General features: G+C 39.0%; 3 protein-coding genes across 4 annotated transcripts; 1 reads left to right on the top strand and 2 right to left on the bottom strand.

Moving 5' to 3' along the window:
• Positions 1 to 37,806: 37,806 nt before the first annotated feature.
• Positions 37,807 to 48,925, bottom strand: AIM2 (absent in melanoma 2). The gene is given in 6 exon segments (XM_043445650.1): positions 37,807 to 38,037; positions 40,926 to 41,036; positions 41,038 to 41,203; positions 46,631 to 46,667; positions 46,670 to 46,768; positions 48,868 to 48,925. Coding segments are annotated over 6 exon segments (702 nt in total).
• A 12,983-nt stretch (positions 48,926 to 61,908) lies between these two features.
• Positions 61,909 to 102,532, bottom strand: LOC122431238 (interferon-activable protein 203-like). 2 transcript variants are annotated; one of them, XM_043452423.1, is made up of 9 exons: positions 102,283 to 102,532; positions 86,148 to 86,432; positions 85,105 to 85,238; positions 82,590 to 82,751; positions 80,948 to 81,115; positions 76,686 to 76,880; positions 70,464 to 70,880; positions 68,808 to 68,999; positions 61,909 to 62,226 (listed from the first exon to the last, which is right to left on the bottom strand). In XM_043452423.1, the coding sequence occupies exons 2-9, from the start codon at positions 86,410 to 86,412 to the stop codon at positions 62,188 to 62,190; spliced, it is 1,572 nt and encodes a 523-aa protein (XP_043308358.1). In that variant the 5' UTR covers positions 86,413 to 86,432; positions 102,283 to 102,532; the 3' UTR covers positions 61,909 to 62,187. The 2 variants fall into 2 exon arrangements, with proteins under 2 accessions (XP_043308358.1, XP_043308364.1); XM_043452429.1 differs by lacking the exon at positions 80,948 to 81,115.
• Positions 102,533 to 115,499: 12,967 nt separating this feature from the next.
• LOC122431229 (caprin-1-like) lies at positions 115,500 to 118,776 on the top strand. The gene has a single exon (XM_043452410.1). It carries the CDS (start codon positions 115,515 to 115,517, stop codon positions 117,639 to 117,641), a length of 2,127 nt encoding a protein of 708 aa, XP_043308345.1. The 5' UTR covers positions 115,500 to 115,514; the 3' UTR covers positions 117,642 to 118,776.
• The last annotated feature ends 25,403 nt before the right edge of the window (positions 118,777 to 144,179 follow it).

The raw sequence follows: 144,179 nt of genomic DNA, 5'->3' as shown, positions 1-144,179 counted from the left end.
AACATGAAAATATACACAATGTCACTAATTGTTAGAGAAGTGCAAATCAAAACTACAATGAGGTATCACCCCACATTGATCAGAATGGACATAATCAAAAAAATCTAAAAACAGTAAATTCTGGAGAGGGTGTGGAGAAAAGGGAACCCTCTTACACTACTGGTGAGAATGTACATTGATACAGCCACTATGGAGAACACTATGGATGTTCCTTAGAAAGCTAAACATAGGACTACCATATGACCCAGTGATCTCACTCCTGGGCATATACGCAGAGAAAACCATAATTCAAAAAGACACATGTCTCCCAGTGTGCATCGCAGCACTGTTTACAATAGCTAGGACATGGAAGCAACCTAGATGTCCACTGACAGATGAATGGATCCAGAAATTGTGGTACATATATACAATGGAATATTACTCAGCCATAAAAAGAATGAAAAAAATGTCATTTGCAGAAACATGGATGGATCTGAGGATTATCATACTAAGTGAAACAAGTCAGAGAAAAACAAATATCATATGATACCACATATGTGGAATCTAAAAAAAAAAAAAAAAAATGATACAAATGAACTTATCTACAAACCAGAAACAGATTCATAGACTTAAGAATGAACTTATGGTTACCAGAGTAGAAGATGGGGAGGGATAGACTGGAAGTTTGGGATTGACATGTATACACTGCTATATTTAATAGAAATAACCAACAAGGACTTACTGTAAAAAATAATAAAAAATTTAAAAACACACTAAAAAATGAAGTAGAAACAAAGACTTTTCAGACAAACAAAAGCTAAAGGAATTTATCAACACTAGATCTGCCTTACAAGAAAGATTGAAAGAAGTTCTTCAAGTTGTAGTTAAAGGATGCTAATTAGTAACATGAAAACATAAAACACACTGGAAAAAGCAAATATATAGTCAAAAGCAGAATTATCAAATGCTGTAATATGGTGGTGTCTTAATTGTAATATGGTGTTTCATAGTATAAATGTTAAAAGACAGAGTAATAAAAATAACTATAGCTACTATCAACATAATCTGTTAACAAATATATAACATAAATAAAAGTAAATAGATGAATGAATAAAGAAGATGTGGTATATGTGTATATATAAATATACATATATATAATGATTGAATAATAGCAATAAAAATGAACAAAATCTACTATTTGCAGAAACATAAAAGGAACTATAGGCATTGTGCTAGGTGAAATAAGTCAGACAGAGAAAAATAAACAAAAGTTTCACTTATATATGAAATCTAAAACATTTAAACTCATAGAAACAGAGAATTGGTTGGTGATTGCCAGGGGTTGAGGTGGTGGGGAAATAGGAAAATATTGAACAAAGGGTACAAACTTCCATACATAAAATGAATAAGTTCTACGGTTCTAAAACACGACACTGTGATAACAGTTAAAATAATGAAAGTCGTTAAGGGAGTAGATCTTAAATAATCTCATCACAAGAAAATAATTATGTGATATGATAGATGTATTATTTAAGGATATGGTGATAACTGTTTTGCAATATACATATATCAAGTTAACACATAGTACACCATCAGTTCAGTTCAGTTCAGTTCAGTTCACTCACTGAGTCATGTCTGACTTTTTGCAACCCCATGAATCACAGCACTCCAGGCCTCCCTGTCCATCACCAACTCCCAGAGTCCACCCAAACTCATGTCCATCAAGTCGGTGATGCCATCCAGCCATCTCATCCTCCATTGTCCCCTTCTCCTGCCCTCAATCTTCCCCAGCATTAGGGTCTTGTCAAATGAATCAGTTCTTCACATCAGGTGGCCAAATTATTGGAGTTTCAGCTTCAACATCAGTCCTTCCAAAGAACACCCAGGACTGACCTCCTTTAGGATGGACTGGTTGGATCTCCTTGCAGTTCAAGGAACTCTCAAGAGTCTCCTCCAAAACCACAGTTCAAAAGTATCAATTCTTCAGCACTCAGCTTTCTTTATAGTCTGACTCTCATATCCATACTACTGGAAAAACCATAACCTTGACTAGACAGACCTTTGTTGACAAAGTAATGTCTCTACTTTTTAATATGCTGTCTAAGTTGGTCATAACTTTCCTTCCAAGGAATAAGCGTCTTTTAATTTCATGGCTACACACACCATCTGCAATGATTTTGGAGCCCAGAAAAATAAAGTCAGCCACTGTTTCCACTGTTTCCCCATCTATTTGCCATGAAGTGATGGGACTGGATGCCATGATCTTAGTTTTCTGAATGTTGAGCTTTAAGCCAACATTTTTCACTCTCTTTTTTCACTTTCATCAAGAGTCTCTTTAGTTCCTCTTCACTTTCTGCCATAAGGGTGGTGTCATATGCATATCTGAGGCTATTGATATTTCTCCCAGCAATCTTGATTCCAGCTTGTGCTTTATACAGCCCAGCGTTTCTCATGATGTACTCTGCATATAAGTTAAATAAAGCAGGGGGACAATATACTGCCTTGAAGTACTCGTTTTTCTATTTGGAATCAGTCTGCTGTTCCATGTCCAGCTCTAACTGTTGCTTTCTGACCTGCATATAGATTTCTCAAGAGGCAGGTCAGGTGGTCAAGTATTCCCATCTCTTTCAGAATTTTCCAGTTTGCTGTGATCCACACAGTCAAAGGCTTTGGCATAGTCAGTAAAGCAGAAATAGATGTTTTTCTGGAACTCTCTTGCTTTTTCGATGATCCAGCGGATGCTGGCAATTTGATCTCTGGTTCCTCTGCCTTGTCTAAAACTAGCTTGAACATCTGGAAGTTCACAGTTCATGTACAGCTGAAGCCTGACTTAGAGAATTTTGAGCATTACTTTACCAGCATGTGAGATGAGTGCAATTGTGCGGTAGTCTGAGCATTCTTTGGGGTTGCCTTTCTTAGGGATTGGAATGAAAACTGACCTTTTCCAGTCCTGTGGCCACTGCTGAGTTTTCCAAATTTGCTAACATATTGAGTGCAGCACTTCCACAGCATCATCTTCAGGATTTGGAATAGCTCAACTAGAATTCCATCACCTCCACTAGCTTTGTTCTTAGTGGTGCTTCCTATGGCCCACTTGATTTCACATTCCAGGATGTCTGGTTCTAGGTGAGTGATCACATCATTGTGATTATCTCAGTCATGAAGATCTTTTTTATACAGTTCTGTGTATTCTTGCCACCATTTCTTAATATCTTCTGCTTCTGTTTGGTCCATACCATTTCTGTCCTTTATTGAGCCCATCTTGCATGAAATGTTCCCCTGGTATCTCTAATTTTCTTGAAGAGATCTCGAGTCTTTCCCATTCTATTACTTTCCTCTCTTTCTTTGCACTGATCACTGAGGAAGGCTTTCTTATCTCTCCTTGCTATTCTTTGGAACTCTGCATTCAAATGGGTATATCTTTCCTTCTCTCCTTTGCTTTTCACTTCTCTTCATTTCATAGCTATTTGTAAGGCCTCCTCAGATAGCCATTTTGCCTTTTTGCATTTCTTTTTCTTGAAAATGGTCTTGATCCCTGTCTCTTCTACAATGTTACGAACCTCTGTCCATAGTTCATCAGGCACTCTGTCTATCAGATCTAGTCCTGTAAATCTATTTGTACACCTTAAAATTTCACAATATTGTATGTCAATTACACATCATTGAAGTTGAAATAGAAAAATACAGGTGCTGAAGGACATCAACAATACTAAAATAGAGATCCATATATTTACTACCCTTGTCATTGAGGTTGATCCCCAGAAAGACTGAACTTAGAAGAAAGGGCCAAGCAGTGGAGTAGGGATTATTATAGAACCCATTCTCACAAAGCCTAAAGCCTATCTCTGACATGAGTCAGAGTTTGAGTCACTCTTAATCAGTGGGGCTAGGGGAACATCTTGGAATTTACACAGGTATGCCTTGACAAAGTCTAAAACCAAACCCTGACATGAGTCAGAGAAAAGTCAAGCTGTGATCAAAAAAAAAAAAAAAGATACTTGGGCAATCTTCCAGAAAGTCATAACAGTTTCCTAAATGCACTTAATTACAGAATTTAAAATTATAAAGCAAAACATTATAACAAATTCAAGTCAACAATCAAGTTAAATATTTAACCTCTGATTCAATAATTGATAGAAAAGAAGAAAAAAATCAGAAAAAATGCTTAAAAGATTAATACCACTTGCAACCTTTGTGATCTAATTTCCATAAAATATGATCTAAGTTAATACCATAAAAGCAACAGGAATCTGCATGTTCTTTTCAAGTGTACATGCAATGTTTGCCAAAGTAAAATAAAATGCAAGGACTTTCAGTTCGCATCAGTAAAATTTGTCTGAAATCAGAGTATATTTCATGACCACATAGGACTAAATCAGAAATCAACAATGAGATATTTAGCAAAGTCTCAAATATCTCAAAATTATATTATACATTTTATTTTATTTTTTTAACCTTTTTTTTTTATTTTTAATATATTAGTTGGAGGCTAATTACTTCACAACATTTCATTTGTATTATACATTTTAAAATAAGCCGTTAGTTAATAGATGCCAAGGGTTACTAGAGACAATAAAATATACTCCATAAAGCCTAGAGGAACAAGACAAACAGATTACTTAAAGGAAAAAGTTTTTAAATGTTCCTATGAAAGAAACAGTAATAACATAATTGATATAAATTTGCATTTTAAAACACCAGGGAAAAAGGGATCAAAGAAAACTATAGTATAAGGGCAGTAAAGGGCTTCCCTGGTGACTCAGGGTAAAGAGTCCACTTGCCAATGCAGGAGACTTGAGTTCAATACCAGGGTTGAGAAGATGCCTTGAAGAAGGAAACGGCAACCTACTCCAGTACTCTTGCCTGGAAAACCCCAGCTGCAGAAGGGCCTGGTGGCTTACAGTTCATGGGGTCCCAAAGGAGTCAGACATAGCTTTTAGTGACTAAACAACAACAAAAAACGCAGTAATAGTATAAGTAGAAATCAATACATGAATTTATTTTGTGTATTGTAAAACACAAATAAACAGACAAAACAAACAGTAGGCAGACAATAAAACAGACAAAAACATAAAGAAAATTAATAAGGTCAAATGTTGATTCTTGTAAAAGATTAAATCAAGTGGTTGTTGTTGTTCAGTCACTAAGTCATGTCCAAATCGTTGTGACCCCATGAACTGCAGCAAGCCAGGCTTACCTGTTCTTCACTATCTCCCAGAGTTTTCTCAAACTCATGTCCATCAAGTCAATGAGGCCACCCAACCATCTCATCCTTTGTCATCCTCTTTTCCTCTTACCCTCAATCTTTCCCAGTATTGGGGTCTTTTTGAATGAGTCAGCTCTTCCAAACAGGTTGCGAAAGTATTGGAGTTCCAGCTTCAGCATCAGTCCTTCCAATGAATAAGCAGGGTTGAATTGATTTCCTTTAGGATTGATTGCTTTGACCGCCTTGCTGTCCAAGGGATCCTCGAGTCTTCTCCAGCACCACAGTTTGAAAGCAACAATTCTTTGGTACTCAGCCTTCCTTATGGTCCAACTCTCCCATTTGTAAATGACTATGGGAAAAAGTGTAGCTTTGACTATACAGAACTTTGTTGGCACAGTGATGCCTGCTTTTTAATATACTGTCTAGATTTGTCATAGTTTTTCTTACAAGAAGCAAATGTCTTTTATTTCATGGCTGCAGTCACTGTCTGCAGTGATTTTGGAGCCCAAGAAAATAAACTCTATCACTGTTTCCACTTTCCCCCCATTTGCCATGAAGTTATGGGACCAGATGCCATGATTTTCATTTTTTCAATGTTGAGTTTTAAGCCAGTTTTTTCATTCTCCTCTTTCATCTTCATCAAGAGGCTCTTTAGTTACTCTTCATTTTCTGCCAGCAGGGTGGTATCATCTGTGTACCTGAAGTTATTTATATTTCTCTGGGTAATCTTGATTCCAGCTTGTTCATCATCCAGCCTGGCATTTTGCATGATGTATTCTGCAATACAGCCTTCAGTTCAGTTCAGTTATGTTGCTCAGTCATGTCCGACTATTTGTAACCCCATGGGCCGCAGCACGCCAGGCTTCCCTGTCCATCACCAACTCCCAGAGCTTACTGAAATTCAGATCCATCGAGTCTGTCGTCCCTGTCTCCCCCAGCCTTCAATCTTGCCCAGCATCAGTGTCTTTTCCAATGAGTCAGTTCTTCGCATCAGTTGGCCAAAGTATTGGAGTTTCAACTTCAGTATCAGTCCTTCCAATGAATATTCAGGACTGATTTCCTTTAGTATGGAGTGGTTGGATCTCCTTGCAGTCCAAGGGACTCTCAAGAGTCTTCTCCAACACCACAGTTCAAAAACATCAATTCTTTGGTGCTCAGCTTTCTTTATGGTACAAAGTTCACATCCATCCATGACTACTGGAAAAATTATAGCTTTGACTAGACGGACCTTTGTTGGCAAAGTGATGTCTCTGCTTTTTAATATGCTATCTAGGTTGGTCATAACTTTCCATCCAAGGAGTAAACATCATTTAATTTCATGGCTGCAATCACCATCTGCAGTGATTTTGGAGCCCAGAAAAATAAAGTCAGCCACTGTTTCCACAGTTTCCCCATCTGCTTTCCATGAAGTGATGGGACTGGATGCCATGATCTTAGTTTTCTGAATGTTGAGCTTTAAGCCAACATTTTTCACTCTTTTTTGACTTTGCTCAAGAGGCTCTTTATTTCCTCTTCACTTTCTCCCATAAGGGTGGTATCATCTGCATATCTGAGGTTATTGATATTTCTCCCGGAAATCTTGATTCCAGCTTGTGCTTCATCCAGGCCAGCGTTTCTCACGATGTGCTCTGCATAAAAGTCAAATAAGCAGGATGACAATATACAGCATTGAGGTACTCCTTTTCCTATTTGGAACCAGTCTGCTGTTCCATGTCTAGTTCTAACTGTTGTTTCCTGACCTGCGTACAGGTTTCTCAAGATGCAGGTCAGGTGGTCTGGTATTTCCATTTCCTTCAGAATTTTCCATAGTTTATTGTGATCCACACAGTCAAAGGCTTTGGCATAGTCAATAAAGCAGAAATAGATGTTTTTCTGGAACTCTCTTGCTTTTTCTATGATCCAGTGGAAGTTGGCAACTTGATCTCTGGTTCCTCTGCCTTTTCTAAAACCAGCTTGAACATCTGGAAGTTCATAGTTCGTGTATTGCTGAAGCCTGGCTTGGAGAATTTTGAGCACTACTTTACTAGTGTGTGAGAAGAGTGCAATTGTGTGGTAGTTTGAACATTCTTTGGCATTGTCTTTCTTTGAGACTAGGATGAAAACTGACCTTTTCCAGTCCTGTGGCCACTGCTGAGTTTTCCAAATTTGCTGGCATATTGAGTGAAGCACTTTCACAGCATCATCTTTCAGGATTTGAAATAGCTCAGCTGGAATTCCATCACCTCCACTAGCTTTGTTCATAGTGATGCTTCCTAAGGCCCACTGGACTTCACATTCCAGGATGTCTGGCTCTAGGTGAGTGTTAGTGATCACACCATCATGATTATCTGGGTCATGAAGATCTTTTTTGTGTAGTTCTTCTGTGTCTTGCCACCTCTTCTTAATATCTTCTGCTTCTGCTAGGTCTATACCATTTCTGTCGTTTATTGAGCCCATCTTTGTATGAAACGTTCCCTTGGTATCTCTAATTTTCATGAAGAGATCTCTAGTCTTTCCCATTCTGTTGTTTTCCCCTATTTCTTTGCATTGATTGCTGAGGAAGGCTTTCTTATGTCTTCTTGCTATTCTTTGGAACTCTGCATTCAAATGGATATATCTTTCCTTTTCTCCTTTGCTTTTCGCTTCTCTTCTTTTCACCGCTATTTGTAAGGCCTCCTCACACAACCATTTTGCTTTTTTGCATTTCTTTTTCTTGGGAACTGTCTTGATTCCTGTCTCCTGTACAATGTCACGAACCTCTGTCTATTGTTCATCAGGCTCTCTGTCTATCAGATCTAGTCCCTTAAATCTATTTCTCACTTTCACTGTATAATCATAAGGGATTTGTTTTAGGTCATACCTGAATGGTCTAGTGGTTTCCCCACTTTTTTCCATTTAAGTTTGAATTTGGCAATAAGGAGTTCATCCACAGTCAGTTCCTGGTCTTGTTTTTGCTAACTGTCTAGAGCTTCTCCATCTTTGGCTGCAAAGAATATAATCAATCTGATTTTGATGTAGACCATCTGGTGATGTCCATGTATAGTCTTCTCTTGTTTTGTTGAAAGAGGTATGAACAGTATGTAGACTTTTTAATGTTGCCAATCTGACTAGTGTGGGGTGACACTTCATCTTAGTTTTGATTTGTGTTTCTCCAGTAATTAGAGCCATTGAGCATCTTTTCATGAGTCTATTTGCCATCTATATGTCTTTTTTGAATAAATGTCTATTTAGGTCTTCTTCCCATTTTTTGATTAATTGTTTGTTTTGATATTAAGCTGTATGTGTATTTTGGAAATCAATCCTTTGTGGTAGCATCATTTGCAATTATTTCTCCAATTCAGGTGGTTGTCTCTTCATTTTTTTTTTTAGTTTGCCTTGCAAAAGCTTTTAAGTTTAATTAGATCACAGTTAGTTATTTTTGTTTTCATTTACATTACTCTAGGAAACTGATGTTAAAAATATATTGTTGCAATTTATACCAAGAGTGTTCTGCCTCTGCTTTCCTCTAAAAGTTTTAGAGCACACAGTCTTACATTTAGGTCCTTAATCCATTCTGAGTTTATTTTTGTATATGGTATTAAGTAATGACCTAATTTCATTGTTTTAGATGTAAGCTGTCCAGTTTCCCAATACCACTCATTGAAGGAACTGTCTTTCTCCATGGTACTTTCCTGCATCCTTGGTTATAGGTTAATTGACCACAAATCCTTGACTTTATGTAGCAGTACATACTGTTTTGATTACTGTAGTTTTGAAGTAGTCTGAAGTCAGAGACTATGATTCCTCCAGCTCCATTCTTATTTTTCAAGATTATTTTAACTATTTGGGATCTTTTGTGTTTCCATATAAGTTTGAAAATTTTACTTCCAGTTCTGTAAAAAATGTCATTGGGAATTTGATTGGGATTGCATTAAATCTATTTATGGTGTTGAGCGGTATAGTCATCTTAACAATATTGATTCTTCCAACCTAAGAACAAGTTATACCTTTTGATCTGTTTGTGTTGTCTTTAATTTCTTTCATCTGTGTCTTATAGCTTTCATAAAGGATATTTTTAATCATATTGAAGAAAGAAATTTCAGAGAAGCTATTACAGGATATGAAATCAAAGCTAAATATTACAGAATTGTTTGAATCTTCAGACCAGGTAGATTACTTAGTAAATCTAGGCTTCAAGATTTGTTTCAAATATTTGCTCTGTGATTTGCTAGGTGACTAATAATTTAAATGCTAGGAACCTCTGATTCATCATCTGTAGAATGGAAGAAATATCTTTTATCCCAGAGGAAATTTATCAGAGCTCATTCCAGACTTAAATGACCAATGATGCCCCTGAGCATTTCAGAACACAAAGTTACCTGCCTTTAATGAGATACACATACTGGTCTACAATAGAAGTGGTTGATCCTACAGGACAAATCCCATGATCTTTGTCACACTCACATACATAAATCCATGTAGGATGGATTTCTGGAACACTAACAAAGGTTAATACAGACAAACCTTGCTTTATTGTACTTTATTGTGCTTCATAGATACTGTGTTATTTTTACAAATTGGGGGTTTGTAGCAATCCTGTGTAGAGGAAGTCTATTGGTACAATTTTTCCAAAACATTTGTCACTTTCAGTCTTCTTTTCACATTTGGTAATTTTCATAATATTTCAAGCTTTTTCATTATTGTTATATTTGTCATGGTGATCTGTGATCAGTGAGTTTGATATTACTACTGAAATCATTTTGGGGTGCCATGAACTACACACCCTCCTAAGTTGGATAATTTCTTTGATAAATGTTATGGGTGTTCTGACTGCTCCACTGATGGAACATTCCCCTATCTCTCTTTCTCTCCTTGGGACTCCCTATTCCCTGAAACAAAGGAATATTGAAATTAGGCCAGTTAGTAACCCTACAGAGGCCTTTAAATGTTCAGATGAAAGGAAGAGTCACATATCTCTTATGTTAAATCAAAACTAGAAATGGTTAAGTTTAGTAAGGAAGAAAGAAAAGAGGTAAAAAACTAGGCCTCTTGTACCAAATAGACAAGTTGTGAATGGTCAGAATAAATTTTTAAAGAAAATTAAAAATTTTATCTCAGTGAATACATGAATGGTAAGAAAGTAAAACAGTCTTATTGCTGATATGGAAACAGTTTTAGTAGTCTGAATAGAAGGATAAACCAACCACAGTATTCCCAGGGTAAGGCCCTAATGCTCTTCAATTCTATGAAGGCTGAGAGACAGATGAGGGTTAGCAGTTTTTAGCAATAATGTATTTTTTGATTAAAGTATATACATTAATACTCTTGCACACAATAGGCTACAGGATAGTGAAAACATAATTTTTATATGCACTGAGAAAGCAAAAAATTTTTGCAATATTTGTTTTACCACAGTGATCTGGAATTGAACACATAATATCTCTAAGGTATGCCTGCACTCGAATGCAAACAGATCAACTCAAAGGCTGATATATCCAGGCACTCAGAAATGCACATGCTCTTTAGTCTTGACAGTTCTCAGGCTCTCAATTAGTTATACCAAGCCTTCCTTCACAGCATGGCACCAGGAATACCTTTTGCCCCTTCCTTCCACCTTTCCTCCCAGTAAGAACTTTCCCTTCAACTCTTAACCTTGAGTACACTTGCTCCTTCTTCTCTCTTGTTCTCCAAAAGCTCCTGCCTGTCCACATGCACTTATGCTGGATATGAGTGCATATCTCATTTGAGGGTCCCAACTAAGAATTGGAGGTGGTGACTCAAAAGAGGAATTCACTAAAGAAGCTAAGAGAGAGGAGAAGAGCCTTCTAGACTGAAAGAAAAAAAGAGATGTGGCCTATAGCAAGTTGACACAGTGTGAATAAAGGAAGAGATTTTAATCAGGGTCATCTCATTGTTGATCTCTGTCTCTTTCTTCTTCAAGGTCACCAAGTACAAGGTAAGGAAGGAACAACCATTCAAACTTGATTCATATATGGAAACTTGATTAGAGGTCTTCTTCAATATAGAAGCTCTTCTTCTATTTTCATGTCCATGTTCAGATAAGTCCTGGATGTCACTAATATTGGTATTTATCAGATATGCAGACGACACCACCCTTATGGCAGAAAGTGAAGAGGAACTAAAAAAATTCTTGATGAAAGTGAAGGAGGAGAGTGAAAAAGTTGACTTAAAGCTCAACATTCAGAAAACTGAGATCATGGCATCTGGTCCCATCACTTCATGGGAAATAGATGGGGAAACAGTAGAAACAGTGTCAGACTTTATTTTTCTGGGCTCCCAAATCACTGCAGATGGTGACTGCAGCCATGAAATTAAAAGACATTTATTCTTTGGAAGGAAAGTTATGACTACCTAGATAGCATATTTAAAAGCAGAGACATTTCTTTGCCAACAAATGTCCGTCTGGTCAAGGCTATGGTTCTTCCAGTGGTCACGTATGGATGTGAGAGTTGAACTATAAAGAAACCTGAGCACTGAAGAATTGATGCTTTTGAACTGTGGTATTGGAGAAGACTTTTGAGAGTCCCTTGGACTGCAAGGAGATCCAACCAGTCCATCCTAAAGGAGATCAGTCCTGGATGTTCATTGGAAGGACTGATGTTGAAGCTGAAACTGCAACACTTTGTCCACCTCATGCAAAGAGTTGACTCACTGGAAAAGACCCTAATGCTGGGAAGGATTGGGGCAGGAGGAGGAGGGGATGACAGAGTATGAGATGGCTGGTTGGCATCACCACCTCGATAGACATGGGTTTGGGTAGACTCCGGGAGTTGGTGATGGACAGGGAGGCCTGTTGTGCTGCAATTCATGGGGTCACAAAGAGTTGGACATGACTGAGTGACTGAACTGAACTGATTGTGATAAATTTAAGTACAAAAATATATATATATATATATATATATATATATATACATATGTTTGAAATATAGCAATATATATACACTAGCTATTAATTCTTATGAATGGGGTGTTAGGGTGCTTTTAACTTTCTTTTTTAATATACTTTTTTGTATCATCTCACTGCCATATTTTAAATCTATAACTTTTATAATTTGGAAAAGTTAAGCATCATTTGTGTTCCCTTAAACGTGTGCCTCCCTTGGAATCTCATTCATAGGTTGTTGCCTAAAAACAAAGTGTCTGTTGTTCTTAAAATCATATTGGGACACCTAAGCCCCAAGCAATATTTGGATTTATACTTTGGGTATGAACTTTCCAGGATATAATTGTGGTCAAGAATGAACAGATTGATGCTTCAACAGTACTGGTGCTTTATAAGGCTAACACAAGTTGAGGCTTTCCAAAGTAGATGGCAGTGTTCATACTCAATTCCACTTTATCTCATGATGGAACAAGACAGAGTCTGGAGCCCATATCCAGATTTCCATCTATTTTGACTGAGTCAGTTCAGTTCAGTCGCTCATTCGTGTCCGACTCTTTGTGACCCCATGAATCGCAGCACACCAGGCCTCCCTGTCCATCACCAACTCCCGGATTTACTCAAACTCATGCCCATCGAGTGGGTGATGCCATCCAGCCATCTCATCCTCTGTCGTCCCCTTCTCCTCCTGCCTCCAATCCCTCCCAGCATCAGGGTCTTTTCCAATGAGTCAACTCTTCGCATGAGGTGGCCAAAGTATTGGAGTTTCAGCTTCAGCATTAGTCCTTCCAATGAACATCCAGGACTGATCTTCTTTAGGATGGACTGGTTGGATCTCCTTGCAGTCCGAGGGACTCTCAAGAGTCTTCTCCAACACCACAGTTCAAAAGCATCAGTTTTTCGGCGCTCAGCATTCTTCACAGTCCAACTCTCACATCCATACATGACCACTGGAAGAACCATAGCCTTGACCAGATGGACCTTTGTTGGCAAAGTAATGTCTCTGCTTTTTAATATGCTGTCTAGGCTGGTCATAACTTTCCTTCCAAGGAGTAAACATTTTTTAATTTCATGGCTGCCATCACCATCTGCAGTGATTTTGGAGCCCCCAAAAATAAAGTCTGACACTGTTTCCACTGTCTCCCCATCTATTTCCCATGAGGTGATGGGACTAGATGCCATGATCTTAGTATTCTGAATGTTAAGCTTTAAGCCAACTTTTTCACTCTCCTCTTTCACTTTCATCAAGAGGCTTTTTAGTTCTTCTTCACTTTCTGCCATAAGGGTGGTGTCATATGCATATCTGAGTTTATTGATATTTCTCCCAGCAATCTTGATTCCAGCTTGTGCTTCATCCAGCCCAGCATTTCTCATGATGTACTCTACATATAAGTTAAATAAGCAGGGTGACAATATACAACCTTGACATACTCCTTTTCCTATTTGGAACCAATCTGTTGTTCCATGTCCAGTTCTAACTGTTGCTTCCTGACCTGCATACAGGTTTCTCAAGAAGCAGGTCAGGTGGTCTAGTATTCCCATCACTTTCAAAATTTTCCACAGTTTATTGTGATCCACACAGTTGAAGGCTTTGTTGTAGTCAATAAAACAGAAATAGATGTTTTTCTGGAACTCCCTTTTTTATTTTGGATGATCCAGCAGATAATGGCAATTTGATCTCTGGTTCCTCTGCCTTTTCTAAAACCAGCTTGAACATCTGGAAGTTCTCGGTTAACATATTGCTGAAGCCTGCCTTGGAGAATTTTGAGCATTATTTTACTAGCGTGTGAGATGAGTGCAATTGTGTGGTGGTTTGAGCATTCTTTGGGGTTGCCTTTCCTAGGGGTTGGAATGAAAACGGACCTTTTCCAGTCCTGTGGCCACTGCTGAGTTTTCCAAATTTGCTGGCATATTGAGTGAAGCACTTTCACAGCATCATCTTTCAGGATTTGAAATAGCTCAACTAGAGTTCCATCACATCCACTAGCTTTGTTCTTAGTGGTGCTTTCTAAGGACCACTTGACTTCACATTCCAGGATGTCTGGCTCTAGGTGAGTGATCACACCATTGTGATTATCTGGGTCGTGAAGATCTTTTTTGTACAGTTCTTCTGTGTATTCTTGCCACCTCTTCTTAATATCTTCTGCTTCTGTTTGTTCCATACCATTTCTGTCCTTTATTGAGCCCATCTTTGCATGAAATGTTCCCTTGGTATCTCCAATTTTTTTGAAAAGATCTCGAGTCTTTCCCATTCTGTTGTTTTCCTCTATTTCTTTGCATTGATTACTGAGGAAGGCTTTCTTATCTCTCCTTGCTATTCTTTGGAACTCTGCATTCAAATGGGAATATCTTTCTTTTTCTCCTTTCCTTTTCACTTCTCTTCGTTTCACAGCTATTTGTAAGGCCTCCTCAGACAACCATTTTGCCTTTTTGCATTTCTTTTCCATGGAGATGGTCTTGATCCCTGTCTCCTGTACAATGTCACGAACCTCTGTCTATTGTTCATCAGGCTCTCTGTCTATCAGATCTAGTCCCTTAAATCTATTTCTCACTTCCACTGTATAGTCATAAGGGATTTGATTTAGGTCATACCTGAATGGTCTAGTGGTTTCCCCACTTTTTTCCATTTAAGTCTGAATTTGGCAATAAGGAGATCATGATCTGAGCCACAGTCAGTTCCTGGTCTTGTTTTTGCTGACTGTATAGAGCTTCTCCATCTTTGGCTACAAAGAGTATAATCAATCTGATTTCGGTGTTGACCATCTGGTAATGTCCATGTGTAGAGTCTTCTCTTGTGTTGTTGGAAGAGGGTGCTTGCTATGACTGGTGCGTTCTCTTGGCAAAACTCTATTATCCTTTGCCCTGCTTCATTCTGTACTCCAAGGCCAAATTTTCCTGTTATTCCAGGTATTTCTTGACTGCCTACTTTTGCATTCCAGTCTCCTATAATGAAAAGGACGTCTTTTTTGGGTGTTAGTTCTAGGAGGTCTTGTAGGTCTTCATAGAACCGTTCAACTTCAGCTTTTTCACCATTACTGGTTGGGGCATAGGCTTGGATTACCATGACAGTGAATGGCTTGCCTTGGAAATGAACAGAGATCATTCTGTCATTTTTGAGATTGCTTCCAAGTACTGCATTTCGGACTCTTTTGTTGACTATGATGGCTACTCCATTTCTTCTAAGGGATTCCTGCTGACAGTAGTAGATATAATGGTCATCTGAGTTAAATTCACCCATTCCAGTCCCTTTTAGTTCGCTGATTCCTAGGATGTCAACATTCACTCTTGCCATCTCCTGTTTGACCACTTATAAACCAGACATTGGGACTGAGTCACTGTCTAACTTCATGGTGAAGGAAGAGCATTTGTTAGGTGAACTTATGTAAGCAAAATGTCAGTGGAATGTTTAATTCCTTTGAGATTCCAAGTTTTATATAATGTATGCTATTGATATCAAATAAGTCTTATTTAGACCATGGTACTAACCTTTTCTGTGGAGTTGTTTAAAGACAATAAAATTATCTTTTATCAAAAAAAATAAAAATAAAAAAAAAGAAAGAAAAACAATGAATAGGTTGAACAAGCTGTGCTCCACTCAAAGAAACCCAGGAGGGTGGCAGACTGGCTGAAATCCGATTTGTGCTTCAATTGCCACCCCCTGTTCTAGGGTGGAGTTGCTTTAATACAAAACAATGCTATCTTTTCAGAATTGGTCTCCTGGAGGGACATAATTTGTGAAATAAGGCAGCTTCTGGTGATTTGCATGAAGTCGCTAGTATATGTTGGAAGTAATTCTAGCCATGTCTGATGTGAAATAACTAGTTCCACTTATTTATTCAGATACCAACAGCTCAGTAGTTCTCTGGCTAAACTTCTGGTCCTCACACGTGTGGTCCTATGAGGAAATTGCTCCAGGCAAAGACTTGCATTAGGCAAACTCTGAAGAATACACTGAAGCATAATTAATTTACTTTAGAACATAATGACAGAAAGTAGATATCTAACAGTGAAATTTACAACGCATTTTTTATTAAAGTGTGGTTGATAGATAATCTTGTAACATCATAATGTACTGTTTCTGTTGTACAACAAAGTGTTTCATTTATACAAAAAAAAAAAATATGTGCTTTCTCATATTCTTTTCCATTTTGGTTTATTATAGGATACTGAATATAGTTGCCCTACAGTTTATTTCTTGATCACATAATTGGTACTTGGTGTTCACATTTATTTTATGTCACTTAATCTTATACTATGGACTTTCCTGGTGACTCAGATAGTAAAGAATCTGCCTGCAATGCAGGAGACCTGGATTCAATCCCTGAGTTGGGCAGATCCCCAGAAGAAGGGAAAGGCTGACCACACCAGTATTCTTGCCTGGATAATTCGATGGACAGAGGAGCCTGATGGGCTACAGTCCATGGGGTTGCAAAGAGTCAGACACGACTGAGCAACTCACATTTTCACCTTCATCATAATAAGAATGTCTTCCATGCTACTTCATTGTCAATGCTTCTTCCAATCCAAGCTTCTGGAAGTCACTGATGTAGTTTCTCAACTTAATCTTTTCACTTTTCTAGCATTTTCTAAAGTGGAAATTTAATTATATATGATATTTTGTCTAAATTCTGTCACTTAGTATAGTGCATTTAGAATTCATACAGTTGTGTGTATCACTTTATCTTTTTTTATTGCTGTGTAGAATTCAATGTGTGGACCCATCAAAGTTTGCTTATCCATTCCTCAAGTGAGGAACACTTAATTTTTCAGTTGCCTAGGAGATTGATTTTATTTTAGGCTTAATTTGCTGGGCTCAGTGAGTATATGTTTGTGTATAGTGGGTTAAATTGGAAGCTCAAAACTAGGGTAAAGACCGTGGCCTTCTTACCCAAGGTTAATTTTAGCTTGAATTTTTCAGGAAGATAGATTCTTCCTATCAGTTCCTCTTCACTAAACCCAAGACAGCAGAGTTTAGCCTTAAGCTCCTGGAGGCAGAATCAGCAGGTTCCCTCTCTGGGGCTCTTGGTGCCAGCCTATACCAGAAGCAGTCACACAAGGCTAGTTCACTGAGGCTCAGAGTCAGAATATGTTATTGTTTCTCACTTCTAATAAATTTCCTTATACTAACTCTGTCTTCTATTTTCTTTTTTTTAAGTACAGTTCTGTAATCCTGCCCTATGTATTGGCCTTCTGAGTCAATTAATCTAGTTTATCACTCAACCAATAGTAATTCTGTATTTATAACAATAGTCAGTTGGAATAAAAATCATGTGTATAAATATAAAAATAACCTAGAAGGCAAACATTATTTGCATATGAAATCACCCCTTTCTCAGAAACTACAATGACAAAGGGAAATTGAAGCAGGATTGTGACAGCATCTTGAAAAAAAAACACTTTTAATGTATTTCAGTTTTAGAACATTCACTCTATAGCTTTTTAGGTTGGGAGGAGTTAATTTGTTTTAGTTTTTCCTATATAAAATTATTTTGAAAAGGATAATTTTTAAAGTCTTTCCAAGATTATAGTGGAGAATGAACTTTCTGCTAATCAATATAAAATTATATATAATTACCTTCTGGACAACAAACAGCTTATTCACAATTTTTCCAACGGGCTGAATTTGATGCTCATGATCTTCGGGGTTTCACCAGCTTTTCTGATAACGTGCTTTGGGACACTGACTGGTTGGTCACCAATATATTTGCCTTAAGTGTGGAATAAACCACCCCAAATTTAGTGGCTTAGAAAAACAAACATTTATTATCTCTTATAATTCTGTAGATTGTCTGGACAGTTCCTCCGATTTGACGGATTCAGTGAAGCTGAATGATTAAATGATGTTTCTTACACAGGTCTGGAACCTCAGTGCAGGTGCTGGGAAAACGATAATAAATGGGGCCTTATCCCTTGTGGTGCTTCCTCGTCTAAGGGCTAAGCAAGGCTTGTTCACATGAAGGCGGAAAGTTCCCAGCAATAAGAGAAGACAAGGTACAAGCAGCCTTCATACCTGTTTTTTCATCATGCTTTCTAATGCCTCATTGGCTAAAGCAAGTCACACGCCTACACTCAGGTATTTACTTAATCACTTTTTGATATATTGTGTGTATATATATAAAACAAAATACTGGTATCCAGAATATATATAATTCTCATACACATGTTTAAAAGGCAGACATATCATCAGATAAGTAGGAAAAAAAAAAATGAATTGTCGTTTTGCTAAATAAGATATACAAATGGCATATAACCATATTAACATAAGCATAAATCATATGAACATAAACAGTGCTCAACTTCAAAAGTTGCCAGAGAAATGCATATTAAATACTCTTTTAAAAACGATGAATAGTTTTTAAGTAAATAAACTGTTTTTAAAAAATGTGAACTATGAATTCTCAAACTGCTACAACACTTCAGAAAATAGTCAGGCTATTTTCTGTTGGGCTGCTTGCTAAAATGCAATATATACTAACCTTATTGTACAATAACTATTCACAGGTGTACAGGCAAGAAAAAGACTCACAAACACAGTATTATATACATAATTATGTAACTATGTATGTATGCATATATATAAATGAAAAGACATGTGCATAATACTCATAATATTTAAAATGGGTATAAATGATTATAGCAGCATTATTCATAATGGCCCCAAACAAAAACCAACAGTAGACTCTCTCACATATATATATATATGTGTGTGTGTATAAACCTATATATTTAACTTTGTACATACATATATATGCATATACATATTTATATGTACATTGTGGGAGACTTGAGTTCAATCCCTGGGTCAGGAAGATCCCCTGGAGAAGGAAATGGCAACCCACTCCAGTGTTCTTGTCTGGACAATCCCATGGATAGAGAAGCCTGGTAGGCTGCAGTCCACGGGGTCACAAAGAATCGGACACAACTGAGCGACTTCACTTTGTTTCTTTCTCTTTCTTTATGTATATGTATATGTGGCTTCCCTGGTGGCTCAGCAATAAAGAATCTGCCTGCAATGCAGGAGATGCAGAAGACAGGAGTTCAATTCCTCGGTCGGAAAGATCCCCTGGAGGAGGAAGTGATAACCTACTCCAGTATTCTTTCTGGGAAAATCCCATGGAGAGAGAAGCTTGGCGGGCTATGGTTCATAGGGTTGCAAAGAATTGGACCCAATTGAAGCAACTGAATATAAATATATGTTATATATATAAACCAAAACATGAAATGTTATAGAGCATTAAAGTGAATAAACTACTGCTACAAACTACTTCATGGATTACATTTTGCTAACAATATTTAAAAAAAGGACAAAATAATTTGCACTGTAAAAGTCCTTTTATATTCAAAAACAGGCAAAACTAATATCTGGGATTAGAAATCAAGATAACAGCTATCTTTAAGTGTAAGTCTTAGAGGGAGCACAAAAAGGACTTCAGTGGTGCTAGTAAAATCTACTGCCTAAGATGGTATGTTATCTTCCAGTTATTTTTTGATAATCTGTTGAGCTGTATTCTTAAAATCTGTGTATCTTCTGTGTTTGTGATATACTACAGTGTGTGTGTGTGGTCAGTCACTTCAGTCATGTCTGACTCTTTGCAACCTTATGGACTGTAACCCACCAGGCTCCTGTCCATGGCATTCTCCAGGCAAGAATACTGGAGTGGCTTGCTGCGTCCTCATCTAGGGGATCTTTCAGACCCAGGGATCAAACCCAGGTCTCCTGCATTGTAGGCAGATTCTTTACCGCTACAGTAAAATGTAGCAAGTAAATACACAGACCTATTCATAAACATATATGCATATATTTACATGTATAATGTGTATATGTACTTATGTATATTTCACCTGGAAACGTAAATTATTAAAACTAGAGTATCCTCCCTGAATGTCTGTCTATTCACTAACCTTTCTTTTCCAATCTGTCACCAAATCATAGTACTTCTCAAATCTCTCTCAATTCAATATATTCTCCTCTATTCCATTTTATAACTAAATCAAAGTTACTATTATTTCTTCCAGGCCTATGATAATAGTTATTCTCCCCAAAGTAAACTGGCTACTCATTTTTTCCCAAATAATTTCCAGAAGGATCACTTTAAAATAAAATCTAGTAATACTCTATAGCTCAAAACATTTTGACCAATCACTTCTCATTTTTTGGGAAACAAAGAATTCTCATCATGTTCTTCAAGGCCTTACAAGGTCTTCTCTCAAGTGGCATCATACCACATCTTCGGAGATCTTCTGTAATGCAGCCTCGCTGGTTGTCTTTCACACCCTTAAGCAAGTCAAACTCCTGCCACAGGCCTTCTTCACACTGTGTTCCCTCTGACTGAAGATACATTTCATTCCTGTTCATTTTCAGAGTTTAGCCCAAAGTCACTTCTCAAGAGAATCCTCAGTTGACTGGCTCCCACTCTAACCCTGGCTACTGTTAGGTTTCTTTGACACATGCTCTCCAAAGACTGTCTTCCATTCAGTTGGAACTCTTACTTCAGGTTATTAATTCATTAATTTGTGGTCAAGAAAAAGAAATTTCTCTCATTAGAATGTAAGCGCTATAAAACTTGGATTTGTTTTTAACTCCCGGTTTCATCCAGACCTAAAAGAGTTCCTTTACCTATTAGGAACTCAAGATAAACTTACTGAATGGATAAGTGGATGGATGGGTGAATGACGACATGGCCCCTCAAGAACACCACCACAGTGCAGGTGGATCATCTGGCTTGGGTGCCCCAGGTCTAGGGCCAAGTTTTATTTCATCATGAAAAGCCAACTTTCAGTCTTGATTTTTAAAATACACTGTTTCAACATGTCTTTTTCTAATTATTTGGGGGTAAGGGGTATGGAACAGCCTTCTTTGTTTTTGTATTGTAGTTCAGATAATTTACCTTTTTTTTTTTTTTTACTTTTGAGCCTACAGCAAAGTGATTCAATTATATAGATAGATAGGTAGGTAGGTAGATAGATAGTGGGGAGAGAGCACTAGATGATGTGGTCAGGCTCTCTCACCCCACAGTCTCTCACTCTTGCTTGCTCCACATTTTGTAAATCATGTTTATGTAACAGCTGAGATCACTTATAGCATGGCACATGTGCAACATGAACTATTCTCTTGGTCATGAGCTGCTTTGTGCGGTATGCCCGTAAGAGCTTCATCACAAAAGCCCTGGCTGCTAGGACATTGGGACTACACTGGAGTGGCATCATGGTTATGTTACATGAGGTATGTCATGGCTAGTTATTGCTACACTGTGGTTATGCTCTGACTGCTGTGTCAGCCAGGAGAGAGGCTGCTATGCCAGCCAGGAAAGAATAAACGTTTGTGTTCCTACAACTCCTTGAGTCTTCTTTCAGCCTCTTAGCTTGTGCCTTGCTTACCCTGGGTTCAACGAACAGTGTGAACAGCAAGACAACTGGCATCACGAACGGGATCAGTGATATATATATACACATATATGACCTTTTAAAGATTCATTTCCATTATAGGTTATTAAAAGATGTTGAGTATAAATCCCTGGGCTCCAGATCTCCTCTACTTCACATGAGAGGTTGTGAGAAAGACATTATACAGTAATAAGTGTGCAGACATGCCTGGTTACACAGAAAGAACCAGCAACAGAAGATGAAAGATGAAACCTACAGGAAACAAAACAAAAACTTAGGGGTCGTATGGAGCACAAATTTGCTTCATACAAAGTATACCTAAGAATAATCTAGGATGGAATTTAAAATAAAACAAGAACTTAACTGACTTCTTATATGGGGCATAGAGCTACAAGTCATTCTGTACTGGTAATTTCTCTTACTGAAATTACCATTTCAGTAATTACCATTTCATTTCATATTGGATCATTTTTACCTAGTCAGGATAATAAAATCCAAGGATCATTGCAATAGCAAAAGGAGGAAAGATTGTAGTGTGGGAAATTTGGTGCTGTCCTGACAGAGAGAAATGAATTCTTCCTTTGAGAAAAAATAAAAGATATTCCTAAGTATTTTCAGCTAATGTTCACCAACACTCACACTCAGAAAACCACAGGGCTTTGGGTTACATGGAGCAATTACGTGTAATCACTGCCATCTTGAGGCCATCACTACAATCTACCTCTCCTAACTTCACAGAGTGAAGGAAAATGCAAGACACAATCAGTTCCTTGGTAAAGTGCCTTAGAAACTAGATAACAATTTATATCTGCGCAGAGCCATGTGCTTTATAGTTATCATTTAATTATAGTTTATAGTTTATCATTTATAGTTTATAGTTATCATTTAATAGTTTATAGTTATCATTTAATTTTTCTCCTCAATGTGTATTTTCTAACTGGGCTTTCTAAGTCTGGAATAGTGTAGATGAAAGCCAGAAAAATATCTCTGTGGTCAACTCATATTTCTCATAGGATGATTTCAAAAAGAAGAAAGATTGAGAATGTTTGTTAAAATCTAAGAGTTTTATGTAAAAAATATAATTGAAGTAAGTAACTTAGAAACATTTTTCCCAAAAGAAAACAATCCAGCTTTCTATAGTACCATTAATGGAGCTAATCTAGATTTTAAAAGAGAAGTAAAACATGATATATTATAGGGAAACTTAAAACAATCCTGTCCATAGTTCTTCAGGCACTCTGTCTATCAGATCCAATCCCTTGAATCTATTTGTCACTTCCACTGGATAGTCATAAGGTATTTGATTTAAGTCATACCCGAATGGTCTAGTGGTTTTCCCTACTGTTTTCAATTTAAGTCTGAATTTAGCAATAAGAATTTCATGATCTGAGCCATAGTCAGCTCCCGGTCTTGTTTTTGCTGACTGTATAGAGCTTCTCCATGTTTGGCTGTAAAGAATATAATCAGTCTGATTTTGCTGTTGACCATCTGGTGATGTCCATGTGTAGAGTCTTCTCTTGTGTTGTTGGAAGAGGGTGTTTGCTATGACCAGTGCGTTCCCTTGGTAAACTCTGTTACCCTTTGCCCTGCTTCATTCTGTACACCAAGATTAAATTTGCCCATTACTCCAGGCATTTCTTCACTTCCTACTTTTGCATTCAAGGCCCCTATAATGAAAAGGACATCTTTTTTGGGTGTTAGTTCTAAAAGGTCTTGTAGGTCTTCATAGAACCATTTAACTTCAGCTTCTTCAGCATTACTGGTTGGGGCATAGACCTGGATTACCATGATATTGAATGGTTTGCCTTGGAAACGAACAGAGATTATTCTGTTGTTTTTGAGATTGAATCCAAGTACTGCATTTTGGACTCTTTTGTTGACTGTGATGGCTACTCATTTCTTCTAAGGGATTCTTGCCCACAGTAGTAGATTATAATGGTCATATGAGTTAAATTCACCCATTCCAGTCCATTTTAGCTCACTGATTCCTAAAATGTCAATGTTCAGTTTTGCCATGATTATTTGACCACTTCCAATTTCCCTTGATTCATGGACCTAACATTCCAGGTTCCCATGCAATATTGCTCTTTACAGCATCAGACCTTGCTTCTATCACCAGTCACATCCACAACCAGGTGTTGTGTTAGCTTTGGCTCCATCTCTTCCTTCTATCTGAAGTTATTTCTCCACTGATCTCCAGTAGCATATTGGGCACCTACCGACCTGGGGAGTTCATCTTTCAGTGCCCTATCTTTTTGCCTTTTCATACTGTTCATGGGGTTCTCTAGGCAAGAATACTGAAGTGGTTTGCTTCATACTGAAGTTCCCTTCTCCAGTGGACCATGCTTGTCAGAACTCTCCACCATGACCTGTCCATCTTGGGTGGCCATACACAGCATGGTTCATAGTTTCATTGAGTTAGACAAGGCTGTGGTCCATGTGATCAGATGGGTTAGTTTTCTGTGATTGTGGTTTTCAGTCTGTATGCCCTCTGATGGAGAAGGATGAGAAGCTTCTGGAAGCTTCCTGATGAGAGAGATTGACTGAGGGGGAAACTGGGTCTTATTCTGATGGACAGAGCCATGCTCAGTAAATCTTTAATCCAATTTTCTGTTGATGGGCGGGGTTGTGTTCCCTCCCTGTTATTTGACCTGAGGCCAAACTATGGCGGAGGTAATGAAGATAATGACAGTTCAGTTCAGTCACTCAGTCCTGTTCCACTCTTTGCAACCCCATGAATCGCAGCACACCAGGCCTCCCTGTCCATCACCAACTCTTGGAGTTTACTCAAACTCATGTCCATCGAGTCGGTGATGCCATCCAGCCATCTCATCCTCTGTTGTCCCCTTCTCCTCCTGCCCCCAATCCCTCCCAGCATCAAGGTCTTTTCCAATGAGTCAACTCTTCGCATGAGGTGGCCAAAGTACTGGAGTTTCAGCTTCAGCATCAGTCCTTCCAATGAAGAGTCAGGACTGATCTTTAGGATGGACTGGCTGGATCTCTTTGCATTCCAAGGGATTCTCGAGTCTTCTTCAACACCACAATTCAAAAGCATCAATTTTTTGGTGCTCAGCTTTCTTCACAATCCAAATCTCACATCCATACATGACCACTGGAAAAACCATAGCCTTGAGTAGACGGGTCTTTGTTGGCAAAATAATGGCTCTGCTTTTTAATATGCTATCTAGGTTGGTCATAACTTTTCTTCCAAGGAGTCTTTTAATTTCATGGCTGCAATCACCATCTGCAGTGATTTTGGAGCCCCATCCCCAAAAAAAAGTCTGACACTGTTTCTACTGTTTCCCCATTTATTTCCCATGAAGTAATGGAACCAGATGCCATGATCTTAGTTTTCTGAATGTTGAGCTTTAAGTCAACTTTTCACTCTCCTCTTTCACTTTCATCAAGAGGCTTTTTAGTCCTTCTCACTTTCTGCCATAAGGATGGTGTCATCTGCATATCTGAGGTTATTGATATTTCTCCCAGCAATCTTGATTCCAGCTTGTGCTTCCTCCAGCCCAGCATTTCTCATGATGTACTCTGCATATAAGTTAAATAAGCAGGGTGGCAATATATAGCCTTGACGTACTCCTTTTCCTATTTAGAACCAGTCTGTTGTTCCATGTCCAGTTCTAACTGTTGCTTTCTGACCTGCATACAGGTTTCTCAAGAGACAGGTCAGGTGGTCTGGTATTCCCATCTCTTTCAGAATTTTCCACAATTTATTGTGATCCACACAGTCAAAGGCTTTGGCATAGTAAACAAAGCAGAAATATACGTTTTTCTGTAACTCTCTTGCTTTTTCTATGATCCAGCAAATGTTGGCAATTTGATCTCTGGTTTCTCTGCCTTTTCTAAAACCAGCTTGAACATCTGGAAGTTCACAGTTCATGTATTGCTGAAGCCTGCCTTGGAGAATTTTGAGCATTATTTTACTAGCATGTGAGATGAGTGCAATTGTGTGGTAGTTTGAGCATTCTTTGGGGTTGTCTTTCTTTGGGATTGGAATGAAAACTGACCTTTTCCAGTCCTGTGGCCACTGCTGGATTTTCCAAATTTGCTGGCATTTTGAGTGAAGCACTTTCACAGCATCATCTTTCAGGATTTGAAATAGCTCAACTAGAGTTCCATCACATCCACTAGCTTTGTTCATAGTGATGCTTTCTAAGGCCCACTGGACTTCACACTCCAGGATGTCTGGCTCTAGGTGAGTGATCACACCATCATGATTATCTGGGTCGTGAAGATCTTTTTTGTACAGTTCTTCTGTGTATTCTTGCCACCTCTTCTTAATATCTTCTGCTCTGTTAGGTCTATACCATTTCTGTCATCCTCGCATGAAATGTTCCCTTGGTATCTCTATTTTTTTTTTTTTTCGAGGAGATCTCTAGTCTTTCCCATTCTGTTGTTTTCCTCTATTTCTTTGCACTGATCACTGAGGAAGGCTTTCTTATCTCTCCTTGCTATTCCTTGGAACTCTGCATTCAGTTGGGAATATCTTTCCTTTTCTCATTTGCTTTTCACTTCTCCTCTTCTCACAGCTATTTGTAAGGCCTCCTCAGACAGCCATTTTGCCTTTTTGCATTTCTTTTTCTTGGGGATGGTCTTGATCCCTGTCTCCTGTACAAGGTCATGAACCTCTGTCCATAGTTCATCAGGCACTCTGTGTATCAGATCTAGTCCCTTAAATCTACTCCTCACTTCCACTGTAGGAGTAGTGGCGGAGATGAGCTACCCCTCGCCCGAGGTCTGGGGCGGCGGCCAAGAAGATCTACCCCACTTCCAAGGAGCGGCGGCTGAGCGGGCACAGGAGAGCCGAGAGGAGCTACCCCAAGTTCAAGGTCAGGAGGGGTGGCTGAGAGGAGATACCTCTTGTCCAAGGTAAGGAGCAGCAACTGCGCTTTGCTGGAGATACCCCAGAGTATCCCCACATCCCAAAGAGACACCCGACGTCCAAGGTAAGAGAAACCCAAGTAAGATGGTAGGTGTTGCGAGAGGGCATCAGAGGGCAGACACACTAAAACCATAATCACAGAAAACTAGCCAATCTGATCACAGGACCACAGTCTTGTCTAACTCAGTGAAACTAAGCCATGCCATGTGTGGCCACCCAAGATGGTCAGGTCATGGTGGAGAGGTCTGACAGAATGTGGTCCACTGGAGAAGGGAATGGCAAACCACTTCAGTATTCTTGCCTTGAGAACCCCATGAATAGTATGAGAAGGCAAAATGATAGGATACTGAAAGAGGAACTCCCCAGGTTGGTAGGTGCCCAATATGCTACTGGAGATCAATAGAGAAATAACTCCAGAAAGAATGAAGGGATGGAGCCAAAGCAAAAACAATACCCTGTTGTGGATGTAACTGGTATAGAAGCAAGGTGCGATGTTGTAAAGAGCAATATTGCATGGGAACCTGGAATGTTAGGTTCATGAATCAAGGGAAATTGGAAGTGGTCAAATAGGTGATGGCAAGAGTGAACATCAACATTCTAGGAATCAGTGAACTAAAATGGACTGGAATGGGTGAATTTAACTCAGATGACCATTATATATACTACTGTGGGCAAGAATGCCTTAGAAGAAATGGAGTAGCCATCATAGTCAACAGAAGAGTCCAAAATGCAGTACTTGGATGCAATCTCAAAAACGACAGAATAATCTCTGTTTGTTTCCAAGGCAAGCCATTCAATATCACAGTAATCCAAGTCTATGCCCCAACCAGTAATGCTGAAGAAGCTGAAGTTGAATGGTTTATGAAGAACTACAAGACCTTTTAGAACTAACACTCAAAAAAGATGTCCTTTTCATTATAGGGGACTGGAATGCAAAAGTAGGAAGTCAAGAAACACCTGGAGTAACAGGCAAATTTGGCCTTGGGGTACAGAATGAAGCAGGGCAAAGGCTAATAGAGTTTTGCCAAGAGAACGCACTGGTCATAGCAAACGCCCTTTTCCAACAACACGAGAGGAGACTCTACACATGGACATCACCAGATGGTCAACACCGAAATCAGATTGATTATATTCTTTGTAGCCAAAGATGGAGAAGCTCTATACAGTCAGCAAAAACAAGACCAGGAGCTGACTGTGGCTCAGATCATGAACCCCTTATTGCCAAATTCAGACTTAAATTGAAGAAAGTAGGGAAAACCACTAGACCATTCAGGTATGCCCTAAATCAAATCCCTTAACCAAATTACTTTCCATAAAAGTAGAGCAAAACTTTTTAAAATTTATACAGAAATGCAAAAGACCACGAATTGTCAAGCAATTTTGAGAAAGAAAAACAGAGCTGGAGGAGTCAGACTCCCAGACTTCAGACTCTACTCTGAGGCTACAGTAGGAGCGTGGCCACACACACACACACACACACACACACACACAATCAGAATTTAATATCAAAAACATTTGTAATTTTTTGATTTGTTTCCTGCCCAAAAGATTTTTTCCCAGGATTAAATGGTTTGCACGTATCACTTTCTATTATACATTCTATATATTTTATTCTTTTTATTTATTTGTCTTTATCTGGTAGAATGTATGTTCCATAAGGATAAAGAACTTTATCTCATTTCCTGTTATGTTCCCAGCATATGTGAGGGTGATTGGCACAGAGTCTAGGCTCAGTGATTAATTTTGTATGACAATCAAAAGAGAGTGCCTTGTTGTAAATAATATTATCATCTTCACTTTAAAAACCTGAGAATTGTAAATCATAATAGGTACGTAATCTGTCCAAGAACACACAGTCGATGGTGGAACCTGGAAAGCCTGCATATGTTTGATTACAGAAGTCATGCTGTTTCTACCATGTCCTGCTGCCTTTAAGGAGAAAAAGGTTCAGGGTTGGTGTGTGGTCCAGCACATCACAGACATGTGGATCTTATGCCTTCTCAAGTTCCCTTCTGGCCAAAGAATTATATTCCCCAGGATGAATCTAAATTGCTCTTAACATATTTTTATGTTTAGATATTGAGATTTCAGGATATATACTAGGGTCTTAAGGAATCGCAAAATGGAAAAGATAGTATGGAAGAGGAGGAGTTGGGGCTTAGGGAGGTTGATCTACAGGCAGTCACTAATAATTAAAGGTGAAAGAGAAAAAGAGATAGAGACAAACAATTATCTTCAGTTTCTAGTTTAGAAACTTAAGCGACAAACAAAAATAAATAAGGAGGATCAATTTACCATAGTCTAAGAGATATGCATGGGAGAAGATTAGCATAAGAGATATGCATAGGAGATGCCTATAGGCATTTCAAACATGCTACATCATGTTTGCGATGCCTATAGGCATTTCAAACATGCTACATCATGTTTGCAATGCCTATAGGACTTTAGGGTCAAGATAACTGAGTAACCAGTTGGTGGTCCCTGTGGTGGTCCCTGAGTCTAGAATAACTGCATCTTAGTACAAAAGGTACCTGTCTTTATTAAATACACATTTTTGCACACTTACAAAGATGTGATTGGACCAACACGGCATGACTCTCTCAGTCGCATAAACACAGAAACGTACACACCCACAAAGATCCTCCATTGGGTTGTTGGTTACACTAATCAAAGCTAAAGTGTCAATGCAAATAATTCAAGTAGAAATATTGACATAATCAAGCACACAGACAGGTACATGCACATTTGTTCCACTTCCCAGATCCCTTAATTCAAGAATCCCTGTATTCTATCTTGGAGTCACAGCATTTGCACCCAGAATACCCTTATTCTAGGGCTCTGCCTCTCTGCTGCTCCAATCAGGACCTCCCTGCAATGGAGCCATGCTGTGGGTGAGGCAACCATTTCCTCTCCCCTTATCTCCTTTCTGGAACAACTGCCCTATGCAAATGTGTCCATACCGGACATGACTATATCTCTTTTCAGTGTATAAAGAAAAGTGAGAAGATGTAAGAGAGAAGACATTAAAAGAGACAGGCAAGAGAGAACGAACTGCCTTTGAGAGAACAGGAGGAAAGGTGTGCTCTATGGGGAGGAGCAACTGTGTGGGTGACAGAAACTGTGGCTTTCTTATCTCTCTTTCAGGATAATCAAATGTAGAAAAGAAAGAAAGGACAAATAAATTTCAATTTAAATCTGGAAGCTGAAGTAAAGAACCTCCTATCAAAAGAATTACATGGTATGCATAATGATTTTATAAAAGTTTAGACTCAGGTAAATAGATGCAGTAGAAATATCCCGGGATATGGAGAGTTTTATATTTGAGTCATGGATTGGGTTGCTTTCTTTTTTAACTTTTCTTCTTTAGACTCTTCAGTATTTTTTTAAATGCTTTTTTGTATTTTATGAAAACATTACATCCCATAGAATCTTATTTTTAAAAAGATGAATAAAACAGAAATACATAGACTAGAAAGTAAAATGTGTCTTCTACTGCACCCTATCCAGCAATAAATATGTGAAGGGTTGGGAACAAAAAAATCGTTTTGCACACAAAATGTACATAATATACAAAAATGTATTTCCTTTATTAAAGAATATCATGTTCCAAAAGTGTTGAATATCTCCTCCTTAATTGAGATCCTCTCTGCTATCTAGACTAATGATTTAGAGTACAGGTTGACAAACATTTTTCTGTAGAGTTAAATAGAACCTTTTGGCTCAGCAGTCAGAGGGACTCTGTTCCCACTTGGTTACACCTTAAAGCAGACATGAACAATACATAAATGAGTGAGCTATAGGTGTTCCAATGAAACTTTCTTTGCAAAAAGCACATCTTTTCTAAACACAGTATTTTAATTTCTCCCACAGCCTATAAGTTGCCTATATCTTAGTTATGACATCAATCTGGTAGGGATTTTTCCTGAGAATTTTGAATGACCCTGTGAATTAATACTTCAGATGATAAAGTCATTCAAGCTTATCCAGACATTTTCCCCAGAATCAGGATTCTTGTACATTCTATTAGTCAGCCTTCTATGTGATAGCACAAATCACCCATGGTTTGCCACTGCCTACGAGTGAGGAAAAATGCACATTTTTAGCATTCCTTTGCATCATCTATTAAAATGCCAACTGCACAGTGAGAATTATGAAACATTGTTCTGAATTGTGTTTATTGGTAACAATACTGTGTGTTGTACACTGAAGTCTCAACTGAGAACTTTATTCCGCATGAACTGATTTTAAGAAAAGGGGGAGGAAAATGTTCTGAATTATGGCGATTTCTCCCATGTCCTCTAACCTCTGATCTCTGGAGTGGGCTTTCCTGACTTCCCTGAATTCCTTCTTTATGCATTACCTTAACACCAGCTCCATGCATCCTACAGCAGCCTACAGTCAGTGAAAGAAAACAGTGAACACACACATTTTTCTGGACATCCCTCCAGATCCTCCTTGCTTTTTCCTGACTTATCCCTACTTTAGAAAGGTTATTCAGATGGTTTCAAACCCAGACTTCAATACCCCCTCATGACTTTAGTTTGGATGAAAGTGATTGGTTTTATTTTCTTTAGAAGACCATGGGTCATGTACGAACGTTGAGTGTCTTTTGGGAACCATTTACAGTCGTGATCTCATTCCACTTGCAGGTCATTGGTGAGTATCTACTAAAATGTCTGCTGGCTGGTGTCATTTATTTGATGTCTCAGGGCTTATGGTGCTCTGGAAGGCATCCACTGTCCTTCACAGAAGTAACACCCAAAGGCTTATTGGGACTTCTCATTCCAGAGGTTCAGTGTTCATCCAGAATTTGTAAGGTTTCAATGCTGTCATGATATGAACCCACTGCCCACCTCTGTTTATCCATGACTAATGCAGAAGCCATGATGAGTAACTGTGAATTTAATCAGTGAGGTTAAGTAGATAGAGTCAACAGGGCAATTAGCGCCTCATTTCTTTCTAGTATCTGAGGAAAAATCCACATATTTGTAATAATCTTCTTCTTCTGTCAACCTCCAGGTGTGTTAATCATTAACTAGGTGAGAGTTTTAGGTCCTATTTAAACCAATAGCTAATTTATAGACAAATCACCCTCTTCCAGAAAAGAAAGTGAAGTCCCTCAGTCAGGTCTGACACTCTGCAACCCCATGGACTGTAGCCTACCAGGTTCCTCCATCCATGGGATTTTTCCAGGCAAGAGTACTGGAGTGGGTTGCCATTTCCTTCTCCAGAGGATCTTCCTGACCCAGGGGTTGAACCTAGTTTTCCTGCATTGTGGGCAGACATTTTACCGTCTAATCCAACAGAGAAACCAGAAGTTTCAGTCAAAAAAACAGTAGAGATAGAGGGCTCTTCAAATTTCTCCTTTTGCCACTGCTACTCTGAAAACAGGAAATAAAGGATAAGTAGCCAGCTGACTCACCTTACTTCTCTTATATTTGAGAGCCATTCAAATAAATATAGATTTTTAATGACCCTCATGTAAGTCTGCTGGATAAGAAAAGTCTAATGTTAAAACTTTTCATCTACTGATATTTATAATAAAAATCTTTGAGAGTAACCTTGCCATAATTTTTCATTTTGGTTAAGATATTTATAGGAAATAAACTGTGTTTTCTCTAAGGAAATCAAAATCTAAGGACATTGGTATGAGGAGTCTCAAAGTTGTTTCATAACTTCTTTCTCTCTGGAAAAGAACAGCATGAGGTAACCAGCACTGAATCACATTTTTGGAAAACTAGGCAATGTCCTTTTTCCCTTTCATTTTTCAAAATACTTCTTTTTCCTCTATGCTTCAGGAGATTACAAACTCCTGCAATTCAGTCTCTGAGAGTTTTATCAATTTATCATCCTACATAAACAAAATGAACATGATTCCTGCATTTCTAAGGAAAACCTCAAGATGTGGATTACTGTTGAAAATATTTCCACTGAGGTAAGACCAGCAACGATTTCTGTAGAGAACTGTGGGTACCAGGTTGGTAACCTCAAGCTGACAAGGGGAGTTTTAGTCATGAAGAATTTGGGGGAAAGGTTTGGTATCAAGTACATTCAGGAAAGTAAAAGCAGCAGTAGCTTGATTCTAATCTTTACTGCCTAGGCAAATAATAGACATTTCATTCCACCACAACTGAAGCCTGAACAAAGGGAGATGCATTTTGACAATAGAAAATATTAAAATGTATTCCCCAGGTAACTATCAGTGTGAGTTATATTCAGAAACAGAGTTTGGTTTCCTTCCCTGGAAGATGCACAGGAAACTTGGTAGGAGGCCTGGGTAAAAGTCCAATAGGGGCATGATAAAAATATCAGAAAATAACATTCAGTTTAAAAAAATGCAACTGGATATAAAACTGTACTGTACAGCATTATTCTAATTTTAGAAAACACGCACTCATAGAGCAGAGCAATTTTCAATCCCACAAACAGAGATATGCAAAACATTGGTTTTTTACCTCCCTTAAGACAGTTGAGAGACTTTTTTTTTTTTTTTTTTGGCTCCAAAATCACTGCAGATGGTGACTGCAGCCATGAAATTAAAAGACACTTGCTCCTTGGAAGAAAAGTTATGACCAAACTAGACAGCTTGTTAAAAAGCAGAGACATTACTTTGCCAACAAGCGTGTCTAGTCAAAGCTATGGTTTTCCCAGTAGTCATGTATGGATGTGAGAGTTGGACTATAAAGAAAGCTGAGTGCTGAAGAATTGATGCTTTTGAACTGTGGTGTTGGAGAAGACTCTTGAGAGTCCCTTGGACTGCAAGGAGATCCAATCACTTCATCCTAAAGGAAATTAGTCCTGAATATTCATTGGAAGGATTGATGCTGAAGCTGAAACTCCAGTACTTTGGCCACCTGATGCAAAGAACTGACTCATTGGAAAAGACCCTGATGTTGGGAAAGAGTGAAGGCAGGAGGAGAAGAGACAACAGAGGATGAGATGGTTGGATGGCATCACCGACTCTATGGACATGAGTTTGAGTCAGCTTCAGGAGTTGCTGAAGGACAGGGAGGCCTGGCATGCTGCAGTCCATGGGGTGACAGAGTCAGACAAGACTGAGCGGCTGAAATGAACTGAACCGAAGCCAATTTTAGACAAATAGCCTCCAGAATAAAAAGACCAAAACAAAAGAAGGAATAAGGGAAGATAAACAGAAGAGAACGTTCCTGAGCTAAAATCTTCCCTATCATTATCATCATCTTCATCATCACTGCATTTCCTCATCACTATGTTTAATGTTTTTGCCATCATTCATTGTTGTTGTCCAGTCACTAAGTCGTGTCCAACTCTTTTCAACCCCATGGACTACAGCACGCCAGGCCTCTCTGTCTCTCTCTATCTCCCGAAGTTTGCCCAAATTCATGTCTACTGAGTTGGTGATGTCATCCAACCATCTCATCTTCTGTCACCCACTTCCCCTTTGCCTTCAATCTTTCCCAGCATCAGGGTCTTTTCAAATGTCAATCCTTTGCATCAGGTGGCCAAAGTATTGGAACTTCAGCTTCAGCATCAGTCCTTCCAATGAATATTCAGGACTGATTTCCTTTAGGATTGACCAGTTTGATCTTCTTGCTGCCCAAGGGGTTCTCAAGAGTCTTCTTGAGCACCACAATTCAAAAGCATCAATTCTTCAGCACTCAGCCTTCTTTACGGTCCAACTCTCACATCCGTACATGACTACTGGAAAGACCATAGCTTTCACTAGATGGACCTTTGTTGGCAAAGTGATGTCTCTGCTTTTTAATACACCATCTAAGTTTGTCATAGCTTTCCTGCCAAGAAGTAAGTGCCTTCTAATTTCATGGCTGCAGTCACCATCCACAGTGATTTTGGAGCACAAGAAGAGAAAGTCTGTCACTGCATCCACCTTTTGGCCTTCTATTTGCCATGAAGTGACGAGACCAGATGCCATGATCTTTGGTTTTGTTTTTGTTTTTTTTTCTGAATGTTGAGTTTTAAGCCAGCTTTTTCACTGTTCTCTTTTACCCTCATCAAGAGGCTCTTACCTCCTCTTCACTTTCTGCCATTAGAGTGGTAGCAGCTGCATATCTGACGCTGCTTCTCCTGGAAGTCTTGATTCCAGTTCATAGCTCATCCAACCCTACATTTCACAGGATGTACTCTGCACAGAAGTTAAATAAACAGAGTGACAATATACGGCCTTGTCATACTCTTTCCTAATTTCAAACCAGTCAGTTGTTCCATGTAAGGTTCTAACTGTTGCTTCTTGACCTGCATACAGGTTTCTCAGGAGACAGGTAAGCTGTTCTGGTATTTTCATCTGTTTAAGAATTTTCCACAGTTTGTTGTGACCCACACAGTCAAAGGCTTTCATGTAACCAATGAAGCAGAAGTAGATATTTTCTGGAATTTCCTTGCTTTCTCTATTATCCAGCAAATGTTGGCAATTTGATTTCTGGTTCCTCTGTCTTTTCTAAAACTAACTTATACAAGTTCCTCTTCTTTTTCTAAACCCAACTTGTACATCTGGACCCATCCGTCTTGGGTGACCCGCCACGGCATGGCTCAGCTTCACTGAGTTATGCAAGCCCCTCTCGCCGTGACAAGGCAATGATCCATGAAGAGGTTTGCCATCATATTTCACATACTTTTGTTTTGTGTATCCCCTAACAACTTATTGCAGGTATAGGTGATTTTACTACTTTTGTCTTTTAACCTTCTCAGTAGCTTTATATGTGGCTGATATATGTCTTGTACATGACTAACGTGACTTAGCATATAGGCATATACATACATACATACACAATACAGCAACATACAACTACCGATTAATTCCTAGGAATGGGATTTTATGCTGCTTTTCATTTTCCTTTCTATACTTATCTGTCTCTCAATGCCTAATTTTGCATCTATAACTTACATAATTTGGAAAAATAATAGACATCATGTTTTTTCCCTAAAAGCATGCCTCCTTAGAAGTCTAATTCATTGGTTTGTTGCTTAAAAACAAATACTCTGTGGCCTGAAAACCAAAGAGGGACACTAAGTCCCAAGCACTATTTGGATTTATACTTTGAGTATGGTCTTTACAGGATATAACTCAGGTCAAGTATGAACAGACTGACTAAGTTGTGCTCTCCTCAGAGAAACCCAAAGGGTTTCTGCAAACCAGCTGCAATCCAGTCTGTGCTTCAATTGCCAACCCCTGTCCTAGGGTGGATTGCTTCAGTCCAAAACAATGATATTTTTATTTATTTAAAACTTTTAATTTTGTGTTGGGGTATAGGCAATTAACAATGTTGTGATAGTTTCAGGTGAATAGGGAAGGGAACTCAGCCATACACATACATGAATCCATTCTTCCCTAAACCGCCCCCTCGCCTCCCCATTCAGGCTGTTACATAAGACTGAGAAGAGTTCCATGTGCTATACAGTAGGTCCTTGCTGGTTATCTATTTTAAATATAGCAGTGTGTACATTGTAGAATTGGACTCGTGGAAGGGCCATAATTAGGTAATTTAGTAACCAAATAAGACAGCTTCTGATGTTTTACATGAAGTCAGTACTGTATGTTGGAAGTAACTCTAGCCCTGTCTGATGTAAAATAACTGTTTCCACTTATTTATTCAGGTACAATAGGTCAGTAGCTTTCCAGCTATGCTTTCTGGTCCTCAGTGTGTGTATCCTATGAGGAAGCTGCTCCAGGAAAAGATTTGCATTAGGCAAACACTGAAGAATTTACTTTGAAATACAGTGACAGAAAGTGGATATCTAACACTGAAACTTATAATGCACTTTTTAACTTTTATTTTATTAAAGTACAGTTGATTTACAATCTGTTAGTTTCTGCTACACAGTAAACTGATTCAGCTGTGCATCTTAATGTTCTGTTTTTGTATTCTTTTCCATGATGGTTTGTCATAGGACATTAAATGTATCTTCCTTACAGTGTATTTATTCATCACATACTTGATACTTGATATTTTGCAATTATTTCATATCACTTAATTTTAAACTAGCTCTAGATGGTTGATACTGTTTTTCTTTCATAAGAAAAGTGTGGGATAGAAGGTAAGATCATAGTCTAATGATTAGAACAGTTCCTTCAGAACAAGAATTTCCTCCAAGCTACTGTATTGTCAGTACTTCCTTCAGCCCAAGCTCCTGGAAACCACTAACATTGTAAGAAAACTTTTATAAACTTTACTCATTTCCATAATTTCCTAAAATGGAAATTAAAATATGTATACTATTTTGAACCTGGTTGCTTTCATTTAACATAGTGAGTTTAGGATTCATCTATAAGTTGTGTGTATTGGTTTTTCCTTTTTATTGCTGTGTAGAATTCAATGTGTGGACCCACTAACATTTATTTATCCATCCCCCAAGTGAGAAACAATTGGATTGTTGACACTTTTGCATAGTTACAAATAAAACCACTGCAAATATTCACATGCAGATTTTTGTGTGGTAACCTGTGATATCATTTCAATGAGTGAAACCCTTGGAGTGAGATTGTTGGTCATATGGCAAATGTATTTCAAATATATAAGAAATTGCCAAACAGCTTGCTAAAGTGACTGTAGCAATTTTCATTCCCCAGAGCAATCTGTGAGAATTTCAGTTGCTCTGTATCCTCCTCAGAGTTTAGGATGGTAGGTTCATGTTAATTTTAAAAAACAGTGTAACTCTTTTACAAAGAAGTGTACCATTTAACATTCCACAATTGTATGAGAATTCTAATTCCTCCTCATCCTCACTAACCTTTGATATGGTCAGTCTTTTTAAATTTTTGTCGTTCTAATTGGTGCATAGTGGTATCTCACTGTAGTTTTAATTTGCATTCCCCCAGAGATAAATCAGGTTGAGTATCTTTTTATGTGCATATTTACTGCCTTTTTTTTTTTTTTTTTTGGCCTATCTTAAAAACTCAGCTGTTTTTTCTCATAATACTGAGTTCTGAGAATTCTTTATAAATTCTGGGTACAGAATCTTTACTAGCTATGTGGCTAGCAAATATTATGCCTCAATCTATGGCTTGCATTTTCATGTTTTAAAGGTATTGAGAAACGAAGTATTTCCTGCCATATCAGTAAACAAGGATGTCAGTCATCAGTGATTCTGGCCCTCCAGATTCATCCTGACTCAATTTTCCTGGACTATTCAGGATGCAAGATGGCCAGATTGACTCTGAGAAATGTCCTAAATATATCATGTCCTCAAGATACAGCCGGTCTGTGTCTACTTGTAAAAATGTCTTTCAGAAGAATTTGTCCAACTTTGAGGAGACGATCTACATTAGACTTACAGTGTTACCAGTGAACTGTTGGTAGGGCTATATGGGTACCACAGCATGTGTCTCAACCTTATGAAGCCCATGTCCTCTTAACTGTGTGTCTGGGCTGTGTATTTTCCAACAAGGAAGCTCCTAAGCTCTGTGAGCTGTAGGCATACTAAATATCAGGGTCTTCCACATTCTGTTCAATAGCACCTGTCCATTTTGCTGAAAACAAACACAAAACATCACCCCTTTGGAGAGTTGATTTTCCTTGATGAAGTTGCCACCTTAATGAAACTATGAACTCTAGATTTCAGGTGTAGTTTTTCTCCAGTCTTTGATAGCTCTAAGAATATAAGTTGAAGTTTATTCCCTTCCTTGCACTGTATTTTCTTCTCTTTTCCAAGCATCAATGCTTCTATCCTTCCTGTGCTGGCATTTAGGTCACATAATATATGATTCTTCTGTTCTGCTTTCTGCAAAGATAAAACCAACACCAAACTTTTGGTAATCTGATTAAGGAATGCCACATCAATCAGACATCAGAAGTCAGCAACAGCCTCCAGAAATTGATATAAGGCAAAAAAAAAAAAAAAAATTACAGGCTTGAAACTGGTAGATATATAGTTAATCAGTTCAGTTCAGTTCAGTTGCTCAGTCGTGTCCGACTCTTTGCGACCCCATGAATCACAGCACGCCAGGCCTCCCTGTCCATCACCTACTCCTGGGGTCCACCCAAACTCATGCCATCGAGTCAGTGATGCCATCCAGCCATCTCATCCTCTGTCATCCCCTTCTCCTCCTGCCTCCAATCCCTCCCAGCATCAGGGTCTTTTCCAATGAGTCAACTCTTCGCATGAGATGGCCAAAGTATTGGAGTTTCAGCTTCAGCATCAGTCCTTCCAATGAACACCAGGACTGATCTTTAGAGTGGACTGGTTGGATCTCCTTACAGTCCAAGGGACTCTCAAGAGTCTTCTCCAACACCACACTTCAAAAGCATCAATTCTTCGGTGCTTAGCTTTCTTCACAGTTCAACTCTCACATCCATACATGACCACTGGAAAAACCATTGCCTTGACTAGATGGACCTTTGTTGGCAAAGTAATGTCTCTGCTTTTTAATATGCTGTCTAGGTTGGTCATAACTTTCCTTCCAAGGAGTAAGCATCTTTTAATTTCATGGCTGCAATCACCATCTGCAGTGATTTTGGAGCCCAAAAAAGTAAAGTCTGACACTGTTAATAGATGTTAGTAAATTCAGATAGAGAAGACAGTTTTTACTTAAATCCTATTGCCTCTTTTATGCATCTTTCCAGTCCCAAACTCCCTTCCCTTAGGAGGGCAGGTTGGCCCTGCGAAACAGTAATTAGTGGGGCCAGTAGTCAGAATAAGTAGGGGAAATATATCCCAGAGTTGGAGAACAACCACTTAAAGCAACAAATCCAGGACAGACATGAGCAAATGAGACAAAATCATAAAAAGTCTAAATAAAGTGTTAGGAGTGATGGGAAGCAGAATAAGTCACCCCCAAATATTCCACTTTGACCTGTGGATTTTGAACTAAAGGCTATTGAGACTCAGCAGACTCACAAAAAGCTCTTCTACCTCTCCTTAAAGTACCAAAAAAAATATTTAGATAGGTGACCTGTACCAGAAAGTGAGCTATTACCAAATATAAACATTTATATCAGAAAGGTTTACCTTTTTAAATTTATTTATTTTAATTGGAGGATAATTACAATACTGTGATGGTTTTTGTCATACATCAACATGAATAGGTCACAGGTATACATGCATCTCCTTCCCCCTGGACCACCACACCCCACCCCCAGCTCCCTCCCCACCCCATCCTTCCAGGTTGTCACAGAGCCCCGGCTTTTGGTTCCCTGTGTCATACATCAAACTCTTGCTTGTTTTCTATTTTACATATGGTAATTTGCATGTTTCAATGCTATTCTCTCAAATCATCCCACCCTTTCCAGAAAAGTTTATCTGCATGGCAAGTCAAACATCTGTTTCCTAAACATCTGCTCTTGTCTTCTTCCTATGAATTGTCTTCCTCCCCTTTGAAGCCCCAGATCCCTACCCTCTTCTCCTTAGCTCAGGATGGCGTATAAGCTTCAATTGCCTAGCTGTCTTTGAGTCTGTTTTTTAGGGTCTTCCATATATACAGAATTACACTTTTTTTTCCCTTGTTAACCTTTTATGTCAAGTGAATTATTAGAGCAACCAAAAAAAATCTAGAAAGAAAGAAGAGAAAATTTCTCTTCCCTTACAGGAATAAAGGACAAGAAATCATTCACAGTCAAGTCCAAGTAAAAAGTGAGCAGAGTGCTGATCAGTTACCTAGAAGACTGATGGGATTTTAAGCTTAATGTAATGAGTTCAATAAATACAAAGGTGTATGGTTGGCCAAATCGAAAGCTCAAAGCAAGGATAAAGACCATGGTCTTCTTATCCAAGATTAATTTTAGCTTGAATTTTTCAGGAGGACAGATTCTCACTATCAGTTCCTCTTCACTAAACCTAAGGCAGTAATGCTTAGCCTTAAGCTCCTGGGAGCAGAGTCAGCAGGTTCTCTCTCTGGGGCATTTGGTGTTAGCCTCAGCCAGAAGCAGTCACACAAGGCTAGTTCCCTGAGGCTCAGAGTCAAAATACATTGTTATTTCTCACTTCTAATAAGTCTCCTCATACTAACTCTGTCATCTGTTTTCTTCTTCTATTCATACTCCTTAATCTAGCCTTACTTTCAAGTCAGTTTATCACCAACTATAGCAATTCTGTATTTATAACAATACTCATTTAGAATACAAACCATACATATAAATATGAAATTACCTAGAAGGCAAACATTATTTATGGATGAAGTACTTTTGGGGAGCTTCCCAGGTGGTGCTAGTCGTGAAGAACCCACCTGCCAATGCAGGAGACATAAGAGGCATGGGTTCGATCCCTGGGTTGGGAAGACCACCTGGAGCAGGGCATGGCAACCCACTCCAATATTCTTGCCTGGAGAATCCCATGGACGGAGGAGCCTGGTGGGCTACAGTCCATAGGGTCACAGAGTCAGACACGACTGAAGAGAATTAGCACTCAGGCAAGTGCTTTTTCAGGAGCTACAAGAAGAAAGGAAATTTGAAACAAGATTATGACATCTTCTTGAAAATAAACACACTTTTAATGTATTTCAGTTTTAGTACATTTACTCTACATCTCTTTTAGTTTCGGGGGTTCATTTGTTTACTTTTTCTACTTAAAAATATTTTAAATGAATCATTTCTAAAATCTCTCCAAGCTCATAGCTGAGAATAAGTTATACTTACTAATCAATTTTAGAAAAGAAAACTGCCTAGACCACAAACAGCCCATTCACAAGTTGTTCCATGGGGCTGAAATTGAAGTTCACCATCTTTTCTGATAATATGCTTTGAGACACTGATCTGGTCAAATTCAATGTCACACACCAGGGAAATTCAGCATCACTTCCAGGAAACAACTGTGCCAATAATATTTTGATATCATAATTATTTTGCTTGGAGTGAATTTACCCTTGAGCTTCTTATTGAAAACTTTTACAGAAAAGAATTCACTCTCAGGAGACACTGCAGCGTGACACATCTCCTGCTTCCCTTTCTTGGGCCTTCATTGCTTCCAGTACCTTGACTCTCACAGGGCCCTACTGAAGCACTCCTGCCTGATGAATTCTTGATGGACCACCATCTGTTTCTGCTAAAGTTTAAGGCGACAGCAGAAAGATACTAGATTGAGTAAAGAAGATACAATTAAGGAGACTTTCCTTCACTCTTTATGATAAACCTCAGGAAGCCATCCAGAGATATGTGGAGTCAAAGGAAGAGACATAGAGGAGATAGAAAGAGATATGAGATCTAGACTGACAAGAGCCTGTTTAGGGAAGATTTCATGTCCTGCATTCAGAAGACATAGTATAATCCCCTTTGGAGGCAGACTCCCTGATCTGTATCCTTGTTTTTCTACTATATTTAAAGAACACATCAGACCTCTGAGACATTGCAAATTAAGGCAAAATGGTGACTCTCATCCAATCTTCTTCTTCTTCTGACTCCATTAGAGCACAAGATGTTCTCAATCCTCCACCAAATATTGTCCTTAATATTCATTTTACTCCGGTAGACAAGCAAAAGGCAAAGGAGAAAAGGAGAGATATACCTGTGTGAACTCAGAGTTCCAAGAGTAGCAAGGAGAGATAAAAAGCCATCCTAAGTGATCAATCAAAGAAATATAAGAAACAATAGAATGGGAATGACTAGAGATCTCTTAAAGAAAAATTGAGATAACAAGGGAACATTTCATTTGAAGATGGGCAAAATAAAGGACAGAAATGGGATGGACCTAACAGAAGTAGAAGATATTAAGAAGAGGTGGCAGGAATACACAGAAGAACTATACCAAGAAGATCTTATTGACCCAGATAATCACGATGGTGTGATCATTCATCTAGAGCCAGACATCCTGGAGTGCAAAGTCAAGTGGGCCTCAGGAAGCATCACTATGAGCAAAGCTAATGGAGGTGATGGAATTCCAGCTGAGCCATTTCAAATCCTAAAAGATGGTGCTGTTAAAGAGCTGCACGCAAATGCCAGCAAATTTGGAAAACTCAGCAGTGGCAACAGGACTGGAAAAGGTCAGTTTTCATTCCAATCCCCCAAAAAGGCAATGCCAAAGAGTGTTCAAACTACTACATGATTGCACTCATCTCACACACGAGCAAAGTAATGCTCAAAATTCTCCAAGCTAGGCTTCAACAGTACATGAACCAAGAACTTCCAGATGTTCAAGCTGGATTTAGAAAAGGCAGAGGAACCAGAGGTCAAATTGCCAAAATCCTTTGGATTACCAAAAAAGCAAAAGAGTTCCAGAAAAACATCTTCTTCTATCATTGAAAAAGCAAGAGGTTTCCAGAAAAACATCTTCTGTTTCATTGACTATGCCAAAGCCTTTGACTGTGTGGATCACAATAAACTGTGGGAAATTCTTAAAGATATGGGAATACCAGACCAATTTCTGCCTTCTGAGAAATCTGTATGCAGGTCAAGAAGCAACAGTTAGAACTGGACATGGAACAATGGACAGGTTTCAAATTGGGAAGGAGTATGTCAAGGCTGTATATTGTCACCTTACTTATTTAACTTATATGCAGAATACATCATGTGAAATGCTGGACTGAATGAAGCATAAGCTGAAATCAAGTTGGTGTTGCAAAAGTCTCTTGAGATTCCCTGGGACAACAAAGGAAATCAGTTCTGTGTGTTCATTGGAAGGACTGATGTTGAAGTTGAAACTCCAATACTTCGGCCACCTAATGCGAAGAAGATTGAAAGCAGGAGGAAAAGGGGACAACAGAGGATGAGATAATTAGATGGCATTGCTGACTCAATGGACATGAGTTCAAGCAAGCTCCGGGAGTTGGTGTTAGACAGGCAAGCCTGGCGTGCTGCAGTCCATGGGGTCACAAAGAGTCATACACAACTGAGCAATTGAACTAAACTGAATGGTAGATAAGTGAGGGAGCTCAATTATCTGCACAACCTTCCCAAATTTTAGAAATGTTCCTCTGCTTGATAAAATGAGAGATTAAGCTAAATATGAGTAAAGGGGATGACCTAAATCAGAGATTCTACAAGTGAGTTATAGGGAGAATTAAAAAGAAGAATCAATGTATGTTTATAAATTTACCCTTAGAAATAACAAGCTACCCACTGAGGTGTATAGAAAAGTATTACATCTTGTTATTTATAATTACAAAAATTGAAATAATTTCTTGTTGTTGTTTAGTCGCTCAGTCGTGTCTGACTGTTTGTGACCCCCATGGACTGCAGCATACCAGGCTTCCCTGTCCTTCACTATCTCCTGCAGTTCACTCAAACTCATGTTCATTGAGTGAATCGATGATGCCATCCAACAGTCTCATCCTCAGTCATTCCCTTCTCCTGCCCTCAATCTTTCCCTACATCAGGGTCTTTTCCAATGAGTCAGTTCTTCACATCATGTGCGCAAAGTATTGGAGCTTCAGCTTTAGCATCAGTCCTTCCAATGAATATTCAGGACTGATTTCCTTTAGGATAGACTGATTGGATCTCCTCTCTGTCCAAGGGAGTCTCAAGAGTCTTCTCCAACACCACAGTTCAAAAGCATCAATTTTTCAACACTAAGCCTTCTTTATTGTCCAACTTTCACATCCATATATGACTACTGGAAAAACCATAGCTTTGACTATATGGACCTTTGTTGGCAAAGTGATGTCTCTGCTTTTTAATATGCTGTCTAGGTTTATCATAGCCTTTTTTCCAAGGAGCAAGCATCTTTTAACTGCATGGCTGCAGTCACTGTCCGTAGTAATTTTGGAGCTGAAGAAAATAAAATCTGTCACTGTTTCCATTGTTTCCCCATCTATTTGGCATGAAGTGATGGGACCGGACGCCATGATTTTAGTTTTTTGAGTGCTGAGTTTTTAAGCCAGCTTTTTCATGCTTCTCTTTCACTTTCAAGAAGCTGTTTAGTTCCTCCTCACTTTCTGCCATTAGGCTGGTATCATCTGCATATCTGAGGTTATTGATGTTTCTCCCAGAAATCTTGATTCCAGCTGTGAGTCATGTAGCCCAGAATGTCAAATGATTTATTCTGCATATAAGTTAAATAATAGAGTGACAATATATAGCCTTGATGTTGTCCTTCCCAATTTTGAATCAGTCCATTGTTTTTGCCTGATTCTAACTGTTGCTTCTTGATTTTCATATAGGTTTCCCAGAAAGCTGGTAAGGTAGTCTGGTATTCCTATCTCTTTCAGAATTTCCCAGTTTGCTGTGATCCACACAGTCAAAGGCTTTAGCGTAGTCAGTGAAGCATGTTCTTTTCTGGAATTCTCTTGCTTCTTCTATGATCCAAACAATGTTGGCAATTTGATTTCTTGGTTCCTCTGCCTTTTCTAAATCTAGCTTATACATCTGGAAGCTCTCAATTCATGTACTGTTGTAGCCTAGCTTCAAAGATTTTGAGCATTACCTTGCTGGCTTGTGAAATGAGTGCAATTATGTGGTACTTTGAACATTCTTTGATATTGCCCTTCTTTTGGATTGAAATGAAAAATGACCTTTTCCAGTCCTGCTCCTACTGTTGAGTTTTCTAAATTTCCTGCCATACTGAGTGCAGCGCTTTAATAGCATCATATTTTAGGACTTGAAATGGCTCAACTGGAATTCCATCACCTCTACTAGCTTTGTTTGTAGTAATGCTTCCTAAGGCCCCCTTGACTTCACACTCCAGGATGTCTGGCTCTAGGTGAGTGATCACACCATTGTGGTTATCTGGATCATTAACACCATTTTTTTCCCTTACAGTTCTTCTGTATATTCTTGCCACTCTTCTTAATGCCTTCTGCTTCTGTTCGGTCCATACTGTCTCTGTCCTTTATTTTGCCCATCTTTGACTGAAATATTCCCTTGCTATCTCTAATTTTCTTGACGAAATCTCTAGTTTCCCATTCTATTGTTTTCCGATATTTCTTTGCATTGTTTATTTAAGAAGGCTTTCTTATCTCTCCTTGCTATTCTTTGGAACTCTGCATTCAGATGGATAGGGATTTAATTAAGTAAAATATATTCTAGTCAAACAATAAAACACTATATAAATACTAAAACTGCCTCAGAGGAATAGTGAGGTAAACTGTTATAACTGACTCAAAAAAGGTAAAGGCCCCAAACAGAATATACAATGTTTTTCTTATTGGGTAAATAAGTCACACATACAAACACATTAGATAGTTACCAATATCAAGTAGGTTTTCTCTAGGTGATAAGATTAATACTAATTTTTTCTTTGTTCTTTTCCAAATTAACTTAGATAAGATATGAGGAGGCGGGTTGTTTTAGAAGCAAATGCTGCTTTTGAAAAGGAATTTGCTGTCTAGAGTCAAAGGAAAATAGAGGGAAAAAATGATGCATACAAGGACAACTGTAGGCGCTTCTGAATGGGATCTCTAACAGGACCTGGAGTGCAGGACGTATCTACTCACTAGAGGACACTGATGGACAGGGACACAGACTATTTTGAACCAATTCAGGAAAATGTTAGATTCACTCAGTCAGTTCGGTCACTCAGTTGGTCCAAATCTTTGCGACCTCATGGGCTGCAGCATGCCAGGCTTCCCTGTCCATCACCAATTCCCGGAGCTCGCTTAAACTCATATTCATCAAGTCAGTGTTGCTATCCAACCATCCCATTCTCTGTCATCCCCTTCTCCTCCTACCTTCTATCTTTCCCAGCATCAAGGTCTTTTCCAATGAGTCAGTTCTTCACATCAGGTGGCCAGTTAGATTCACTCATGTCTACTCAAAGATTTCTCTTTGATATCACTTACGCCTAGTTGGATAATGTGTATTTTCATTGCTGATGACTGGAAGGTACCACGTGCATGTGAATCTTATCTCCTTGTAAACTGAAAGAAATACTATACTATTGAGCCTGGGAAGCCTGCTCCTCTATAGAAAAGATATCATTCCAGAAACCAAGACCCTCTCCAGTCATCACTCTTGCCTGAGGAGGGCTACCTCATCTTAGCACAGGTGCCTAAAGATCTTCCTTTCTGCACCTAAATCATGACAGCTCTGAAAGGCACTCCCAGTCCTGAGCTCCCTGTGGAGTGGCTGGCATCGTCACGACGCAATGGAACTGAAATTCTTGCTCTTCTCCTACATCATTCCTTCACAAGTTCTAATCCTGAGAACACTCTCACAGGGATTGCCTGAAAACCACTATCTCAGAGTTTTCTTTTTATGGAATCTACCCTGTAACAATGTGTTAAGATGCCCAGAGCCTGGCAGAGATTAGGAGCTCAATAGATGTTTAATCCAATGAATCTGAAGCAATTTCTCTTTTTGTTACCCAGGTGTACCATTCATATTATAGCCTTGCTGTCTTTACTTGCATGTTGTGTGACAGAGAACGGAGGACTCCAGTGTGGGACGTGACAAGGACAGTGACTGGTGGATTCTCTGACAAGGACTGAGGCTCCTCCGCTTGCCCATCACACCTAATGTGAGGAGAGACTTCTGGTGGGGCCTGTTCATGACATCGTTTCTGGGAATTGCAGAAGCATCAGGCATCACTTCAGCTTGACTTCTCTCTTTCGTTAGCTTTGTTCCTTTTTTCTGTTTGTATTTCTTATCAACTAGTTAAAAGTAAACAAAGACGTATTAACCCAAAGAGATTGAACATAGACATCTGAGGAAAATGTAAATATTATTTCCCCTCAGGAATAAAGTAAAATTATCTTGAGTCAAAACCTGCCCTGGGATTATACACACACACACACACACACACACACACACACACACAGACATCCTGCAACTGCATCAGCATATTTTAGCAGTAGGTAAATCCTTCAGATATAGAGGTATAGGAATATAATGACACACGAACTTGTTCTGCCTCTGACAATGATGGGCTTACTTATTAGGAACAAATCCTGGCACAGAAAATAAATACAAAAATTAGAAAATTTTACTTAGAAGAATAATACTCAAGAGCATGAGAAAACATCAAGAAAGAAAAAAAAAAAATGATGAACCAAGAACCTAAAGAGTCATAATCAAGAAAAATGAAGGCAATATAAGCAAAACCACCTATGATAAGATTAGGGAATTAGATATGGGTTTTAAAATAACTAAGATTATCATGCTAAAGAAAGGAAATGATGCACATAATACTGATGAAAATGTCAATAGATCATTTCAACAAATAATTACCACCTATGAAAGATGGTAATGTATGTTATAAAGATGTATGTACATACAGCCAGTGTATCTTATAAAGATGAAAATACAATATCTGCTTTTAACAACACATTGGAAGGATTGAAGAGAAGGCTGAATACAGCAGATGACGATTGATTATCTAGAAAACTGGTCAATGGAAATCACAAAAACAGAATCAAACAAAGAAACAAAATAGAATGAAAAAGCAGAAGAGAGCATAAAGAAATATGTAGAAAGTGTTCAACATGTCCTGTTTGTGGAATTCCAAGGTGGAAGAGAACAGAGCAGAAGAATATTTGAGGAGATGGTGACTGAGAGTTTGCCAACAGCTTAAAGGGAATCAACGCATAGATTTCAGAAGTTTAGTAAACCATAAGCAGAAAATACACAAAGAAAGCATCAACTCAGTACATTACAGACAAACTGATGGAAAACAAAAACAAAGAGAAAAATCTTAAAAGATCTAAGAAGAAAAGCACACACTGCGTCAAAAGGAAATGTAATAAGCCCAATAGCTGACTTTTCAATAGAAATTATGTTCTAGAAGGTATTATAAGGACATCTTTGAAGTACTGAAAGAATAAGAAAGCAATATAAAGTATTTTCAAAAATGGAAGTCAGATATAAATATTTCTGATAAAATCTACAAGAATGCATTAATCAGAAACCTACTGTAGGATATAACAAAGGGAATTATTCAGACTATAAGAAAGAAACATCACACAGAAGCAAGAAATTAATGAAATAATGAAGAACACTTAAAAAGTCAAATATATGGGTAAATATGAAGAGTATTGACAGTTTAATATCACAACAATGATGAGGACAGTGACACTGATGATGATGATATTGATGACATTGTATGTGATTATAACATGTAGAGGTAAAATATATAATAATAATAATAGCAGTCATTGGAAGGACTGATGTTGAAGCTGAAGCCCCAATAATTTAGCCACTTTGATGCAAAGAACTGACTCATTGGAAAAGACCCTGATGCTGGGAAAGATTGAAGTCAGGAGGAGAAGGGGACGACAGACAATGAGATGGTTAGATGCCATCGCCAACTCAATGGACATGAGTTTGAGCAAGCTCTGGGAGTTGGTGATGGATAGGGAAGCCTGGCATGCTGCAGTCCATGGAATTGCAGTCAAGACACGATTGAGCAATGGAACTGAACTGAAAAATACCACAAAAGGCTGGGAGTGCCTTAGTTAATTTTTGCTGTACAATAAACCACTCCATACTTAATGGCTTAAAATGACAAACATTTATTATCTCTTATAGTTCTGTAGATTGTCCAAGCAGTTTCTCCAATCGTGACTGGCTCAGAGAAATTCGATGATCACATGACATCTCTCACTTGTATGGGACCTCAGCTGAGAGACTGAGAAGACCGTGATAACCGGGGCCTCATCCCTTGTGGTGCCTCACCACCTAAGGGGTAAGCAAGGTTTGTTCACATGAGGACAGAAGGGTTCCCAGGAATAAGACAAGGCAAGCTCCAATGTACAAGCGGTTTTCACGCCTTTCATGTTTCCTAATGCCCCGTTGGCTAAAGCAAATCGCATGCCTACACACAGTTTCAGAGGTTAAGAAACAGAATTTCCATCTCCTGATGAACATCTGCGATGCAAGGTGTGATGGCTGTGTTTACAACATACCACAGCATCACTTCATCCAGTTCCCCAAAAGGGACTATTAAGAGTGTGAAAAGCAAGCCACAGTATGAGAACACAGATGGATTTCCATGTATTGACTGAGATAGTAGTGTATCTAAGGGGTTCACTTTTTAATATTTTATATTTATGTGTGTGTGTATATGTGTATATATATATATATATACATATATATAAATATATATATAAAGTACTGGTGTCCAGAATATAAATTGCTCTCATACACACATATTTAAAAGGTAGACACACCACAAGATAAGTAGGCAAAAAAATGAATTGTCACTTGACAAATAAGATATACAAATGGCTAGTAACCATATAAATTGTGCTCAACCTCAAAAGTTATCAGAGAAATTAATATTAAGATACTCTTTAAAATGGCAAATATTTTATAATAAGATTTTTAAAAAACTGTGATCTAAGTAGAAATTTCAAACTGCTACATCACTTCGGAAAATAGTGGGGCACTGTTTGCTAAAATTCAATATATACCAAACTTATTTTCATTAATTATATTCACAGGTATACAGTCAAGTGAAAAATTGACACACATATACAGTATTTTATATATATATATTTCTATGATTGCATATACTGTGTTGTGCTTAGTCGCTCAGCCGAGTCCAACTCTTTATAGCCCCAAGGATTGTAGCCCGCCAGGCTCCTCTGTCCATGGGGATCTCCAGGCAAGAATACTGGAGTGGGTTGCCATGCCCTTCTCCAGAAGATCTTCCCAACCCAGGGACTGGACCAGGTCTCCCACACTACAATCAGATTTGTTACCATCTGAGCCACCACGGAAGCCCAAGAATACTGGACTAGGAAGCCTATCCCTTCTCCAGGAGATCGTCCCAAGCCAGGAATCAAACTGGGGCCTCTTGCATTGCAGACAGATTCTTTACCAACTGAGCTACCAGGGAAGCCCATATGTTTGCATACATATAAATGAAAAGACACGTATATAATGTTCATAATATTTGTAATGAACATGTGATTATAGCAGCAGTATTCATAATGTCCCCAAATAACAATCAACAGTAGACTCTCTCATATATTATATGTGTAAAACTAAGACATGAAATGTTGTACAGAAATTAAAATGAACAAACAACTGCTACAAGCTACTAATGTCATTTGAAAAAAGACACAAAATAGATTAAACTGTAAAATTCTTTTTATATTGAAAAACAGGTACAATAAGTCTCTGCTGTTAGAATTCAAGATAATGGCAATCTTTAAGTGTGTCTTGGGGCAAAAAAGGGACTTCAGAGGTGCTAATAAAATTTACCAATCAAGACAGTATATCATGTTACATTTACTTTTTTGATAATTTGTTGAGTTGTAGTCTTAAATCTGTGTACCTTCTTTATTGTTTATATACTACAATAAAAATCAATATAAACATATACACATATATATACATATATATATTCAATGTATAAGGTATATTATATGTATATATATATACTTATATATATGTATATTTCACCTGGTAACTTAACTTATTTGGATAAAACTAAAACATACTCCCTAACAAAGCCTACTCACCAACATTCCATTTCTAATTATCATCGAGTCTTAATACTTCTCAAATCTCTCTCAGTTCAGTATATTTTCCTACATTTCCAAATCAAAGTTACTATTATCTCTTCCAGGCCTATGGTAATAGTTGTTCTCCCCAAAGTCAAATTGGCTACTCATTTTTTGCCAAATGATATCTAGAAGGATCAGTTCAAAATGAACCCTATTAACACTCTATGGTTCAAAACCTTTTGTTCTACCACTTCTGATTTTTCTGGAAATAAAGTATCCTAACCATGTTCTACAGGCCTTACCAGGCGTCACACCACCCTTTGGAGATTCTTGTACCATAGCCACCCCGGTTGTATTTCAAACCCTTAAGTAAGTCAAACTCCTGCCACAGGCCTTTTTCACACTACGTTTCCTCTGACTGAAGATACTTTACATTCCTGGTCATTTTCAGAGTTCAGCACGAAAGTCAAACTCAAGAGAAGCCTCAGCTGACAGCTCCCACTCACCCCTGGCTGTTGTTAGGCCTCCTTGACACGCGCTCTCCAAAGAATGTCTTCCTTTCAGCTGGAAGTCTTATCTCAGATTATTAATTCATTAATTTGTGGTCAAGAAAAAGATGTACCTCTCTCATTAGAATAAAATCTCTGTAAAACTTGGATTTGTTTTTAACTCCCTGTTTTATCACCAGAACCTAAAACAGTTCCTATTACCTATTAGGAACTCAAGAGATATTTACTGAACAGACAAGGGAATGGACGCGTGGATGACAACCTGGCCCCTCAAGACCACCACAGTGCAGCTGTACCATCTGGCTTGGGTACCCCAGGTCAATGGCCAAATTATATTTCAGCATGAAAAGCCAACTTCCAGTCTTGATTTCTAAAGTATCATTTCTCAAGATGTTCTTTTTCAATTATTTGGGGAAGAAGGGGAGGGAAGAACAGGCATTCTTTGTTTTTGTTTTTATTATTGACATATATTTAATTTACAATGTCCTGTTAGTTTCAAGTACAGCAAATTGATTCAGATATATATATTTCAGATTCTTTTCCATTGCAGGTTATTACAAGATATTGAGTATAGTTCCATCTACTCTGCTCTACTTCAAGTGAGGAGAGGTTGTGAGAAGAACATTATACAGTAGTAAATGTGCAGACATTTCTGGTTACACAGAAGGAAACTTCGACAAAAGATGAAAGATGAAACCTACAAGGAAACAAAACAAAAACTGGTTTCCCACCAGAATAGCTAAGGGTGGCACGGAACACAAACAAATTTGCTACATACAAAATATACCTAAGAATAATCTAGAATGGAATTTAAAATAAAACAGGAACCTAATTGACTTCTTACATGGAGCACAGAGCTACCAGTCATTCTGCACTGGTAATTTTTCTGAAATTTCATTCCTTATTGGATCATTTTTACCTAGTCAGGATAACAAAATTCTAGTATCATTACAATAGCAAATGGAAAAAAGGTTGCAGTAGGGGAAATTTGGTGCTATTTTGAAGAGAGAGGAATAAATTATTCAGCTGAGAGAAAAAATAAAAGACATTCCTAAATATTTTCAACCTATATTCACCAACACCTCTAGATTCCCAGCTCACACACACAAAAATCACAGAGCTTTGGGTTACTTGGAGCTACATGGGTTACTTTGGGTTACATGTAATCACTGCCACCTTGAGGCCATCTCGAAAACCTACATCTTCTAACTTCATAGAGCAGACTAAACTATAATGCAAGACATAATCAGTCCCTTCTGCTAAATGCCTTAGAAACTAGATAATAATTTATATCATTGTAGCATAATGTACTTATGTCATCATTTATATTCATCATTTACATTTATCTCTTCAGTGTGTATTCTCTAACTGGGCTTTCTAAGCCTGGAATAGTGTAGATGAAAGTCAGAAAAAAATCATGTGGTCAACTCAGATATCTTATAAGATGATTTCAAAAAGAAGAAATGTTGAGAAGTTTTATTTACAAAATATATTCGAGTTAAGTAACTTAGATATTTTTATCTCCAAAGAAAATAATCCAGCTTTCTGAGAAGTAAAACATGATAAAATATAGGGAAATTTAAAGTAATTCCATTTGTATAAACTTGTAAGTCACAGCAAAATCAGTCATGAAATTTATTTGAACGCATTTCTGCTAATAGTAATTTTTAACCATAAAAATTTTTTCACTGGAGAATACAATAATAATTTACACCATGGTTGTACTTTTATTCTGGATATATCAATACAGAAACTACAACATCATACAAGCCCTAAATCACTGTCATAACACTAAGAAGCAATAATTTGCCATATTTCGAGCCCCTGGAGGATCTTTATCTCTGTTCCCAAGGTGATCCTATTCTTTACTATAAAAGTTGGTGATCCTAAGACTAGAGTGAAGTGCTTACATCAGTTTTGGCTTTATAAACCTGAAAAGTGGTCTTCCTTTGTCATGGCCGGTAAGTCAGTAAGCAATTCCTCCACCAACTTTCTACAACTTGCATGCGAATAATTCCTGTCTTTTTTTCTTTCTGACAATCATGAGGTGATAACTTAAGCATTTTAAGAAAGCAAGAACATTAATTTGGGTGCATAAGAGCTTCTTCCCATGGGCCCAAAATTCGTAAGGTCCAATATGAAACTCAAAGAAAGGAAATTCTGGATCCAAACACCATTACTCTAATACTTTAAATTATTTCCCTGTACTCAATAAGTCAATATATATCAAGGAAAAAAATACTGTGAAATTTAAATTCTAATTCACTCTGCCCTTTGGCTGAGTAAATCATAGAAAATAATATATTCTAATAATGGAAGAATCTCTAAATTAGACATTTAGGGTAGGGAGATCAGTGTCTTTCAAGAGCAAAGCATCTCATCTCCAAGTTTAGAATAAAATAATATCTGAGAAAATCTTGAGAGTAAGAAGAGGACATCCTGAAACAAAGCAGAGTAGAGGAATCTTACTCTAGGATGCGTCATCAGAGAAGCCCGGCTGGAGAATGATCTGTCTCAGATGAAATGATCAAATAGAGGATGAAAATAGCAGATATTAAAGCAGAGAAGTGGGGAAATATGTGCTGTCCATTATTGTGAGGTTTGGAGAACAATAGTTCCGGTGATCAGTAAGTAGCAGCATCACTTCATGGACTTTCCCTGTGCTGTGCTAAGCAGATGAGCTTAATGGTGACGTTTCCAGGTGTGTACAGAAGTTAGCTGTATCACCCCTGATGCTTCCACAGAGGTTTGCTCTCTTCTCCTGCTCCAACACTGGGTCTCTTTATTCCACTTAAAATAGGGAGATTATTTTTAAGTCACAGATGCCAGAATTGACCAGGGTTGATGATATTAGTTTGGGAAAAAGAAAAGGTAAAAGAAGATAAATTTGAGGTGCAGTCTGCAGAATGGGAGAGAAGAAATACAAGATGGGAGAAGCCTTCAAGTTGGAGAGAAAAGAATTCCACCTTACAATTTAACTGAATTTCCAATTTTGTGCAAGGGTTCCAGCTTTGCTTTCATGTGTAACCGTTGCAACCCTAGCCCAGCTCAGATATAACTTTCACCCTAAATTTTGCACATAACTGCTTGTCACTGCATTTTTTTTTCTGAATTCTTAATCTAACTTCTTTCCTACCCACCATAATATTCTACTCCTGACTTTAAGTTAAAATTTGTTTTCCAGAAATACCTCCTTGCTGTCTCCTGGCAATTCATTCGGTTGGCCATCTTCTGGACCCTAGCTAGTTTCCACACTTTATCTCCTATAAACATGAGTGCCTCATGGCACAAGGATTGACCAAGTAGAACAAACACCTGCTGTGCATGGCCAGTGTAGTCATACAAGAAAATTGTCACTGCATTGACCTTATCTTCCAGCATTTCACTGCAGCCACACTGGCCTCCTCACAGTTCCTCAAGCTTCCAGCAACACTCCTATTTCAAAGACATTTGTAACTGTTGGAAGTTTTTCCTGCCCAAGAGATCTTTTGCTAGGTTTATTTGCTTTGTAATTATCACTTTCTATTATGTATATTTTACTCAATTATGTTTATTTTTCTCTACCCACTAGAATATACACTTCATAATAGTAAAGATGTTTTTCTATTTCTTTTCATGTTATATTCCCAGCACATGGGAGAGTGACTGGCTCAGAGCATGGGCTCAGTGGTTATTTTTGCATAAATTAATTAACTAATTTAATCTACAGAACAGTGCCCTGATGTAGATAATTTTATTATCTCCATTTTACAAGCCAGGCAATTACAAATCACAGAAACTGTACAATTTGTCCAAGAACACACTGTCAGTGCCAGAGCCTGGATTAATTTCTATTTATTTGATTACAGAAGTCATGCTCTTTCTCCTGTGCTGCCTGTAAGGACTAAAATGTTCATGATTGATGTGTGGCCTACACAGATTCAGATGTGTAGATTTTGTGCCTTCTCAGGTTCCTTTCTGGCCAAAGAATCATATTTTGCATGATGGATCTAGCTCTCAACAGATTTACATTCTTATGTTTGGATCTTGAGTTTCCAGAATGTACACTAGGACTTTAAAGAATTGAAAGACAGAAACAACACTGTGGAAGAGGAGGGATTGGAGCTTAGGGAGGCTGATCCACAGGCACTCACTAACAATTGAAGGTGAAAGAGAGAAAAAAGCAATTATTTCAAGTTTATAGCTTGGAAAATTCGGTGGTAAACAAAAATAAGAAAAGAAGAATTAATTTACCATAGTCTAAGAGGTATGTACTCCTTGGAAGGAAAGTTATGACCAACCTAGATAGCATATTAAAAAGCAGAGACATTACTTTGCCAACAAAGGTCTGTCTAGTCAAGGCTATTGTTTTTCCAGTGGTCACATATGGAAGTGAGAGTTGGACTACAAAGAAAGCTGAGTGCCGAAGAATTGATGCTTTTGAACTGTGGTGTTGGAGAAGACTCTTGAGAGTCCCTTGGACTGCAAGGAGATCCAGCCAGTCCATCCTAAATGAGATCAGTCCTGGATGTTCATTGGAAGGACTGATGCTGAAGCTGAAACTCCAATACTTTGGCCACCTCATGCGAAGAGTTGGCTCTTTGGAAAAGACCCTGATGCTGGGAGGGGTTGGGGGCAGGAGGAGAAGGGGACGACAGAGGATGAGATGACTGGATGGCATCACCGACTCGATGGACATGGGTTTGAGTAAACTCCGAGAGTTGGTGATGGACAGGGAGGCCTGGTGTGCTGCAGTTCATGGGGTTGCAAAGAGTCGGACATGACTGAGTGACTGAACTGAACTGACTGAAGAGGTATGTATGGGAGAAGTTTTGATATATTGAGTTTGAGATGACCTTAGGGCCAAGATTTCTGAGTATCCAGTTGGTTCATGGCCCAACTCACTAAGTTCTTTCCCATGTAATGTGTTCCACATTTTGATTACCTGTTTTATATCCCTGATCATGTATTTTCCTTTTTCCCTCATCACTTCATTACTTCTGATTTAGCTTCATAACAACTTGTCTGAAATAAATTAAGTGGCTGGAGATTTTGAACCATGCAAATGAAAGTAGAGGAAGGAACAAGGTGAGATGAGTGGAGATGAAGCTGGGTGCTGACTCAGTAGGAAGGTTTGTTCTGCTGGAGGCATTAGCATTCCATGGAACTACATTTAGAGAGACAAGACTAGATGGAGTTTGACTCAGGATATGTCAGTACCTAGGACAATCCAATGTGGCAGGAAGTGTCTGTAATTTAAACTGTATGGGAGCACCATAAAAAATATGACTTCAACAGGGTCAGGCAATTGAGTCTTATACACTATCCTGAGCTAAGGAGAAGGAGGTAGGGGTCTGGTCTTCAAAGGGGAGGAAGACAATTCACAGGAAAATGAAAAGAGCAGATGTTTGTTAAATAGGTGTTTGTCCTATCATACAGATAAATCTTTCTGCTGTAGAAAGGTATCTTTAGTAATAGCTCTTTCTGGTAGTGTCCTCATATCTAAATTCTTTTATGTGGTTCAAGGAGAGGTAAAAAACTTTTCCTAAATCTGCTGGGTCTTAATTATCTTCAACTAAAAATCCATAAGTCAAAGTGAAATATTTGGGGGTGACTTATTCTGCTTCCCCTCATTCCTAACTCTTATTTAGACTCTATTGGTTTTGTCTCATTTGCTCATCTCTCTCCTGCATTTGTTGCTTTGAGTGATTGTCCTCCAACTCAGGAATTTCTTTCCCTTAACTATTCCAACTACTCGCCTGACCAATTACTGGTTCACAGGGTCATCCTGGCCTTCTAAGGGAAAGAAGCTTGGGACCTGAAAGATGGACCTAAGAGGCAATAGGATCAAAGTAAAACAGGACTGTCTTCTCTACCTGAATTTACTAACATAAACGCAGCACAGCACACTAACTATATATCTGCCAGTTTCAAGCCTGTAGTTTTTCCCTTATGTCTCTTTCTGGAGGCTGTTACTGGCACTTCTGATGTCTGACTGATGTGGCATTCCTTAAATAGATTACCAAAAGTTGGATTTTGATTTTATCTTTGCAGAAAGCACACCAGAGGAATCATACATTATATAATCTAAATGACAACACAGGAAGGATAGAAGTATTGGTGCTTGGAAAAGAGAACAAAATCCAGTGTAAGGAAGGGGATAAACTTCAGCTTATATTCTTTGAGCTGTCAAAGACTGGAAAGAAACTACACCTGAAATCTGGAGTTCATAGTTTCATTAAGGTGGGAACTTCATGGAGGAAAGTCAACTCTCCAAAGGAATAATGCTTTGTGTTTGCTTTCAGCAAACTGGACAGGTGCTATTGAACAGGATATGGTGTGGAAGACCCTGATATTTAGTTCTGTGAGCTTAAGAGAATTTAGGAGAACCTAGGAGCCTGCTTTTTTAGAAGATACAGACCCTAGACACACAATTAAGAGGACATGGGCTTCATAAGGCAGAGACACACTGCGATACCCACACAACTCCACAAACAGTTCACTGGTAACAGTGTAAGTCTAATGCAGACAACTACCCAAAGTCGGTTAAATTATTCTGAAAGATGTATCTTAAAAATAGACATAGTCCAGGTATACCTTAAGAACACATTTCTCAGAGGCACTTCAGCCATCCTTACACATAGTCCAGGGAAACTGAGTCAGGGTAAACCCTTACTCCCAACCTTTCATCTCTCCCTCGTACCAGTACATCCTGCTGCCACCACCTGATCTTCATCCCCAGGTCTCAGCACTGTCTGTACTGGCTGCTATCTCCCTTTTTAAGAGTGGGGTAGAGATGTGAGACACTGGGATATGTGCCCTTGTTAAGTAGGAGTGTATATCTCAAGCCAGATAGTAACTTCAGGAGAATTATCCAAGAGTGAACAATGTACTGGGAGGAAGTGAAAGAAAGTAAAAGTGAAAGTCGCTCAGTCATGTCCAATTCTGTGCAACCCCATGGACTGTAGCCCACCAGGCTCCTCTGTCCATGGAATTCTCCAGACAAGAATCTTGGAGTGGGTAGCCATTCCCTTCTCCAGGGCATCTTCCTAACCCGAGGATCAAACCCAGGTCTCCCACTCTGCAGGTGAATTCTTTACCATCTAAGCCACCAGGGAAGCCCACTGGGAGGAAAGGAAGAAGATAATTTTATGAGAAGAAAAGAAAAATGCACTTTAAGAGGACAGAGTCACTGAGAGCAGAGGAGGGATAACTGATCAGCCTCATCTCAACCATGTGTATTTTGTCTCCATCCAGGTTATTAAGGTCAAAAAATTGAATTGAAAGGGATCAATTCAGATCAACTGGTCTAACCAAGCATTTAATTGAAGAATACCTGAAATGTACAACCTCTTCAACCAGATTGTGAGTTACTGGAGAGCAACAGCTCACAGGCTCCTTCCTAACTCCTGATGAGTCGGGATAGGATAATTCCTGGATAAACAATTCCAACATTTCAACATGTTATCACAATAAAAGTGTATTTCTCATTTATTGAAGCCCATAGCTGGGTTTAGTTTGAGGTGAGGATAGGGTTCTGCTCTATGTAAATATTCAGGAATATTATAGATGTTCAATATCTATTGAATGAAAAAATAATTAATGAAAAATATGTACTATTTGTAGCTATACAAGTTAATATACATGACAAATAACCAAATTCACAGCAAAAATATCAAAGGTTTAGAGCATGAAAAGATTGTCAGCCTCACTGATAATATGAAAAATGAAGCTAATATAAAATTTATTTTCTCATATTTTCTATGTTCTACAAGATAACTGAGGTTCAAAAAGAAGGATTGGAAAATTTTTTCAGTAAAACATCCAATAGTACATATTGGGTTGGCCAAACAGTTATTTTGGGTTTTTATGTAGGGTAATACAGAAAAACCTGAACAAACTTCATGGCCAACCCAATGTTTTAATCTATGTGAGCCCTAAAGTTTCTGTTACAGATGTTTACTTTGCATTGGCTACAAAAGCAGCCATAGACAATCCATAGAGTGTGTGTTTGTGTTCTAATAAAACTGCATGGTAGACACTGAAATTTGAATTTTACATAATTTTCCTGTGTCACATTTGTGTTTTGATTTCCCCCCAAGTATTAAAAAATCTTCATAAGAAAAATTTTGATAATTTAAACTTCATCAAAATAAACATGTCTTTTCAAAAGATACCTTAAAAGCACGAAAAGACAAGCCGTAGATTGAGATGTAATATTTGCTAGTCACATAGCTACTAAGGATCCTAAAACCATAATTTATGAAGGATTCCCATAACTGTTTGTGAGAACAAACAGTTAAATTTTTAAGATGAGCAAAAAAAAGATACACAGGTGGCAAATAAACACATAAAAAGATGCTCAAACTAATTTATCTTTAGGGAAATGAAAATTAAAACTACAGTGAGACACCACTATGCAGAAATTAGAATGACTAAAATTTTAAAAGATTGACCATACCAGCAACCGATGAGGACAAGGAGGAGTTAAGACTGTCGTACAATGGTAGCGGGAATATTAAATGGTACACTGCTTTGCAACAGAGTTGGACAGTTTTGTTTGTTTTGTTTTGTTTTGTTTTTTTAATTAACATTCACCTACAGTGCTAAATCCTGAGGTGGATGCAGAGCAACTGAAACTCTCACAGATTGCTCCAGGGAATGAAAAACCTATAGTCACCTTAGAAAACAGTTTGGCAATTTCTTACCTATTTGAAATACATTTACCATACAAACCAACAATGTCACCCCAAAAGTTTTACTCATTGAATGATAACATCAGTTCAGTTCAGTCACTCAGTCGTGTCCGACTCTTTGCGACCCCATAAATCGCAGCACGCCAGGCCTCCCTGTCCATCACAAAAATCTGCATGTGAGTATTCGCCTCAGTTTTATTTGTAACTATGTAAAAGTGTCAACAATCCAATTGTTCCTCTCTTGGGGAATGGATAAACTTCAGTGAGTACACACATTAAATTCTACACAGCAATAAAAAGAAAAAAAAAATACACACAACTACATAGATGAATCTTAAACACAAAATACAAAGTAAAAACAGCCAGACTCAAAATGCCATACCCACTTTAACTTCCATCTTAGGAAACTTTGGAAAAGGGGAAAGTTTAAGTTAAGAGGGCCTTCCCTGATAATTCAGTTGGTAAAGAATCCACCTCCAATGCAGGAGACCCTGGTTTGATTCCTGGATTGGGAAGATCCACTGGAGAAGGGGTAGGCTACCCACTCCAGTAATCTTGGGCTTTCCTGGTGGCTCAGCTGGTAAAGAATCTGCCTGCAATGCAGGAGACCTGGGCTCAGTCTCTGGGTTGGGAAGATCCCCTGAAGAATGGAAAGGCTACCCACTCCAATATTCTGGGCTGGAGAATTCCATGGACTGTATAGTCCATGGGGTCACAAAGAGTTGGACGCAACTGAGCAACTTTCACTTTAAGCTTTTCTAGATTCCCTACATATGCATTAATATATGCATTTGTTTCTGTCTCTGGAATCTAGGAAAGTAGTGCTGATGAACCGACGTTCAGGGAAGGAATGGAGACGCGGAAGCAGAGAATGGACTTAGGGACACAGCAGGGGCGGGAGAGGGTGGGATGAATTGAGAAAGTAGCATCGAATGTATACAGTATTAAGTGTAAAATGGATAGCTAGTGGGAAGCTGTTGTGTAACACAAGGAGCCCAGATGGTGCTCTTTGATGACCTAGACAGCTGGGATGAGGGAGGGGGATATGTATAACTATTACTGACTCGAGTTGTTGTACCCAGAATCCAGCACAGCACTAAAGCAATTTCCCTCCTATTATAAAATAACTTAAAAAAATAAAAAACTATATTAGTGGTTTCCAGGAGCTTGGATTAGAGAAAACATCGACAATAAAGTGGGATGGGGGAAATTCTTTTTATGATGGAACTGTTCTAGTCATTAAAAACATGATCTTGCCATTCTGTCTCTTATTTTTATTATTAGCAGAGTTAAAGAAAAAAAAAAAAAAAAAGAATCCAATCAACCCTCTAGAGCTGGTATAAGATTAAGTGACACAAAGTAATTGCAAAATATCAAGTACCAAATGTGGGATCAACAAATACACTCTAAGAAAACTATACTCAATATCCTGTAATAAACCATAGTGGTTTATTAAATTATACAAAAAGAATACATTAATATGTATAACTGAATCAGTGTGCTGTACAGCAGAAATTAACATTATAAATCAACTGTACCTCAAAAAAATAAATGTCAAAGAACACACTGTAAAATCAGTGTTAGTTACTTTCTGCCACTGTACTGTAAAGTAAATTAATTATTCTTCAGTGTTTGCCTAATCCAAGTCTTTGCCTGGAGCAACTTTCTCATCGGATCCACACATGTGCGGACCGTGAAGTATAACTGGAGAACTACTGAGCTGCTGGTACCTGAATAAATAAGTGGAACCAGTTATTTCACATCAGAGGGGCTAGAGTTACTTTCAAAATGTACTAGTGACTTCTGGCAAATAGCCAAAAGCCGCCTTATTTTGTCAGCAAATTACCCAATTCTGGCCCCTCCAGGAGGTCAATTCTGAAAAGATAACATTGTTTTACTAAAGCAGCTCCACCCTGGGATGGGGGTTGGCAATTGAAGGACAGATGGAATTTCAGTTGGTCTGCTGTCCTCCTGGGTTCTTTGAGCACAGCTTGCTCAATCTGTTCATTCTTGACCAGAGTTATATCCTATAAAGATCACACACAAAGTATAAATTCAAATATTGCTTGAGGCTTAGGTGTCTCTATCTGATTTTCAGGCCACAGATGACTATTTCCTTTTAAGCAACTAAACAATGAATTAGACTCCTAGGGGTACATACCTTCATGAAAGAAAAATATAATATTTATTATTTTTTCCAAGTTATAAAAGTTATAGATGCAAAATGGGACAATGAGATGTTACAGAAAAGTATAAAAAAATGAGAAGCTTTTCATTCCTAACAAGTAACAGCTAATATAGTACACTATATGTTTCTGTGTGTATATATATATATACACATATTTTTGCTTTAATTGTATGTTAGTTCCATAAACATCAATATTAATGACACCCAGGTTTTCAGAAGAACAGCTCTGAGCAGGTTTCCATATATGACTCAGGATTGTGTGGTTGTTCTTTGCTTGACCTTGGTGACCTTGAAGAAGAAAAAGATAAACAATGAGATGAACCTGATTATACATTTCTCCCTTCATTCACACTGTCACATCCCTTTTCCTCTTCCACCTAAGAGTCTCTTCTCTGACTCTCACCTAGCTTATTTAGTGAATTCCTAACTTTTGAGCCACCACCCCAATTCTTTGTTGGGACCCTCAAATGAGATATGGACTCATATCCAGCATAAATGCATGTGGACAGGCAGGAGCTGTTGGAGAACAAGAGAAAGGAAGAAGCAATTATACTCAAGGCCAAGAGTTGAAGGGAAAGTTCTTCCTGGGAGGAAAGGTAGAAGGAAGGGGCAAAAGGTATTCTTGGTGCCATGCTGTGAAGGAAGGGTTGGGATATCTCATTGAGAGCCTGAGAACTGTCAAGACTAAAGAGCATGTGCATTTCTGAGTGCCTGGATATGTCAGCCTTTGAGTTTGATCTGTTTGCATTCCAGTGCAGGCATACCTCAGAGATATTATGGGTTCAGTTCCAGACCACTGTCACAAGGAGAATATTGCAATAAAATGACACATAATTTGTTTGCTTTCCCAGTACATATAAAAGTTATGTTTATACAATACTATACTGCAGTCTATTAACTGTGTAAGAGCATCAATGTACATAACTGAATCAAAAAATACTTTATTACTAAAAAACATTAACCATCATCTGAATCTTCAGTGAGTCATAATCTTTTTTTTTTTTTTTTCTGGAGAAGGATCTTGCCTGGATATTGATGGCTGCCAACTGATGAAGCTGATGTTTGTTGAAGCTTGGGTTAGTGGTGGCAATTTCTTAAATAAGACAATGATGAATTTTGTTGGACTGATTGAGTTTTCCTTTCATGGAAAATCTCTCTGTAGTATGCAGTGCTGTTTGATAGTGTAGAGGAAATTTATCACCCCCAAAAGATGTCTTTCAGGCATGAGGATTAACTTACACTGATTATTTTTAAGAAACAGAAGTCTCTGGAAATCTTTCTTTTCACATCCTCTTTAGTACCTAAAAGATGCTTGCTCCTGGAAAGAAAAGTTATGACCAAACTAGACAGCATATTAAAAAGCAGAGACATTACTTTGCCAACAAAAGTCCATCTAGTCAAAGATATGGTTTTTCCAGTAGTCATGTATGGATATGATAGTTGGACTATAAAGAAACCTGAACACGAAGAATTGATGCTTTTGAACTGTGGTGTTGGAAAAGACTCTTGAGAGTCCCTTGGACTGCAAGGAGATCCAATCAGTCCATCCTAAAGGAAATCAGTCCTGAATATTCATTGGAAGGACTGATGCTGAAGCTCCAATAATTTGGCCACCTGATGCAAAGAACTGACTCATTTGAAAAGACCCTGATGCTGGGAAAGATTGAAGGCAGGAGGAGAAGGGGATGGCAGAGGATGATATGGTTGGATGGCATCACCGACCCAATGGACATGAGTTTGAGTAAACTCTGGGAGTTGGTGATGGACAGGGAGGCCTGGCGTGCTGCAGTCTGTGGGGTCACAAAGAGTTAGACACAACTGAGTGACAACTGAACTGAACTTAGCTACCTAGAGAATTTAGATAAAGAGGCCGTTCTCAGAATAAAGGTCTCATAAGAGGTATCTGCAAAGAATATGGGCTAAATGTGGTAGAAGAAGCTTTGCAGGGCCCAGAGAGTAGAGTCCACTCTCTGTCCCATCTCTGCGTGTCCAGCAAACATTTGTTTACTAAAGCATTCGTTCTTCCATCTCTATGTGAATTGTCTTTCTCCCCAGTGGAGGTCTCAAACAACTACCCCTGACATTCTCTTTTATCATTAACTGAAGATGGTATTTAAGTTGAGGGTTTCAGCCATCTTGGTGAGCTATTCATTTTTTCTGGGTCTCTTCATGAATCAGTCAGTTCAGTAGCTCAGTTGTTTCCAATTCTCTGTGAACTCAAGGACTGCAACTTTAATATGCTGTCTAGGTTTGTCATAACTTTTCTTCCAAGGAGCAAGCAAGTATGACATGTATACTCTCCACGTATACATGTTATTAAACTTTTGTTTGCATTTCTCTTGTTAATCTATCTCATTTTAATTCTTAGACCAGTCTAAAAAACTTAGAAGGGCAGGAGAAGTTTTCCTTCCTCGCCAACAGTAGCCATAGTATAACTTTTTTTTTTTTTCAAAATTAGAGCCAAACTTCTGAAACCCTGCCACTGTTTTATCAACTAAGTTTGTGTAATATTCTAAATCCTTTATTGTTTCAACAATATTCACAGCATCATCCTCAGGAGTAGATGACATTTCAAGAAGCTATTTTCTTTGCTCACCCAGAGATGGTTAGATATCATCACCAAGTCAATGGACATGAATTTGAGGAAACTCTGGGAGATAGCGAAGGAGAGGGAGGCCTGGCGTGCCGCAGTCCATTGGGTCACAAAGAGTCAGGCATATTAGTGACTGAACAAGAACAACAAGAAACAACACCACATCTATTAAAGTTATCATTGAAGTCCAACAATTCAGTCACATCTTCAGGCTCCACTTCTAATTCTAGTTCATTTTCTGTATCTACCACATCTGCCATTACTTCCTTCACTGAAGTCATGAACCTTTCAAAATCACCCATGAGGATTGGAATTAATTTCCTTCAAATGCTTATTCATCTTGGGATTTTGACCTCTTCCCATGAAATATGAATGTTCTTTATGACACCTAGAATGCTGAATCCTTTCCAAAAGGTTTTTATTTGACTTTGCCTAGATCCATCAGAAGAGTCATATCTTTCACTGCGACTATAGCCTTGTGAAATGTATTTCTTAAATCATAATCCATGGGCTGCAGAATGGATGTTATGTTAGCATGATAACAACATTAATTTCTTCATATATCTCCATAGGAGATCTTGGGTGATCAGGTGCATTGTCAATGAGCAGTAATATTTTAAAAAGGAATCTTTTTTTCTTTTTCTGAACAGTAGGTCTTAAAATACTCAGTAAAACATGTTGTAAACAGATGTACTGTCCTCCAGGCTTTATTGTGCCATTTACAAGAGCAAAAGCAGAGAAGATTTAGTATTCTTAAGGGCCCTAAGATTTTCAGAACTTAGTCACTGGCTGTGCTAGCCCATAACAGTAGAGTTAGGCTGTCCTTTGAAGCTTTTAAGCCAGCACTAACTTCTCTTCTCTGTGAAAGTTCTAGATGATATCTTCTTACAATATAAGACTGCTTCATCATCCCTGAAAATCTGTTGTTGAGTGTAGCAATCATTATCAATCATCTCTGCTAGGTCTTCTGGATAACTTTCCACAGCTTCTATATCAGCAACACTTGCTGCTTCGCCTTGTACATTTACGTTAGAAATAGCTTCTTTCCTTAAACCTAATTAATCAGTTTCTGCTAGCTTCAAACTTTCCTTCTGCAGAGTTCTTACGTCTCTCAGCCTTCACAGTATTTAAGTGTTAGGGCTTTTCCCTGAGAATGATTTCTGTCCAGACCACAAAAATTTTCCATGTCAACAATAAGGCTGTTCTGTTGTCTTAGCATTCATAGATTCACTGGCATAACATTTTTAATTTCTTTAAAAAATTTTTGCATTCACAACTTGTCTGTTACAAGAGGCCTAACTTTTGACAGCTTTTTTTTTTCTTTTCTCACTAAGCTTAATCATTTCTAGTTTTTTATTTAATGTGAGAGATGTATAACACTTCCTTTCACTTGAACACCTAGCAGCTTCCTTAGAGTTATTAAATGACCTAATTTCAATATTGTTTTGCCTCAGGGAATTGGGAGACTAAGGAGAGAGAGAGAGATGGGGGAATTGTCCATCAGGGGAGCATTCAGAACACACATAACATTTATCAAAGAAATTCCCCATCTTATACAAGCATGCAGTTCATGGCACTCCAAAATGATTTCAATAGTAACATCAAAGATCACTAACCCCAGATCAAAATGACGAACTCAAGAAAAAGCTTGAAATATTAGGAGAATTGCCAAACATGACACAGACACTCAAAGTGAAAAATGTTTTGGAAAAATGACTCCAGGAGAGCTGCTCTACACAGGATTGCTACAAATCCTTTATTTGTACAATAAACAAACAAAAAAAGCAAATACCTATGAAGCACAAGAAAGTGAAGTATAATAAAGCAAAGTATGCTCATATTGGCCTTTGTCAGTATTCAAAAAATCCATTCCACATGAATGTGTAAGTTTGACAAAAACCATGGAATTTGTCCTGTAGGACCAATCACCTCTGTTGTTGACCAGCATGTGTATCTCACCAAAGACAGGTAACTTTGTATTCTGAAAGGCTCAGAGGCATCCTTGATCATTTATTAATAGATCTGAAATGCTCTGGGATAAAAGATATTTCCTCCATTTTATAGATGATGAATCAGAAGTTTCTAGTATTTAAGTCATTAGTCAACTAGCAAATCATAGAGCCAGTATTTGAAATAAACTTAAAAAGTCAAAATTTAATAATTAATCCACCTGATCTGAAAATTCAAACAACTTTACAATATTTAGCTTAGATATAGCTTTTGATAGACTTTCTGAAGTTTCTCTCTTTAATATGATTAAAAATATCCTTAAATGAAAACCATTAGATGTTAATTAAAGAAACTGAAGATGACACAAACAGATGGAAAGATATACCATGTTCTTGGATTAGAAGAATCAATATTGTTCAAATGACTATACTACCTAAGGCAACGTACAGATTTAATGCAATCCCTATCAAATTACCAGTAGCATTTTTCACAGAACTCCAAAAAGTTTATAATTTGCATAAAACCACAAAAGACCACAAATAGCCAAAATGATCTTGAGAAATAAAAATGGAGCTGGACAAATCATGCTCCCTGACTGCAGACAATACTACAAAGCTATAGTCATTAGAATAGTATGGTACTGCCACCACATATATATATATAATCAATATATATATATAATCAATGGCACAAGCTAGAAAGCCCAGAAAGCAGCCTACACACTTATGGCCAATTAATTGATGACAAAGGAGGCAAAAATATACAATGGAGAAAAGATAGTCTCTTCAGTAAGTGGTGATGGGAAAACTTGATAGGTATGTCTAAAAGAATCAAATCAGAACATTCTCTAACACCATTAAAAATTAAACTCAGGATGGATTAAGGACTTAAATATAAGTCTGGATACACTAAAACTCCTATCAGAAATATAGGCGGAATAATCTTTGAAGTAAGTTGAAGCAATATTTTTTGGATCAGTCCCCTAGAGTAATAGAAATAAAAACAAAAATAGCCAAATGGGAACTAATTAAACTTAAAAGATTTTGCATAGCAAAGGAAACCATAAATAAAACAAAAAGACAACCCACAGACTGGGAGAAAGTGTTTACAATGGATGCTAAAAACAGGGATTAATTTACAAAATATACAAACAGCTCATACAGCTTAATATCAAATAACAAACCCAATCAAGACATGGGCAGAGGACCTAAATAGGCATTTCTGTAAAGACATATAGATGGAGAATAGACTCATGAAAAGATGCTCAATATCGCTTATCATTGGAGAAATGAAAATCAAAAATACAATGACTATCACCTCACACCAGTCAGAATGGCAATCACTAAAAAGTCTGCAAGTAACAAATGCTGGAGAGGATGTGGAGAAAAAGAAACCCTCTTACACTGTTGGTGTGAACATAAATTGGTGCATCCACTCTGGAGAACAGTATGGAGGTTCCTTAAAAAACTAGAAATAGAGTTACCATATCATCGTACAATCACACTCCTGGGCAAATATCTGGAGAAAACTAATTTGAAGAGATACATGCAGCCCAATGTTCATAGCAGCACTATTTACAATAGCCAAGACATGAAAGCAACCTATATGACAGATGAATGAATAAAGAAGATGGGGGGTAACAATGGAATGCTACTCAGCCATAAAAAGGACAAAGTAATGCCATTTGCAGTAACATGGATGAACCTAGTCATTGTCATACTGAGTGAAGTAAGTCAGACAAAGAAGGACAAATATATGGTATTACTTACATGTGGATTCTAAAAAAAAAGAAAGAAAGAAAGATACAAATGAACTTACCAAACAGGAAAAGACTGACAGACACAGAAAAAAATTTATGGTTACCAAAGGGGATAGTGGTGGGAGGAGGCGAAATAAATTAGGAGTTTGGGATTGACATGTACACATTACAGTATATAAAATAGGTAAACAACAAGTACCTACTGTATAGCTCAGAGAATTATACTTTATTTCTTATAATAACCTATAATGGAAAAGAATCTAAAATAAATATATATATATATATATGCGTGTGTGTGTGAATACAATATATAAATATATGTGTGTGTGTGAGTAACTGAATCCCTTTGCTGTACACTTTAAACTAACCTACACTTTAAATTAACTATATTTCAGTACAAAAAAATAAGTTTAAAACTACCCTTAAAAAAAGAATGATTAAAATGAACTTTACACCCGCTAATGACAAGGGTTAGCTATTCCACCTGCTGGACTCTGTAATAGCAGCGGTATCGTTTTCTTAAAGACTTCCACTTTGGAACAACGATGACCCACCAGAAGATCTCACCTTGATGAAACTATGAATTACAGATCTCAGCTGCCTCTTATTCCCAGTGTTTGCCAATTCAAAGCACACGAGTGTGAGTCTATCACCTTCTTCACAGTTGATACTGGTCAGCCGCTGTCCATAAACCATGACTTCCATCACTCCTGTATCATCTTGTATTACATAATATATGAATTCATTATATACCAACTTCTGCAAAAGAAAATTAGCATTCATCTTTTGAGAACTGGATCAGGAATTACCACAACTTTGAAAAATGGAGGGTGTTAGTGGACACTTTTCTCTCAGAACAGTTAATATGAGCTGGAGGTCTAGTATTACAGGTTTCAAACAGAGTAAGATATCTTGTTCAGTTTATCCTCCCATTTAAATTCTCTATCTTTTCTTCCTTTAGGTGTTTGTGTGCTGGGTCATTCTAGAAAAAGGGATTACTTTCCTAATTTTTCCTGCTTCCATCTAAGAATAGCTGAGATTTCTTAAGGAACTTAGATGTGGTGTGGTCTGATAAGCATTAGAGGCTTTTTTGGATTTCCCTAAGAACAGAGAAGAAAGGCTATTCCTGTCTTATGATGAATCTAAAAAAAATTGCTACAAATCCTCCTTCAGTTGATTTTTATTTCAATATGTAATTCTTTCCTTTATCTTTTGTATGTATTCATTCTTCCCTAATCTGCCCAAATCTTGACTATAGATCATCTCATTCCACTGTTCTAGTTTCTATGTCACTTACTTTACTCATCAATTCTGCTAATGCTCATGTATGCACAGTCTCTATAACAGAGTGCACAAAAAACAGGGGATAAGTAAACAGCCACCCTAGAAGACATATATAATGGAATATGAAACATATTACATAAAAGTTAGGTTACATACATACTACATAAAAGTTACATAAAAGTTAGGTCAGCTAAGTTTAGTATTTCTATGAAGTGTTGGGACTGAAATACCTACTCTGATTGTAAGAATTCACCTAAATTCTACCTTTTACTGTCCATATTAATAAATTTAAAAATGAAGTGACTTGGTTTCTCACATTTTTTCAATATCCATATCTCTCATCTTAATTAATGCTAAAGTTTTTGGCTCAACAATTTTTTGATGAAAGAATGTGAAGATGTGAGAACACTTTACAGTTCAGATGATCAGAATCTTAGCTAATCGTTGATGACAGCAGACTCTAGGGCATAGCAGTGTATTGATTTCTCATCTTGTTTGTCACAGTTGAAATCCAAGCTTGAAAGAACAATTCTTTATTCACAAATTAACCTAAACTGCCACTGAAATAGGTGAGGTAGAACTAAAAAAAAAAAAAAAAATTATAAGAAGTGCTCTATGATAACATGTTAATAATATGTTAGTAGACAAGTATAAATATAAATTCTGCACAGGGTGGCTGTGAATGGATCAGTACAACTCATAAAATACTATGATTTCTGGTGAATCACTTTCTTAAAAACTTGCATGTTGTTATGGCAAGAAGAATGTTAAGAAATTATCAGCCCTATATTCTGAAGTGAAAGACTGCACCCAACTATCCCTGGTCAGAAGGGCTTTGAGTTCCTGTATTTATGAAGTTAACTATATTCATTTGGCAGTTAAGACTTTTGAATTCTGGGACTGTAAAAGAAATATTGCAAAACAATGATGTGGACTTACCTTATGCACCAGAAAAACACCATTCACAAATGTTCCTGGGTCTTGCAGATGAAGATGACTGATTTTAGGAGTTGCCTTTGCCTTTTGAATTAGGCTTTTAGAGATCTCCATCTTTCGTTCAGGGTTAACATCAGACACAGATAAGACATTGAACACTTCCAGGAATCCATTGCGGCCAATATAATCTGATATGGCAATGACTTTATTGGGGATGAACTTCTCCTTCAGGGCAACATTGTAAACCTTCACTTGGAAGAACTGACTCTCAGTAGCCACTGTGGCATGGAACATCTCCTTGCTTCCTGTGACATCATATGTAAATGGTTCCGTTGCCTTCAGCACCATCACTTCTTTGGGGCCCCTCTGGAAGCCCTCCTCTCTGGAAGCTTCTTTAGGTACAGACTTCAATCTTGGTTTCTACTTAGAAGTACACACCAAAAACAGGCACAGTTAAGAAAAGGAATGCAGCTTCATTCCCCAATGAAAACCATCTATGGCTTAATGTTGAACCTCAATAAATAACATAATTGGGTAGAGTTTGAGGAAAAGAAAAAGAAACTAGACCAACGTCACTGACATAGTATAAATAAACTAATGGAATAATGGAGAAGATGTCATCGGTGATTTCTCTGTTTTTTTATGAGTGTGGTAGGAAGAATATTTTCCTTTAAAAAGTGTTAGCTCAAAAGAAAAAGTACTCTTTTCCCAAGCAGAGCTATGTAGAGTACAAGGGCAGCAGACAGTAGCAATGCTGCTGTGTGGTGATTCCTAGTAGAGATGAGAATGAAAAAAATCATCTTAAATTTTCCCATTAACTTATTTTAGTGCACAAGTTAAGATACAAATCATGATGAAATAGTGATACTGTGCAGGCCTTGAGGGGCTCCTGGGCACAAGGCTTTTGTGTCCCCCATTTCTTTGACTATAAGGAAGCAGCCTTTATTCAACCTCCATGACCTTCCCTGAGTTCAAGCAACTGTTAATTGAGGAAGGAAGTAAATGGGAGACCAAAAAGAAAGCGTCAAGAGTAGCCTTGGGGCAAGGTACTGTTTCCCCATCAGAGGATACAAACAAAAATATCTTTATTTTGCAGATACTGAATCCTCCTCCAGATGGGAGAAGTTAATTAATGATTAACAATGATATGCTGCCTACAAGCATGTAGATCCCAGACCAGCGGGACTTGAAGGTTGTTGGTGCTGAGTCCTACTTAGCTCATCACCAACCCATTAGAAGAATGTCCATGAGCTTATCATGCCTTCTTTTACTATAAAACTTGTCACTATCTTCCTCAAGTTGAGACATATGGGTTTGCGGGCATTAGCCCACTGTGTTCCCCTTTGCCAGGCAAAACAATAAAGCTATCTTTTTCTACGTCACCCAAAACTCTGTCTCTGAGATTTGGTTCAGCACAGGTGTACAGAGAAGTTGAGTTTTCTGCATCAGTAGCACTGAGAGTAGAGAATGGCTCCAGTTAGAATCCACTGATGTCATCCCTGTTGGTGTTCAGTCACTAAGTCACATTCAACTCTTTGCAACCCAATGAACTGCAGCATGCCAGACTCCTCTGTCCTTCACTGCCTCCTGGATTTGCTCAAATTCATGTCCATTGAGTTGGTGATGTTATCTGACCGTCTCATCCTCAGCCACCACCTTATCCTTTGCCTTCAATCTTTCCCAGCATCAGAGTCTTTTCCAATGGGTCAGCTCTTCACACCAAGTGGTCAAAATATTGGAGCTTCTGCTTCAGCAACAGTCCTTCCAGTGAATATTCAGGGTTGATTTTCTTTAGGATTGACTGGTCCGATCTTCTTCCTGTCCAAGGGACTCTGAAGATCTCTAGCACCACAATTCAAAAGCATCAATTCTTTGGCACTCAGCCTGCTTTATGATCCAACTCTCATATCCATACACGACTACTGGAAAAATTATAGTTTTGATCTTTGGCAGCAAAGTGATGTCTCTGCTTTTTAATACAGTGTCTGGGTTTCCCATAGCTTTCCTTCCAAGGAGCAAGTGTATTTCATGGTTGCAGTCACCATCCATGGTGATTTTAGAGCCCAAGAAAATAAAATCTGTCACTGCTTCTATTTTTTCCCCCTTCTATTTCCTATGAAGTGATGGGATTGGATGCCATGATCTTAGTTTTTGAATGTTGAGTTTTGAGCCAGATTTTTCACTCTCCTCTTTCACCCTCATCAAGAGGATCTTTCCTCTTCAATTTCTGCCATTAGAGTGGTATCATCTGCCCATCTGAGGTTGTTGATATTGCTCCTGGCAGTCTTAATTCCAGCTTGTGCTTCATCCAGCCTGGCTTTTGGCGTGATGCACTCTGCCCAGAAGGTAATAAGCAGGGTGGCAGGATGCAGTCTTGTTACTCTTTTCCCAATTTTGAACCTATTAGTTGTTTCATGTCCAGTTCTATAAAAACTGTTGCTTCTTGGCCCACATATAGGTTTCTCAGGAGACAGGTAAGGAGGTATGGTATTCCCATCTCTCTAGTATTCTCCACAGTTTTTTGTGATCCACGGTCAAAGTCTTCAGCATGGTCAATGAACCAGAAGTAGATTTTTTTTTTTTTTTTTTTGGAATTCCCTTGCTTTTTCCATGATACAAAGAATGTTGACAATTTGATCTCTGGTTCCTCTGCCTCTTTGAAACTCAGCTTCTACATCTAGAATTTCTCAGTTCATGTATGGTTGAAACCTAGCTTGAAGGATTTGGATCATAATTGTGCTAACATGTATGGTAGTTTGAACATTCTTTGGCATTGCCCTTCTTTGGAATTGGGATGAAAACTGAACTTTTCCAGTTCTGTGGCCACTGCTATGTTTTCCAAATTTGCTAACATATTGAGTGCAGCACTTTAACAGCATCAGCTTTCAGGATTTTAAATAGCTTAGTTGGAATTCTGTCACCTCCACTAGCTTTGTTTGTAGTATGCTCCCTAAGGCCCAGTTGACTTCTTACTTCAGGATGTCTGGCTGTAGGTGAGTGACCACATCATCATGGTTATCTGGGTCATTAAGATCTTTCTTGTGTAGTTCTTCTGTGTATTCTTACTACCTCTTCTTAATCTCTTCTGCTTCTCTTAGGTCCTTATCATTCCTGTCCTTTATTGTGCCCATTTTTGCATGAAATATTTCCTTGATATCTTGAATTTTCTTAAAGAGATCTCTAGTCTCTCCCATTCCATTGTTTTCCACTATTTCTTTGCATTGTTCATTTTAAAAGGCCTTCTTATCTCTCCTTGCTATTCTCCAGAACTCTCCAATCAGTTGGGCACATCTTTCCCTTTCTCCTTTGCCCGTCACTTCTCTTCTTTCCTCAGCTATTTGTAAAGCCTCCTCAGACAATCACTTTGCTTTCTTGCATTTCTTTTTCTTTGGGATGATTTTGAACACTGCCTCCTATACACCCCAGTAGATGTGACAATTTAAAGACCAAAATTAGACAGTCCTTCTTCAGGAAAGCAGTTATGTTGAAAAAGTATTAATAAAACAGTAATTGGAAGAATCTCATGAATTTTCTGAATGTGGAAATGTCCTGGATAAAGGACATTTTGAAGAGTAACAAAATCAGCCACCCCAAAATATGTTTCCTTGGCACAAGATTATTTTAAACTGATTATTTTTACAAAACAGCATACATAGAGGAAGCTCTAAAACCAGAAATGAAGATGCCTTTTTGTAAGGGAAATTTGTATTTATAAATTAAATCTCCATTTCTAAGTGTGTCTATCTCTGTGTATCAGGAAGAGAAGGAGGACTCTAAACCTTGGGAGAATATTATCACTAGAGAAGAAACTGACTTAAACCTGCATAATAAGCATTACCCTTGTTTACCCTAATTTTCCTGGTAACTTTCCTATAACTGACCTCCCACACTTTTTTTTCTTTTGTCTTTCACTAAAGATGGTATTTTAAATTGGTGGCTTAGGCCTCCTCAGGGAGTTACTTATTTTTTCTGGGTATCTTCTATGTATAGATGAGGTACATCTGTTTGTAAACTTCTGCTTGTTTGTTTTTTTTTTTTTCTTGTTAATCTCTGTTTTAACAAAGATACCACTCCAATGGCAGAAAGTGAAGAGGAACTAAAGAATCTCTTGATGCATATGAAAGAGGAGATTGGAAAAGCCAGCTTAAAACTAAATATTAAAAAAAAAAACAAAACTAAGATCATGGCATCTGGCCCCATTACTTCATGGCAAATAGAAGGGGGAAAGGTGGAAGCAGTGACAGATTTCCTCTTCTTGGGCTCTAAAATCACTGCGGTTGGTGACTGCACCCATGAAATCAGAAGATGATTGCTTCTTGGCAGAAAGCAGTGACAAACCTAGACAGTGTGTTGAAAAGCAGAGACATCACTCTGCTGACAAAGTTCCATACAGTCAAGATTATGGTCTTCCCAATGGTCACATATGGTTGTGAGAGCTGGATCGTAAAGAAGGCAGAGTGCCAAAGAATTGATGCCTTTGAACTGTGGTGCTGGAGAAGACTCTTGAGAGTCCCTTGGACAACAAGGAGATCAAACTAGTCAATCTTAAAGGAAATCTACCCTGAATACTCATTGGAAGGACTGATGCTGAGGCTGAATCTCCAGTATTTTGGTCACCTGATGTGAATAGCCAACTCATTGGAAAAGTCCCTGATGCTGGGAAAGATTGAGGGCAGCAGGAAGCTGCTCTCTTCTAGGACATCAGAGGATGAGATGGCTGGATGGCTGGATGGCATCACTGATGCAATGGACAAAAACCTGGGCAAACTCCAGGAGGTGGCGGGGGACAGGGAGGCCTGATGTGTTGCAATCCATGGGGTCACAAAGAATCAGACACGACTGGGCACCTGAACAACAACAATCTTTGTTTTAAAAAAGGGATCTCAGCTAAGAGCTCAGAAGGGTGGAGGGGAAATTATTTTTCCTCCTTTACACACTCCTGATAGAATAATGGCAGGACCCTGAGGAGAAGAATGCCAAAAGGGAAGTCAGGTGCCAAGGAGCTTTTCTATGACCTTCTATCTACCCAGTGGGTTGCACCATTTCTGAGTTTTAGAAGAGCAGTTTGAATTGGAAGGGAGGCCACCAATCTGTAAGAGGAAGTATGAAGGCAAAGGCAGGCTATGAGAGCCCTAGGGACCAGTTCATGGAGACAGGACAGCCGCCTCCACACACCAGCTGTGCTCCTTGTGGTCTGATCTATACAAGCGTACAAGCTATGACCTGTGGGTCACGGGGCTCAACTCTGATAACATTTTCATCACTGTGGCCAATTCTCCCCATATCCAAATGCTCATTCCCAGGACAAGTTAATCAGTAACAACAAATTTCTTACTAGTAATATGAGCAGCATCTTGAGAAGAAGTACACAGGACTTAAGAAAAAAATTATGTTCTATACACAGGGTCATGAAAGTAGACCTGATGACACAGGTTCTTATTATGTTCATTGTATGTATGTGGAATACTGAAATAGCCTAAGGTCAAATAGCAAAGAATTATTGTTTAATTTATAAAATAATCATGCAAGTATCTTTTATGTTGAAATAATAATTTAAGTCTACATTTCTTGAATAGCATTTCAAGATGAAAGAAAAAGACTGAATTATAGAAAAATATGTGTAATGGGATCAACCTGAAACAAATTGATATTCTTTGTATACACACAACAAAAGGTACAATCAGAAAGTCTATTTACCAAAAGAGAGTGTTTGATAGAGGGGAGATTTCAGACAGTTAACACTAATTATCTTTGTCCATGTATCTGCATTTCCTAAATTTCTGCATCCTAATATGGATGATATTATTTCCAAAAGAAAAAAAGAAAAAGATGATAGTGCTGTGTTTCTATATTTCTCTACCCTATTGCACCCTAAGTTCTCTCTTTCATAGTGAGAAAACTATAAGGAAACTTTCTTTCTTTCATAGTATTGAAGGAAACACAAAAATAAAATTAAACAAATTACTAATTACACCCACTACTGAAGAGGGATGATTTAGGTGCACACTAGGCCATAGATTATCCTAAAGCAAAGGACAGCGTAGTGAGAGTCAGAATTTGAATGCCAGTAGGGTCTCAAAGTACACACTCAGTAACAACATGTGTGACCTAATTAATAAAGAACTGGAAGCTGTAAGAGATCAGTGAGAAGTTCTTTTATGGTTCTATTGGTCCCTGTCATTATATTGCAGGAAGAGGGAAATACTGAAAATGAGAATCTGGTACCTTAGTTGAGGAACTGCTGGATGTGGTTGGTGGCAGCTTCTGAGGAGTCTGGAAGTAACTCGCAATTGTGATTTTGCTGCCTGTTGAAATTTCCGGAAGCTTACTCTGCTCTGGGGATAGTTTCATCCTGGGGTCAGCAGTTCTAGTGGTTATGTCTTCTATTTTTCCAATTGAAAGACGTGCAGTTTCTTCTTTCTGGTTAATGATTTTCAATATCATATGAACAATACCATTTCTCTCTTACCCTCTATCTGTCTCTGTATCTGTCTGTCTTTCTCTCTCACAGACACACCACAGTATCCACACTCTACCAATTTTCTCTGGAATAACAAATTTCTCTGGAATAAGAGCACATCTTGTGACACTCCCAATACCTCCCCAGCTTGGAGCCCCACTAGGATTGCAAACTTCTCTCCGCAGATGTTAAAACGCAGGTAATTGCAATGTCATTGGTCTGTTCTGGAATTCTGGCTCTACCTCTGCTGCAACTTCACTAAGACAACACTTGGAGTAATATAATAGTGGAAAATTCTATCAGGTTATAATGGTCTCAGAACAGCATAGACTGCATTCATGAACATTTTTACTCATTAAGTCTTTCATTACCTCATGTATTTACCAAATAAGCAAAATGGTTTCCATCCTCTACTCTTCAAATCTAGGAAACCCAGGTCTCCATTCATTTGAATGCTTTGTTTGTCAACATACCAGAGATATTCTCTCGAAGTCATAAACCCTTAGGCAGGATTCTGTTGTCTGCATAGTCTCTATCAGGCCACCAAATCTTTCATCGCTATGAACAATGCACAAATCCATTTGCAATTTCACCCAGGGTACAGACCCATACATATACAATTTTAGTACTTGAATTTTTACACTTGTTTAAGCCAGGGCAGGAAGTGTTTATGAAATAATTTATCTTGACTATCTCACACACTATTTCTGGTGTGTGAAAGACTATTTCTAACATTCTACAGTATAGAGGGCTTCACCAGTGCCTCAGTGGTAAAGAATCTGCCTGAAATGCAGGAGGTGCAGGAGACGCAGATTCTATCCCTGGGTCAGGAAGATCCCCTGGAGGAGGGCATAGCAGCTCACTCCAGTATTCTTGCCTGGAGAATCCCATGGACAGAGGACCTGACAGGCCATAGTCCATAGGGTCACAAAGCATCAGACACAACTGAAACAGCATAACACGCACAGTATAGAATTGCCACAGTTCTTACCATTTCGAGCATTCATTTAACCAATTCGTAAAGTATCAGTTGTTGATAAAACTTTAGATGAGGGACCTGATTAAAATGACTGTCTCTGACATGTAGCTTCTTGATTAGGATACTCTCTCACCTCGCTTGTCACCTCATTTCTCATTAGAAGGCTTGAGAGCCTAGGATATGCAAACAAATCTGAGACATAACATTATCTGATATAAATTTTTAGAGGTAAATTTCAGATATTGTAGCAGTCTATCCTCTGACTGTGGGAGCAATATATGCCATTAAATGCTCATGTTTTAGAATTCAATTAGGCTAGATTTGAATCCTGGCTCTAATGTTTATTTTCTGCATGGCTTAGGAGAAGCTTTTTAACCTCTAGGAACTTCAGTATTTTCATATGTCAAGTGGGATTAACAATAGCATCCTCATGTGGTGTTATAAAGAATAAATGAGATAATGTACACAAAGAACCCACATCTTAAAAGTCTAGCACCATTAAGTGCTCATACATAGAAATATCACTGCATTATTATTTTACAGTAGACATAGGGGTTTCTATTTCTGCTCCGATCCACAGATGTTTCATGCTTAATCCTGGGCTTCTTGATGGAAACCCCAGATAGAAGTGGTATTGGAAGCACTTTATTAAAGAAACTTTTCTATTCACCTCTACCACTAATTTAATCACATTGACAAGAGCATCGTGATTGGTTTTCACAATCAGTTAAAACAAAAACTTCCATCATAAAAGCAGGATTTAGATCCCTAAAATACACTATTTGGATGGATAATATTTAAAGATAATAATTATTTTTTTTCCCTTGGCTTATTTCCTTCACAACTCTACCTGGTTCTTAAATCATGCCAATATGTGGTATTTGCTTTCAGGGAGACACAGCAGGAGGAATCAAAGAAAATACTGGTCTGGTCTCTGAATCCCAAACGTAGCCTATATCACAGAAAAAATAGTTGGGAGACCCTATGATGAAGGAGCAAGGCTTTCCTGCTCTTTCCCAGCAGAATGGCCAGATCCTTTTGTTCCATGCTTCCTACTGAAGTGGCTGGGCCCCAAAGGAGAAATGTCTGCAAGGTGTGTCTAGGTGTATGAGGCCAAGGGGATAGACAGGGCTCTCTGGGATTCCTATGCTCCCAGGAATTTGCGGGGCAGGAGAATGATTCATATGAAAGTAGAAATGACTATTTCATGAGTTTAGGCAGATGCGACCTTAGAGAGTGTCAATTCTAAGCCTGTATGATAGAAAAGTAGAGTTGACTTGTGGTGTAAATGCATGTCATTGTCATAGCAGACTAACAGTGGGTCTGAGGTTTCAATGACTAGACCACGGCCATCTGGACCTAGAGGCAAACAGGCACAGATTACTAGCTCTATCCCATAAATAAAACAAAGAGAGGCTACGTAAGGCATTACTAATTATCAGAGTTAACAGTAATAAAAACAATAACACGTTAAAACTTGAACAATTTTGTCAAAAGAAATGTCTTCAACTGGTATGCTTGGATTCATAGAGAGGGCTTCAGTCTGGGCAGCTTGGAACTTGGGTGACAAACTATTTTCGTGATTTAAATGCTGCTTTGGCCTATTCCTCCTGTCACTTGCTTATTTGCTGCAGGGATAGGTATTGTACCCCAGTGTGATGGTGGCCACAAGGGTCATATCAGGACGGAATAAAGGCAGGTGAGGATAGGAGTTGATGCACATGTGTGTGTGCTCACTTTTCCGTCCTGATCTGGTCTTATCCTGGGCCTAGAGCACGATGAATGAAAAACGCTGCCGGCTCTATCAGTAAACTGAGGATGCTGTGGCCATCAAGCCATCACATCACAGCTGCCCAAACTGCAAGTCCTGAGGGAACTCAGGATAGAAGCAGAATGCCCTCCATCAAGCAGTCAACTGCTGCAGCCAATCCTGACGGCGCACCCTCAGGAGACTCAGGGTGATGAAGCACAGGATACTCGCCCCAGATAGCTGAACTTTATAGCAAAGGGATTATTTCAGTGAGCTCAGACCCTTGCATCTTTCTGTATATAAAAATGTGTTAAATTTCTTAACTTGAGATATCAGGTTCTCTTTACAAACAGTAACATTTTGAAGTTCTGACTGCCTGCTCTTTGTTACAAGATTCCCGTATAACCTGCCTCCCCACCTTGCTTCTTCGGAGCAGCTCTCTCAGAGCTATCTGAGAATATGTGTCCCCATTGTAAGTTCTCATATTTGTCTGCTGAATAAAACATAACTCTTAACTTTTAGGTTGTGCATTTTTTCAGTTGACAGGCACCTTATAATTTATATTATAGTCCAGTAACAAAGAAAAATGTACATTTATTATAGCTGCTGCTGCTGCTGCTAAGTGGCTTCGTCGTGTCCGACTCTGTGCAACCCCATAGACGGCAGCCCACCAGGCTCCTCTGTTCCTGGGATTCTCCAGACAAGAACACTGGAGTGGGTTGTCATTTCCTTCTCCGATTATAGTTGCAATAAATGCTAAAAAAGGGAAAGTAAACTGACCTTTGAAAGAAAACAAGAGGAATACCTAATATATTCTGAGAGTGGGCAGGTTATCAGTGAGGACTTGCCCTAGGAAGAGATTAAAGTTTTCAACTCAAGACAAGTGATTTCAAACATGGAAAGTGTCTATGTCAAAACATCTGACCTGAGAAGGAGCACCAGACTTTGAAAATAAACCCTGTCATGTGGTCAGTGAGCAAATGGGAAGAGGGCCAAAGGAAAGTGGAATGTATGAAGTAAAGACACACTCATTTTGACCTGTTTGGTCACCTTTCCCTCCTCTTTCTATTCAATACAGAGAGTAAACCTCTCAAAATTGGAGGTTTCATGAACTCATGCTTTGGAAAATAGCCAAATTAACAAGGAGTTAGAATAGAGTGGAATCACAAACTAAACACTGATAAATGAAGGAGTGATTATAATAAATGGGATAATGGGAATAAATGGGAAATTCAAAGATGATAATTCTTGTACTTATGTTGTAAGAAGTACAAGGAATAGAATCAAAACGCTGGTACCTTGCTTGAGAAATTGCGGAATGGTGTCGGTGGAAACATTGGAGTGATCTGCTTACTGCTCACAGTTGGGCACAAGCTGGTTGCTGAAGTTCCTGGAAGCTGACTCTGGTTAGGAGATATCATCTTTACTTTTACGTCCTTAGGTTTGGTGACTGTGTCACTTTTTTTCTGGAGGGAAATAGATTTTTTTCTTAGTTCTTGAAAATGATTTTCAAAATCACACAGAATACAGCATCTTTTCTCTTTTTAAATGTTGAATCTGAACTTTTTAATTTTTTCTGAACTAATAGCACATATTCAGATACCTGTATTACTTATCCTTCACCTATCTCAACTAGGATTACAAATTTTACTCTCCAAATACTAAAAGCTCAGACAAAATTTCATTGGTTTGGGGATGGAATCTGAGTCCTACATCTGATGCAAACTGGCCAAAGCAAGTAGATAACCTTCCCCAGCTATAAGAGAAGCAAATCTCAGCCCAAAGTTGGCTGCACTTAAGGATGTCTCTTAACTATGACTTTCTCATCAAGAAAAGACACAAGTGGGTTTCTAATATCTATTCTACGCTTCTACAAACCTACCAATCTTCTGAAAAAGATTACTGGGAGAAACATGGACTCTTGTAACTAATAAGAACAATGACAACAACCACAACAAAGCCACAAATTTAAAGTCCCCTTATCTAGGGGTTCTGTCCTCAAGTGGAATGTGTGGGGGTGGTGATGAGGATATAGCCGGAGTTAGAGGGCAGCTTGAGTCTTGGGAAAGAAACTGTGTGGTTTAAATCTTGCCCTTGTCAACCGCTGACACTTATCTTGGGGGAATCTTTCCCCGCCCATTCGTCTCAGACACACGCTCCATAGTCCCAGGTTTCATGTAACCCAGGGCAAAATAAAAATCAGGCTGGGATAGAGGTTGATGCCTATAACTGTGGACTCACTTTCCCACCCCTGTCTTGTATTCCTTTTTGATAAAGTACCTATACTCCAAGATCATTGTCTAGAAGGGAAGGAAAACAAATTTATTACAGTCATGATACATACTATAAAGGAATAATAAAGGGTTCTATAAAGGCAATAAAAAATGAGACTATCTATAAGTTTTGGGGAGGGGTTGTCTCGGTGAGGACATGCTGAGGAAGGAATTCAGGCTGGTACCTGATGGTTGAATTAATTTAGCCATTAAAGCAACATGAATCATGAATGCAAATCAAGGAATTAGCCTGTGTGCAAATACCTGACATGGGAAGGAGAATAGAATGCTGAGAACTAATCTAGAGGTGCGGTTAAGAGAAAACGGGTGAAAGGAAACCGAAATGTAGGGGATAAACATACCCTTATATTCCTGTCTAATTGTCTGGCCACCTCCATAAGACCATCACATTTGTAAGGTCAGCAATTATTCATAAATGTAAAAATTTCCAAAAGTCCAAGGATTTAGAATACACTGAGGCCTCAACATCTTTTTAATTCATTTATTTAATTGGCCTCAATATTTTATTTGATAAGTTTTTGGGTGATTTGATTGCATAAAGAAGTTTGTATCTAGGAAGGGAATACTGAGAGATTCTTTCTGGGTCATGAGTATTCTTATAACATGATGTAGGGAGGGATACATATTAGGAATAGGAAAATGGTACCTTGGTTGAGGAACTGCTGGATGGCTTTGGTGGAGGCATCTGAGGAGTCTTGGGAAGGCGCGCGGTTGACGTTGTGCTCGTTACCGACAATCCTGGAAGCTGACTCTGCTCCTCGGTTAGCTTCATCCTCTTAGATTCATTAGTTTTGGTGGTTTTCTTTTTCTGAAAGTAGGATTTTCCCTGCCTGGTTAGTAGTTTTCAATGAGAAATGAAATACATCTTCACTACTGAGAAAATCAACTTTTTATTACTATATTCTAGTTATACTCATTCTAGTTAATCTCATTCTCTGTTGCCCACTTCTCCTCCTGCCCTCAATCTTTCCCAGCATCAGGGTCTTTTCCAAAGAGTCAGCTCCTTGAATCAGGTAGCCAAAGTACTGGAGCTTCAGCTTCAGCATCAGTCCTTCCAATTAATTTTCAGGGTTGACTTCACTTAAGATTGACTAGTTTGACCTCTTTGCTGTCCAAGAGACTCTCAAAAGTCTTCTTCAGCACCACAGTTTCAAAGCATCAGTTCTTCAGCACTCAGACATCTTTGTGGTCCAACTCTCACATCTGTACATGACTACTGGAAAAACCATAGGTTTGACTATAAGGACCTTTGTCAGCAAAGTGATGTCTTGGCTTTTTAATATGCTATCTCGGTTTGCCATAGCTTTTCTTCCAAGGAGCAAGCATCTTTTAATTTCATGGCTTTGGTCACCATCAACAGTGACTTTGGAGCCCAAGAAAATAAAATCTCTCACTGTTTCCACTTTTTCCCCATCTATTTGCCATGAAGTGGTGGTATAGGATGCCATGATCTTCATTTTCTGAATGTCAAGTTTTAAGCCAGCTTTGTCACTCTCCTCTTTCACCTTCATCAAGAGACTCTTTAGTTCCTCTTCACTTTCTGCCATAAGGGTGATGTCATCTGCATATCTGAGGTTATTTGTTTCTCCTGTCAATCTTGATTCCAGCTTGTGCTTCATTCAACCTGGCATTTCTCATGATGTACTCTGCATATAAGTTAAATAAGCAGGGTGACAACATACAGCCTTGTGGTTCTCCTTTCCCAAATTTGAACCAGCCGTTTGTTCCATGTCCAGTTCTAACTATTGCTTCATTTCCTGCATACAGTTTTCTCCGTAGGCGGGTAATGTGGTCTGGTATTCCCATCTCACTAAGAATATTCCAGTTTGTTATGATTCACACAGTCAAAGTGGGGGAGGGCTGGCAGCGACAGAGAGGGATGACATGCATGTGCAGCAAGCGCTGTGGGACAAGGGCGTCCCAGGCGGCACAGTGGAAAGAATCCGCCGGCCAGTGCAGGAGATGCAGAAGACATGGTTTCAATTGCTGGGTCAAGAAGATCCCCTAGAGAAGGAAATGGCAAGTGACTCCAGTATTCTTGCCTGGAGAATCCCATGTACTGAGAAGCCTAGTGGGCTATAGCCCATAGGGTCACAAAGAGTCAGACACAACTGAGTGACTGAGCATGCACACGGTCAAAGGCTTTAGCATAGTTAATGAAGCAGAGTTCAAAGTTTAAAGTGTTAATCACTCAGTCATGTCCAACTCTTGTTGGCCCCATGGACTGTAGCCCACCAGGCTCCTTTGTCCTTGGGATTCTCCAGGCAAGAATACGGAAGTGGTTTGCCATTCATTTCTCCAGAGGATTGTCCCAACCCCGGAATCAAACTCAGGTCTCCTGCATTGCAGGCAGATTCTTTACCATCTGAGCTTTTTTTTTTTTTTTTTCTTTTTTAGAATTCCCTTGCTTTTTCAATGATCCAGCAGTATTTGGCAGTTTAATCTCTGGTTCTTCTGCCTTTTCTAAATCTGGTTTGTACAACTGGAAGTTCTTGGTTCACATGCTGCTGAAGCCTAGCTTGAAGGATTTTGAGCATAATCTTGGTGGCATGTGAAATGAGCGCAATTGTACAGTAATTTGAACATTCTTTGGCATTATCTTTCTTTGGGACTGGAATGAAAACCAACTTTTTCCAGTCCTTTGGCCACGGCAGAGTTTTCCAAATTTGCTGGCATAACGAGTGCTGTCCTTTAACAGCATCATCTTTAAGAATTTGAAATAGCTCAGCTGGAATTACATCACCTCCTAGCTTTGCTCATAGTAAGGCTTCCTAAGCCCACTTGACTTCACACTCCAGGATGTCTCACTCTAGGTGAGTGACCATACCATCGTGATTATCTGGGTAGGCTTTGGCAAACTTCAGTAAACTGTTTTCCTAATCGGATTGCTGTTTTAATACACTTCTAGAAGAGGAGTAATGATTCCATATTTCCATCATTCAGAATTATATTATACAAATTAAAGTGCACAGTAGTTCAGAAACATAATGGTTAGTCAGTACCTATTAATTTACTGACTCTGAAACTCATTTTCACTCTGCCCCTGGATCCCCTTTTCTCTGATTCTTCTACTTGTACATTGAGAAATGAATAAAGAACTAAGTGTTCGTAAAAAGAGCCATAGGAAAAAAACTCCTTCTGTGGGACCTTAGCCATCCTACCTTCACAGGTGTATCCTTGACTGATTCAGGTCCCAAAGATTCACTTGCGGTGGATGTGGATTGGCCAAGACTGGACTTATCCTGCTTGCGTTTTTGCACTGGAGTTGCTCCTTTTTCCTTGTTTTTCTTTAAAACTGATGCAGTAAAAGAGAACATGGTAAATCCAAAGGAGCTGGTCGAGATACATGAAGCACCTTCGATACTGTTTCCTCTCAGTTCCTGCTGGTGGATCTGGGTATGGTTGTATCTACCTCTACTGCATTAGCCTCACTTGGCCAAAGGTGGCCAAAAGTAGCAACACAGGTACAGATTCTGACTTGAACACCCTCAGTGGTTTCCTTTCTTGTCCCCTGTACAACAAGCATACTCTTTCTATCCTCTGGACTCATCTATCTCAGCCGAATCCTTTTACAACTCTTGTATTCTTTATCTTCCTCTTAATAAACTAAAATTTCATGATGCTAGTCATGGGTCAATACCTATATAAGATCTATTTGAATTATTGAAACCAAAGAAGGAAAATATAATCTAACTTGTGATGGGACAAAATGGTGATAGTGGATTTCACTTTTTCAAATATGTCTTCTAATCCAGTGGTTTTATAAGAGGTGAGTTCTTCTCATCTCTGAGAGGTAGATTTTTGCTTAAGTACTGTTTCATATTTATTTCTAGAAAGTATAAAAATGATGAAGTAAATGTGATAATAGAGCATGCATATTAACTGATTTAAATATTTCAAAAACCTACATGTTCTAATTTTGTTTCATCATTGTCTAAACTTTCTAATGCATGGAAGCCTCAGACTTTCTCATCAACTTCTACTATTTTCTTTGCTCACACCCCCAGAATACACCCTTTAAAACACATCAGATTTCTTTGGAGGAAACACGTCCTCTAAGTTGTTAATTTTTGGCATCTAAAATTCTACCACTGTCATGGCTACTCAGTCCCAAGTTGGGAAAGAGAGGTCTAAACTTTGACCAATTCAAGGTCAAAGTTGAGGTCAGTGAGAGAGAGTGAGAAATAAGAATTCTTCCAGTTACCTTTTAACTTCTCATTTCTAAGAGTTTTGGCAAGGTCTTTAATTTCATCTATTTCTTTGACCAACTCTATTAGCTTGTTAACACAGGCAGGTCCTGGGAACTTCACTTCCATCAAGTTAGCAATTTTAACTCTGTCGTATTCATCTTGCATTTTGCTATTCAGTTTTAAATCCTCAGCCAGTAAAGACTTAATCATGTTAAAACATTTATCATTGATGTGCTGAAATCCTTTTAGCAGGATAATTTTCTTGTAGTCATTCCCCATCTGTCAAGTTAGGGATGTGCCTACAAGAGAAAAATAACATACAGTGTTACACCTTTATATAGACCACACACTGGGGTGGGGGGATGGTTTCAGGAAGATCTGAGCACATTACATTTATTGTGCATTTTGTTTCTATTATTATGCTGTGATATATAATGAAATAATTATATAATTCACCATAATGCAGAATCAGTGAGAGACCTGAGCTTGTTTTCCTGCAACTAACAGACTTCCCAGGTGGTGCTAGTGGTAAAGAACTTGCCTACAAATGCAGAAGACATAAGAGACATGGGTTCAGTCTCTGGGTTAGGAAGATCCCTTGGAGGATGGCATGGCAACCCACTCCAGTGCTCTTGCCTGGAGAATCCCATGGACAGAGGAGCCTGGTGGGCTATGGCCTATAGGGCTGTAGAGAGTTGTACACAACTAAAACAACTTAGCACGTTAGTACATAGATAGTCCCATTTGGGAGTGATGAGAAACAGTGACATTCAGAGTCTGCTGCTGATTCTCAGTCTACTCTGTAATCTCATTTTGGTTCCAGCCACTGTAGAAAACTCTGCTCCACAAAGATAGGATGTTGGAAATGGAAGCAGGCTTTTCAATGCTTTTGAGGCAATCTCCAGATATCCCACCAGAATGTATGGAGATTTGAAGTTTGGAGAAGGACATGGCAACCCACTTCAGTAGACTCTTCAGTCTGGATTAGGTACCAGGGTGACTCATTAATCCCAACAATAGTGCATCAATATCTTCTGCTATTTCACCAGCTTGTCCAGTTATGATACTAGCTGAGAGAATAACACGTGTCCCCTTTTGAACTGCAGCCTCTCTTAAAAGTTAACAACAAATGTCAGCAGCAGGCAGGATCAACTCTTCACCAGTAATATAGTAAAGGGCTTCTTAGCTTTAGCAATGCGGTTAGCCACTATAGCTTTAGCAATGTGGTTAGCCACTAAGAATGATCTTCTCAGTTCAGACATATTTGATGAAGTGGTGGCCTTCAAAAATTGTTTCTTTTCTTTGTGTAATATATTTTTCTTTTGAAAAAATCCAAAGGCTTGATGTTTAATGCAGGGTACTTTTTCTCTCTGTGGCAAGAAAGTTTTAAAGGTTTCATGGCTTTGTTGGATAGTTAGTCACCACATATTATACAAAGCAGGCTTGGAGAATGTGAATTACCTGTGCAATGAGCTTGTAATTTAAGAGGACTTGGTACTTTCCTTTAAATGCAGTTTTCTTTCTGCCTACAATCTTAGAGTCTTCTGCTGTCTCATCATTGGGTCTTTCCAACTTTTCAAAGTGGCTCTCCAGTGACATTTGTATTTCAATCATTTTGGCACGGGTTAACTTATGGACTTACCAAAATTGTGACCAAGACTAGCACACAGTGAGGAAAAGAGACCTGAATGTAGTGGCAAATAAAATAATAGGCAGGCCATATGAGGACTAAAATAAGTGTTGAATTCAGACTTAAAGCCGGACATCAGGTGCAGCTGTAAACTTAAACTACATCAACTCACTTGCCACTAAAATCCTGCCACCAGATGCAGCTTGCCATTTGCCATTCACTAAAAGGGTTTTGATATGTCTGCAAGCAAATGCTTTATTATGTTCTCTGTGCAGTCAAACCTCTCTGCTGAAGACAGTCTGCATTTGCAGCCGCTCTGCAGCACTAGCGTCACCATCTCAGCTCCACCTCAGATCATCAGGCGTTAGATTCTCATGAGGAAAACACAACCTGGATCCCTCACAAACAGAATTCACAGGAGGGTTTGTGCTCCTAGAGCTTACAGCTCTGGTGACCAGAAGGGATGCACTGGAGGGGCAAATAGGGTATGTTCAACAAAAGGTTATTTCTCTAAGGTCAGGAAATGTAACAAATGTAGCAAATACATGGAAATAAAGGAGGAAGTTAGACAAAATGAGGCTACAGAAGGATATGTTTCAAATGATGAAAGGAGCTAAAACCTCAGAAGAAGTAAGTGAAATGGAGATAAGCAATCTACCCAATAAATAGCTCATAAAGATGACAGCAAAGATGCTCAAAAAAAACAAAAAACAAAAAAAAAAAAAAACTCGGGAGAAGACGGGATGTACAGAGTGAGAAATTAGAAGTTTTTAACAAAAAATTAGAAAATATAAAGAACAATCAAAGAGAGGATGAAGAGTGAAATAATTGAAATGAAAAATACAGCAGAAGGAGTCAATGGTACATCAACTGATACAGTGGAAAAGACCATTGAGCTGGAAGACAGAATAATGGAAATCACTGAAGCTGAACAGAATAAAAAAAGAAAAAAATTGAGGACAGTTTAAGAGAACTCTGGAAGAATATCAAGCATGTTATCATTCATCATATCATTATAGTGGGTCCCAGGAGGAGAATAGAGAGAAAGGGGGGCAAAGAATGTATTTAAAGATATAATAGCTAAATAGCTAAAAACTTCCCTAACTCCAGTAAGGAAACAGACATCTGGGTCCAGGAAGCATATGGAGTCCCCAAAAGAGTAAACCCAAAGGGGACCACACTAAGATACATTGTAATTAAGTTGGCAAAGATTAAAGGTAAGGAGAAAATATTAAAATCAGCAAGGTTAAAACAACATATATAAAAGGGAATTCCCTTAAGGCTGAATTGTCCACAGAAACTCTGCAGATGGGAAGAGAGGGGCATGATATGTTTAGAATGATGAGAAAAAAAAAAATCTATAACCAAGAATACTCTAGCTGGCAAAGCATTTATTCAGATTTCACAGAAACATTAAAAGTTTCATAGGCAAGCAGAAGATAAAAGAGTTCAGCACCAGCAAACCAGCTTTAAAACAAATGCTAAAGGGACTTTCCCAAGTAAAAATAAAAGAAACATGAAACATAAAAGGAATAAATCTATTAAGTAAAAGGAAATATACAGAAAAGGTAACATATAAGCTAGTAGTGAATAGGTTTAAGAGGTTAAAGTTGTCAAATCATCTATATATGCAATAAGATGTTTAAAGGATATAACAAAACAAAAAGTTTGTGAAATATGAATGTCAAAAATTTTAAAACCAGTGGAGTGGGGAAGGAAATGCATGTTGTTAAAATGTATTTAAACTTAATCAGTAACTCATAATATCATATATATATGAAATCTAGACAATAGATATCCACTCTCCATTTTTATTTAACATATTATTAGAAGTCCTAGTCACAACAATCAACACAAGAACGAATAAAAAGGAATTCAAATTGGCAAAGGAAAATTTAAAATTGTCACTGCTTGCAGATGAGATAAAGACACTACAAAAAAACCTACTAAAACTCATCAATAAATTCACTTAAGTTGAAGGATACAAAATTAATATACAGGAGGAAATTTCAAGATGGTGGAGGAGCAAGATGGAGAGATCACCTTCCTCCCCACATTTACATTAAAAAAAAATACATCTACATATGGAACAACTCTTGCAGAAGACTTTTGGACACTGGCAGAAGACCCCAGACTTCCAAAAAGGCAAGCTTACCTCCACAGAATGAGGTAGGACAGAAGCTATAGAAAAATGAAGAGACAAAGGACTTGGGACAGGGACCTGTGCCTTGGGGAGGAAGCCAAGAAGGACGAGAAGTTTCTGCATACTCGGAAACCCCTTCATGGGCAGGGATGGGCAGAGCTTCAGAGCCTCAGAGAGTAACACACCAACAGGTCCTCAGTAGGTAGAATGGAGATGATTCACCACAGAGATCATTGCTGATCAGCACTTTCCAGTCGAGACTGTTTGCACGCTCACTGCAGTGAGTGGGAGCTGGGTGCTGAGGCTCACGATTTGGGGGTTGGACCCTAGGGAGACGACTGGGGTTGAGTTGCTGTGAAGATACTCTGAGGGGGCGAGTATGTCAGCTTAGGGAGTCCAGAGAAAAGCCAGGGCCTGCCACAGAGGCAACAGACTCTCTAACTTTGCATGCTGGCAGATCGAGGACATCGCCTTTGTCAGTGCCATAAGTGGCATGAGTCAAGGCTATGGATTGCAACCTGAGGTAGATATCCCAAAGCCGGAGTAAGTGCCAGAGGTGAGACTACACATAACTGCATTTGTGATTCCAGAGGGGGAACACAGGCCGCTTGGCTACCACCAGGGCCAGGGTAGGTGCCAGAGGCAGAGGACAGGAGGCCACTGCAGTTTCAGCCTCAGGGCTCACAGCTTCCTCCAAGCTGCGTTCAGGTACAAATCACTGCTCACACCCTCCTGGGAATCTGTGCAACTTGGCCCTGCTGAGGGACCCAAGATCTGGGACCAATTCCCCTGGGGAAACACATGACCCACCTCAGACTGTGGCCACTTGCTGCAGATCTCAGCCACAGTGGGCACTCCCCACATACCATGCTGTGTCTGACATACCTCTCCCTCTTCCCAGTCCAACTGAGTAAGTGAGCCTTAATAAGCTGCTACTTTTGCCCCGTTGTGTCTGGGGAGGGAACAGACACCAGGGTCTCAGTCACATCTGACTTTACAACCCCTTGGACTGCAGCACACCAGGCCTCCCTGTCCATCACCAACTCCCAGAGTTTACTCAAACTCATTTCCATTGAGTCGGTGATGTAATCCAATCACCTTATCCTCCTCGGTCATCCCTTTTTCCTCCTACCTTCAATCTTTCCCAGCATCAGGGTCTTTTCAAATGAGTCAGCTCTTTGCATCAGGTGGCCAAAGTACTGGAGTTTCAGCTTCAGCATCAGTCCTTCCAATGAACACCCAGGACTGATCTCCTTTAGGATGGACTGGTTGGATCTCCTTGCAGTCCAAGGGACTCTCAAGAGTCTTCTCAACACCACAGTTCAAAAGCATCAATTTTTCAGCACTCAGCTTTGTTCACAGTCCAACTCTCATATCCACAACTGACTCACCTGGAGGAAACCATAGCCTGACTAGATGGACGTTTTTGGCAAAGTAAATGTCTCTGCTTTTTAATATGCTACTAGGTGGGTCATAACATTTTCCCAAGGAGTAAGCATCTTTAAATTTCATGGTTGCATCAACCATCTGCAGTGATTTTTTTGGGAGCCCAGAAAAATAAAGTCTGACAGCTGTTTCCACTGTTTCCCACATATTTTGCCATGAAAGTGAATGGAACTTGGAATTCCCAGATCTTAGTTTCCTGAATGTTGAGCTTTAAGCCAACTTTTTCACTCTCCTCTTTCACTTTCATCAAGAGGCTTTTTAGTTCTTCTTCACTTTCTGCCATAAGGGTGATGTCATCTGCATATCTGAAGTTATTGGTATTTCTCCTGGCAATCTTGATTCCAGCTTGTGCTTCATCCAGCCCAACATTTCTCATTATGTACTGTGCATATAAGTTAAATAAGCAGGGTGACAATATACAGCCTTGACATACTCCTTTTCCTATTTGGAACCAGTCTGTTGTTTCATGTCCAGTTCTGACTGTTGCTTCCTCACCTGCATACAGGTTTCTCAAGAGGCAGGTCACGTGGTCTGGTATTCTCATCTCTTTCAGAATTTTACACAATTTGTGGTGATCTACACAGTCAAAGGCATAGTCAACAAAGCAGAAAGAGATGTTTTTCTGAAACTCTCTTGCTTTCTTGATGATCCAGAATATGTTGGAAATTTGATCTCTGATTCCTCTGCTTTTTCTAAAACCAGCTTGAACATCTGGAATTTCATGGTTCATGTATTGTTGAAGCCTGGCTAGGAGAATTTTGAGCATCACTTTACTAGTGTGTGAGATGAGTACAATTGTGCAACAGTTTGAACATTCTTTGACATTCCCTTTCTTTGGGATTGGAATGAAAACTGACCTTTTCCAGTCCTGGGGCCACTGCTGAGTTTTCCATATTTGCTGGCATATTGAGTGAAGCACTTTCACAGCATCATCTTTCAGGATTTGAAATAGCTCAACTGGAATTCCATCACCTCCACTAGCTTTGTTTGTAGTGATGGTTCCTAAGGCCCACTTGACTTCACATTCCAGGATGTCTGGTTCTAGGTAAATGATCACACCATTGTGATTATCTGGGTCATGAAGATCTTTATTGCATGGTTCTTCTGTGTATTCCTGCCACCTCTTCTTAATACCTTCTGCTTCTGTTAGGTCCATACCATTTCTGTTCTTTATTGAGCCCATTTTTGCATGAAATGTTCCCTTAGTATCTCTTAAATTTCTTGAAGAGATCTCTAGTCTTTCCCATTATGTTGTTTTCCTCTATTTCTTTGCACTGATCGCTGAAGAAGGCTTTCTTATCTCTCCTGGCTATTCTTTGGAACTCTGCATTCAGATGGGAATATCTTTCCTTTTCTCCTTTGCTGTTTGCTTCGCTTCTTTACACAGCTATTTGTAAGGCCTCCTCAGACAACCATTTTGATTGTTTGCATTTCTTTTTCTTGCAGATGGTCTTGATCCCTGTCTCCTGTACAATGTCACTAACCTCCATCCACAGTTCATCAGGCACTCTGTCTATCAGATCTAGTCCCTTAAATCTAGATTTAAGAGGACAGGACCAAAACCAAAGCTGAGCACCAGAGGTTGTGTGACCAAGGAAGAGGAAGGGAAATTATGCCTGTAGCCACAGGTGCAGTGGATTAAGTATCCACAATTAGCTGGAGACTGTGGACTTTGGGGGCAATTATGGGATTTGGAAGCAAGTACAAGATGGAATTCGGCCAGATGTGAGTCTGAACTGACTCCACAGTGCCCACAGCATGTCCAGAGACCACCTCCCTAGAAATATTGGAGGACTTCCTGAGTAGGCAGATTGGCTGATGCTCACCGTGTGGTGAGGACAACAGAAGACTGAGGAGGACATTATTACTATACCTTTTTTTTTTTTTTCTTTTTTCTTCTATCTCTTTCTGTGCTGTGTAACTTGTGGAGTCTTGGGTCTATAGTAAGGGTTTGGGACTGAACCCCTGAGGTGGAAGACCAGAGTATAGGACATTGGATCACCAGAGAACTTCTGACCCCATGGAATATTAATCAGTGAGAAGTCTCTTAAAGGTCTCCATTTCAGCCCTAAGACCAAGCCCCACCCAAAGGCTAGCAAGTTCAGCGTCAGATGCCTCATACCAAATCATCAGTTAAACAAGAATACAACATCGCCCATTAGCAGCAGGCTGCCCAAGGCCATGCCAAACCAAACAACCCAAAAAAAACAAACCACTGAACGTGGCACTGCCCTCCAGAGAGACGAGACCCAGCTGCACTCACCAGGACAGACACCAATCTCCCCAAGAGGAAACTCTCTCAAGGCACAGAGACATCCCCACCCACTGGGGCAGACTTCACAAACAAGAGGAACATGACCTTGCAACCAGCAGAAAGGAGAGGGCAAATACAATAAATCAAACAAGTTGAAGAAAGAGAGAAACATGCAGCAGATGAGGGAATATTGTAAAAACCCATAAGACCAAATGAATAAAGAAACAGGCAATCTACCTAAAAAAGAATTCAGAGTAATGGTAGTAAAGATAATCCAAAATCTTCCAAATAAAATGGAGGCACAGATAAATAGAAGAGGCACAGATTGAGAAGATACAAAAAATGCTTAACAAGGATCTCGAAGAAATAACGAATAGACAATCAGCAATGAGCTACACAATAACTGATATTAAAAATGCACTCAAGGGAACCAAAAAAATAACCAAGATAGAAGAACAGATAAGTGAACTGGAAGATAGAATGGTGGCAATAACTGAAGTCGAGCAGAATAAAGAAAAAAGAAATGAGGACAGCCTCATAAACCTCTGGGACAACATTAGCCACACTGACATTTGAATTACAGGGGTCCTAGAAGAAGAGAACATGAAAAAGAAAGAGTATGAAAAAAATATTTGAGTTTATAGTTGAAAACTTCCCAAACACAGGAAAGTAAATAGCCGCCCAAGTCCAGGAAGCCCAGAATCCCATACACGATAAATACAAAGAGAAGCACATCAAGATATGTATTAATCAAACTAACAAAAATTAAACACAAAGAAAAAATATTAAAAGTAGCAAAGGAAAAGCAACAAATAACATATATGGGGATTTCCATAAGGCTACCAGCTGATCTTTCAACAGAAACTCTACAGGCCAGAAGGGAGTGGCAGGATATTCTTAAAATGATGAAAGGAAAAATATCAATGATCAAGATTACTCTACCCAGCAAAGCTATCATTCAGATTTGATGGAGAAATCAAAAGTTTTACAGATAAGCAAAGTTAAGACAACTCAGAACCACTAAATCAGCTTTACAATAGATGCTAAAGGAACTTCTCTAGACAAGGAACACAAGAGAAAGAAAAGACCTACAAAAACAAAGTAAAAAAAAAAAAAAAAACCTAAAGTAAATGATGGTAGTAGGATCATACATATCAATAATTAGTGTAAATGTAAATGAACCAATTGCTCCAACCAAACTGGTTGAACTGACACAAAAACAAGGTTCCTATATATACCAAGAGACTCACTTCAAACCTAGGGACACATACAGACTGAAAGTGAGGGATGGAAAACAGTATTCTATGAAAATGGAAAAAGTGGGGGTGGCAATACTCATATCAGATAAAAATAGACTTTAACATAAAGATCATTACAAGAGACAGGAAGGACACTACATTATGATCAAGGGATCAATCTGAGAAGAAAATATAATAAATATATACACATACAACATAGGAGCACCTCAGTATATAAGGGAAATGCTAATAACTATAAAATGGGAAATTGACAGTAACACAGCAATATCAGGGGACTTTTAACACTCTACTCACCAACAGACAGATCATCCAGGCAGAAAATTTATAGAGAGATACAAGCTTTAAATGATACACTGGACCCTAATAGATAGCTATAAGACATTTCATCCAAAAACATTAGTTTTCACTTTTTTTCTCAAGTGCACACAGAACATTGTCCAGGATAGATAATACCTCAGGTCACAAATCAAGCCTTGATAAATTAAAAAAAAATAAAACTGCATTAAGCATTTTTTCTGACCACAACGCCATAAGATTAGATATCAACTACAAGGGGTTAAAAAAAAAAAAAAAACTGCAAACAACACAAACACATAGAGACTAAACAAAATGCTTCTGAACAACCAAGAGGTCACTGGGAAATCAAAGGGGAAATAAAAAATACCTAGAAACAAATAATGAGGAAAACTTTATAACTCAAAACCTATGGGATGCAACAAAAGCAGTGCTAAGAGGGAAGCTTACAACAATACAAGCCTACAAAAAACAAGAAAAACATTAAATAAACAACTTAACCATACACTTAAATCAACTAGGAAAAGAAGAACAAAAAAATCCAAAGTTAGTAGAAGGAAATAAATCATAAAGCTCAGAGCAGAAATAAATGAAAAGGAAATGAGGGAGACAATAGCAGAGATCAACAAAAACTAAAAGCTAGTCCTTTGAAAAGATTTAAAAAAATTGACAAACCACTAGCCTGACTCATCAAGACAATAAGGGAGAAGGCTCAAATCAGTAAAATTAAAAATGAAAAAGTGGAAGTTGCAACAGACAATGCAGACATGCAAAGGATCATAAGAAACTGCTATAAGCAACTATACAACAATAAAATGGACAACCTGACAGAAATGGACAAATTCTTTGAAAAGTAAAACCTTCCAGATTGAACCAGGAAGAAATAGAAAATATTAACAGACCCATGAGCACTGAAATTGAAACCATGATCAAAAATCTTTCAATAAACTAAAGCCCAGGGACAGATGGCTTTATAAGTAAGTTCTACCAAGCACCTAGAGAAGAGCTAATATGTAACCCGCTCAAACTCTACCAGAAAATTGCAAAGGAAGGAAACATCCCACTCATTCTACAAGGTTACCATTACTCTGACACAAAAACAAGACAAAGATACCACCAAAAAAGAAAATTATAGGCCAATATCAGTGATGAACAGAGATGCAAATATCCCCAACAAAATTCTAGCAAAGAGAATCCAAAAAGACATTAAAAGGATCATACAACATGATTAAGTGGGGTTTATCCCAGGGATGCAAGGATTCTTCAATATACACAAATCAATGTGATGCATCATATTAACAAACTGAAAGTTAAAAACCATATGATCATCTCAATAGATGTAGAGAAAGCTTTTCAACAAAATTCAATATCCATTTATGATAAAAGCTCTCCAGAAAGTAGGCATAGAAGGAACCTATCCCAACATAATAAAGGCCGTATATGACAAACCCACAGCAAATATTATTCTCGATGGTGAAAAACTAAAATTATTTCCTCTAAGATCAGGACAAGACAAGGATACCCCCTCTCACAACCATTATTCAACATAGTTTTGGAAGTCTTAGCCACGGTAATGAGAGAAGAAAAAGAAATAAAAAGAATCCAGATTGGAAAAGGAGTAAAACTCTCATTGTTGCAGAAGACATGATACGATACATGCAAGTGTGTGTGCTAAGTCGTTTTAGTTGAATCCAACTCTTAAGTGACCCTGTGAACTGTAGCCCACGTGGCTTCTCTGCCCATGGGATTTTCCAGCCAAGAATATTGAAGTAGGTTGTCATGCCTTTCCACAGGGGATCTTCCCAACCCAGGGATTGAATCTGTGTCTCTTACATCTCCTGCATTGGCAAGCAGACTCTTTACCACTAGGACCACATGGGAAGCCTGATGCTATACATAGGAAACTCTAAAGATGCCACCAGAAAGCTACTAGAGCTAATCAATGAATATAGTAAAATTGCAGGATATAAAATTAACACACAGAAATCCCTTGCATTCCTATATACTAACCAAAAAAAAAAAAAAAATCAGAAAGAGAAATGAAGGAAACAATTCCATTCACCTTTGCAACAAAAAGGATAAAATACAATAGGAATGAACCACCTAAAGAGACAAAAGACCTGTATGCAGAAAACTATAACACACTGATGAAAGAAATCAAAGATGACACAAACAGATGAATATTCTTAAACTGGAAGAATCAATGTTGTGAAAATGACTATACTACCCAAAGCAATCTACAGATTCAATGCAATCCCTATCAAACTACCAAAGGTATTTTTCACAGAATAGAACAAAAAACTTGTTGAAACTAGAACACCTTTTAACACCATTTGTTGTTATTTTTTAGTCGCTAAGTCATGTCTGACTTTTTGTGACCCCATGAAAAGCAGCACACCAGGATTCCCTGTCTTTCACTATCTCCCAGAATTTGCTCAAGCTCCAACTCTGCATCTGAGTCAGTTGTAGTGAGATGGATGAACCTAGAGCCTATTATACAGAGTGAAGTAAGTTAGAAAGAGAAAAACAAATATCATATGTTAATGCATATATGTGGAATCTAGAAAGATGGTACCAATCACTTTTGTACCCAAGGCAACATACAGATCCAGTGCAATCCCGATCAAATTACCAATGGCATTTTTCACAGAACAAAAAATTCAAAAACTTGTATGGAAGCACAAGAGGCCTCAAATAGCCAGAACAATTTAAAGAAAGAAGAACAATCCTGGAGGTACAACACTCCCTGATATGAAAGTATACTACAAAGCTACACTAATCAAAACAGTAGAGTGATGGAACAAAGACATATACCTAGATCAATGGAATAAAACAGATTCCAGAAATGAATCCACACTTTAAGGGTAATTAATCTGATAAAAGTGGCAAGAATTACAATGCATAAAAGACAGTCTCAACAAGTGGTGTTGAGAAAAGTGGACAGCTATGTGAAAAAAATCAAACAGGTCTACTTTCTGACACCATGTACACAAATAAATTCAAAATGAATTAAAGACTTAAATGGAAGACTTAAAAGCATAAAACTTCTAGAAGAAAACTAGCACCATACTCCTTGACAGCAGTCTTCACTATAGTTTTTTGGATGTATCTTTTCAGGTTAGGGAAACAAAAATTAAAATAAAAAGATAGGATTTCATCAAACTCAAAATCTTTTGCACAGCAAAGGGAACTATCAACAAAACCACAAGGCCACCTACTGAATGGGAGACTTTATTTGTAAATGATATATCTGATAATGGGTTGATATCCAAAATATACAAATAATTCATACAACTCAACATCAAACAAGCAAGCAACACAGTTGAAAAATCAGTAGAGGGACTGAAGGAATATCTTTCTGAGGAAAACATACAGATGGCCAACAGGCTCATGAAAAGTTGTTTAACATTACTAATCACCAGGGAAATGCAGTCAAAATTACAGTGAGATATCATCTCACATCTGTCAGAATAGTTAGTATGTCAAACAGTGACGAATAACAAGTCTTCATGAGGATGCAGAGAACCCTTGTGCACTGTTGGTGGGAATGTAAATTGGTGTACCCACTATGGAAAAAAACATGAAGATTTGCAAAAAATAAAGAATAAAACTACCATATGGCCCAGAAATACCACTCCTGAGTACCTACCCAAACAAAATAAAAATAGTATTAGAAAACATACACACACCCCAATGTTCATGGCAGAACTATTTGCAATAACAAAAATACAGAAACAACCTAAATGCCCATCAGTGGATGAATAGGTAAAGAAGACATGGCAAATACATGTGATGGGTTATTACTCAGTCATTAAAAAAATGCAATCTTGCTATGTACAACAACATGGATGGACCTAGAGGATATTATTCTAAGTGAAATAAGCCAGACAGAAAGAGACAAATAAAAAAATTGAAAAAAAGAAAGAAAAAGACAAATATTTTATGATTTCGTGTGATGTACAATTTAAAAAAATCAAATGAACAAATATATCAAAAACAAACAATTATAGGTACAGAGAACAAATAGGTATTCTCCAGAGGCAGGGTATAGCAGAAGCAAAGAAATAAGTGAGGGAGATTAACATGTGTAAACTTCCAGTTGCAAAATAAATGAGTCATGTGTAGGGAATGTACATAATGTAGTAAAATGTACAGTGTAGGGAATATAATCAATAAGAACGTAACATGGTGACAAGTATGTATGGTGACAATCATAGCTAGACTTCTGGTGATTGGTTTGAAATGTATAGAAATATCGTTTAGAAAGATGGTACTGATGATCCTACGTGTGGGGCAGCAACGGAGACACAGATGTAAAGAGCAAATTTTGGACTCAGTGGGAGAAGGTGAGGTTGGGATGATTTGAGAGAATAGCACTGAAACATGGATATTATCATATGTAAAATAGATGGCCAGTGCAAGTTTGATGCATGAAGCAGGGCACCCAATGCTCTGGGACAACCCAGAGGGACAGGGTGAGGAGGGAAGTGGGAGTGGGGTTCAGGATGGGGGGGACACATGTATACTTGTGGCCGATTTAGGTTGATGTATGGCAAAAGACATCACAATATTGTAAAGTAATTATTCTCCAATTAAAATAAATAAATTTAAAATAAAAAAAGAAATATCAAATCACTGTGTCATGTTATAGCAACAAACACAATTTCTTAGGTCAGTTATACTGCAAAAACAGGCAAACTCATAGCAAAAGATGGTAAACCAGTAATCAGGGTGTGGTGGGGGGAAGGGGAATGGAATGAAGGTGGGCGAAAGCTACAAACTTCCAAAGCTATAGGATAAATAAGTACTAGGGATGTAATGTATAACATGATAAATATAGTTACGACTGTTGCATGTTATATGTGAAAGTTATTGTGAGAGTAAACTGAGTTCTCATCACAAGAAAAAACAAATTTTTGTATATCTTTGATTTTGCACCTATAAGAGATGACGGATGCTCATTAAAGTTATCGTGCGTATTACTTCATGGTGGTGTATGTCAATTCTGGCTCAAAAAAACTGGAAGAAAAATAATAAAATGCAGACTTTAGCCCCTTCACCCCAAATAATAAATTAGATTCATTAATTATATAGCATTTTCTGAATTTTCCAGATTGGAATTTCACAACATATCTAGTCCCAGGGGTATCAGACAAAGTATTGCTAATCTGCCTTGAGGGAAAAATAATTTTTAGAGTAGGATTTTTAATCTAGTCAAAATGATACTTAAATATGAGGACTTCAATAACTATTTTCCTGTATTCAAGCCTTAGTAGTTTTGACAGATGGAGCACATGGAGACATCTATTGGAAGTAACTAGTCAATAAAAGGGTAATATGTAAGGAAGATGGAGCTTCCCAGGGAGCTCAATGGTAAAGGATCTGCCTGCCAATGCAGGAGATGCAAGAGACACAGGTTTGGTTCCTGGATCAGACAGATTCCCTGGAGAAGGGGACAACTACCCAATCCAGTATACTTGCCTGTAAAATTCCATGGACAGAGGAGCCTAGTGGATGCTAGTCCATGGGATCACAAAAAGTCATGACTGAGCAACTGAGCATACACACCACATATAAGGAAGTCAAGAAAAACTGTAAGCTGAAAGGTAAATAAAAGTGAAAACTTAACCTGATTAGGTGTGTCTATGTCTTAAAATTAATAAAGCTCAGTCTGAAGAAAAAAGAAGGAGGAAGTATATCAACATGGTGGAGGGAGGGAGGAAAGACAAAGAATATGATAGAACACTAACATATTTGTCTTAAATGTTAAGTAAGATAGATAGGGGTATGAGTAAAAAGCAAAACCAAAATCACTAACTCCTCCCCCTCAAAAAAAGATCAAAAAAGGAGAATATAGAAGTATCATAAATTTAAATGAATAGAAGAAACAAGACAATATATGTTAACTGTCAGCATAGACACAAAGAATTTAACTGGTTAAACTCAAGTGAAAACTTGGTCAACTTGGATTTAGGAAATCTGCCAATGTATTTTTAACAGATCATTTGATGGTGGAAAAATAAAAGAAAAATACTTTATCATAAAATATGTTAAAGAGTACCTAAATATGAAAAGAGTACCTAAAATATGTAAAGAGTACCTAAAAGAAAAGCAGTTTATCTATGTAGTCTAGCTTTAAACAGATCTGAAATAAAAAAGTATCATCAGAGCACAACACAATGACAAAAGGTACAACTCCTAGGGAGATACAACAGTTTTAATTGTCTATTTACCTACTAAAAGTAAATATAATAGTATGATTAAGATTGTTTATCTAACATACAGAAGATTCTGAAATGAATATTTAAAAAGTCTTATATTCTAGTAAGAAAAAAAATAAAAATCTTATATTCTAGTCAAGCACATATAAAATATTGCATCAGGTCATTCAGAAAGTCTTTAAACAATTCTAAAAGTAGACAATAGAAATCTGCTTGTAATTGCCTCTCCCTGCATCTCTCCAATGCTGTGCCGCCAAAAAAAAAAAAAAAAAGTTATTAATTTTCAGGAAAGCAGAAAGTAACTCTAAAAGTGAGTGAAATAACAACTCTGGCAGCAGGTATAGAATGAAGTCTGAAAGAAAAATTAACTGTCTTAAGGGAGGTAAAGAAGCCATGTTTTGTATAACTGCATTTGTGGAATTGAAACTTCTCTGCTCTGTGGGTGTGTGTTTTCAAATATTAGGATAATATCACACAATATAGTTTTATGTCTGGTTCTATTTTTTACTCAATATTATTTTATGATATTTTATCATGCCCTTATCTGGACTTTTACCCAGGCCCCCACCATAGCCACTAAGTTTCCTGTGCATCTTTTAGGGAAGGAAAGCAAATACTGTCTCTAAATATAACTCATGCCGATAGTTCCCTGGGGAATACATTTTAATATCTTCTATTGTCAAAATGCATCTCCCTTTGTTCAAGCTTCAGTTGTGGTGGAATGAAATGTCTATTATTTGTCTAGGCAGTAAATGTTTAGAATCAAGTTACTGCTATTTTCACTTTTCTGAATACAGTTGATACCAAGCCATTCCCGCCAAATCCTTCCAACCTCCCCTTGTCCTTTTGAGGTTACCAACCAGATACCCAGAGCTCTCAATAAGAATTTCTACTCATCTTACCTCAGTGGAGATGTCTTCCACAGTAGTCCAGATCTTGAGGTTTTCTTTGGAAATATAAGAATCACTGTTTATTTTAAGTAGGATGATAAATCAGTAAAGCTCTCAGAGACTGAACTGCAGAACTGTGTAATCTCCTGAAGGGCAGCGGGAAAAGAAGTATTTTGAAAGATAACAGGGAAAAAGGGAACTGACTAGTCAAAACCCTTGATTTAGTGCTGGCTACCTTGTACTGTACTTTCCCAGAGAGAGGGACGTTATGAAACAGTATTGAGACTCCTCCCACCAATGTTCTTAGCTTTCGATTTCCTCAGTCAGAGAAAACAATTTATTTCCTGTAAATATCTTACTCAAAAACAAAAAATTATGGCAAGGTTACACTCAAATTTGTTTTTAATTATAAATGTTGGCAGATGAAGAGTTCCAAGATTAGAACTTTCTTATCCAGAAGACTTACATGTGGGTCATTAAAAATCTATATTCACTTGAATGACTCTCACATATAAGAGAGGTAAGGTGAGTCATCTGGCTACTTATGCTTATTTCCTGTTGTTGGTGCAGCAGTGGCAAGAGAAGAAGCTGGAAGAGCCACCTTTCTACTTTCTTCTCTTTTTTTGTCTGAAACTCCTGGGAGTGATTTTTCTATACGTTATCTATTGGTTTAAATAGGACCTAAAACATTCACCCTTATCTCACTCATCTCACATACTAGCAAAGTAATGCTCAAAATTCTCCAAGCCCGGTTTCAACAGTACGTGAACTGTGAACTTCCAGATGTTCAAGCTGGTTTTAGAAAAGGCAGAGGAACCAGAGATCAAATTGTGAACACCCGCTGGATCATTGAAAAAGCAAATGAGTTCCAAAAAGCATCTATTTCTGCTTTATTGCCTATGCCAAAGCCTTTGACTGCATGGATCACAACAATCTGTGGGAAATTCTTAAAGAGATGGTAATACCAGACCACCTGACCCGCCTTCTGAGAAATCTGTATGCAGGTCAAGAAGCAATAGTTAGAACTGGACATGGAACAACAGACTGGTTCCAAATCAGGAAAGGAGTATGTCAAGGTTGTAAATTGTCACCCTGCTTATTTAACTTATATGCAGAGTACATCATGAGAAACACTGGGCTGGATGAAGCACAAGCTGGAATCAAGATTGCCAGGAGAATTATCAATAATGTCAGATATGCAGATGACACCACCCTTATGGCACAAAGCCAAGAACTAAGGAGCCTCTTGATGAAAGTGAAAGACAAGAGTGAAAGAGTTGGCTTAAAGCTCAACATTCAGAAAACTAAGATCATGGCATCCGGTCCCATCACTTCATGGCAAATAGATGGGGAAACAATCGAAACAGTGACAGACTTTATTTTGGGGGAAGCCCAAATCACTGATACTGTTCTGTTCATACTGTTCGTGGGGTTCTCAAGGCAAGAATACTGAAGTGGTTTGCCATTCCCTTCTCCAGTGGACCACGCTTTGTCAGAACTCTCCCCCATGACCCGTCCGTCTTGGGTGACCCTACACGGCATGGCTCATAGTTTCACTGAGTTCAACAAGGATGTGATCCATGTGATTACATGGGTTTGTTTCCTGTGATTGTGGTTTTCAGTCTGTCTGCCCTTTGATGGAGAAGGAAAAGAGGCTTATGGAAGCTTCCTGCTGGGAGAGACTGACAGGAGGAAACTGAATCTTGTTCTGATGGGCTTGGCCATGCTCAGTAAACCTTTAATCCAATTTCCTGTTGCTGGATGGAGCTGTGTTCCCTCCCTGCTATTTACCTGAGACCAAACTGTGGTGGAGGTAATGAAGACAATGGTGACCTCCTTCAAAAGATCCCATGCAAGTACTGCTACACTCACTGCCCCCAACCCTGCAGCAGGCCACCACTGACTCACGCCTACACTGGAGACTCCTGAACACTCACAGGCAAGCCTGGTTCAGTCTCTTGTGGGGTCCCTGCTCCTTTCTCCTGGGTCCTGGTGCACATAAGGTTCTGTTTGTGCTCTCCAAGAGTCTGTTTCCCAGTCCTGTGTAAGTTCTGGCAGCTCTATGGTGGGGTTAATGGCGACCTCTTCCAAGGGGGCTTACGCCATACCAAGTCTGCTGCACCCACAGCCCCCGTCCCTGTGGCAGTCAATTGCTGACTCACACCTCCACAGGAGATGCTTTCAAACACTGAAAGATGAACTCCCCAGGTCAGTAGGTGCCCAATATGCTACTGGAGATCAGTGGAGAAATAATTCCAGAAAGAATGAAGAGATGGAGCCAAAGCAAAAACAACACCCAGTTCTGGATGTGACTGGTGATGGAAGCAAGGTCTGATGTTGTAAAGGACAATATTGCATAGGAAAATCAAATGTTAGGTCCATGAATCAAGGCAAATTTGAAGTATCAAACAGGAGATGGCAAGAGTGAACATCAAAATTTTAGGAATCAGCAAACTAAAATGGACTGGTATGGGTGAATTTAACTCATATGACCATTATATCTATTATTATGGTCAAGAATCCCTTGGACATCAAAATTTTAGGAATCAGCAAACTAAAATGGACTGGTATGGGTGAACTTAACTCATATGACCATTATATCTATTATCATGGTCAAGAATCCCTTGGACGTCAAAATTTTAGGAATCAGCAAACTAAAATGGACTGGTATGGGTGAACTTAACTCATATGACCATTGTATCTATTATCATGGTCAAGAATCCCTTAGACGTCAAAATTTTAGGAATCAGCAAACTAAAATGGACTGGTATGGGTGAACTTAACTCATATGACCATTATATCTATTATCATGGTCAAGAATCCCTTGGACGTCAAAATTTTAGGAATCAGCAAACTAAAATGGACTGGTATGGGTGAACTTAACTCATATGACCATTATATCTATTATTATGGGCAAGAATCCCTTGGAAGAAATGGAGTAGCCATCATACTAAACAAAAGAGTCCAAAATGCAGTACTTAGATGCAATCTCAAAAATGACAGAATGATCTCTGTTCATTTCCAAGGTAAACCATTCAATGTCCAAGTCTATGCCATGACCAGTAATGCTGAAGAGCTGAAGTTGAACAGTTCTATGAAGACCTACAAGACTTTCTAGAACTAACACCCAAAAAAGATGTCCTTTTCATTATAGGGGACTGGAATGCAAAAGTAGGAAGTCAAGAAACACCTGGAGTAACAGGCAAATTTGGCCTTGGGGTACAGAATGAAGCAGGGCAAAGGCTAATAGAGTTTTCCCAAGAGAACACACTGGTCATAGCAAACACCCTCTTCCAACAACATAAGAGATGACTCTACACATGGATATCACCAGACGGTCAACACTGAAATCAGACTGATTATATTCTTTGCAGCCAAAGATGGAGAAGCTCTATACAGTCAGCAAAAAAAAAAAAAAGACAGGGAGCTGACTGTGGCTCAGATCATGAACTCCTTATTGCCAAATTTAGACTTAAATTGAAGAAAGTGGGGAAAATCACTAGACCATTCAGGTATGACCTAAATCAAATCATTTATGATTATATCGTAGAAGTGAGAAATAGATTTAAGGGACTAGATCTGATAGACAGAGTGCCTGATGAACTATGGATGGAGGTTCATGACATTGTACAGAAGACAGGGATCATGACCACCCCCAAGGGAAAGAAATGCAAAAAAAGCAAAATGGCTATCTGAGGAAGCCTTACAAATAGCTGTGAAAAGAAGAGAAGCAAAGGAGAAAAGGAAAGATATACCCATTTGAATGCAGAGTTCCAAAGAATAGCAAGGAGAGATAAGAAAGCCTTCCTCAATGATCAGTGCAAAGAAATGAAGGAAAACAATACAATGGGAAAGACTAGAGATCTCTTCAAAAAAATTAGAGATACCAAGGGAATATTTCATGCAAAGATGGGCTCAATAAAGGACAGAAATAGTATGGACTAACAGAAGCAGAAGGTATTAAGAAGAGGTGGCAAGAATACACAGAAGAACCATACAAAAAAGATCTTCATGACACAGATAATCATGATGCTGTGATCACTCATGTAGAACCAGACATCCTGGAACGTGAAGTCAAGTGGGCCTTAGGAAGCATCACTACAAACAAAGCTAGTGGAGGTGATGGAATTCCAGCTGATCTATTTCAAATCCTAAAAGATGATGCTGTGAAAGTGCTTCACTCAATATGCCAGCAAATATGGAAAACTCAGCAGTGGCCACAGGACTGGAAAAGGTCAGTTTTCATTCCAATCCCAAAGAAAGGCAATGCCAAAGAATGCTCAAACTACCGCACAATTGCACTCATCTCACATGGAAAGTAATGCTCAAAATTCTCCAAGCTAGGCTTCAATAGTACATGAACCATGAATTTCCAGATGTTCAAGCTGGTTTCAGAAAAGGCAGAGGAACCAGAGATCAAATTGCCAACATCAGTTTGATCATCAAAAAAGCAAGAGAGTCAGAAAAACATCTATTTCTGCTTTATTGACTATGCCAAAGCCTTTGACTGTGTGGATCACAATAAATTGTGGAAAATTCTGAAAGAGACAGGAATACTAGACCACGTGACCTGCCTCTTGAGAAACCTGTATGCAGGTCAGGAAGCAACAGTCAGAACTGGACATGAAACAACAGACTGGTTCCAAATCGGTAAAGGAGTACGTCAAGTCTGTATATTGTCACCCTGCTTATTTAACTTCTACGCAGAGTACATCATGAGAAACGCTGGGCTGGAGGAAGCACAGGCTGGAATCAAGATTGCCAGGAGAAATATCAATAACCTCAGATATGCAGATGACACCACCCTTATGGCAGAAAGTGAAGAAAAACTAAAGAGCCTCTTGATGAAAGTGAAAGAGGAGAGTGAAAAAGTTGGCTTAGAGCTCAACATTCAGCAAACTAAGATCATGGCATCTGGTCCCATCACTTCATGGCAAATAGATGGGGAAACAGTGGAAACAGTGTCAGACTTTATTTTGGGGGGCTCCAAAATCACTGCAGATGGTGACTGCAGCCATGAAATTAAAAGATGCTTACTCCTTGGAAGAAAAATTATGACCGACCTAGGCAGCATATTAAAAAGCAGAGACATTACTTTGCCAAAAAACGTCCATCTAGTCAAGGCTATGGTTTTTCCAGTAGTCATGTATGGATGTGAGATTGGACTATAAAGAAAGCTGAGTACTGAAGAATTGATGCTTTTGAACTGTGGTGTTGGAGAAGACTCTTGAGAATCCCTTGGACTGCAAGGAGATCCAACCAATCCATCCTAAAGAAGTCAGTCCTGAATATTCATTGGAAGGACTGATGTTGAAGTTGAAACTACTTTGGCCACCTGATACGAAGAACTGACTCATTTGGAAAGACCCTCATGCTGGGAAAGATTGAAGGCTGGAGGAGAAGGGGATGACAGAGGGTAAGGTGGTTGGATGGCATCACCGACTCAATGAACATGAGTTTGAGTAAACTCTGGGAGTTGGTGGTGGACAGGGAGGCCTAGTGTGCTGCAGTCCATGGGGTCGCAGAGTTGGACATGACTGAGCAACTGAACTGAACTGAAATCACTGATGGTGACTGCAGCCATGAAATCAAAAGACACTTGCTCCTTGGAAGAATAGTTATGACTAACCTAAACAGAATATTAAAAAAGCAGAGATATCACTTTGCCAACAAAGGTCCCTCTAGCGAAAGCTCTGGTTTTCCCAGTAGTCATGTATGGAAGTGAGAGCTGGACTATAAAGAAAGCTGAGTGCTTAAGAATTGATGATTTTGAACTGCGGTGTTGGATAAGACTCTTGAGAGTTCCTTGGACTGCAAGGATATCCAACCAGTCAATCCCAAAGGAAATCAGTCCTAAATATTCACTGGAAGAACTGATGCTGAAACTCCAATACTTTGGCTACCTGATGCGAAGAACTGACTCATTGGAAAAGACTCTGATGCTGGGAAAGAATGAAGGCAGAAGAAGGGGATGACAGAGGATGAGATGGCTTGATGGCATCATCGACTTGATGGACATAAGTTTGAGTAAGCTCCGGGAGTTGGTGATGGACAGGTAAGCCTGGCATGCTGCAGTCCATGGGGTCACAAAGAGTTGGACATGACTGAGCAACTGAACTGAAAACATTCACCCAGTTAATGACTGACACGCCTGGAACTTGACAAAGCCTTTATTTCTGTAAAAGATCATTACAAATAGATCAATATTTTGTCAGATAATAGAAAGAAGCGAGTACTAGTTGCCCTTCTGACTATGATTAGCTACTTAACCTCACTGGTTAAATTCATAATTATTTATCACACTTTCTCATGAGTCATGGATAAACATAAGTGGCTAGTGGGTTTATTTCATGGCAACTTTGAAATCTTGCAAATTCTGGAAGGACACTGAACCTCTGGAATGAGACAGGTCTGATAAATATTTTGGTCTATGGTGTTACTTCAGTGAAGGACAGTGGATACCTTCTGGGATACCATACACCCTGAGATGTCAAAGAAACAGCATGAGCCAGCAGACATTATATTGGTTACTCACCAGCTGATCTGCAAGGAGAGTGAGATGACTGCAAATGGGACCTAAAAGACAGTCAATGTTTGTAGATTAACAGATTGATAACAGATTACTGTTATCAATGCTGAAAACCCTTTGGTCTGCCAAACTAGTTATGGTTTATAGAATTTCACTCTCAGGAGGATGACATGTATGGCATGGAGGCAGACAGACACTCAGTTGTACAAACCAAGATAATTCAGTTAGAGAGGAGCGATAGGATGGGGGGAGGAAATGTCAGCACAGTTAAGATGTGTGTTACTGTTCTATGGCAGCAAGACACACTCTAGACTCCTCTGAGGGGGGCGTTAGATATTTCATGCCGTGGCCACAACCGGCTTGGAAATTCAGTGGGATTCAATATTAGAGGAAATGACAATAACCAATTTGCAGATTAACATCAATCTTTGGCTTTGGCAATTCAGCTGAATAATATTCATCTCATCCTTTAGGTTTGGCTTTTATGACTCAAACACACACATATGTACATATACATACACATACATGTATGCATTAGCATACATCATGTACATACATATTCACAGAGACAGCAGATCATTCTCTTGGTTTTGTATGCTTAGAAGAAAGTTCTTCTGTCTTATTTTTTTAATTCAAAAAATATTTAACAATAGGTAATATTTAAGGATCTAAAATACAATATGGTGACTATAGCTAATAATACTGTAATGTATACTTGAAGTTTGCTAGGAGATTAAATCTTAAGAATTTTTACAAAAATAGGTAACTTTTAAAGTTTGTGTATGTGTGCTCTTTTCACTCTTAAATATGAATCACCTTCAGAGAAACCTCTAAAGTGAAAGACAAAGAACAAAGCATTCAGAGAAAAGAACTTGAAAGAAACAGAGGAGGCAGAAGGAAACTGCATATACACACACACACATATTTAATCATCAGAGACAGGAGAAGAGATTGTATCACTGAAACAAAAAGATAATGCTAACAAATGTGAAAAAAAATTTTTTTAATTAACAGAAGAGTTTTTAGAGATGTGTCTTTTAAATGTGATAGAACAAATTTACATGTAATAGCATGGTAGAGGATAAATTTGAAGAGTTCCTTTTCAGTGTATACCTAAAAAACAATGAGACAGAGAAAAAGAGAAATGTAGAAGTTTATGCCTGGGTGAATATGAACCAGATCAAGATGGTTATATATAATAGGTGCCCAAGCAAGAGTGAACCAAGGTAATACAGAAAAAAAGAAAAAAATTATCAAAGAAATAATATCTAGCTTGATGAATGTGCTTACAAAAGCACATCATTTTAAAAACCACAAAACATCAACAAGAGAGCAAGTCTTAAAATTTCTGGGAAAAAAAAAAAAAAAGATCACATACAAGGATTAGTGTTTTGAGACATTTGGTGTTGGCTCACGGAATCACAAGCAAAAAAAGAAAATTCACTCCAGAACCAAAGGAAAGCAGTCACTCAGGTCTTTGCAGCAAAGTAGGAGCGTTACTTAAAGTTAGAAGTTAGAGAGACAACTTCTGACATAAATGCCTTAAAGGAATAGAAAGAGACCCCTCCACCCTTTAAGACATCTCATTATATACCTTTTGACTTGTTCATAGCTTTTGAATAGGATTGGGCAGTTAACACTGGGTCAGTTTGTTTTTCTTAGATCTTGTTACAAAGTCTGAAGGCCGGTCTCTTGACAACATCAAGAAAACCAGCCTCTCTGACTCTCCTGTTATCAATTAGTCAGTTCCCCTAGATCCTGCTTCTGACTTGTGTGAATAGACATAAATCCCAAATGGCCACAAATTCCAGGACCAGGGTGACTATGTGACTGGGCCCATGGACTCAGTATCAACCGCCTAAAGAATGCTATCTATCATAATTCTTTTTAATCATCCTGTAATACTGTTTGAAATCTCATCCATAGTAACATATTCATTTGATGACAAGAAAAATTAAATTAACTTCACTTACTATGATATTCTCTAGTTGTATCCATGTTGCTACAAATGACATTATTCCATTCTTGTTTATGGAAAAGAATATAAAAAAGAGTTTCTATTTGTATGTAACTGAGTCACTTTGCTATAAAGCAGAGTTTAGTGCAACAATGTAAATCAACTATGCTTCAATTTAAAAAATAACAAAAATTTTTTAAATATTAAATTAAAACATAATGGGCCCTACTAAATGCTGATTATAGTACCTTCCCACTTGCTCATCCTAAGGATCTATTAATTTTACACAAAATTTCAAACACAACTTACATTAAGGCATAATAGTATTTCAGAAGTAGGTTTAATTACTTACAACTAAGAGAATTTGGGAAGCTTCCATTAAGGAAAAAGATACTGGAATGGCCTTATCAGAAAGAATCAGATTTCAGTAAGTGGGAATACAAAAAATGGAATCCCGGGTCAACAGAATGAAATAGTCAATTTCAAGGATCATCTACAATAAGTAGAGTCAATAAGCCATATATTCCCTGGAGTCTCTGATTGCCTCTGACACAGAGAGCTAAACTTTATCTCTACACACTAAGTCCTAGATCCTTCCAAATATTTTCTCCAGTAGCCTCACAACATACCATGTGGTAAAGACATTAAACATTAACTACATCTCATCGATAATGGAACTGAAATTGAAAGAGGTTAACGCAATTGCTCAAGGAACAAACTGTGGAAAATTCTTAAAAAAATGGGAATACCAGACCACCTTGCCTGCCTCCTCCTGTGACACCTGTATGCAGGACGAGAAGCAAGTTAGAAACAGACACGGAACAACAGACTGTTGCAAATTGGGAAAGGAGTACAGCAAGGCTGCATACTGTCACCTGCTTATTTAACTTACATGCAGAGTATATCATACGAAATGCCGGACTGGATGAAGCACAAGCTGGAATCAAGACTGCTGGGAGATATATCAATAACTTCAGATAAGCAGATTACACCTCACTTATGACAGAAAGCAAAGAGGAACTAAAGAGCCTCTTGATGAAAGTGAAAGAGGAGAGTGAAAAACCTGGCTTAAAATTCAACATTCAGAAAACTAAGATCATGGCATCTGGTCCCATCACTTCATGGCAAATAGATGGGGAAACAATGGAAACAGTGACAGATACTGTTTTATTTTCTTTGACTCCAAAATCACTGTAGATGGTGACTGTAGTCATGAAATTAAAAGATGTTTGCTCTTGGAAGAAAAGCTATGACAAACTTAGACAGCATATTAAAAAGCAAAAACATTACTTTGTCAAAAATGGTCTATATAGTCAAAGCTATGGTTTTTCCAGTAGTCACGAATGTATGTGAGAGTTGGACCATAAAGAAGTCTGAATGCGAAAGAACTGATGCTTTTGAACTGTGGTGTTGAAGACTCTTGAGAGTCCCTTGGACTGCAAGGAGATCAAACCAGTCAGTCCTGAAGGAAATCAGTCCTGAATATTCTTTGAAAGGACTGATGCTGACGCTGAAGCTCCAATACTTTTGCCACCTGATGCAAATAGCTGACTCATTAGAAAAGACTCTGATGCTGGGAAAGACTGTAGGCAGGAGGAGAAGGGGACAACAGAGGATGAGATGGTTAGATGGTATCACTGACTCAATGGACATGAATTTGAGCAAGCTCCAGGAGATGGTGAAGGACAGGGAAGCCTGGCGTGCTGCAGTCCATGGGTCACAAGAAGTTGGACATGCCTGAGTGACTGAACAACAACAGCAACCCAGCAAGTTAGTGGTGGAGACAAAATTTAAAGTCAGTTGTTTTCTGTTAAATGCCCATTCTCTTTATATCACTCTGCCCTGCCTTTTAGAATATTTGCAAATAATTTGTATATTTGACACACCAATATACAGAAATCTTTTTTGGGGGAGTACAGACAGATCACATAAACAGACTCTAGAGGGGAAGGCCCTGCATTCACCCACATCCACCCTTTCTATGTCTCTCTCACAGCACCGTTTTCCGCTTCAGGTTTCACACAGCTCAACACACAGATAAACATTCTACTAAAGAGGAAGCAACAACCTCAGACTGTTCAAGATCCTTACCAGAAATTGTAACTAGTGTTTTTTTTTGTTTGTTTTTTTGTTTTTTAGTTTGTCATACAATGTAATGATATAGTGAATCAAAGGGGTTTCATTAAAGGATATTAACCTTTCTGATCACTGGGAAAGCTGAAAGAGCAAAATCAAGTCAAAACTCAGGACTTCCCTGGTGGCCCAGTGGTTAAGAATTCGCCTGGCAATGCAGGGGACAAGGGTTCAATCCCTCCACATGAGGCAGGGGAACTTAGCCCATTCCTTTGCCACAAGTACTGAGTCTGCGTGCAGCAACAACTGAAGCCCTTGCAGCCTATAGAGACTGTGCTTTTCAATAAGAGAAGTTTGCAACAAGAAAGCTGCATACCTCAAGGAAGAGAAGCCCCTGCTTGCCACAACTAGAGAAAGCCCGCAAGCAGCAATGACAGCTCGGTGCAGCCTAAATAAAATACTTTTTTTTTTTTTTTTAAGTCTAAACTCACACAAAAAAATTCCACCATGGTTCACATACCTCTTCATCCCACCCACATTCACACACTCCAAACAAGGCAGCAAAACTGTTTTGAATGAGCAAGCTCAGTACTTCCACCACTGCATACAAGATGTCAAGTCCTGATTTCACCTTATTCATGAAATCTGCAGTACTAATGCCACTCCCATGTAGGGAATTTGACTTTGTGATTACTGCTATCACCTAATACCCTCATATATTTGAAACCAGCTGTATCCGCCAGAAGGAAGCCCCATGTGTATCCTGGTTCTTCTGCTGATGACTTCTAAATCAAGCCTCACTTGGAAGCAGGTGACAGGGCAAACCTATGCCACATGTATCCAACTGGACTGCAAGAGAACTTGAGAGTTTGACTTCTGAGTTGGAAGGTGGGAACATGTGGATTGTTTAAAAGATGTTGGGTAGCCATGAATATGACATGTCTACTCTAAACCCATTCAAAAGACCTAGGAGCCACATCATTCACAGATTTCTAGCTCAAGAACGTAAGAGAATGAATGATGGGCTCATTACAGAGGATGGGAGCACTGTAGGAGGAGTACGTCAGAACAGGTGAAGAGACGTGGTTTTAATGCTCTAAGTGTTGAACTCGAGGCTCCTGTGAGATGTAAATGGAGATGCTTAATTGAATAGATGACCCTGGAGCTTAGATGAAAAGTCAGAACTCTAGATAATAACGTGAACAGAGTCAGAATACAGATGACAATTGATCCTCTGGAACAGGATGAGATACTCAGGGCATGCTGAGTGGGGAAAGGGTAGGCGTTGGAGCCACAGGGAGGTCAGACAGGAAATAGCTGAGCAGAAGAGGAAGTCAGCAAAGAGAACTGAGAAAGAAAGGTCAGGGCAGAACGGAAAGGAAGCAGCAGCTACTGGGGTCTGGAAGGCAAGCCAGAGAACATTTCAAGAAGGGTGGGGTTCAGACCCAGCAGACCCTTCTAGAATCAGTTATTAGGTAATTATTCATTTCCTCCAAATTTTATCCTTCATTCCATAACTTTAGTCTGGTTTGATCTGTTATGTTGGGTCACAATAAACTGAAACAGGGTAGGTAAAAATACAACATGACTGAGGCAACAGTAAAAACTTGAGAGCTGATCCTAAGGCTCTTCCAGCTTCTGAATCATATTCTTTCCCCTATATCCTCAGTGCCTCCTGCTCTTCCTATCTCAGGAACACAGGCCCTTTGTGGTGTGTGGACATCTTTCTGTTCTCTTCCTGGCCATCTTATCCAGAATGCTCTGTGATCAGGCATTCCCCCATAACTCTCTGCCCTAATAGACTAAGCTCAGGCTACCCTTATCATACCTGACCTCCATTTCCTCCTTATCCTTCATTTAGTTCATTTCTATTCACCTCCAGGTCTTTGTTTATATTTCACTTCCTCCAAAATTATTTTCAAGTCCTCCCAGCCTAAATCAGGGTTAAGTAATCCTACTGCCAATCCCCATGAAACTTAGGATTTCCTATATATTAACATTGTGCAAAGAAGTGTCTGGGCTCTGGTTCTGCACAAAATTAAAATCCCTACTCCACTACCTGTGTGAGCTTGGAAATATCTCTTACCCTACTGAGGACCAGTAGGGCCCAATCCACATAGATGCTGTGAAAATTGAGTTCACACATTTAAAGCACAAAGCAAAGTAATTGAAAGATAAAAAGCAGTTGGCAAACACTGTGCATTATTATTGTCAGTATCGTCACTCTCATCGTATTGTTTTATGAGGCCTAATATCTGCCTTCTTCACTGAGATATAAACTCTATCGGGGCATAAATTGAATCTATCTTGTCTATAAAATGAAAGAAAAAAATCATCACTGGGACTGGAATCTAGTAAGACTTGGATGCACATTTGTTAATTATATGATTCCCATACACCACATATGAAAAATAACCCTCTTTCCACTAGACTTTTAAAATATATGACCTAGTTTAGCAGTAATATTTTAAAAGTTATCAGAAATCTGTTTTGTCAAAATGTTCTTTCAATGATTCTTCTTGAAGATGTGGCAGTTTTGCAAAGTATGAATGATACCTTTGCTACCTATGAATGATAAAGTTCTTAAAAAGGCAAGGTTAAAGATCTGATTCTTGGCAAAGAAGCTTATCCATGTTGTTGTGACATACAGCATTTTAAAATAACAACTAGCTTCACGGTCTCAAGATGCCTTCGGCCACCAGCCACAGCGGAAGCGGCAGCAAGTCGTCTGGACCGCCACCGCCGTCGGGCTCCTCCGGGAATGAGGCGGGGGCCGGGGCCGCCGCGCCGGCTTCTCAACACCCCACGTCCGGCACCGGGGCTGTCCAGACCGAGGCCATGAAGCAGATTCTCGGGGTGATCGACAAGAAACTTCGGAACCTGGAGAAGAAGAAGGGCAAGCTTGATGATTATCAGGAACGAATGAACAAAGGGGAAAGGCTTAATCAAGATCAGCTGGATGCCGTATCTAAGTACCAGGAAGTCACAAATAACTTGGAGTTCGCAAAAGAATTACAGAGGAGTTTCATGGCGTTAAGCCAAGATATTCAGAAAACAATAAAGAAGACAGCACGTCGGGAGCAGCTTATGAGAGAGGAAGCTGAACAGAAACGTTTAAAAACAGTACTTGAGCTGCAATATGTTTTGGACAAACTGGGAGATGATGAAGTGAGAACTGACCTGAAGCAGGGTTTGAATGGAGTGGCAATATTGTCTGAAGAGGAATTGTCGTTGTTAGATGAGTTCTACAAATTAGCAGACCCTGAACGAGACATGAGCTTGAGGTTGAATGAGCAGTATGAACATGCCTCCATTCACCTGTGGGACTTGCTAGAAGGAAAGGAAAAACCTGTATGTGGAACAACTTATAAAGCTCTAAAGGAAATTGTTGAGCGTGTTTTCCAGTCAAACTACTTTGACAGCACCCACAACCACCAGAACGGTCTGTGTGAGGAAGAGGAGGCGGCCTCAGCACCTACAGTTGAAGACCAGGTAGCTGAAGCTGAACCTGAGCCAGCGGAAGAATACACTGAACAAAATGAGGTTGAATCAACAGAGTATGTAAATAGACAATTTATGGCAGAAACACAGTTCAGCAGTGGTGAAAAGGAGCAGGTAGATGAATGGACAGTTGAAACTGTTGAGGTGGTAAACTCACTCCAGCAGCAGCCTCAGGCTGCATCTCCTTCAGTACCGGAACCCCACTCTTTGACCCCAGTGGCTCAAGCCGATCCCCTCGTGAGAAGACAGCGAGTACAGGACCTTATGGCACAAATGCAGGGCCCCTATAACTTCATACAGGATTCAGTGCTGGATTTTGAAAACCAGACACTTGATCCTGCCATTGTATCAGCACAGCCGATGAATCCAGCGCAGAACATGGACATACCCCAGCTGGTTTGCCCTCCAGTTCATTCTGAATCTAGACTTGCTCAACCTAATCAAGTTTCTGTACAACCAGAAGCTACACAGGTTCCTTTGGTTTCATCTACAAATGAGGGATACACAGCATCTCAACCCTTGTACCAACCTTCTCATGTTACTGAGCAACGACCACAAAAGGAACCGATTGACCAGATTCAGGCAACGATCTCTTTAAATACAGACCAGACTACAGCATCATCATCCCTTCCTGCTGCTTCTCAGCCTCAAGTGTTCCAGGCTGGGACAAGCAAACCTTTACATAGCAGCGGAATCAATGTAAATGCAGCTCCATTCCAATCCATGCAAACAGTGTTCAATATGAATGCCCCAGTTCCTCCTGTTAATGAACCAGAAACTTTAAAACAGCAAAATCAGTACCAGGCTAGTTATAACCAGAGCTTTTCCAGTCAGCCTCACCAAGTAGAACAAACAGAGCTTCAGCAAGAACAGCTTCAAACAGTGGTTGGCACTTACCATGGTTCCCAGGACCAGCCCCATCAAGTGACTGGTAACCACCAGCAGCCTCCTCAGCAGAACACTGGATTTCCGCGTAGCAGTCAGCCCTATTACAACAGTCGTGGTGTGTCTCGTGGAGGTTCCCGTGGTGCTCAAGGCTTGATGAATGGATACAGAGGACCTGCTAATGGATTCAGAGGAGGATATGATGGTTACCGCCCTTCATTCTCTACTAACACTCCAAACAGTGGTTATACACAGTCTCAGTTCAGTGCTCCCCGGGACTACTCTGGCTATCAGCGGGATGGATATCAGCAGAATTTCAAGCGAAGCTCTGGGCAGAGTGGACCACGGGGAGCCCCACGAGGTCGTGGAGGGCCCCCAAGACCCAACAGAGGGATGCCGCAAATGAACACTCAGCAAGTGAATTAATCTGATTCACAGGATTATGTTTAATCGCCAAAAACACACTGGCCAGTGTACCATAATATGTTACCAGAAGAGTTATTATCTATTTGTTCTCCCTTTCAGGAAACTTATTGTAAAGGGACTGTTTTCATCCCATAAAGACAGGACTACAATTGTCAGCTTTATATTACCTGGATATGGAAGGAAACTATTTTTACTCTGCATGTTCTGTCCTAAGCGTCATCTTGAGCCTTGCACATGATACTCAGATTCCTCACCCTTGCTTAGGAGTAAAACACAATATACTTTAATGGGGTGATATCTCCATAGTTATTTGAAGTGGCTTGGATAAAGCAAGATTGACTTCTGACATTGGATAAAATCTACAAATCAGCCCTAGAGTCATTCAATGGTAACTGACAAAACTAAAATATTTCCCTTGAAAGGAAGATGGAAGGAGTGGAGTGTGGTTCGGCAGAACAAATGCATTTCACACCTTTTCCGGTTAAATTGGAGCACTGAACATTTAGATGCATACCAAATTATGCATGGGCCCTTAATCACACATACAAGGCTGGGTACCAGCCTTAGGCTTTGACACGGCACTATTCATCCTCTGGCCAGACGACTGTGGTTTAAGACACATGTAAATTGCTTTTTAACAGCTGATACTGTATAAGACAAAGCCAAAATGCAAAACTAGGCTTTGATTGGCACTTTTTGAAAAATATGCAACAATTAAGGGATATAATCTGGATGGCCGCTTCTGTACTTAATGTGAAATATTTAGATACCTTTTGAACACTTAACAGTTCTTTGACAATGACTTTTGTAAGGATTGGTAGTATATATCATTCCTTATGACGTACATTGTCTGTCACTAATCCTTGGATCTTGCTGTATTGTCACCTAAATTGGTACAGGTACTGATGAAAATCTAATGGATAATCGTAACACTCTTGGTCACATGTTTTTCCTGCAGCCTGAAAGTTTTTAAAAGAAAAAGACATCAAATGCCTGCTGCTGCCACCCTTTTAAATTGCTATCTTTTGAAAAGCACCAGTATGTGTTTTAGATTGATTTCCCTATTTTAGGGAAATGACAGTCAATAGTTTCACTTCTGATGGTATAAGCAAACAAATAAAACATGTTTATAAAATAACAACTAAAAGTAAAACATAATACTAAGACATATACAAATTTCAGAAACTTTATAAAAGTTCTAAATTGCCTATGTTAATAACATTCATTCATACAGTATAATCTGAGGAGGTTTATCACTCATTTGACAATGTTTTCTGTGTAATTTAACCTACCCACAAATTCTGGTTGGTTTAATAGTAATATATTTTTTTTTCCTGAGGTGCCTCAGTGGCCCGCTGAAGCATGCCAAAGCTGTGTGTGCTATGCTTAGTCAGTCAGCCGTGTCCGACTCTTTGCAACCCTCTGGCCTGTGGCCTGCCAGGCTCCTCTGTCCATGGGATTCTCCAGGCAAGAATACTGTAGTGGGTTGCCATGCCCTCCTCCAGGGGATCTTCTCAACCCAGGGATCAAACCCAGGTGTCCTACACTGCATCTGAAGTCAAAAGAACTTTAATTAGAATTTGATAGGAAGTTCCCTCATAGCTCAGTTGGTAAAGAATCCGCCTACAATGCAGGAGACCCCGGTTTGATTCCTCAGTTTGGAAGATCCACTGGAGAAGGGGTAGACTACCCACTACAGTATACCTGGGCTTCCCTTGTGCCTCGGCTGATAAAGAATCCCCCTGCAATGTGGGAGACCTGGGTTCGACCCCTGGGTTGGGAAGATCCCCTGGAGAAGGGAAAGGCTACCCACTCCAGTATTCTGCCTGGGAAATCCCATGGATGGAGGAGCCTGGTGGGCTACAGTCCATGGGGTCACAAAGAGTCGGACTCGACTGAAGTGACTGAGCACCTAGAGATCAGTTAAAGGCAAAAAAGTTCACACAATCTATTATCAAAAGCAGCATTCTTGTACACTTGTTCTCCTAGCAGAGAGAAACCAAATCTAGTCCTTCACCAGTCTAGTTTTAGTAACAATCCATTTGACCAATTAAGTTTAATCTAGTCTCAGACTGACCATGCTCACAACTCCTTTTTACTCAAAACATATATCCCAATTTCCTACTGTGTAGTGTAATGTTTTAATATTTTCAGTAACTTTAATTACATATTTAAATGAAAATCCCTAACTATTAAAAACCTTAACTTCAGTGAAAAGTGAAAGTGAAGTCGCTCAGCTGTGTTCAACTCTTTGCAATCCCATGGACTGTAGCCCATTAGGATCCTCCATCCATGGGGTTTTCCAGGCAAGAGTACTGGAGTGAGCTGCCATTTCCTTCTCCAGGGGTCTTCAGTGAAAACCAAGAGGCAAATAACTGTTACCAAAATCGAGAGACTATTTTAGATAATTTTCAGAACATAATTGTTACTATAGAGTTTACCTAAAAGCTCTTACCGTATTTGCATTTAGTTCACTCATAAAAATTTTATCATACCAAGTCATGTTTCTTGCTAACAAATTTGCCATAGATACTCTTCAATTCCAAGCAACTCAGATTGATTAAATGAGCTCCAGAGAACCCAGGTAGATCATTTACATCTCAAATTTCTCTTGTATCTGCTTATACAAAACCCAGTCATCTTGGGCTATTTTCAGGGAACTTTCTTTTTTCCCATTCCCAAATATCCACCTCAGTTCAAACAAACAAGCAACAGTAATAGACAGAAAATAGTACATATCATCCTCTCACATTAGTTTGCCCCCCTTGAAGCAAATCAGGAAGGGATTTGGACATAGGTACCAAGACACTATTCACATATATATACATACACCCCCAAGATAAAAGCAATTGCAAAAGGCACACCTCTATAAAATAGCGGAGCCATCAAGGTACTTTACTCTCCAGATCTCAGGGAGTTTTGAGGTGTTTTCTTTCATTTAGCAAACTTAGCTAAGATCTCTCAGTTTTGCAAAAGTACCCCATGGGACTGTAGGATAGAACAGAGCTCTGATCATCCACACTTAATTATTCATGACCAGTATTATTAAATCTCAAGCAAATAGCAATTAAAAGTACAAATTCCAACAGAAGTGCACACAAAACAGAAGCAAATGAATCAGTTCTCAAAATGGGTTGAGTCCTACAACACTTTCCCTCTCCAATAGGGTACCCCAATCAACAAATTGGCTAGTCTCATAGAGCGAGAGCCCAAATTGAGAGGGGAAATTGTTCCTGGTTGTACTCAGGAGAGCGACTTACCCTTAAGCAAATGGAGGTCTCCACCCCAACATAATACACACAAAAACACAAACAACAACTAAGCTATGCTGACACAGACAGAAAATCAGAGGAGGTACAGTCTAGAATGCCCATTTCCACTCCCAGACGGAGGCCTTCAAACAAATTGGCCAGACTCTCAAAAGAGTGGATGGCGTGACTCACTGCAAAGGAAGCCTCCCAAATGGGGTGCGGAGAATTCCCAGCATGTGCAAGCCAGAGCTGTTGCCAAAATCTTGGCTCCCTGCCCAATGTCAAATAGAAATGCAGAGACAGAGTTTGGAAGAAATAGAAAGAGTGGCTTTTCTTCTGTCTCCTGAGCAAGAGGAGAGAACACAACAGGCTAGTGACTCAAGAACTGTGCCCACTTCCTAGGGGAATTGAGAGATGTTATATATCCTGGGTCTCGTGGACTAAGGCAGATTATATAGCTCAAAGTAATGAGGATCTTGCATTCTTCCTCTTCCTGCCTTATTTCAAAACACTCACAGCTGGCATCTGGCAGCCCAGTAATTGGGTCTGTTTGTCTCTGGGTTAAGAGCCTGAGACCTTCTTTCTGAAATGCAAACAGTTATAGGGGGTGAATTGCTACAGGAGAGAGAAGGGAGAGCAAACACCAAGTGCAAGATATAATTGACATAGTATTAGGAGGTGATAGTTTAGCTTCATGAAGGACAGATCTAGTTGCAGACACCACAGATTAGCAATAGTTAAAATAAAACTAGAAGCGATTAACCCTTTCAGGCCCGATTATGTTTTTTCTCTAGCCTGTTCACTGTTCCCTTTACTTTGCTAATTCTCAAGAGAGAAAAAGCTTCATTTAGATTTTTGCTGCAACAGAGCAACTCACCCAACATGTGGACCATGGCTCCAGATGATTCTTGGCTCCAAACAACCTCATGCCATGGGCAGCCGGCACCTATCAGGGATAGTCCTTCTAAAATCCTCAGAACCAAATGTACACTGGCTGCTGCTGGGGGCTCAGAGAAAGGACTCTGCCAGCCTGGGGTCAACCCTCTATAGGCACAGACTCCTCGGCTGGCTCCATGCATGCCGGAAGCAAAATGAGGCCAAACAAACTGATACATCAGAGTTTGGAGCAGAGAAAGATTTATTGCAGGGCCATGTAAAGAGACAAGGTGGCTCATGCTCTAAAAGGTCCTGAGCTCCCCAAGGGTTTCCACAAAGCCCTTTTAAAAGCTGGGGGGGTGGGGGGTTGGAGGGTATGTGATCAGCTTGTGCACAAGTCTCTGACTGGCTGATGTTGGAGTAGCGGGTTGTGTCACGTGGGTAACATTATCAGGTCGTAGGCTCCAGAAGGCCTAGGGCTATGTGCTTATGATCATCAAGCGGTTAACATTTTCCATTTGTGAGTGTAGAGGGGATTTCACATCTGCAAAACAGCTCAGGAAATGTGCCTCAAATACTATTATCTGCGTACTAAATAGAGGAGCTAAAGCAGGGGATATTGGGGGAAGGCTTGTTCTGGGGAGGCCCCATAGGGTCCTGCTCAGTTATGAGAACATCCTTCCACAAGCCTCCTGCAGGCAAATCTCTGAATCTTTTTCAGGGAACCCCCAACCTAAGACAATACTCAACTCAGCGTCAGTGATATTCACAGATACTGTTGAAACAGGAGGGAAGGGGTTAGGGCACAACCTTTGAAAGAATGGCTTAGCCATTGTTGTTTTTGTTGTTGCTATTGTTGTTACTTAGTTGCTAAGTTGTTTCCAACTCTGTAATCTGTTGGGCTCCTCTGTCCTTGCAATTTTCCTGGCAAGAATGCTAGAGTGGGTTGCCATTTCCTTCTCCAAGGGATTTTCCCTACCCAGGAATTGAACCCGTGTCTCTTACACCTCCTGCATTGGCAGGCGGATTCTTTACTGCTGAGGCACCAGCACATAGGACATGACAAGGACTGGTCAGAACAACTAGGTCCAAGATGGCAGGAGATTCCCACCATGACAGTTCTGAGGCCACCTATAAAAGGTCAAAAAGTGAGCTGTAGTCCAATTCCTGAAAATCCCCAACCCTTCTCCCAAAATAATTGGAATAATCCTCCCACCAATTAGTCTATGAAATTACTCAGCCCATAAAAACTAACCACCCCATATTTCAAGACTCTTTTACTCTGTCTCCTTCTGAGATAGCCTACACTGTCTGTGAAGTGTGTTTCTCTCTATATAAATCCACTTCTTACCTGTCACTTCATCTCTGAATTCTTTCATGACAAAGCAAGAACCTCAAATTCACCAGCAACATTGTCACTTTAAATAAGATGCAAGAGTGCAGTGTAAAGATATATATCAGCAAAGCATGTGGATATATAGTTCAGAAACACATCAGGAGGTAAAAGTCATATGGAATTGGGAATCAATCAGTCTGTCCTCATATGCTGCTAGAGTGTGTGACCACTTCACATTTCATAACTTTGTAATTGTCATCACACCATAAAAATTCCCTGCCCTTCAGTTTTTTATTTTAATCTCGAATAGGACTTAATTAGATGTTTTCTTTCACCACTTTAGACCAAGGCCAAAATTTTACCTGAAATCTTCCTAGTGAAAATAGTTAGTCTTTCTTACAAGGTTGTGTTTGAAGGTTTTCTTTTCGTTTTGACCTTGAGCTACTTATCTGGTGTTCTGATATGTTGATTAGACACAGGTCTTTTCGATCAGTATCAACATCAGACATGTGCTAGGCATGGTTCAACTTTAGGAAACCATTGGGACAACAATTTTTGATCCCACTTTGGGATAAAATTCTCTTTTAAGTTGATGATAAAATTTTTCACTAGGAAAAACTTACTCTAATTAACCACATTAGCATAAAGTGTCTCAGTCTCAAAGACTCAAGCCCAAACTCCTCCTGGGATCCTTGTTATTCAGGAACTTCTTATTGACCTTCTTTCCCTTTTAGTTTCTTCTTTAATTGAAAACATGAGAGTAAAGATACACTGTCGTCAGGAAAGATAAATCACTGTTAAATGAGAAACCTCAACACCAATGTTAAACTTACAGAACTTAGTTTGTGTTGTCCTAAGGAAATGTTAAACTTAGGAAGACAATAAAAAAATTAATTAATAAAAGATTAAGGAACTTAAATAACACAGAGAAAAGAATGATGGGATAGAGGTTAAAGTTTCTATATTCAGACATTCTTGGTCTCATGGGTGAAAAGGATAGAAAAATTTTTCTTCAGTCAGATTAATACCATGCATTGTTGTGACCCCTGAAAAAAGCAGGGCAGAATCAGTCCACAGTGACACGCTCCTCATGGTATGCCTTCCTGGGTTCCATCTTTCCTTTTTCATATTACTATGAGCCTTTTCACTGTTCCCATCAGGGAAGAAGAGGAAGAACTCCTGCAATCCTTAAAGATTCACAAGTTACAAGACCATCATACATGCCTGAGGGTGGGCAGCATGAACAAAATTATGTACTTATAAACCAAAATCATTACTTGTATCCTGATTATCTCTATTTTTGGAGCAACCTGGATAGCAGGAACAAAAGCAACCAGCTCAAGGTTTTCCTCCCCAGACACCCTTTTATTTGGAAAGTAACTTAGGAGGCTGAAGTATAAGAGTGTGTATGTGTATGTGTGTGTGTGTGTTAGTTGCTCAGTTGTGTCTGACTTTTTGTCAGACTCCGTGGACTGTAGCCCGCCAAGCTCCTCTTTCCATGGGGATTCTCTCTCCAGGCAAGAATACTGGAGTGGATTGCCACGCCCTCCTCCAGGGGATCTTCCCAACCCAGGGATCAAGCCCAGGTCTTCTGCATTGCAGGCGGATTCTTTACAGTCTGAGCCACCAGGGAAACCCTGTGAACTATAAGAGAGATCCCATAAATGTTGTGCAAGTGTGTGTGTGTGTGTGTGTGTGTGTGTGTGTGTGTTCATCAGATGCCAGTAACTGCCAAAACAAAGGTGGCTTTGTCCCTCTCCTGAAAATACCCTCTTTAGGAGGTGACCATTAACTGGTTGTGGTGGTGGTGTAGTCACTAAATCACACCCGACTCTTGCGGCCCCATGGACTGTAGCCCGCCAGGCTTCTCTGTCCATGGGATTCTCCAGGCAAGAATACTAGAGTGGGTTGCCATTTCCTGCTCCAATTAAACTGATGTTACCTCTAAAAGTGTTCGGTCATGGAGTGGCTTCAAGGACACAAAGAAGAGAAAGTGAATGGCGTCCCTGATGTTACACAAGAGAACAGGAAGTGAAGAGGGCAATTTGTCCGCAGACACTCACCCTAATGATAACCCTTTTCCTTTCATTCAAATTAAGGAAGGAAACAACTAAAAGGTGAAATTGTTAGGCCACAACAATTAGGTCAGTCTGGATTTTACAATGAATTAAAGATTCTTGACAAAAAAAGAGCAAATAATTAGCAATCCACTTCCTGGAATTGACCTTGAGAAATTAAAAATGTGAATCTTTAAAGATCTAAAGAAATGACTATTCATCCTAACACAATTATAGCAGTAAAATACAAAAATATTTTCTGAACAAAACTAAGAGACAAGTCACCAGGATGGTATTGAAGAATGTAACATAGGAAAAGGTTCACCATGCTGTGCTATCTGAAAAATACTACATAATATATTCAACAATTACCAAATTTCATGAACATATGTGCAGCTGGAGTTTGTGATGGCATGTAACAGTTTTAGCCCTACCTAGACATGAGTCAAACCCCACAAAACATGCCCCACAATCATACAGATTAGAGACTGGCTCCCATTCTCTGCCCACCCCACTTTATCAGACTGAAGCAGGCTGAAACTCTAATCTGGGGGAAGGGGCGAACACAGTAAAGGGAGCATGAGGAGTGAGAACAGAGCCCCATGCAAGCAGCTGAGAGGGGAAAGGTGTATCTTCATGTCCCTGTGTTCTCCAGGCCCAACCACAGCCCTAAGGATAGAAATAATCACAGTGCCTATGTTCAGACTGAGATACTAAGACATAAAGAAGATAGTTTACTTTCCTGAGGTTACAAAGAAGGGTATAAGAATTTGATCCTAGGTAATCATTCTCTAGAGTCTAAAATTTTAACCAAATACCAATTTGCTTCTGCATAAATAAATTACTGGAAAGACATTAACACACACACATACACTCACACACATAGCTTCATAATATTTACAAATAAGGGAGTATTATTGATGACATATATAATTCCACAAGGTCTAACACGTTATTTCAACTCACCTCTTTGGCTATCGGTTCCATTCAGTTCAGTCACTCAGGCATGCCTGACTCCTTGCAACCCCATGGACTGCAGCACGCCAGGCCTCCCTGTCCATCACCAACTCCTAGAGCTTTCTCAAATTCATGACCAATGAGTTGGTGATGCCATCCAACCATCTCATCCTGTTATCCCCTTCTCCCTCTGCCTTCAATCTTTTCCAGAATCAGGGTCTTTTCCTGTGAGTCAGTTCTTTGCATCAGGTGGACAAAGTATTGGAGCTTCAGTTTCAGCATCAGTCCTTCCAATGAACATTCAGGGCTGATTTCCTTTAGGATTGACTGGTTTGATCTTCTTGCAGTCCAAGGGACCCTCAACAGTCTTCTCCAACACCACATTTCAAAAGCATCAGTTCTTCGGCACTCCAACGTCTTTATGGTCCAACTCTCACATCCATACGTGACTACTGGAAAAACCATGGCTTTGTCCATATGGACCTTTGTCAGCAATGTAATATCTCTGCTCTTTAATATGCTTTCTAGGTTGGTCATAGCTTTTCTTCCAAGGAGCAAGTGTCTTTTAATTTCATGGCTGTAGTCACCACCTGCCATGATTCTGGAGCCCAAGAAAATAAAGTCTATCACTGTTTCCATTGTTTCCCCATATAATTGCCATGAAGTGATGGGACTGGATGCCATGATCTTCACTTTTTGAATGTTGAGTTTTAAGCCAGCTTTTTCACTCTCCTCTTTCATTTTCATCAAGAGGCTTTTTAGTTCCTCTTTGCTTTCCATATATAATATTAAAGGATATTCAAATTTCCTCAGGGTCAGTGGAGGTGTGCAGCCAGATACATTAGATTCTAGGGAGGGTGAATGAATTTAATATTTGCTAATTGAAAGACAGTTGCTTCTTAGAAAGAAAATGATGACAAGCCTAGACAGTGTATTAAAAAGCAGAGATATCACTTTGCTGACAAAGGTCCATATTGTCAAAGCTACAGTTTTTCCAGTAGTCATGAACAGATGTTAGAGTTGGACCATGAAGAAAGCTGAGCACTGAAGAATTGATGCTTTTGAACTGTGGTGCTGGAGAAGACTCTTGAGAGTCCCTTGGACTGCAAGGAGATCCAACCAGTCAATCCTAAAGGAAATCAGTCCTGAATATTCATTGGAAGAACTGTTGCTAGAGCTGAAGTCCCAGTACTTTGACCACTTGATTCAACAAGTTGACTTGTTGGAAAAGACCGGGATGCTGGGAAATATTGGAGAAAAAGGAGAAGGGGGTGGCAGAGGATGAGTTGTTTAGATAGCAATACCAACTCAACAGACATGAATTTCAGCAAATTCCTTTAGATAATGGAGGACTGAGAAGCCTGGTGAGCTACAGTACATGGGGTCACGAATCAGACATGACTTAGCAACTGAACAACCATAACTACAACAGATTACCTGGAAAGAATAAGTTGATAATATTTATTGGTGGATTTGTAGCTGCTTTAAAAGGTGACTCTCTAGAGTTTTGGTTTGTGAACAGAATTCAGTTGGAAGAACAATCCGGAGAGACATGTCTCAGGATTCTGTTCTGCAGAGCTTTTTTATCATTCATTTGGAAGCAGAGAAAATACTAGATTTGTTGAAAACACAAAGAATCAAGGGAAAGGTTACATCTATTGGTTAACATAATAGGTATCTTACATAGCCTAAAAGAAAGAAAGTGAAAGTTGCTCAGTCGTGTCTAACTCTTTGCAACCTCATGGACTATAGTCCATGGAATTCTCCAGGCCAGAATACTGGAATGGGTAGCCTTTCCCTTCTCCAGGGGATCTTCCCAACCCAGGAATCAAACCCAGGTCTCCTGTATTGCAGGCGGATCCTTTACCACCTGAGGCACAAGGGAAGCCCAAGAATACTGGAGTGGGTAGCCTATCCTTTCTCCAGTGGATCTTCCAAACCAAGGAATCGAATTGGGGTCTCCTGCATTGCAGGCAGATTCTTTACCAACCGAGCTATCAGACAACCAGAAAAATATACACAATACATTTTTGAAGTCAATTTTCATAAATTTAAGCTTTGGAATATATAGAGAAAACATTAAATGTATAAACGTATATTTGACAGGAGGGAACTACATTAATAGTCATTCTCATAGTTTCATATGAAATGAAAAAACATATAAAAATCACCTTCAAGTGGATCAAAAACTTAAATGACAAAGAAAATATTATTAAAGCTCTAAGAACACATATAACAATAAATTCATTATGAAGGAGTTGTAAAAGGTACAGAATGAAAATCATGAGAGAAAAAGTTGACAAAGTACATTGTATTAAAATTGAGACCTTCTGTTAACTAAAACATCAGAGAAAGTGGGAAAACAAGCTAAAAACTGGGAGAAGATGTACAAAGGCCCATATAACCAAAAGAAGTTTAATCCAGGATAATCAAAGACGTCCTATAAACCTGTAAAAAATAGACAAGCAACCCAGTAGATACATGAGCACAGGTTAGAGCAGCACTTTATGTGTGAAGAAAACTGATATGTGAAGAAGGTGCTTGAATTTATCAGTGGTAACCAGAGAAATGAAAACAAGCCACAGAGGCGCTACTTCACCACCACCAGAAGAGCAAGTGTGGAAATCTGACAAACACAAGTACTAGTGAGGACATGGATAAGTGGGAAGTGGCACTGGTGGTAAAGAATCCACCTGCCAATGCTGGAGACACGAGACACGGGTTCTGTCCCTGGGTGGGGAAGATCCCCTGGAGAAGGGAATGGCAAGCCACTCCAATATTCTTGCTTCAAGAATTCCATAGACAGAGGAGTCTGATGGGCTACAATCCATTGGGTTACAAAGAGTTGGACACAACTGAGCGACTAACACTTCCATTTTTACAGTCTTTTTGAAATTATTTGTTTATTTATTTATTGTTTTGGGCCATGCCACACGGCATGGGGGGCTTTTAGTTCCCCAACTAGGGATTAAACCCACACTCCCTGCATTGGAAGTCTTAACTACTGGACCTCCAGGGAAGTCCTCTGGAAAGTAGTTTTATTCACTGTAAAAGCATAAAGAGGTATAAGGTGTTTGGATCATAATGTGACATTAGCATTATTTTTGAAGATACATATGTCCTATGATACAGCATGCCCCATGTTAGATAAACTTCTTAGGAGCACTGTTTGTTAAAGCAAAAAGAAAAAATAAAAAGAAGTAAAGAAATAAAAAGTGACCAACTGTAAAATGGGCGAATAAATTGTTGTGTATTCACGTAGTGGAATATTACACAACTTCAGAAGTGAACTACAATTAAAATAATAACATGAAAGAATCTTAGCAAGTTGCAGAATATACATAATATGATTTCACGTATTTAAAGCATAAAATGTACACATTAAACAATTATTATTTATTGGTATAAAACTTAAGAGAAGCAAAGGGATAAAACCCCCAAATTCAGAAGAGTAGCTACTTCAGGGGAGTGAAAATTGGATGGGACTGGAGAGGTACTTGGGGGCTTTGGAAATGATGATCATATTCCATTTCATAAATTAAGTGGGTGGTAGGTACACAGGCATTTGCTGTGCTTTTATATGTCTGCATCTTAAACATGTGCTTATAAATATTGTTTTGCGTATCTATGCAATAGTTAATTTCAAGACATCAAGTGTTCTTAGTGAATTTTTTTTTTTTTTTGGTATGGGTAACTTGGCACACCTTGAAGCTCTTTTACAATTGTTTATGGTGTTTTACAGTTTTAAAATAATGTTTCCAAAATTGAGGATTTTAGTCTACCTTTTCATTTTGTGTGTCTAATTTATTTTCAGTCTTATTCTCGTTCTAGGCTGCTTATGCTAGCAAAAAAGATAAAAGAAACTGACTATAAAAAATATACATTTCACTATTTCTTTCATTAAGCTCCAGTTGTTTTATCTTTTTGTTACTGTGATAGAACAATTTAAGTCATTACTGAAACATCAGAAAATGTAGCCAACCAAAAGTAGGCCAAAAAAAAAAAAAAACTCATAAACCCAGAGAGGCAAGCACTCCTGACACTTCTGTGAAAATTCTTTCAGATCCCTTTCCTTGCTGGCTTTGAGTTACTACAATAATGGAAAGAGTAGTAAGTACTTTGTTATACATGTTTCATAATCTACCATAATTTAGTCAGTCTACATTAGAGAGCAGAAAACTCTGAATCCTTCCCTCAAGGCAGTAAAAATCACAGAGGCTGGATGAAGAACAGAGTTCATTATATGAGTGTCAGCTCTGATCAGATCAGTTAGTTGTCGGTGGTGGTGTGAGCTCTGTTTTGAGAGACTTTACGCGAATGGAGCTGAGCTGTGAATTCTGCCTGTGCCGAGAGCTCAGGAAGAAAGGAGGAAGACGCACCCACGCCCAGGGCCTGCCATCCCCGCCTACAGGGCCTCTGCTTACGTGACAGTTTTCTTGGCCATCTCTATTTTCCCAATCAGGTGCTCTAGAATGATCTCGACTATATTCTGCACCTTTCCTTGTCTTCCTCCTTAACAGCCTATATTGAAAGTTACCTAGTTTACTGGGTGTAATGTTTAAAGTGTATGCAACTTGAGATCTTAAGGCACCACACTTTCTTTGAAGTGGAAAAGCTATGCTTAATGGATGATGGAAATCTATAATGGCTAGATGCATTGAAAATTTTCATAACTTAATTGGCATATCATACATTGTGTATTAACAAGAATTCCCTATGAAGGAGGTAGGAACACTGAAAGGAAAACATGAAGCTTCAATTTGTACTTTATTCTGAACTGTAGGTGTTCATTTTCAGGTCAAGGCTATTATGATAATAAAGTGAAAGAAAGTATAAAGTGATGGTAAAGTTAAATTGGTATGAGTTCAGTCAATGTCAGCTATACTGTGTATATCAGGGGAATGATAATCAAGCATCTAACAAATAAATTACCATTTACTTTTATTTTTAAAAAATTAATGGATTTTGATGTTATTTATCCAGTCTTCTTTTCCACCTTTAAGAGACATTTTAAAACTACTGCTTCCTAAGACAGCCTCTCTAAAATTTTCTGACTTCTATGGCCTACTAATGGGCTTCCCAGGTGGCGCTAGTGGCAAAGAACCTCCCTGAATTGAGAAGATCCCCTGGAGAAGGGAATTGCAATCCACTCCAGTATTCTTGCTTGGAGAATCCGAATCCCATGGACAGAGGAGCCTGCTGGGCTACAGTCCATAGGGTCGCAGAGTCAGACATGACTGAAGTGACTTAATACACACACATGCGTGGATACTAGCACCTCGAAGTAGGACTCCAATCAGAACAGCAAGCGGACTCTCAGGCAGACAGGTCATGGCGACAGAGTACTACTCACTAAATTGTCACAGCTGGAACCAGCCAAGAACGCACGGAACTCTTTGTAGGTATTAGCAGCCATGAGAGTGGAGGTATATATAAACATGCTGGTTGAAGGTTTCACCTCCTGGAGGGTCTATAAAGGTCATGCATTGGCCTTTAGTCACACACACACACTCACACACCACTGCCTCTCTTCATCCTTGAATCCCTTTCCTACGTGTGATTTCAAAGACATCGGGTTGTTCTAGGACTGAAGCAACTCTAAGACACTGAAAACTTGGAACTGCAGGAAAGCTGCCAGGCCTCTCACACTCCAAAAGCAAAAATCCTTGAACTACAGGATGTGGAAACGTGAAAATTCTCCCCGATTCTTAGGCAAACCACTAAATCTTATAGCTGTGTTATCTCTGAGAGTTGGCATTTTTTAAAGGTCACTGTGCTGATATTTTAGATTCTTGGGCACCCAACCTGATGAAGTCTGTTATACTTTACAAAGCCCTTTCAAATACATAGTACATGTAATTTTAATAGCCAAATGAGGTGAGTGATATTTTCCTAGGACTCCGTAAGTGAGAACACAGAAGTATAGAGAGACACAAATGATTATACAAGAGACAATACAGGTGAGAGTGGATTCTGAAACTGAGGGCTTGTGTTCAAATCCTCCTTTGCCCACTGAACTGAGTAACACTGGGCAAGTCACTAATCCTATGCTTTAACTTTCTTGTCTCTAAAGTAGAGATATTAGTAGTACTTGGTTATCACATAAACCAATGCATAGAAAACAGGTTAGTGCTTGTTATATGACACAAATTGTTAGCCCACATCACTAAATTGGCAAATCAATTTCAGACCTCAAGAACCGCAGGTGTGACACTTTCCTGGTGGCCCAGTGATTAAGAATCCACCTTCCAATGCAGGGGACGTGGGTTCAATCCCTGGTTGGGGAACTAAGATCGTACATGCTGTGGGGCAGATAAGCGCACGTACACAACTAAGCACCCTGCATGCCACAAGGAAGACCTAGTGCGGCCAAAACTTAAAAATAATAATTAAAAATTAAAAGAGTAAATATTTATTTAAAGAGAAGAAGAGCAAGTGCTACAACCACTCACTCATAAAAGAGAAATAAAAGATACTCACTTCATTCTGAGGTAGTCTTTCATTCCCAGGAGGGATCACCTTCATTTTTCTGATTTTTTGGATTTTCAGACAATTTATGAAAATACATCTGTTAAAAATCTCTATGGTCTAGTTCAGCACTGAGACAGAATAAGCAATTCTATCACAAATCCAGCTACCTGAAGCCTAGCCACCATCGCTAGCTCACTTTCGAAGACCTTTCATACACACAATAATAAGAACTTAATCTCTTAAAATCATCAGCACAGATATCCAAGCCTTTCTGAAACAGGATTTTCTCACGTTGCCCCCCACTCTCAACAGAGAAGGCATCAACCTCCAAGTGATACACAATCTAGATTATATGCCCTTTTATTGAATGCTTGTAACAGAAAATGAGACAAATACAATCCCTCAGCTCATAAAGTTTAAAATTTTTAGTTGTATGTGCTCTCCAACGTGGTTGCCATAAAGCATGTATGACTATTTAAATTTAAAATTGTTTAAAATCAAATAAAAGTGTATTTCCTGAGTCATAGTAGCCACATTTTTTTTTTTTTTTTTTGGCCATGCCATGCAGCTTGTGGGGTCTTAGTTTTCCAACCAGGGGTCAAACCCAGACCCTCAGCAGTGAAAGCTCAGAGTCAGAATCGCTGGACCAACATGGGAATCCTTAGCCACTTCTTAAGTGTTCAGTAGTCACATGTGCTTAGTAGCTACTGCACTTGAAAGCACAGAGATAGACTACAAATGATTCCTATCCTTGTGAAAAGTCCTACTGGAAGGACTGAACAGGCAAAGGGAATATGGCACAGAAAACGCTATGACATAGAAACAGGATACTAAGGGGAAAATCCCTAACTCAGACTGATAGGAAATAGGGATGCTGGAACAATTTTTAGAGATAGTAACATCCAAGCTGAGACATGTTCATCTATTTAACAAGTGTCTATCAAGCACCAGGAGTAGGGGAACATGTAATATAAACAGAGACTCTTTTTTACAGAACCTTAATGAAGACAATCAATAAACAAATATACTCTCCAAATAATTTCTGTCTGTGACACATGCTATGCAGGGAAAAAAAAAAAACAGGATAATGAAGAGAGGATACTTCAGTTTGTTGAGAAGTGAAAATCCAGTTGTTTGAGAAACTTAAATATATCATGTTGTGTGATCTTTATTCACCAGTGCTCAGCAACCCAAGAGTAGGTTCAAAAAAAGCAGACAGCTGGGATACTGCAGCACAGGATGATTGAACAATAGAATTCAGGATAAAGGGAAGAGTTGTTGAAGTTTCTGACCATGCAATTCAAGTTTAATAGAAAAAGCAGGGAAACGGCTTCCTTGGTAAAGAGTCTTGGTAAAGAATATGCTTGTCCTGTACCGTAGAGCCCATGCAACAAGAGAAGACCATGCACCGCAGGAGTAGGCCCTACTCATCATAACTAGAAAAAAAGGCCATGTGCAATAAAGGCCCAGCACAACCAAAAATTCAAAAAAAGGAAAAAGCATTGAAGAGGTGGGACTAATAGACACTGAGAAAATAGGTCCAAAATTGGAGATCTTGATGAATCAGGAGACAGAGGGCAGGGACGACTGGGTGATAGAGTTTCAGGGATAGAGAGACATCAAGTTGTGGTCCAAAGAAAATGTTTAAATTTTATTATTCAGAGGAAAAAAAGGTCTCTATAGGAGTGGCCATAAGACCAGATGGACACAATGGAATAGAGGTGAAAGATGACATATAGGTGAAATACATAGAATCCAAAATTCTGACTCACCTTGACTACGGCTCACAACCATGTTCCATGAGGTTGTCATAGGCCTGCTTTGGCTTTCTTTTTCCTCCCCAAAACTGCTAGATCTCCTATATCACTCTGTATCTGATTATATTAACTGCTTTTCTTTTTTTCAAATCATCTGCTTGAATCAAGAGCAAGGACAAAACGCACACACTCACACACACACACACACACTCACACACACACACAGAATAAGGACACGATCACACCTGACTGGTGCACTAGGTCCTCATGGCATGTTCTACACTGACTTTCCTTAGTGAAGGACTTCCTACAGCTCTGGGCTCCTCCCACTTTCCCTAAAAAAGTCAGAGGATCACTTAATCTTAGCCTCATGTGCCTTAAGTAGAATTCTAACCTGGCAACCAATAAGCACAACTTTAGAAAAAAGGTTAAGCTGAACTAAGGGAGATTGATTTAAGAAATGGCAAAGAAGTACACACGTCTCAACTGATATCCCCACCAGTGTTGACATTTACACATTGACCTTAATAATTGCCTTCTTTGGGCTTAAAAAACAAGAGCAGAGTGTAACACTCCCAGTTTTAACTATTTATATTGACTTCTACCATGGATCCACACTCTGCAATCAAATTATGAACACTTACCACATGTCCACAATATATAAAAAGTGAATTGGTAGATGTGTGTGTGTGCTAATTCACTTCAGTCATGTCCGAGTCTGCGCGACCCAATGGACTGTAGCCAGCCAGGCTCCTCTGTCCATGGGATTCTCCAGGCAAGAATACTGGAGTGGGTTGCCTTGTCCTCCTCCAAGGGATCTTTCTTACCCAGGAATCGAACCCATGTCTCTTATAGCTCCTGCATTAGCAGGCAGTTCTTTACCACTAGTGCCACCTGGAAAGCCCCAAATTGATAGAGAAAACCTGGCAAAAGTTAAAATGCATCACTCTAGGTAAACTTTTTACAGAAACATAGACTGTCCTCTCTCCATCTTATAATGTCTGAGATACTCCTACTTACCCCTGTGAACCCCATTTAATTGACTCTCCATGTTCATTAAGTCTTTCCAAACCTTCTCCCATCTTCCTGCATAAAACATTCTCACCGTCAGGCCACTGTTTGTTTCTACTGCCATTTGTTTTCTAATCTGTTTCCCATTATAAACCACATATTTCTTGAAACAAAGAACATTTTATTCACCTTTGTTTTCCTGATAACTAAAGCATTAGGTAATGCCTAATACAAGAATATGCTTAATGAAGGTGTAAGGGAGGAAAGAAGAAAAGGGAAAGAGAGAAGAAGGAATATATGAATTAGGAAGGAGAATAACACTGAGGCTAGAGATAACTTGCATGTTCCTGTAACCAAAGGGCGAGGCAGGGATAAGCAGAAATGTGACTGTAAGGCCCTTCCTGAAGCTAAGTTTGTGTTCATGCCTAAGCTCTAGATCAGTACAGAATATTTCTTTACAACAATCAGTCAGGAGACATGCATTCTTCTTCATAGGTTTTAGCTATAGAGAAGGCAGGGTGCGTAGTGCCAAAGGGGCTGAAGTCAATGACCTGGTTCTTGGCTCTCTGGCCCTGCCTGAACTCCTTCACCCCTCTGAATCTGAGTCAGGCTATTAACATCTACTCTATGACCCATGCTCAAGTGAGGTAACTGCACTGAAATATTCATAAAACCTAAAGGGCACTGGAAATGGATGAGATCCTTGACGCTGTCACCACTTGGTTTCCAAGCCTAACTTGCCCCAGGCCAAAGTGTATGCTGGCTGTCATCCACATGCCACAGAGGGTCTGGACTTTGCTTTCATTATACATTAGCTAGAGAATATCACATATACTCACATTTTTACCATATTTTCTTTTCCCAGTCTACAGTGTTGGGCTTATGACAATCATCAGCTTAGTGTCCACCTCAGAGGGACTGTCTGTCACTGCAGCAAGCTTGCCCTGGTCAGTCTGGAGAGAGAGCCATTTCTCTCTGCCTCACCAAGTTCAGAATTGGAGAAGACATGATGGAGGCAGGTTTGCTTAGTTCATAACTTCGTGGCTCTGGGCCTGCCCAAGTGGTAAGGTGACTGTACTAACATTTTCTAGAGTTCTAACTTAGTGTCCCCCCCGACTGAAATGTGATGGAAGACAAAGTCACCCCTAAACCTTCCCCTTTCATTTGCCTTATAGATATTTTTCTTCTTTTGGCTGCAGAGAGGCAAAAATGTCTTCCCTGAAGGTCAGTTCTGAAACATGAAAGGAAATTCTAGATGTAGCTTTCACGTTTCCATTTCTTACCAATCATCTCCCTCTCCCAAATTCGCCCACACCAAAACCAAGAGGATGCAAAGGAGCTATTTTGAAATCCTATTAAGCAATGGGGGTCTGACATGAAATCTAGCTATTATTTCCCCCCACAGTTGGTAAGAGATGGTCTTACTTTTTCCTGAATTTTCTTAGATATTAAGCAGAGCAGAAAAAAACCTACGTGTTCTTTTTGTTTCATAAAATTTCTCACCTTTCCCCAAGTAGGATGTAGGATCTGTGCTATTCAGGGCATTTGAATGTCAATGCTAAATATGAAGATTATGGGCTGAATGTCATAAGATCTAAAAAGCTGAGGAGGAGAAGATAGAAAGAAATTACCACAGTGGCAGGAAGTCTTCTCTGGCAAGGAGAGTAGTTTTTGTTTGGGGGTGCTTTTTTTTTAAATCTGAGAAACAATTTCTTGTTATAATGAACCAGAAATAAAAGACTCCACTGAAACTGCGGAGATTGACAGAATATGGTTGAACTTAATTAAATCTTCAAGGGAAGTGAGAGTCAATCAAACAAAGTCAATGAATGGAGAAGCCGGAGATTTGGGATAAACATAAGGGTAACAGCATTTCATCATGGGTATGGTAAAGAATCTGCCTGCCAGTGCAAGAGACATAGGAGATACGGGTTCGATCCCTGGGTCGGGAAGATCCCCGGGCAGAGGAAGTGGCAGCCCAATCCAGTATTCTTGCCTGGATAATCCCTTGGATGGAGGGGCCTGGCAGACTGTAGTCTGTGGGGTGGCAAAGTGTCAGACTCAACTGAGTGACTGAGCACACACACACACACACACACACCCCCTCTGACCCCTCCCATCAGGTATTGGCCATTGTTTCTCAGCCCTGTCTCTTTTGAAGTATCAAAAAAAATGGCTTTTCCCTCTTTTTTACCCCAAAGTACCCCTTTGGACACAATGCAAAGCCAAGAGGAAATTTTTTTAAATCTCATGCTAGGATGGAAAGTGCACTTACTCCACCCAGTGTACGGCTTACGTGGTGTAAGTGTACATGGTAATAACTTTAATCAAATCACAGTTGCTACCACATTAGATTGACCCCGCAGCTGTGTCAGTGTTCCTAAATTACTATATAAAACATCAACATGAGAGAATCCAGTTTTTAACTCTAGGTTTTCAAAGCATTTTAAAAAGGCTGTTAAACATGACATAGAACAGATCCATAGCTCAGAAACCTAGACACTAGAGAGGAACATTGACGGGCTCTTTCTGGAACTGTCTCCCCTAACAATCAAAGTCACATGCTGTGACTTTGGGGCATGGGATCCAGAGCCACTCTGCCCAAAACAGCAGCTACAGCCACAGTAACGAAGGAGCATTCAAAATGTGCCACAGAGGAATGAATTTTACACTGTATTTATGTTAATTTAAAAATTCATATTCAATTCAGTTATTGGAAAACTCAAGATTGAAATAACTCAGATATGTAAATCTATTTTCAGCTATACATTGTATGAAATATAAGCGCAAGTTAAGTATTTCTGATGAAAATTTAGCATCCAAGTCAAGATGTGCTATAAGAGCAAGTGCAGTGCTTCCCTGGTGGCCTAGTGGTTAAGAATCTGCCTTGCAAATCAAGGGACATCAACTCAGTCCCTGGTCCAGAAAGATCCCACGTGCCACAAAGCAACAAGCCCATGAGCCGCCCTGCTGATCTCATGTGCTGCCAACTACTGAAGCCCGTGCCTAGAGCCAGTACTCCACAATATAGACGCCACCGCAATGAAAAGCAGCCCCCACCTGCTGCAACTAGAGAACCCTGCACGCAGCAACAAAGACCCACCACAGCCAAAAAACAAATAAATAAATCTTTTTTTAAAAAAAGTAAAGCACATGCCATATTTGGAAAACTTAGTACAAAAGATGTGAAATTTGCATTAATTTTACGGTAATTACATGGTGATGTGTGAATACATGGGATATACTCAGTTAAATCAAACACATTATTAAAATTTACTTCATTTCTTTCTTTCTTTTTACTTTTTTAATGTAACTACTAGAAAATTTAAAATTACATGTGTCTCATATTATATATCTACTGGACAGCACTTTTATGAAGTATGGACATAAATTCAAATTTTATTTCCTCCACTTTCTATCTATGAAATGAGCTCAAATGTGCTTCAGGACCATTTATGAAAAATAGGCTGCTAATTGCTACATAGAAATGATATGAGATGCAAGTGAATTAACATATGTAATACACTTAGAATAGCTCACAATACATGGTATGCTTAGTATATAGTAACTACTATTCCTATTATTATGCCTATAGTTTTTACAGTGGTGAGAGCAGAAAAAAACTGGGAGGAGACTATGAAATAGCATGAAGAAAGTCTTTTCCTGTCTCTTATGAAAGCCTTGTATAAAATGTCCATTTGGATCTGGGTGAAAAATGCCCGTGGCCTGGATCTCATGGTGTCCAGCGGCACATTAGGACCTGAGCACATCCTCTCACAGGCTATGGGTTATAACGTTCTCTGTCTCTTGTCTACTTCCCCCCAGATGCCAAAAGACACAACAAATCAAAGTGTGCTGATAAAACTTAGAAAGGGATATTAGAAAAAATGTGTCACTAAACTAGGAGTGTGAAGGCACTTTGCCACTTAACCACTCTGCCACTAAATTAGCCATCTATCTTTCAGAAAGGCATTAATTTCTGCAGGCTCTGTTTCCTTATAAATTAAGTCAGGATAATAGGAAGTGTTATTGTGAGGATTAACTAAGATAGTAAGATTGAGAGAGCTCTATAAACCACGGAGTATTATGCCAATATCAATTTCTTTTTACTTTCATAATCATTTCTGCAGAATTAGACTTTCTCTTAGATAAAACAAATAGTTGCTTCCATGCGATTATTTCTAAGGATCCTGAAGACCTACCCGTCTTCCAAATTACCCCTCAACTGATTTGCGATAAAATGGCCAAACGCTTTGCCACACAAATTTCCAATACTACTTTGGGAAATGAAAATGAAAAGTTATCCAGTTTAGGAATAAACTAATGAGTCACAAAACCATCAGCTGTTAGCACCAAGGCTCTTTATAGCTATCAAGTCACCCTGCAAGATTTTGAGGAAATGGGCCACAGATCATATTTCTTTTCACTTATTACTTCACTCATTCATTCAACAAATATAAATGGAGTGTCTACTATGTGTGAGACAAGGTCCCTGCCCTGGAGAAGCTCATATTCTAGCTAGGGGAGAGGAGCAATAACCATAATAGATTTGCAACTGAGACAGTGTAAATATCAAATATATGTAAGTGAGATAGGATGTGTGTGCTGTACTCAGTCATGTCCGACTCTTAACAAAACTATGGACTGTAGCCTACCAGGCTCCTCTGTCCATGGGATTTTCCAGGCAAGAATGCTGAAGCAGTTTGCCATGTCCTACTCCAAGGATCTTCCCCACCCAGGGATCGAACATACATCTTTTGCATTTCCTGCATTGGCAGGCAGATTCGTTACCACTGCACCACCTGGGAAGTCCCCAAGTGAGACAGTATACTTCTAAGAAACACCAGGGCAGAATAATGGGGGTCAGGGATGCAGCAGAAGTGAGTGATGGCACGTTTCCATACACTCATTTGGAAAAACCCGAACGAAAATTTTTGGCCAACCCAATAAACTGGGTGACCAGCCTGTCTCCTTGAGAAGGGAAAATTTAAGCAAAGACATGAAGGAGTTGACTACACAGATCTCTGGGAAGAGCATTCCAGAAAGAGAAAGCTCATGTGAGGTTCTAGGGCAGGAGCACACACATGAGTTCAAGAGGCAGTGAGGAGCCCAGTCTAATAGCTGTCATTCTTGTTGCATATTTATACTGTGACAACATGCATAGGACATAATATTTATCATTTTATCCATTTGTAAGTCTGCAATTCAGAGCAAGAAGCAGGGAGATAAATCAAGGCAAGGTCAGAGAAGTATGTTGAGAGTGAGATAAGACAGATCATGCAGAGCCTTACAGGTAGAAGGACCATATAATTTATTGTCCAGACTGCAACCCATGTAAGAGTAAACGAGGTGTTACTACGAATTATACTGGAGCAAAAATCACAAACCAGGCAAAACAGGAAGCTTGGTAGCCCAACTGCTAAGCTGCTGTCTGGTCTCAGGCTTTTACTTAGAAGTAAATGGGAAGTCACAGCTAGAGCACTTATATCCTATGTTCAGAAACCATACCAAGTGTTCAGAGAGAGAAACTCTCAAGAAAGGGGAAGTAGGTCAGAAACAGGAAAACAAATACTGTATATGTAAATCTAGAAAAATGGTACAAATGAGCTGATTTCCAGGGCAGGAATATAGACTCAGATATAGAGAACAGACATGTGGTTACAAGGGGGAAGGGGAGAATAGGACAAATTGGGAGGAGAGAATTGACATGTATATTTTGGGGGCTTCCCGGGAGGTGCTATTACCATGTATAAAATAGAGCGCTAGTGGGAAGTTGCTATATAACACAGGGAGCTGAGCCTGGTGCTCTGTGATGACCTAGAGGGGTGGGAGAGAGGTCCCAGAAGGAAGGGGCCTATGTATACATAGAGCTGATTCACTTCACTGTACAGCAGAAATTAACATAAGATTGTAAAGCAATTATACTTCAATAGAAATAAAAAGAAAGGGGTATATGTTAGAAAGCAGTGTGCCCTGAGGTTGAAACTGGGAGATAATTTGTAATTTAGATGGAAAAAAGTCTTAAAAAACTTAACACTTAGCCAATTCCAACTCCAAAAGCCTCTGCTTTTCCTAGCAATATTGATCGTGTGCCAGGTTTCCTCCAGATGTGAGTGGGAAGACGCTGCTTGACACATTTGGCAAGATGACTCCTCGGAGCAGGAGGGGTGAGCCTGCGGGCTACAGCAAACATGGAAGAAGCCAATGCATACTAGACAGTCCTTTGAAAGAGGAACAGGAAGAAACAGTAGATGGGCGGAGGAAATCACTGTCTACTCTTTCTTAGACTAGTTCCTCACTATCATGGTCAATCCACCCAGACAAAGAACCATCTTACTTAATATTACATTTTAGGTCCTCCACTTCTGTTCCACCCAGAGAAGTTTAGAACTCTCCCCCAGTCTAATGGCTATCCCTCTTATTGCATATTTTTACTGTGATAAAATGTATATGACATAGTATTTATCATTTTAACCATTTGTAAGTCTATAACTCAACAGCATTAAATACATTCATGATTGTATGTATCACCACTACTTATAACCAAAATATTTTCATCACCTGAACCCCTGTTGCTTTTTTTTCCTTTTAGCTGCCTCAGGTCTTAGCTGTGGCACACAACATTTTATTGAGTCACAGAGGATCTTCTCATTGCAGTGCATGGACTTTCTAGTTGCAGTGCATGGGCTTAGTCACTCGTGGCATATGGAATCTTAGTTCCATGACCAAGAATCAAACTGGCACCCCCTGCATTGCAAGATGGATTCTTAGCCACTGGGCTACCAGGGAAGTCCTTTTTATTTTTAATGCTGATTCTAAATTCATGATTGTTGTTATTGAGTCACCAAGTCATGTCCAACTCTTTGCAACTCCAAGGACTGCAACATACCAGGCTTCCCTGTCTGTCACCATCTCCCAGGTAGTGCGAGTTCATGTCCACTGAATCAGTGATGCCATCCAACCACCTATCCTCTGTCACCCTCATCTCCTTCTGCCTTCAATCTTTCCCTGCATTGGGGTCTTTTCCAAGGAGCTGGCTCTTTGCATCAGGTGGCCAAAATATTGGAACTTCAGCTTCAGCATCAGTCTTACAATGGATATTCAGGATAGATTTCCTTTTGGATTGACTGGTTTGCTCTCCTTGCTGTCCAAGGGACTTTTAAGAGTCTTCTCCAGCACCAAAGTTCAAAAGCATCAATTCTTCAGCTCTTCACCTTCTTTATGGTCCAACTCTCACATCCGTACCCATGAATTACAAACCCACAGACCCATGATTACCTCTCACTTAAACCCCAATGATGATGAAGATCACATGGCTGACAAACTCATACTTCTGAAGGCCAAGTGTTCAGGTTCTGGGGCAGCTCAACATTACTGAATGTTGTATTTGTGTGTGTGTTAGTCACTTCAGTTGTGTCTGACTCTTTGTGACCTATGGATTGTAGCCCACCAGATTACACTGTCCATGGGGTTTTCCTTGCGAGAATATTGGAGCAGGTTGCCATACCCTCCTCCAGGGGACCTTCCCAAACCAGGGATCAAACCTGCATCTCCTGCATTGACAGGTGGATTCTTTACCACTAGCGCCACCTGGGAAGCCCATTACTGAATGTTGCTCAGTGTTAAATCTTCACTCCCTCTTTCTAAAAGCATCCCATGTGCTCTCAACTGTGCCCAGTTTATAAGCAAGCAGAGAGAGAAAAATATGCCACAGTTCACACCTTCCCCAGCCTCCCCAATGCATAAGGAGAGCCATGTGACACAGTATTTATGAAGCAAAAGTTGTGGGGAGGACCTCACAGCAGAGCTTGTGAACAAGTGGGAGGGGAGGAACACTCATGCCCTTCTTTGCCCATCCTCTTCTACTGCTTCAAATACGACAGTAACGTGGAATTGAAAGAGCCATTTAGTGGCCATAAGGTGACAGGAACACTCCACGTGTGACTAAGTAGAAAAAAACACACGTCCTAAGTCCCACATGGCTTTGCAAAGCTGCTACACCAGCCCTGGGTGGTTGACTAGCAGACATAAAAATAAAGCTTTGGATTAAATTCTGTTTAAGTCAATGTTTTTTCATTTTTTGTTCATTCAAGTCTCTGTGCCTTTCAATTGAATATTCAAAAAAAAACAAGCTTCTTTCTCATGGGATCATTGTTACTTTAATACAGTCTGTGCCAACCAATAGCAAAGTTGACCACACTCTCCCGTTGTATCCTGACCATTTCTAATAGGCAGTATTAATTTTTTATAAAAAATGTACACAGATAAAGATGCCAATCACATCTCTTGAAAATGAGTAAACTAGCCACATAAATTACCTCCCTTTAAAAAAAAAAAAAAACCCATTTCAAAAGATTTTCTTTAATATCATAAGGTATTTTCATGGATAAATGAGCTTGTAAACACATACCTATCTTTCGACAAGATTATTTCCTAGCCCTCCCCCCACACTCCCACATCAAGGTGAACATGAGATTGAAGAAATGAATACAGGAAATGGAGCAGATAGGGAAAAGAGTGATACAAAGGATAGGATATAACACTGTGTTTCGTTATCCTCCTGTGTCACACAAAACCACCAGAGGTTCCCTTCAACCGAGCTTCCTACCAGCATCCCCACCCCACCCATACACGCAGACACGCCCACACACACAACTGCTTTACTTCTGAATGTCTGGTCCTCAGTCAGGTTCTTGTATCTTCTCTAGAAACCTCCCTAACCCTTTTCTTCCCAGAAAATGTTAAATCCTCTGGAAGTGGTTAGGGACCTGAAGAGAAGCAGGATTTGAGGGTGCTACAGAAATTAAATAGTCTTGTTTAAG

Source organism: Cervus canadensis, chromosome 2, assembly GCF_019320065.1.
Source record: "Cervus canadensis isolate Bull #8, Minnesota chromosome 2, ASM1932006v1, whole genome shotgun sequence".
In the NCBI taxonomy this organism is placed as follows: Eukaryota; Metazoa; Chordata; class Mammalia; order Artiodactyla; family Cervidae; genus Cervus; species Cervus canadensis.
Note: the sequence above shows the minus strand (reverse complement) of the source record. Positions and strands in the feature narration are given on the sequence as shown.

What these genes read in the sequence shown, in the direction of transcription:
- LOC122431238 (XM_043452423.1), bottom strand. Translation starts at nt 86,412, where the DNA reads ATGGGGAATGACTACAAGAAAATTATCCTGCTAAAAGGATTTCAGCAC. An exon ending in TAGAAATGAGAAGTTAAAAG is followed by an intron (nt 85,239 to 86,147) that starts GTAACTGGAAGA and finishes TTACTGCATCAG; the next exon opens with TTTTAAAGAAAAACAAGGAA. An exon ending in TAATTCATAGTTTCATCAAG is followed by an intron (nt 62,227 to 68,807) that starts GTGAGATCTTCT and finishes TTCTTCTTCAAG; the next exon opens with GTCACCAAGGTCAAGCAAAG.
- LOC122431229 (XM_043452410.1), top strand. Translation starts at nt 115,515, where the DNA reads ATGCCTTCGGCCACCAGCCACAGCGGAAGCGGCAGCAAGTCGTCTGGA.